The 144,179-nt window shown below is 44.4% G+C and overlaps 2 protein-coding genes across 13 annotated transcripts in view; both read right to left on the reverse strand.

Moving 5' to 3' along the window:
* ST8SIA5 (ST8 alpha-N-acetyl-neuraminide alpha-2,8-sialyltransferase 5) overlaps positions 1–16,067 on the reverse strand; it is a 62,128-nt gene extending 46,061 nt beyond the window's left edge. The window contains exon 1 of one of the 2 annotated variants that reach the window (XM_012932185.2): positions 15,491–16,067. In XM_012932185.2, the coding sequence (XP_012787639.1) occupies positions 15,491–15,621 (131 nt within the window). In that variant the 5' untranslated portion in view covers positions 15,622–16,067. The remainder of the gene's footprint in view (positions 1–15,490) is intronic. The other variant, XM_004606105.2, reaches the window with a different exon arrangement.
* A 24,987-nt stretch (positions 16,068–41,054) lies between these two features.
* On the reverse strand, positions 41,055–113,388 carry PIAS2 (protein inhibitor of activated STAT 2). 11 transcript variants are annotated; one of them, XM_055125953.1, is made up of 16 exons: positions 113,197–113,370; positions 97,743–97,851; positions 91,838–92,312; positions 90,068–90,148; positions 85,420–85,504; positions 77,184–77,234; positions 76,972–77,062; positions 73,278–73,412; positions 72,617–72,722; positions 71,458–71,531; positions 68,248–68,408; positions 65,722–65,855; positions 63,773–63,947; positions 56,267–56,406; positions 50,982–51,019; positions 47,695–48,300 (listed from the first exon to the last, which is right to left on the reverse strand). In XM_055125953.1, exons 3-16 carry the CDS (start codon positions 92,307–92,309, stop codon positions 48,118–48,120), a joined length of 1,926 nt encoding a protein of 641 aa, XP_054981928.1. In that variant the 5' UTR covers positions 92,310–92,312; positions 97,743–97,851; positions 113,197–113,370; the 3' UTR covers positions 47,695–48,117. The 11 variants fall into 11 exon arrangements, with proteins under 11 accessions (XP_054981929.1, XP_054981928.1, XP_054981932.1 ...); XM_055125954.1 differs by lacking the exons at positions 47,695–48,300; positions 97,743–97,851 and adding an exon at positions 41,055–41,207 and having other exon boundaries at positions 113,197–113,388; XM_055125957.1 differs by lacking the exon at positions 97,743–97,851 and having other exon boundaries at positions 47,695–48,271; positions 113,197–113,387.
* Between the last annotated feature and the right edge of the window lie 30,791 nt (positions 113,389–144,179).

The following is a 144,179-nucleotide window of genomic DNA, read 5'->3' on the forward strand; positions in this document are numbered from 1 at the left end:
TAAAAACTCACCCACGAGCTAAGCTTCCCCTTAAAGGAATAAATATTTGGGGCCAGAGAGGGATCCCAGTGAGCAGTTACAGTGAGAAAGACAGTGAGTACTTGTCCTGCATGCACCTGACCTGGCTCCGATTTCCAGCACTCCATAGGTCTTCCCCAAACCCCGCTAGGAGTGATCCTGAGCACAGATCCAGAAATAAGTCCTGAGCATCACTTGGTGTGGTCCAAAAAAAATTTTTTAAAGGAAGAAATAATAGTAAAACCTGTAAGCTTTAAGGCCTTCGGAAGAAAGCCCTATTAACAACGGACCCCAAGACAGCAATGGCTGCTGGAGCCGGGCCCTGCTCTGCCCCGACAGCCAGCAAGGAGCCACAGGCCAGGCTGGGGTAGGGCTCAAAGGGCTGGACAGGCACGGTCCCCTGAGCCCCTCTGGGATCGACCCCCCCCCCCCCGCAATGAGGCAAGACTAGTCCAGATAACCACCCTTCAGCCCCACATGAAGGACAAACAGAAACCCAGAGAAGCTGAGTGACTTCAGCTGAGTGTCAAGGAGAATGGTCAGGGGTGTCTCCAGTGACCTTGACCGGAAGCATCACAGCGCCCCGACCTCTGGGCCCAGCTTCCTTCCCCAGGCCTCAGTCACTCCCCCTAGCTTGGCAGCCCAGTTTCCAGCAAGAGCCCAGGCTCAGGAAACCCCCTGGGGCCGCGCTCACAGGAGGTTACACATAGGGACACCCTCTAAGCTCAGACTCTTTGTCTCTGTGGCAGAGGGACACAGCCTCAAAGGACAGAGTCTGGCATCACAGCAAAATGCCCTTTGAGTCATCTAAGCTTCTGGATATATTTATATTTTCTTTTTGCATAAATAACTTCCTATATTTACCTGTCTATAATATAGCTATCCCATAGATAGGACAAATATCCCATACCTATTTATTCCATATTTATTCAAAATGTTATATATTATAGAATTGGATATATGTTACACAACTGCCCATGTATTAATTTATGATGTATTATATACACTTATAATATCAATAAATTTGTTTTCCTTGGGGCTGAAGAGATAGTGCAGCTGGCAAGGCACTTGCCTTACACACTGCTGAGCCAGGTTCCACCTCGGGCACCACATATGGTCTGTCCAGTACTGTACTGCCAGGAGTGATCCCTGAGCACAAAGCCAGGAGTAAGCCCTAAGCACCACTGGGTGTGGCCTAAAAACAAACAGCAAAACCCATTCTATTGGTTTATCTATATATTGAAAGAGGTTTTGGAGGGGGAAAGAGTTTCCCAAATAGTGCTCAGGAATCCTTGGGACCCCCTCCCAGCGTTTCTTGGTTCAAAGCAGAGGCCTGCAGATGCAGGGCTGCAGTGCTGCGGGTTACCTGGACCATCCGGACGGTGCTCAGGGGCCTTCAGAGCTGCACCCAGCAGTGCTCAGGAGGATGGATCAAACCTGGATCAGTGCACGCACCACAAGGCCTTACCCCTGGATTCTCTCTCCAGCCCCAGAAGGTTTTGTTTGATTTCAGAGCGGTGGGCAAGGTATTTCCTGGGGGAGACTTTGGGTTCGTGTCACCAAAAGAGAAACCCTGATTCACCCCTTACTGTGAACGACCTCGATTCCCGACGTGTCCGCTGCTGTGGAACTGGCTCCCCTGACAGAGGAGCAAGCCTGGGCAGGCCTGCGGACATGCCCGGGGCCACGTGACTAACAAGTGACCCTGCTAAGACCAATTCCCAGTGGGGGCCAGGGAAAGGCTGGCGGGGTGCCTCAGAAGGGCAAGGCCGCCCCATCCGTCCTCCTCCCAGGCCACTGCTGAGGAAGATCACGCTTCCTTGGTCTCTGGTGGAAAGCCTGGAGCCCGGTTCTTTCTGCGTTTTGACCCAAAACACCACTGTCAAGGGTCTTAGCCATGCCTGCGTAAGAACACAGGGACCCAAGCCTTCAGGTCTCCCCCCTCTGCACCTAGACAGGAGGGGTCCCAAAGAGCGGGTGTTAATATAAGGCCCCTGAGGAGGCCGAGGCCGGACCACCTCTTTACACCGAGACCAGTGAGCTGGACTGGCCAGAGATTTCCAGACCTTTCTCCTGCCTCAGTTCTGTCCCCCAGGCCCCTGGGGGGTGGTGAGGAGTGGCTGACCCCGCCTCTCAGCCCCCCTCAGCCATCAGGAGAGCTTAGACCTGTGTAGAAGAGGGGAACACTGGGGGTCCCAGCAGCCACCTAGAAGTTCTTCTAGAACCAAGGTTTGACCCAGACTCTCAGCTCAGGGGGACAATGAGAGAGAGAGAGAGACAGACAGACAGACAGACACAGAGATACAGAGAGAGAGGAGAGAGAGAGAAGAGAGAAAGAGGGAGGGGCTGGAGAGATAGCACAGCGGGTAGGGCGTTTGCCTTGCACACGGCCGACCCGGGTTCAAATCCCAGCATCCCATATGGTCCCCTGAGCACGGCCAGGGGTAATTCCTGAGTGCAGAGCCAGGGGTAACCCCTGTGCATCGCCAGGTGTGACCCAAAAAGCAAAAAAAAAAAAAAAAAGAGAGAGAGAAAGAGGGAGAGGAGATCGAGAAAGAAGAGAGAGAGAGAGAGAGTACTGGGGTGGGGGAACTGGCCCTTCCGACGGCTTGTCCTGGTCACACAAGTACACTCAGATTCTCTGCCATGAATGCCTCAAGTCAGAACGATCCCATAATATCCCCTTCTCTTAGCAAGTCATGGTCCCAGCATTCCTTGGGCCATGCAGCACATGGTCTTAATGCAGCATGGCGGAAAGGTTTGACGACAGGCCAACAGGACAGCAACACTCAGTGATGCCACATAAGCCTCATGTCCACCACAAAGCCCAGTATGGCCTCAGTGGGTACAGAGAGAACTGAGAGACCCGAGGGGGGGTGCCCCCAGCTCCAGCCCCCGGCTGCCATAGGGCCAGGCAGGCCTCATTGTTCCAAGAGACGCTGGACATGCAGGTTTTTGATTTCTCATTTCTATTTTCTAATGGAATGGGTTTGTTCCATTTCGGAAGGCTGTGAGACCAAACATGTCCTATGGCAGGTGATACACTGCAGCCAGGGGTCCCGCTGGAAGCCCTGGTCTGTATCACCTCATTCATCACCTCATTCCACCCCGAGAGCCACCCTAGTAGAGACACATGATGCTCAGCAGCCACCACAGCTGAGGAAACTGAGGCAGTGAGTTAGAAGTCTCCTCTCAGCTAGCTGGAATCCTGGCCCCTTGGCGGGTCTTCCCCTCTTGTGGGCAGGGACCATCACTACCAGCTGTAGTGATGAGGACCAGCTCAGCATCACAAAAGGCCCCAGAGAGAAGCTCTGGCGAATGTCCCTCCCCCACCAAGTCCCTCCCTCTGCACAGGTGGGAAATGGCTATAAAGATGGATTGGCCAGGACTGTCATTACTAGCCCAACCCTGAGTCTTTTGTATGCAAAAATGAATGAAACAAGAGAATCATTCACAAAAATGTTAGCACCTAACTTCAAGTGGGAGGAGAATGACTGAATTATTCATTTGCATTCTTCTTCCCCTTGCCCCAAGGCAGGGCACTGCAGGGGATGTGGGGGAGGGGCTGAGTGCATCAGGGTTTTGAGGGCCAGACTTATGGACCTTCCATCCAGGAACTAAACCAGGACCTCAGTCTGGGAAGCAGGGGTGGAGGGTAGTGGGCTAACGTCGCGCCTCGAGTCAAGGAAGCCCACGGGGACAGCAAGTCAACCCCTGACCCGGGAGATGCCAGCCCCAGCAGGGGAGATGTTCATGAGATACACCGAGGGCAGGAAAGGGGTGTGGAGTTTGGGGTGCAGGCAGGCTGGTCTTTTATGAGAAGGTGATTGAGAGAGACATGAAGTAGGGGATGAAGGAGCAGGAGAGCTGGGGGGAGTGAGGAGGAAGAATGTAGGGCCAGAGCGACAGTACCACCAATAAGGCATTTGCATGGCACATGGCTGACTGGGATTCGATCCCCGGCATTCCATATAGTTCCCGGAGCACTGGGAGTAACTCTTGAGTGCAGAGCCAAGATACACCCCTGAAAATCACCAAGTGTGGCACCCTAAAGCAAAAAAGAAAATAGGGACCAGAGCTATAGTACAGCAGGGAGGGCGTTTGCCTTGCACGTATCAATCCAATTTTGATCCCCAGCATCCCATATGGTCCCTTGATCATTGCCAGGAGTAATTCCTGAGTGCAGAGCCATGATAAACCTCTCATTGTCACCAGGTGTGGAACCCAAAAGCAAAAAATAAGAAAAAGAAAAAGAAAAAAGAAAAGAGGGGGGAAATGAAGAATCAAAACTTCCCAGCCCTGGCAGTGAGTAGCCCTGGAACCTATTCTGGGACTGGCAAAGGGGTCCCTGCAGTGGGGGGGGTCCATGAGCCTGTAAGTAAGTGGGAGAGTGTGGGCTCCACCATCCTGAAGTCTCTTGGGGTCCCCAATAGCTCTTTGGGAGGGAGGAGGCCAGCGTCCTGTTTGGATGCACAGAGAGCTCAGCTGGGCGCACTATAGCCCTCCCCTGACCCTCAGCTCGCCCCATGTCCATGTTAGGTGGGGGTGGTCAGGAAAGGCCCAGTACATGGGGGCTGGGCACCTTCCCCCCAGATCAAAGCGGAAGTGCCTGGCAGCTGGGAGCCTTCCAGTGGGAATAATGGGCCTAATTACCAGGTCCCACATTCTCTCTGTCCTCCTGCTTCTGACTCACAAGTGACTCATATGATTTTTCCATGACACACAGACACCTCAGGGGGAAAAGGAAGTGGTTTCATCCTCCAGGATTTGCCGGCAAAGGGGGGATTTTCGTGTGGGGTGCAGGGTGGGAGAGTAGAGAAGAACCCTCCCCCCACAACCCCTACTCCCTACTCCTCACTCCTCCAGGGGAGGAAAGAAACCAGGTGGGCCAAGGGTCCGGCACTGGAGCCTGCAGGGGATCTGGCCTTCTCCATGCTGCCTCCACACTTTGGGGGCCTGGAGGGACTGAGAGGAGGTGCATCCAGTGCTCCCGGTTCAGTGGGGGGCTCCTGGAGGGGGGCTAGGGAGAGGCAGAGGGGCTCCCAGCACTGACCGTACCAAGTCCTGGCAAAGTGGGGTACACACAGGGGAGGGGGGAGTGTCCCTACCAGAGCTCTGGGATCTGCTCTCAGTCCCCAGTCTCCGCAGCAAACATGAGGTGACCTCTCTGTGACCCCACACCTCCAAATGTCCCTGCTCCCCGCCACTCTGGACTCCACTGATGCTCCATCTTCCCCAGGGAAACCCCAGGCACTGACTGCAGACGCGCAGACGCAGCGGAGGGAGGGGATACCCCCACTCGGACGTCCGTGGAGTTGTACACCCAGAAGGGGTTCCCACACTCACCCAGCATCATCCCCTTCACCCTATCAAGAGCTCCTGCCACTTCTTGGTCTGATTCCATGTCCCTGATGCCGTGTCCACAGATGTGAGCAAGGTGGCACCCCACTGTGAAGTACATCTGGGGACTTCAGCCCAGATGAATTCCATGTCACTTCCTCCACCCCTGCCTGCTCCTGTCAGAGGCTGAACTATGGATTCTGTTGTGCCCACCCCCCTGCCGCCACCATCACTACCACCATCTCACACACACACACACACACACACACACACACACACACACACAACCCCATGCTAACCCCCACGACCTGCAGTGGCTACCTCATTTGGAAAGAGGGTCATTGCTGATGTGAAAACAATGAGAATGCTGAGTGCAATGACTCAGAAGGAAAGGGACAGATACAGAATGACTGCATTCATTTGTGGAATATAAAAAATATATATATTGTGTGAGACTAATATCCAAGGTCAGGAACAACAGGGGCCAGGAGGACTGGTTGAAATGGTTGAAAGCTTGCCACAAGGGTGTCTGAGGGTGTGTGAAGAGCAGTTAGGATAAAGAAGGGACTGGTGTGACAATAACAGATTGAAATGATTTTTTTGAACAGAAACTATGTTGAAAGTAGATAAAGGGATCTACCTGTAATCTTTCAGTATCTGTATTACAAACCATAATGCCTAAAAGGAAAGAGAGAGAGCGGAGAGGAGGAATGAGAGAAGGGAGAGAGGGTGGGGGAAGGAGAGACAGACAGAGACAGAGAGACAGAGAGAGAGAAAGAGAGGAAAAGTGCCTGCCATAGAGGTGGGGAGGGAAGGAAACTGGGGACATTGGTGCTGGGAAATAAGCACCAGTGAAGGGACCAGCGTTGAATCATTGTATGACTGAAACCAGGTCATGAACAACTGTGTAACTGTGCATCTCTCAGTGATTTAATTTAAAAACATAATAAATTTTTAAAAAGGAAAAAGAAAACAATGAGGAGAAACAACTAATCTGCTAAGGAGTCGTTTAACGGATAGGTGCCCCAAAACGAGAGTTGGTGATTAAAGAAGCACCCCAACCGAAACAGGAAACACAGCGCCTCAGCCTCAGGAATCTTAGGGACAAAAGGGGCAGCAAATGTCGACCTTGACCCAGCTTGGCCAGAATTCTAGAATTTCCTTATGTCACAGAGACTTGGTTAGTGGTCACCTCACATCCACTTCGGGGACAGTTTTACTCGTGACTTCTGAGGTGGAAGCAAGGAGCCGGGTCAGGTTAGCGTGCAAAGGAGCCCAAATGAACGTATGCTGTTCAGTCTGCTTGGGGGATTCTCCCAGAAGGCTTCCAGATTTTCATCAGGTCAGACTGGAATAAGGGGGGCTGGTCCCTTGATCCTGGAGGCCTTACGGAAGGGGGTATTTGGAAAGAGACTCGCAGTCTTTTGGGGAGGGCAGAAGAGGGGATGTGAAGGGGAAGCTTGGGAAGCCAGGCCCGCACCCCGCTAGCCTGCAGAAGCCAGGGGATAAGGACAAACCAGACCCCTCCAGCCTCACCCACATCCCAACCACACCTTGATCTTAGCCTCCAGAGCAGAGGAACAATATCCTGTAAGACTGAGCCCCTGCCCGAGGGTCCCTCATTGAGGGATGGGGGGGCGGGGCGGAGAGGGGGGCAGCCGCTCCCCCTGACTCTTTCCAGGAATCTTCCGGTTTCCTCTTGGACCCATCAGCTATTCCATAGTAAGCTGTTTAATTTCCAAGTGTCTAAGTCCCCTCCTCCCCTCTGCTTCTGTTTGTGATTCATTTTCATTTTCAAAGCCACATGATCAGAGAGGATCATTGATCCGATTCTATCTTCTTGATTTTATGGAGATATGACTTGTGACCCAGCAGGTGGTCAACCTCGGGGAATGCCTGCATGCACTGGAGGAGAATGTGTACTCAACGTTTGGGAAGATCAAGGTGCCTCTATATGTCGCTAGGTTCGTCTCTTCCATTTCTTCAAGGCCAGTGTTTCCTTGTTGAGTTTCTGCCTAATTGATGGATCCAGTGGGGCTGGGCGGGTGCTGAAACTTCCAACCACTGTGATGCTGCTGTCAACATCTTCCTTCAGGTCTACTGGCAGTTGTTCTAATGTTCCCATAGTCCACCATTAGGTGCATAGATGCTTAGGAGCAGGATTCAAGACGTACAGATCATTAAGAAATGACCATCCTTGTTCCCTGGAGTCTTTTTCTTTTTTCTTTTGGGGAACTTTGGGGGACCACACCTGGCAGTGCTCAAGGATTACTTCTGGCTCTGGGCTCAGGAATCACTCCTAGTGGATTCAGAGGACCCCATATGAGGTGCTGGAATTGACCCAGGTCAGCTGCATGCAAGGCAAGTGCCCTGCCTGCTGTACTATCACTACACTTGAGTCTTAAAAATTTCAAGTCTATACTGTCTGCCCTAAGTATCAGCTCAGCCTTTTCAAGAGATTTGTTTGCCTGTGAGATGTCTTCCAGCTTTTGACTTTAAGCCTGTGTTTACCCTGACCGTTTTGGTGTATCTCTTGCAGGCAGGAGAATGTGGGTTCAGTTTCAGATCTATCCTGCCACACTGTCTCTTGATGGGTGAGATCTGGCCATGGAATCAAATGACTAAATAAAGGAATTTATTTACCCTTTATAGAAGTTATGAATGTTGGCGAGGTGTGTCTTGAAAATTCCCCTTGGTGCTTTCTGCAAACCTGGTTTCAAGGCTATGAAGTCCTTCCTCTGACTCTCCCCTGAGCCCTGAGCATCACTCAGAGGCCCTACACTTGTGTTTGGGGTCCCTTTGAGTCTCTGCAGAAGCTGAGGGGGAGACAGGTGGGGAAGATGAGGTCTGCAGGACAGGCCTGGGGTTCTCACCCTGTGAAACACATGTCACCTTTCTCTGTTTCAAATCCAGGTTCTTGCACAGCCTGTGGTCATGAAATCCGCCCCCTTGGCTCTGAGTCCTCGGTAGTTTATAAGTATGTCCCACACCCTCAGTCCCTCCCCGGAGCTCAGGAACAGCAGACCAGCTTCATCCATCTCTGAAACCAGTGTCCAGAGCAGTGCCATTCAGTGCCATTCTGCAGAAACGCATCTCCTATGGGACCAAGAACAGTCTGCTAACCAAGCCAAGTGTATGTAATCAAGTGGCATAGAAGTAAAGGCACAGATGAAATTGGCAAAAGGTTGATGAGGTGGATCCAAGCTCCCGGCTGGTATGCCATGCTATACCTTTCCCACTAGAAGGTTACAACCAGAAGGGAGAGCTGAGAGGCAGACAGAGAGCTTCTCTCTACATTATTTCTTACCCCACCTGGGTTCGATTCCTCCGCCCCTCTCGGAGAGCCCGGCAAGCTACCGAGAGTATCTCACCTGCACGGCAGAGCCTGGCAAGCTACCCGTGGCGTATTCAATATGCCAAAAACAGTAACAAGTCTCAAAATGGAGATGTTACTGGTGCCCGCTTGAGCAAATCGATGAGCAACGGGATGACAGTGACAGTGACAGATTATAGTAAATATGTTTTAAACTTAATCCTAAATTTTATTACTTCACATATAAAAAGTTAATGGGATACGTTACATACTTTTTTGGGGGGGGGTAATATTATGTCTTTGACATTTATTTCTTCTTGTTCGCTTCAGGGCCATCCCCAGCTGTGCTCAGGGCTGACTCCTGATTCTGTGCTGAAGGATCACTCCTGGTGGGGCTTGGGAGACCAGAGTTCCAGCATCAAAACCAGTTTGGCTGTGTGCAAGGCAAATGCCCCACTTGCTGTCCTACCTCTCCAGCCTTGTCTTGGAATCTATTATTCATTTAGACCTACAGAATGTTGTGATTTAAACCACACGTGTTTACACTGGGGATGTGGCTTAAACAGCACCCACCCTGCGTGTGTGATGTCCTGGGTTTGATTTCTAGCATTGCCAAGAATAGTAACATTCATATTAATATTATTAATAATAATACATAGCACAGTGAGAAACTACAGAGGTTAGGGAGCCTGCCAGGCCAATCCAGGTTCAATCCTCAGCACTATGTTGTCCCTGAGCATCACTGGGTGCAGCCTCAAGGTCGCCAGCACTCCCAGGGTGACCTGGGGGGCCTTGGCTCTGCAGGAGCTGAGTAGCATCACATCCTCAGCCCTGTACGAGAACACCTGTCTGGATAACAGAATTTCAGTGGGGCCCCACACCTCTTGAGCACTGCCCTGTCCCAAAAATACATATCCAATCTCTCACACACACACACACACACACACACACACACGTTTCTAACACTCCATAGCCATTCTATTAGCCATTCTGTAGCTGGAGGAAGCTATAGGTCATGCTACACCACAGTCAGACCTCAAGAGGACTGTGCTTCAAAAAAAGACAGCCGCCACGTGTGCCCATGTGCTATGAGATCCCATTGATAGGAGGAGTCTAGACTGGGCATGTCTAGAAACATAAAGAGACGAGTGTCTTTGCTCTTCCCTGAAGCCAGGAGCAAGCAGGGAGCTAAGGGTGAGGGCTAAGGAGTGGGGGGGAGGGGGTATCTGTACCTTTTCTTCTTCTTGCTTTTTGGGTCACACCCGGCCATGTTCAGGGGTTTCTCCTGGCTCTGCATTCAGAAATTAATCCTGGAAGTGCTCAAGGGATGGTATGGGATGTTGGGGATCGAACCCAAGTTAGCCACGTGCAAGGCAAACACCCTCCCTGCTGTACTTATTGCTCCGGCCTCTGTACCCTTTCTTCTTTGGCCCTAAAGCCAATTGTGGGGATGGATGTACATTTCATGAATGTACTGAAAGTCACTTCATTGTAAACTTGAAATGAGCAAGTGCATTATATTTCAAGACATATGTTTTTCTTAAGAAAGAAAAGAAAAATGAGGGGCTGGAGCAATAGCACAGCAGGTAGGGCGTTTGCCTTGCACGCGGCCGACCCGGGTTCGATTCCCAGCATCCCGTATGGCCCCCCGAGTACCGCCAGGAGTAATTCCTGAGTGCATGAGCCAGGAGTAACCCCTGTGCATTGCCAGGTGTGACCCAAAAAGCAAAAAAAAAAAAAAAGAAAAGAAAAATGAGGATTAAGGCCATGATATTTACTGTGCCATGATTATTGAATACCATGTTGAAGATCCATGCCAAAGTAATGAGATAAGAAAAATACACAAAGGTATAGAGAATAAGATAAGGAAATAAAAAGTGTCCCTGTAGAACTCCCAGAAGACTTTACAGAATTAGGATCATTTTATGTGTTATCATGATTGTTGAGAGAAGGATCAGAAAAAAAATCAAATTTATGCTACTTACAAACGGTGAGAAGTACAACTTTTTAAAACAGACTTTTTACAATGGCAGTGAAAATATGTAGCTAGATCCATAAAAACAGGTTTGAATTCTTTATGAAGAATGATTAAGTTCTACTGAAAGATAGTCCAAGAGGAACATTCCAAGGGTAGACCTGTCTGGCCTTCCTCTCAGATTCCTTCTAAAAGAGCAGGTCAGGGGGCTGGAGTGATAGCACAGTGGGTAGGGCATTTGCCTTGCACGTGGCCGACCCAGGTTCCATTCACAGCATCCCATATGGTCCCCCGAGCATCACTGTAGCACTGTCGTCCCACTGTTCATCGATTTTCTCAAGCAGGCACCAGTAACATCTCCATTGTGAGACTTGTTACTGTTTTTGATATATCAGATACACCACTGGTAGCTTGCCAGGCTCTGCTGTGCAGGTGGGATACTCTCGGTAGCTTGCAGGGCTCTCCGAGACGGATGGAGGAATCGAACTCAGGTCGGCCGCATGCAAGGCAAACACCCTACCCACTGTGCTATTGCTCTAGGCAGAGTAATTCCTGAGTGCAGAGCCAGGAATAACCCCTATGCATTGCCGGGTGTGACCGAAAAAGCAAATTATAATAATAATAATAATAATAATAGGGGCTGGAGTGATAGCACAGCGGGTAGGGCATTTGCCTTGCACGCGGCCGACCCGGGTTCAAATCCCAGCATCCCATATGGTCCGCAGAGCACCGCCAGGAGTAATTCCTGAGTGCAAAGGCCAGGAGTGACCCCTGTGCATTGCTGGGTGTGACTCAAAAACCAATAATAATAATAATAATAATAAATTAAATAAATAAATAAAAATAAAAGGCAGGTCGATGAAGCTGAAGAATGAGCCACACTCAAATGACTGGTGTATATAGTTCACATGAGGGAGAACCGGGCTGGATCCCCGGCACCACATGGTTCTCCTGAGCACAGCAGGCAGTGACCCACAAGCACCAAGCTAGGAGTATTTCCTGAGCATTTCCAGCTACAGTCCAAAGCCGACCCAACAACCCAAAAGCCCAAAAAGCAAAGGCAGGTTGAGAGGCTAAAGATGCAGGACAAAGGGCAGAGGACATGGCCAGTGTGTGCCAGGCCTTGAATGAGATCCCCTCTCCCAAGCCCTGTACCCCGAGAGGCCTGGAATGAAATAAAAGGAAGGTTGAGACTGGACTATTATAAATGCAGTATTTCCTTTCTGCTTTAAAAATATTGCCCTGGGGGGCTGGAGCAATAGCACAGCGGGTAGGGCATTTGCCTTGCACGCGGCCGACCCAGGTTCGATTCCCAGCATCCCATATGGTCCCCTGAGCACCGCCAGGGGTTAATTCCTGAGTGCAGAGCCAGGAGTAACCCCTGTGCATCGCCGGGTGTGACCCAAAAAGCAATATGTATATATATATATATATTTTGCCCTGGGAGTGGAGACAAGAGTACCCCAAACCCCACCAGGAGTGACACCCGAGTGCAGACAGGAGAAGGCTCTGAGAACCCCCTGGAGTTGCCCCTAAACCATCCATATGCATATACCATATATACATATAGATAGATATGTATGAATATATCCCTGTCTTGGATCCTGGTTAAAATGCAAATTTTTGAAATTCTCAATCCTCCTGGGATATGAGTTATGTGGCCATTTTAGCCCTAGCCGTGGGGATCTGGAGACGTGGAAGGTAGGACAATTCCAATGTTCCTCATTCTACTCCCCTAAGCCCACTTGGCTCAGAAACAAAGGCTAAAACACTGGATGCGTGTGGCCCCTTCCATGGCCCACACCAGACTCCCCCCCAGTCTTTGCCGTCTCCTGGTGTCTCTGCTCACAGTCCCTGGATAACCTTCCTCCCCAGCGAGCTGCATTTATTCCGTCCCGTCACCCGACTCTGCCACAGGTCAAAGGAGCCACGTTCCCAGAGTCCTGGCCACCATTCCAGAGCACTGCACTGAAGCTACTCACCCAACATGACACCCCACCCTTTGCCCCTTCTTCCCTACCTCCCCGCAATGCCAGTGGATCCACTTCTCAATGTCCACACGCACAGACACACACATCAACTGTTTCTGAAATATCTAATCTTTATGTGCCAGGTGCCAAATTTGTGGGGGTTTTTTTAGGGTCTTTTTATTGGGGGGGGAGGTGTTGGAGACACACCCAGTGATGCTCAAGTGCTCAAGGATAGCTCCTGGTTCTGCACTCAGGAATCACCCCTGGTGGGCTCGGGAGAATCATATAGGAATGCCAGGAATTGAAATTGGGTTGGCTGCATACAAGGCAAATGCCTTACTTTGATAATACCTTGCTGTACTCTCTCTCTGGTCCCTTAACTGTTTCTGCTTTATGTGTTAGGCACCTTATTTGAGTTTGTTTATTTATTTATCGATGAACAATGGGATGACACTGCTACAGTGCTTTATTTATTTTGGCTTGGGGGGAGTCATACCTGGTAGTGCTCAGGGCTTAATCATGGCTCTGTGCTCAGGGAGCACTCCTGGTCATTCTCAAGGGACCTTATGGGGTACTAGGGATCAAACCCAGTTAGCTGCATTGGCAAGGAAGGTACCCTACCACTGTACTATCTTTCCAACCCCTGGGTATCATATTTGAAACTTGGGACATGGCGGAGATCCACACAGATGATCCACACAGAGAGAATCAGGCCTAGCTCAGGGCTTCTCAGCATGGACACTCAGGGCTGGATGACACTTAACTGTGGGAGCACAGGCTGTACCGCAGGCTCCTTAGCTGCACCTCTTTCCACAAATGGCCAGTAACACTCTCCTCTCTGCATTGTGACAGCCAAAAATATTAGGGTGCCATGGTGGAACCCAAGTCAAGTGCATTCAAGGCAAAGTGCCTTGACCCCTGTACCAGGAATGGCTCCTGACAGTGCTTGGGGGACCATGTGGTGCTGGAGATTGAACCCAGGCCTCCAGCATGCAAAATGTGTGCTCAGCCAGTTAAGTGATCTCTCTAACATCATCATTTCTTCACGGACATCATGATAACCCCCACCCCCACCCCCAAGATCCAGCGTCAGTCAGTTTGAACAGACCAAGTCTCCGGAGCAAAATCTTTGAGGCACTGTCTGAGATTTAGCGGTGCTTCTGTGCAAGGAACGGTGGGAAGTCACCTGGGGCCCAGGGGCTCATCTGCCCAAATCCCTCCACCCAAAACTACCCCCAGTTTGGAGCTGAGCTAGACTGGGTCATGAGCACACTACTGCCACTGACAGGGGGAAGGGAACGGCAGAGGGTGGGAACCCAAAGATGCCCTGCTGAGGGCAAGTTGCAGCAGACCCTTGGGCACACAGCTGTCCTTGCTGCAGCCCGGAAAGGACGTGAATAAGAAAAGAGGAAGAAGCCAAGCTCCAGCACAGCAGGAGGTGCTCCAACATGGACCAGCCTGGGCAGAGCTCTGTGCTGCCTTCGCCAAGCAGGGCAGAAGCCCCCGGGGGAGGTGGGAGAGTGGCCAGCTCCAATCTCAGCCCAGGGCAGGGGCCATGGAGCAAAAGTGGCCCAGTGGCATGGTTTTCCAGCTATGAAGGCACCCTCCCGCCCCTGTACAGATGACCTGTAGGAACCCCGAGGACAAAAACAACCATACAGCCTTGACCATGGGGAAGTCTCAAGGAGGGGGGGGTCGGGTCCAATAGAGGCTCTGCTCTGGAACGCCCCTCCACCCCTAACCCCAGAACAGTCTCACTAGGAACATATGCTCAGTCAGGGGGACACTCGGAGGTGGGGGGGTGGGACTGGGCTGTGGACCCCTCCCACTGCTCCTTCTCTTGGAGGGGCATTAGGGGGTGAGGGCCATATGGGGGGGCGAACTCCTGCACCTGTGTGCCCCCTTGGGCTAAGGATGGGACTCCCTGAGGTTGGGCGGAATCAGGGGACAGTCACAGATCTGGGTCTGCAAACACTCACCATCTTCTTAGGGGATCCTGCTGAACCAGTCAGCCAGAAGGAGAAGGACATATACAAATGGATGCAGAGGGCTCTCTCACATGCCGGATACAAAGAAACACAGCAGGGGAATAACTAATGGCCAAAGGCAACAGAATGGGACACCTGGTCTAGGAAACTGATGGAGCTTACCAAGACTGGGGAGCCCGGGGTGCTGGAACATTGTATACAGGAAACTCTATGGTGAGCAGTACTGTGAATCACAGTGCCTCAAATTTTTACATTTTTTTAATTAAAAAAATTAATTTGCTATCCTTGACCCATGATCCAGGCCCACTGTGGCCCCTATGAGCCTCCTGCCAATGGGTGGTGTGTGTGTGTGTGTGTGTGTGTGTGTGTGTGTGTGTTTATGCGTATGCATGTGTACGCGTATGTGCTAGGTGTGTGTGCCTGCATGTATGCATGCATGCGCTTCCTACCCCACCCCCAACGGTCCACACAAAGTTCAATTCTGGCGAAGCAATGCTAAGGGGGTTTGGAGCCTCGAACCCCTAAGCCTTTCCTCCAACCAAATTACCCAAAGCACAACAGAACTGGGGGACACCTGCCTGACCCCTTTGGATGCTTGCGACACTCAGAAGGATTTATCGGCAGCCTGAACACTCGGGGCTGCACGTTCCCCGCTCCATCTCTGCGCCCCCCGCTGCCCCACCCACACACCAACACACACACCTTTCCTCAGCAAGAACAAAGTTGCGGGGCCCCTCGACCCGCGCCGGGCACGCGCTCCGGAGCTCTGCGCGCAGCGCACACAGGCCGGCGGCCCCTCGGGCTGGGGACGCGCGGGCGCTGCGGCGGGCCCCGGGGAGGCGGGGGGCCCTCCGCGAGCGCCGCGCCCGTGCCCGCACTTTCTCACCTCCTGATGTAGTTCCTGCCGTACAGGAACTGCTGCAGCAAGGTCACCAGCGCGAAGGCGCAGATGAAGATAAAGAGCAAAGTTCGGCTCCCCAGCAGGTCGCGGTTGGCCGAGGGATCGGCGTAGCGCATCCTGGCGGCCGCCCGCGCGCGCCGAGGCGCAGCGGCCGCCGGGCGCCGTGGGGTCCCCGCAATCCCGCGCGGGGCCGCGCTGCCCACCGGGTGTCTGTTCACGCGCTCAGGCGGGAGCGGGGGCGCTCGGCGGGGCAAAGTTTCCGGGGGGCGCGGCTGGCCCCGGGTTCATCGGAGCGGCGCGGAGGGCAGGGCGGGCGTGCGGGGCGCTCGGGCCGCGGCCCCCCCGGGCCTGGGTTCCGGATGCCTCGACCTCAGCACGCCGGTGCCCGGCCGCCGCGATCTCCCTGCGGAGCAGCTACGCCAGGTGCGGAGAGCCCGGGGCGGCCCCTCCTGCCGCCGCCGCGGCCAATGGGGAGCGGGGGAACCCGAGCGCCGCGCGCCGCCCCCTGCGCCCCGGCTCCAGCTTCGCGGGCGTCCGGCCGGGCCGGCCCCGCGCGACCCCCGCGCCCAGGTGGGTCTGCGCCCCCTGGGTGGCACGTACGGTGCGCCCACCCGACTCCCGGGCAGCCGGGCCGGGCGCGGGCGGGCGGTGGCGCGGGGGAGGGGTGGTGCGCAAAACGCTGGGTTCGCGTCGTGGAATGAAAAAAAAAGGCGGGGGAAGAGGAGGAGGAAGGTTGAGGGGGGCTTTGCAGGGAGGGGCCGCCCCGCCGGGGAGGACTTGGACGGGCGCGGGAGGCTAGTTGACTCGCCCGGTTCGCTACCCCCGGGAAGCCGGAGCAAGGTCAAGCCCGGCGGCCAGTCAAGGACGGCGCTGGCGGTGTCCGCATGCTGATGGCCCGCGGGGTGGCCCGCCCGCGCTCCGGGGGCTCAGCTCAGGCCGGGAGGAAATTCGGGGGGCTTTGCCTGCCTCCCACTCCGAGTCCCAGGCCCCCTTCCCTTTTCCCGCTGCGGCTCCTGGCTGCTCATCAGAGACCAACGTGGTCTCCTTGGAAGACCTCGTGGATTTGAAGCGGGGCAGCTGGCCGCCTTGGGGTCCCACCACCCACCCCCGCCAAAGGGGTCTGGGTTGTGCTTCAGAACATGCATGCCGGCTCCACCAGCACTGACATGGCAACCCAGGCGCTCCCAAGCCAGAAGTGTGAACTCTTACGTGCTCGCCCCCGCACCCTCCCATCCCGACGGCCACCAAAGCCGACCCAGGCTGCATCCCCTGCGAGCCCCCTTCCCAGGGACCATCCCACCACTATAGGACAGGGCTGAGGGTCGCACGGGGAAGAACACGGGAACTTGTCACAAACTCGGAAGGGATAGAACCAGACTCTGACCTTGGTATTCAGCAGTTTTCCTCCTCAGACTGGGAAAACGACCAAAGAACTACCAGGGGAGCTCATCATTGGCTGTGCCTCTCCCTGCCCCCATCACTGGAATTCCTGCCAACAGGCAAGGTGAGAATAGAGGCTAAGGAATTGGTGCATCTAAGGACACCTGTGAGCGGGGCAGGAGAGAGAGGTCAGCGGGTAAAGTACTTACTTTGCACTGGTCAACTCGGGTAAGTATTCTAGGCATCACATGTGGTCCCCTAAGCACTGCCCAAACACACCCCTGACCCAAATAATAAAATCTCTAAGAGCAAAACAAACAGCTGGGTGATGGAGGTGCTTGCCTTGCACGTGGCCCACCATGGGTACCACATATGGTCCCCCATCCCTGCCAGGAGCAATTCCTGTGCACAAAGACAGGAGTAAGCCCTGAGCATCACTGGGTGTGACCCAAACACGCACGCACGCACACATGCACACACAGCTCGAATGTGCTAGAATGTTTAACTAGTTAAAGGAAAAACACACTTAGGTAGCCGGGATTGAAACAGTCCCTAGCTTGGACTGTGCTTGGGCACCAGCAAGCCCTTTGCTGGTGCTGGACTCTGAGTGCATCAGGCTCTCCTGGCCTCTGGCTGGCCCATTCATTTCTCAGTGGGAGTGAAACTCGTGGCCCAGGAACACTCCCAAATCTCCAGATGCCCCGCCCCACACTTGCTGTCTTTCAGTGTTTCATGTTTTTTGAACAAGGACACTTTGCCCATCTCATGGCCCTGGCTCACTGCAATGATGGAGGGCTCAGGCTGGAGTTCATGGATCGGCACTATTTCGTCCGGTTGGTCCTCCGCCACAAAGCTCCTGAGGGCCGTGGCCATGAATCAAGGCTCTTTGGAGCCACATGTGCTTGGAAAATACAAAACTTGGCACTTTTTAAATTTGTCTTTTTCTACCTTTTTTTTTTTTTTGAATGAACGTTTGGCTTGGGTGCGTGGTGGGCACACACAGCCATGTTCAGGCTCACTGGACAAAGACTCCTGACTCTGTTCAGTGATCACTTGTTGTGGGGCCTATGAGGTAGCAGGCATTCAAACCTGCATCAGCTGTGTGCAGAGCAAGCCCCTGCCCACAATTATTTTTCAGATGTGCAGTGTGCTGAGTTTCCATACGTTGAACATACCCATATCACCAGGACACAAAAATATGCTGCAATGTGCAAGGACCTGGAAGGCATCATGTCAGGCGAAATCATTCAGAGGGAGAAGGACTAATAGCAGAGGACTCGCTGTCTGGGGACAGAGACAAAACAAGCGACTCCACAGTATTCAATGATGACAATGACAAAGCTGAGATTACCCAGCAGAGGGGGAACAGGGTGGAGGAAATGAAGAGGCAGAGTAGAGGTGACACTGGGACAGCAGTGGAGAGTCTGGGGCACCTTGGAGTGCAGTAACTATACCTCATGACTACAGCCATTAGGTGCTGGAGCAATAACACAGCAGGTAGAGTTCTTGGCTTTCATTTAGTGGACCCAGGTTTGATTCCCAGCATCCCATATGACCCCCTGAGCACTGCCAGGAGTAAGTCCTGAATGCAGAGCCAGGAGTAAATCCTGAGCATTTAAGCCAGGTGTGACCCCAAAATAAAAAACAAAACAAAAAATATAAATGTTAACACTATTATAAACATGTGAACTTAACTACATCAATACTTTTTTTAAAGAAGTTAAATACATGCCAGTTGTAAGGAATAATGAGATTATACAATTTGCTGCAACACAGATGGAACTAGAAGATACCAAGTTAAATGCAGTCAGAAGAAGGACAAACATAGGGGCCGGAGCGATAGCACAGCGGGTAGGGCGTTTGCCTTGCATGCGGCCGATCCGGGTTTGATCCCCGGCATCCCATATGTTCCCCCAAGCACCGCCAGGAGTAATTCCTGAGTGCAAAGCCAGGAATAACCCCTGAGCATCGCTGGGTGTGACCCAAAAAGCAAAAAAAAAAAAAAAAAAAAGGACAAACATAGGATGCTCTCACTTATATGTGGTACACAGAGTAGCAGGATGAGGAGATGCAATGTTTTAAAGGTAGGATGCCGAGATTACCCTTGGCCCCATAGTATAGGGATGAGGACAGAGATGGGAGAAATGGAGGGGAATGAAGAGCTAGATGGGAAGCAAAGGGGAGTAGGTGTTGTAGGGAGTGGTACAGCTAAATATCCAACCACAGAGTCCTCAGCACTGTAAACAAGAGATCCAACCTTTAAGAATCAAACTTTAAAAAAATGTGCCTGTCAAGTGGCAGGCTGGGGGATATGGGGAGAAGGAACTGGGGACACGGGTGGAGGGAAGATGACACTGGTGGCAGGATCAGTGCTGGAACTTGCTATGTCTAAAACTCAACTAGAAATAACTTTCAAATCATGATTTTTGTTTTTTTGCTTTTTGGGACACACCCAGTGATGCTCAGGGGTTACTCCTGGCTTTGCACTCAGGAATTACTCCTGGCGGTGCTTGGGGGACCATACGGGATGCCGGGGATTGAACCTGGGTCGGTCGTGTGCAAGACAAATGCCCTATCTGCTGTACTATCTCTCTGGCCCAAATCACAATGCTTTAATAACTTCTTTTTTAAAGAATGCATAGACAGGGGCTGGAGCAATAGCACAGTGGGTAGGGCATTTGCATGTGGCCGACCCGGGTTTGATTCCCAGCATCCCATATGGTTCCCTGAGCACTGCCAGGGATAATTCCTGAGTGCAGAACCAGGAGTAACCCCTGTGTGTGACCCGAAAAAGCAAAAAAAAAAAAAAAAAAAAAAAGAATGCATAAACAAAATGTACAGCATGCAAAAGAAATAAACATATTCTTGGCCCCATCCCCAACAGCCCCCTTCCTGCCCTTTCCCAGGCACTACAGACTCAAGAGAGAAAAGCCAATGCTTGCTTTCCATCTCCCAGGATTGCCGCTGTTCTGGCCAGCAGTTTTCTTAGAGAGGCTGGAGGGGAGAGAGGGAGGGTAGCTGGAATGCAGGTGGCCCCTAATCCCCTCTCATCCCATTTTTATATTCGATACAAAATGGTGTGATATGTCTTATACTCTTGGGGTCTGGTTTTTCTTACTTTAGATTTTTGGGTCATATCTGGCGATGCTTAGAGGATGGCTCCTGGCTCTGTGCTCAGATATTATTCCTGGTGGTGCTTGGGGCAGTGGGGGGGGATGTTATGGGGTGGCAGGGATCAGCTTGTGCAAGGCAAGAAGCACCCTACCCTCGGTACTATCTCTCCAGCCCCAAGGGGTCTGACTTCTGATTTCCATGATCACGAGGCTTCCCTGTGCTGCTGGACATGGCAAGCAGACTGCTAAGATGTCAAGCTCTCCTGTGCATGCAGCATCTGCCAGGGATTCCGCGTCATGTCTGTCCTGGGGCTGCAGCAGAGGGAGGTGGCCGGCCGAGTGGAGGTCCAAGGCTGTCAGACAGAGAGCTTGCTTCTCCAGGGGCCTCATCTCCCAAGTCCAGAGAAGAGACTGTGCTCTTCTTGGTGGTCTGGCAGCTGAAGAGTGTCAGGCGGGTGGGCATCCATCTTCACTGGCTTTGAGAACAGAGGGGTCAATGTGGTGATGCTGTGTGTGGCTCCTGGCTGATGGGCAGCAAGGGTGGGAGATGGAGACCTTGGCTCCTCCCTCCCCCACATCACAGAAAGATTCAAATTTTGCCAACAGCCAGTAAGAACTTCAGAAGAAGAGCTAGAATTACGGCAATGCCAGACTCAGCCGGGAGACCCTTTAAGACGCTGAGCTATATATGTGGATGGGTTACAGTGGTCATGGCCATTTGCATCACAGAGAGGGCTGAGTCCCTGCAGCATAGCTCAGACAGGGTATAGCTACAGGGACTGTCACTGTGTGTTCCATCTCATTGCCTAAGCAGCCAGCGTCAGGCTGGAACATGGCTTAGTATCCCTTTTCCCATGGATGCATCCAGACACTGACCACCCCATGCATGGTTTTTGGTGAATAGATGAATGCAGTTACTGGATAACTTTTTTTTTTTTTTGGCTTTGTTGAGATGGGGGTGGGGGGTTCCCAAGCAGTGCTCAGGAGACCCAGGGCCTTTGCTAGCTATTCTCTGTCAATCAGGTCAGTGTGGTTCAACACAAGGGCCTGAGGTTCTGCAGGGGCCCGGTGGTGCCAGGGATGACCTGAGCGCCCCCCCACCTCCCGGCAGAGCTTGGTCCCCTCCAGAGCTGTACCTGGACAGGTTGGGTCAGAGAATACCCCCCCCCCCAAGTTCAGCAATGATGACCCACCAAATGGTTTGAGAGTTATTTGGTCACAGGCATTTTTTTTTCACATGTGCCAGGAAAAGAAGGAGCTGCTATGAACAGGAACTGATGAATCTAACAGCCAGAGGTCCTGAGGCCAAGAACCCTAACACGGGCCAGTCATGGTGCAGGGGGTAGGGCACTTGCCTCGCACGTGGCTGAGCCAGTTTGATCCCTGGCAGCGCATCTGGTCTTCCAAACACCACCAGCTGAGTCCCTGAGTGCAGAGCCAGGACTAAGTTCTGAGCACCACCAGGTGTGACACAATTCCCCCAAAGAACCAAAATAGTCGAGGGAAACGTATACCTGTAAACCCTGGGCACAGGCATTAGGCTGCATGAAGGAGCAGTGAGGAGACGCCCTGATATTGTCATCATGGAACTCAATGGGTTGGTAAGCAGTTATCTAGGGGGTGGGTGTTTTCTCATTTTAAAGTATTTTTTCTCTTTTTATTGAATCACCATTGGATACACAGTTACAAAGTTGTCCATGATTGGGTTTCAGTCATACAATGTTCCAAGACCCATCTCTTCATCAGTGCACATTTCCCACCACTAATGCCCCCAGTTTCCCTCTCACCACCCCACCCCACCCCCAGCCTGCCTCTATGCCAGGCACTTTTTTTCTCTCTGTCTCTCTCCCTCCCTCCATCCCTCCCTCCCTGTCTCCTCCCTTTCTCCTTTTGGGCATTATGGTTTACAATACAGTTATCATGTCTATACCTTTATCTTCCTTCAGTTCTTGTTCAGAGTGACCATTTCTATTATTGTCAGTGTTCCCTTCTCTATACAGGGGAGGGGGGCGGTGATGGTTTAGGGATCTCTCCTTGGCAGTGCTCAGGGGGCTACTCCCAGCAGCGCTCGGGGAGCGTGGAGTGGCAATGATGGGACCCACCCAGCTTTCTTCAAATAAAGCCTGCGCTCAGCATCGATCTGTGTCATCTGGCCCAGGAGTGTCTGATCACTAGAAAGTCTGCAAATGAGCGGACCCGCGGCAGTGCCCCCACCCCCTCCCCACACACCCTCAGCCGACCCAGCGCTTCTAATCCCACCGGGCTCAGGACCTGGGGCGAGGCTTCTTCGGGGCGCGCGCGCCCTTGCTCCTGGACCCACAGCAGAAATGTGGAGAGGAGGCTTCCAGCAGTCCCTGCTGAGGCCACTCACGTTCAGCTGCGGCTTGCTTCTGACTGCGGCGCTGCTGGCAGGCACCGAGGAGGGCCTCACAAACAAAAGGGTAAACACGCGGCTGACTGGCAGACGCACTTGTTCCCCCGTCCCTGCCAGGGATGTAGCCAGCTGCATCTTTGTTGCAGACACGCGCTCACGCGCCACTAAGCCTGAAACGCACGACCATGCGCGCTGGCTGGCTCGGCCTGCTCGGGGACTGATAACCAGGGGCCACCAGCACCGTTTCCAGGATGAAACGCCAAGATATCTTCAAGAAAAAAAAAAGGTGTGTGTGTGTGGGGGGGGGGTTCGGAGGCTTGTAAGCACTTCACAGGGCCCGGGTTCGGATCACACGGCACCCCTGTGACCTGCCAGATTATGTAAGTGACATTCCACCCATGTGCCGAAGGAGTCTGTGGAACTCACGCCACGCCATGCTCTGCCATGCTGTGGATCTATGTGGCTGAGACAGGCTTCGAGAGGCGAAGCCTGATCTGGGGACACAGTGTTAGCGAGGGCGGGGTGGGGGGAGGGGGTGTCTTGCAGCCCCACCAGCAGAGATGTCCCTGGGATCTGGCAGGCCTGTGGTCAACACCCCATCTCCCCACTGCCACTTACCGTAACCCAGCGCCATCCCCTCAGCCGGCAGAAGTTATGTCCTCCAGCTGGAATGTAACATCAGATCATCCTTGGCCTCCCCGTCTGCCAGGAACAGCCTGTCTCAACCTACAGGGAGGGCGCGGGTCAGAGCACTTGTGTTGCCTGCGGCCACTGCTGCTCCAGCACCACAGATGGTCTCCCCACATAGGAGCGAGTCCGGAGCACCATCAGCTGTGAGCTCAAATACAGAGAATAAATCCTCCTGCTCAGCGCCCCTCCCAGGCAGCCTGTCCAGCTTTTACCATTTGTCCAGCTTTTATCAAGAGGTGGAGATATGATTGCTGTTACGGTGCCATGTGATCATTACTGTGTATTACTGCTACGGTGTGGTCTGTTACTCGGTAGTACTGCTGCTAGTGGCCATTTTTGCTGCTTAAGATTCTTGGTTTACACCTAAGTGTAGCCGAGAGTCACTTTCATCACAGGTCTGTCAGACTCCCGGAGAGCCAGCAAGTGACAGTCTTTCTAGCAAGGCCTCTGGGACCACGTGCAGATGACAGTGGTCTAAATGGACCCAGTGTCCTTTGCTCAGCTGAACGGCTGAGTGCTGGAGGCCAAACCCTGGGTGCAAGTTCTCTCCTTGAAGGCAGAGCACTGATGGATTCAGCTGTGAGAATGTTCTCATGTCCAACATGGTCCCTAGGACACGTTTTTGTCACGTGATCTGTATCAGAGCTACTTAACAACGTGCATGTTGATGCTGTGATTTGTGTTAAGCCACACCCAAGTGTGAGCCACCAGTCAACTATCAGGGGCTGGGAAATAGCTCCGAAGGGTAAGGACTGGGCTCGCAAGCACAGGCAGGCCCCGAGTCTAACCCCTCACACCACACGTCTCCACCCGAAGCAGCAGCTCCTGTGTGGGCCTGATGGGCCCCAGGCACTGCCAGGTGTGACCAGTACCCCGGGGCCGAGCATCACGGCATCACCAGGCCAGAGCACCAACCTGGGGGCCTGAGTCTCTGGGAGTGGCCCGAGCACCACGAGGGAAGGGGCCTCTCCCAGCCCCTGAGGTTGAATGCTCCGTGGGTCCCTGAGGAGAGGTGGGATGAGCATTCTGCTCGGGTCACCCACTCCAAAGCACCTGGGACATTCCCAGCCAACCACCAGGCTATGCCAAACATGCATGTCCCACTGTGCCACCGCCCTCGGGCCCTCCTGAAGTCACCACAGGGGCATGAATTGTGTACTCGATCCTGGGCAGTGCAGGGGCTATGAGTGTCACCTGGACTGTGCCCTGTGCGGGCTGACAGTGGGTGAGGAACCGAGACAGACAATACCAGGGACCTAGGCAGGTCTTCACCCCCCACACCCACCCTGCAGGGCAGGGCACACAGGGGGACGACAGAGGGTTCCTAGAGGAGGTCATCTCAGACCTGCACAGGGGAGCCTGGTCAGGCAGGTAAGGGAGAGGGACCTGGAGAGCTGGGCAGAGGGAGTGGCTAGGGCCAGGGGGGCAGCGGGCTGGGTGAGGCTGCAGAGATGAGGCTGGCAGGCAGGAAAGGCCCCCACAGAAGGGGCTGGGATTTGATCCATGGAACCTCAGCAAGATTCTAAGTAGGAGCGCATGCGCGCGCGCACACACACACACACACACACACACACACACCACACCACACCACACCACACCACCACCACCACCACCACCACCCTCTCATTATTGTGTCAGAACTGAATCTTCTGCCTCTGCGGGAGCAGGAAGCTTGTAGGCTTGGGAGCCAGAGCCTCCTGCCAGCTGGTGTTTGAGAGCTTTATCATTCTGGGGTTCAAAGTGCCCAGTCAGGGCTGGCTCCCTGCACACCAAGACTATGCCACAGCTGCTCTCGAAGACTTTTTTTTTTTTTTTTTTGGTGTTTTCTGGGATTTCGCTCTTCCATAGGCTCCTAGTGTAAAAATCCTCTTCTTTGGGACCAGAGACATAACACCAGGGTAAGGCACTCACCTCACATTCAGCCATGCCTGGGTCCACCCCTGGCACTGCAGATGGTCCTGAGCACCACCAGGAATGATCCCTGAGCACAGAGCCAGGAAGAAGCCCGAGTCCAAACCAACAGAAACCCTCCCTCTCCCCCCTCCAGTGCAGACCAAGCCCTGACACTGTTCATCCCCTCGCCCCCACAACACACACACACACACACACACACACACACACACACTGCTGCTGAGGGAAGATGCCTCGCTCGATGCTTCATGTTTTCTGTGAGCAAGAAAAGTCCGTTGAAAAGACCCCTAAAAATGTGAACAGCCCCCACCTCCAAACTACACCCCTCAATGCATTGTGTGGGGCATGGGCTTCATGCAGATAGTCTGATGTGAAAACTCCTGGACACGGCCTTTTTGAAAGACAACTTCTTGGGGCTAGAGGGATTGATTGCACCGTGGGGAGGGCACTTGCCTTGTATGTGGCCGAGCCAAGTTCAATCGCTGGTACCACAGACGGTCGCTTAGAGTCCGAAATCTGAATTAATACGATACCGGCCACAATCTGGGAAGGACGGTTAGGTTAGAGGAGGGGCCACGATGACAGTGTTCAGCGGGGTGGGATCACTCTGACAGAACTGAGTGCAAGGGAGGGAAAGTCATATGCATGAGACACTTCCAGTTACAGTACTGCAAACCACAGTTCCGAAAAGCAAACAAGCCGAGTATCTGCCACAGAGGCAGCTGGGTGGCAGGAGGGAAAATGGGGACACGGGTGGAAGGAAATGGATACTGGTAAAGAGGTGGGCCCTCAAACATTGTTCAACTGAAACTTAATCATAAACAACTTTGTAACTTCGTATCTCATGGTGATTCAGATTTAAAAAAAAAAAACTGGGGAACTCTTAGCTCCATCCATTCAACCACCCATTCATCCCTCCTTCCCTTGCAACTCCAATTCTCAGTCTCCACTGGAACTCCTGGCCCCAGCAGAGGAAATGATCTGAGAGAGAATGTATCTCCCCACACAAAAAAGAGGACACTCAAGTTCTTAAAAACATAAACAAAGGGCCGGAGTGATAGCACAGCGGGGAGGGCGTTTGCCTTGCACGCGGCCGGCCCAGGTTCAGTTCCCAGCATCCCATATGGTCCCCTGAGCACCGCCAGGGGTAATTACTGAGTGCAGAGCCAGGACTGACCCCATGTGCATTGCCAGATGTGACCCAAAAAGCCAAAAAAAAACCCCAAAACAATCAAAAAAAAAAAAAAAAGCACCGACCCTCGCAGCTCTAGCTGCCTGAGAGGAACACTCTGGAAGCAGAGGTCCCTGGGACTGGCTGAGGCTGCCACTGTTCCACCCAAGTCTCCCTGTCCCCACAGGGCCCAGTAGTGTGCGGGACCCTGACCCACCCTGCTGCCTCTGTTCCCCGAAACTGATGAGGGCTTGGACCCGGAAGCTGCTCGTCCGGCAGCTAAGGGGCTCCCACTTGGTGTGAAAAGTCTGCCTTGGAGGTTGCTATAAAAAGGAGCCAAAATAACAGATGTGCCTCTTCATCTGCCTTTATGTCCCTGTTCCACTTCTCTGTCTCTCACACACACATATACACACACACACACACACACACACACACATCTTGTAATAGCTCCTTGTTTTCACATCCTCCTGAGCCACTTCCTCCAGCGGGAGCTACTTAAAATAATCACCGCTACTCTGGGCCGGCCTCCTGGCCCCACAGAGTTGGCAGCTGTGCCCAGTAAGGACAGTGCCCAAAGGCAGCCGCAGGGGATCCCTGCCCTTGGGCCAGTTGGCAATACCATATCCTTTCCTCCTGCTGATAGCTGGAGGACACTGGCCACTGGCCACCTGCCTAAGGATAAAGATGGTCAGGAAATCCAAAAAAGAGAGAGAAGGGGGGGAGGGAGAGAGGGAGAGAGAGAGAGAGAGAGAGAGAGAGAGAGAGAGAGAGAGAGAGAGAGAGAGAGAGAGAGAGAGAGAGAGATTGATTCCAGGCCATTTGGCATGGTAAAAAGGGCAGATCAGGGGAAAGAGACCTGGTTTCTGACCCAATCCGTGTTACCAGCATGCCAAGTGGCCAGGGCCACATGCGTCCCCTCTCTGAACCTCACTCTTCATTCCTGGCTCTGTACTCTGAAGGGCTTGGGGTACCATATGCAATGCCAAGGATCAAATCTTGGCCGTATGCAAGACAAGCACCTCACCTGCTATTCTACATATCTGGTACTTCATTCCTTTTATATTTATTTTGGGGTCTTCCAGGCTACACCTGGAAGTGCTCAGGAGATAATGTGCCAGGAATCAAAATGGAGCTGGCTACATGAAAGCATGCACTCTCACTCCATCTCCCTCTGGCACCTGAATTTTCATCTTGATGACTTTTTATTTTGATGAAGTCAAATCTATTTTTTTTCCCTTTTGAATTTGGAGATGAGTTCTCTCCCACTTTATTTAAACACGGTGGTTTACAAAGTTGTTCATGACGGTTGGTTACAGGCATTCAGCATTCCAACCCCAATCCCACTACTGTCACCTTCCCCTCCACAGTCTAAGTTTTCCCAGCACCCCTCAAGCCTGCCCCTTGTAGCAGGCCCATGATAATTTATTTTGTATTGCTTGTTACCACTAAATGGCTAATGAAATGATCAAAACATACTTCATTGAAAGAAAATTTGTGAAAATTATTGTATCTCATCATGGGGACATTAAGTCCTTTAGATATATTTGTGTTCTAGAATTTCTTTCCCCCCTCTAGGCTGAGAAAGTAGTCTCACCTGCTTTCTTCCATTGGCTTGACAAACTACCTTTTGTGTATAAATTTAAGATCCATCTTAGTCTTCTTGGTTTTGGGGGCTACACCCAGCTCAGGGGTTAATCCTGGTTCTGAGCTCCTGGCAGTGCTTGGGGGGGGGGGGGAACCATAGGGGGTGCAGAGGATCGATCGAACCCAGGTCAGCATGTGCAAGAAAAGCATCCTACCCATTCCAGCCCCTCCATCTTAATCTCTTATATGGGTTGAGGTGGGTGGCAAAGCTTGTTCCTATTCCATAAAGATATCCAGTTGTCCCAAAGCTGCTAACTGAATACTCAGTCCTCCCCGCTGAAATGCACCAGTGTCTTTATTGAAAAATCAAATTACACCAGGTGTACAGGCTTACTTCTGGAGTCGACATTCCATTCCATTTGATAACCCATACTCCAAATGCCTACTGGATTTTTACAGCATGTCTTGGGATCTGCCGTATAAACCCTCTAACTCCAGTCTTTAGGTTCTCTTTCCTGGCCACTCGGCAGTGCTGTGCCGTCAGGCTACCGTGTGGTACAAGGGATCCAACCCCAGGCTCCGGCACATGGGGTCTGCACCCCAGCCCTGTCTGCTGTCCCCCCGGGCCTCACTCCCACCTTCAGGACTGGCGTACCTATGCTAGCTTCTTTAATTCTAGACACATTTTGGAATAGGTCAATGGTGACCACACAAAGGCCGAGGAGACTAACTGGGATGTCACTGTGACCAAATGATCCCTGAAACAAGTTCAATCCTCCGATCTGTGAGCACGGAGTATGCCGTATTCAGCCCTCTCTGGGTCAATACCAGGAACTGTTCTGCAGTTCTCAGTAGAGGTCACATCTTTTGTGAAATTTCTTTCTAAGTGAATTGTTTTAATGTTATCATAAGTGGCATTAAAAAATGTCTATTCTTAAAGACAGTTTTAGATTCAGAGAGGAGCTATATATTAAGAACATTCCTATATGTGCCTCAGTTCTACTGTCAACAACTTAGATGAGCATAGTGCACTGGTTATGGTTAACGAATCAACATTCATTACTTCAGATTTTATCCAGGTATCTTTAAGTTTTATTGGACCCCTTTGCGGTCCAGAAACACGATGCCTGGTTGTAATGCCTTCTCTCTCTCACAGACTTTTCTTGTCTGGGGTGACCTGGTAGTTTTGAGGTGGACAGGCCAGAATTTTGTAGACTGCCCCTCAATTTGGATCGTTATGTTTCTCAGCTGAGACTAGGGTTATGGGGGCTTTGCTATGATGGATAAAATATGCATCTTTTGGTGACCACATTCTCCTCCATAGCAGTATCATATTGCTTTGTGAAAAACCAAGTTCTTCATTCTATTCATCCTTCTTTGGTCATTTGGGCTATTGTGGTCGTAGATATATGTTGTCCAACCTATACCTACAGATAGATGTAATAAATTTCATGACACTGTTAAGACAACTACATTTTATACAAACTTAAAGTGTTCCTATCTATCCACATCCTTACTACTTCCATCACTTTCAATTCGGAAATTCTGTTAGTCTTGAAATATTTGTCTACTAGCCAACAATTGATTTCTTTTGCCTTTTATCTTTGAAGATATTTTAACAGATACAAAGTTCTCTTTGACAATGGCTTTATTTCAGCATTTTAAATGCCATTCCATCACCTTACAAATTCCATTATTTCTAATGAAAAGTCGTCATCTTTCCTACTATTAGTCTTGTACTAAAAATTTACTTTTGCTTGCCCTTAAGATTCTTTCTCTCACTATCTCTCCTTTCCCCACCTCTTTTAAGCAACCTAACTACTATGACAAGTGTACATTTATTCTTGGAAACCTGCTAGCTATGTGGATCAAATCAAATGTTTTTTTGCCTGTCTTTTCTGTTTTCCCTAGACCCAAGTTAGGTGTACGCTGGAATGCTTGATGCTTCATATGGCCTAGCATCCCTCCCTCCCCTGCCCTCTCTTTGCCCCCCGCCACCCCACACAGACACACAAACACAGTCACACTGGTTCATTTATCATTTCAACTGGTCTGTCTCTGACTTTACTTTTTACATCCTCTGTGTCTCGTTTTCTGTTAGGTCAATCAAATGAATTTTTTATTTCAGATATTACACTTTTCAGTTCTAAATTACCCATTTGGCTCCTATTTGGAGTTTTTTTTTTTTTTTTTTTTTGCTGAACTTCTTGATCTCTCCACCCATTTTGCTTTTTCTTGAAACTATTAACGCATGTTTTAAAGTACTTGTCTCACAAATAGGTTTGCCCCACATCTGCTTTTGTTGACTTTTGTTTTCCACTTAAGGGAGATGTTCCCCCCCACACACACACACCTTCCTTCTTCCATTAAACTCTTTATTTTTTATTAATGTCAGACTTTGCATAGGAAGGACCGAGCAGGTCTCAGGTGGATGATTCCCCCTGTGAGAGTTAGTCTGGGTTGCTACTGTAAGTGGTTCCAGGTTGTCTCTGGTTTCAAAGTCTGAAAGAGGTATCCAGCCCACTCTCTTGGGGCTTTGTGATCTGACGACCTTAAGGCTAGAGGATCGCTTTGCTTTGTAGCCTGGTCCCGGCCTCCTGTGCCACTGCCTGCTGAGAAAAGCCCCACTGCGGAAAACTGTTTCTCTACTGGAGACCCACATGGATGCTGACAGTCACACTCTGAACATGTGGCTGTTACTTCAGGCTCTTTCAGTTCTCATCATGATAGCCACTGTCAGCCTTTTCTCCCTGGAAAAAAAATCTTTTCCAGCCTTACTCCATACACCAACAGCTCACCTGTGGGGTTTCTCAGTACCTGCAATTTAAAAACACAGCCAGCACCTTCTCGTGATTATGACAGAGCCAGGGTCTCTAACCTCCTTCTGGATTCTGACCAGAATGAAATGTGCTTTACTCATAGCTTAATGCTGTTATTAGCTTCATATAAACTTATGATGGTTACAGCATCCTCTGTCACAGCTCAAAAGTCCCCTCTGTGTGGTGATTCCAAACACACTTAAGCCGGTGGGCATAATCAGTACTCACCCTTAAATATGGTTTAATGAACACAGATTGCAGCACCAGTTTAGTGTTAAATTCTGTGTTTATTTTACTTTCAATGTTTTACCTGTTCTTATACTTATGGCAATCTTTGTAATATGCAGCTTTTTTTTTCCAGTGTGACTTTGAATTGCTAACACTTTTGAGTTAAAATAGTCTATTAGTTTTTTTATTATTTTTCATTAGTTTCAGTGCTTAACCCTGATACTGACATTAAACTGTGTATCTTCAAATCATTACCATCAATCTCCAATTAGCAATTTTGCTTCCTTTGTACCTGTTAACTTTAGCAGTACTTAAAACCTATTTTCAACAGTTTTCCATTTACCTCTACTTCCCTAATAATTTAAACCTTAAGAAAAATGCCCTTTTGGGGCTGGAGCGATAGCACAGCGGGTAGGGCGTTTGCCTTGCACGCGGCCAACCCGGGTTCGAATCCCAGCATCCCATATGGTCCCCTGAGCACCGCCAGGGGTAATTCCTGAGTGCAGAGCCAGGAGTAACCCCTGTGCATCGCCAGGTGTGACCCAAAAAGCAAAAAAAAAAAAAAAAAAAAATGCCCTTTTAATTTGTATTATTACAATTAGCTTTGGGGGCCACACTTAGTGCTCAGAGCTCACTCCTGGCTCTGTGCTCCAGGATCTTCTAGGTGGTGCTTAGGAGACATATGTGGTGCCATATGAACCCTGGTTGTCTACACGCAAGGTGCCTTCCAGGCCATACTCTCTTTATAGCTACAGAAAATACCGTTTAAAAAAAATCTGTTTTCTCCACAGTACCTTGAATAGACATGCCACAGTAAAATGATGAATACATAGGGCCGTTTATCCATATCCAAAAAACTGAAGATTCCATAATCAGCGCTGAAACGTACCTTTCTGGCCAGGGCTCACATTACCTCACCATCTTTTTTTTTTTTTTTTTTGGTTTTTGGGTCACACCCGGCGATGCACAGGGGTTACTCCTGGCTCTTCACTCAGGAATTACCCCTGGCGGTGCTCAGGGGACCATATGGGATGCTGGGATTAGAACCCGGGTCGGCCGCGTGTAAGGCAAACGCCCTACCCGCTGTGCTATTGCTCCAGCCCCTACCTCACCATCTTCTATACACAGGTAGAGGGTCAGCGAGACGCTCAGAACACAGCGGAATCCCCAGAGTCCTGAGTCTATCTGTCCCCACTTTCCTAGGGCCCTGACCCCCAAGAGCCTCCATGGTCTCATCTTTGAGCTTGGAAACTTATCCAAAGAAAGGACTCATTCCATTTGGAGCAGAGGTCAGTCACACTACTGCCTGCTGCCTTATTATGCCAACTGACTCTTTTTCTCTTCGGAAAGAAATGAGTGACATGAGTAAGTATAGGAAGAAAGTTTTCCGGGGACGGGGATTGCGATCTAAATGACATTATGCCTTACAGGAGTCTGAAGAAAACAGGGAGAAAGACCTGGGGCTGACCTCAGAGAAGAGGAAGGGGAGGGGAGGGAGGGAGGGGAGGGGAGGGGAGAGAGAAGAGAGATGTTTCATGGAGCTGAAACACAGTATTTGCCTGCAGTAGGCCCAGGTTGAATCCCATTCAACCCTTGAAGCGTTGCAAGGTCTCCCTGAGTATAAACAGGAGTCATCTTGCGCCCTAAGCCAAGAAACCCCCCAAAAGAATACTATTAATAACCAACAGATAGGGCTGTTTATAGTATTAAGAGGGAAATATTTTAAGTTTGTCAATAGATTCATAAATCTCAAGGAGATCCATTGGAAAAGTATTAGTAACAAGGCTTTGATGTACTTGACACTTGCTTTCAAAAAATAAAGATTTTTATCTAGAAAAACTACCTGCCACCACAGTAAAACAGAACTCACAGGGCTGGAGACAGTTCAGGGGGCGCAGAACTGCTATGGCTGGCACAAGGCTCCCAGGTGCCTCAAGTAATGCAGCCACAAGTCCTGTTGGCTGAGAACTCTCAAGAGGGACCCCCAGATCTCAGATGCACTGCCTAGGAAGCCTCTCCACCAAATAAACACACCACATGCTTAGGTCAGAGATTTAAAAACCCTTCTTCAAAACCATCAGCACTACAGGCCTACGGGTATAGAATGGGGTATGTTCTAGAAGCAGGCTCCTGGGCCCGTCCCATCACTGGAGGGCGTGCCGTTTCATCAATGATCGGACTTTATTAGAAAGGAAAGGTCCCATAGAAAGGAAGGAAGAACTGAGACCAGAGATACGAGGCAAAAAATCTGCAGAACAGCGACATCAAGACTCAGTTGAGGCTTGAGAAGCTGCAGGGTCTGGATTCGAGAAGTGTCTCCAACTTGGAAAAAGCAGCACCATGAAGAGGAAGACAGCCTGGACAGGTATTACAATACACCATAAAGCTTCAGTAATCACCAAAAATCAAAACACAAAGCCACCCATGGTATTGATACTTGCATGGATAGATTAGTCATCAAACAGTATAGAAGGCCCACAAATCAACCCAAGCACGTATGACCACAGGAAACTAGAAGTTGGCAAGATCCAAAAGAAGCCACTGTGTGAGCCAGGGGCCTACCCTGACAGGGAGACCAATGAAACGCTGCCTGATTCCTGTCTGCAGCAGTGAGGCCCTGCTTGGGGTCTTCGCTTTTCCTGCCCACAGCTGGTGGTTTGTCTGGGAAACAGTGAAACACAGCCCTGTTGTAATTGTATGTTCCTGTCTAAATTCAGATCATTTGGGGGCAGCTGGATAGCAGGCAGAGTTCCTGTTTCATTAGGCCTCTGTTCATAAAACCCCAAGACAACAGTCCACCCCCTCCAAGGCCCCATCTTCCCTCCCCCCAGCCTCCGTTCTGGTCCTCTGGCTGCAGAAGTGGCTGTTCCCAAGCAATGGTGCAGAAATCAGTGAGAGACTGAGTCCATCCCAATCCTTCCCCAGGCCAAGCCCTAAAGAGACATGAAGGCAGGGCATACATGGCTTGGGGTCCTGCTGGGGCACTGATTTCTAAAACTCATGGGTAAATTATGCTTGAGAGCAGCTACTTTAAAGTTACCTTTCCTGGGGCTGGAGTGATAGCACAGCAGGTAGGGCGTTTGCCTTGCACGCAGCCGACCCAGGTTCGAATCCCAGCATCCCATATGGTCCCCTGAGCACCGCTAGGAGTAAATCCTGAGTGCAGAGCCAGGAGTAACCCCTGTGTGTGACCCAAAAAGCAAAAATAAATAAATAAAGTTACCTTTCCTCTCTTTTCTTTTCTTTTTTTTTTTTAGGGGGGTTGTGGAGGTGGGACAAGGGATTTGGGCCACATCAAGCAGTGCTCAGGTATCACTCCTGGCAGCACACAGGGTACCACATGCAGTTCTGGGATGGAACCTGGGTTGGCTGCAAGGTAAGCACCCCAACCCCTGCTCTATCTCTCTAGCCATCTACATTCATTTTTCACTGGTTATTTATACAGCAGGATCTTTAGTTCTGTCAAAATGGCAGCCTTTAGCATCTGTGGCTTGTTCCATTTATCTGTCAAATACTAAGTGTTCAACTATACTGGATGTCTGCTCAAGATTATGTCCTTCTTCCTCATTTGTACAGTTTTATATTGTATTTTCCCACATTTTCCACTTTAAATCTCTCTGCACACTTACAGATTGAATACAGACTTCATTAACCCCTACAAAAATAAAAACCAAAAACAAACAAAAAAAGACCCCAATAAAACATAACAAAAAACCCCCCAAAAACCACATCAAATTTCACCACCACTCTGGGCAGGGCAGTTCCTATGAAAAATTAAACTCAAGGAGGTTTAGAAAGTGAAGCTTAAGTTCCACATTTTCTTCAAAGGCCCTTTGAGGGGCCTACAAATATACTCAATTGGTCAGGTACACTGGAAAAACGCATAGATAACACATCATGGTTTCATGGGAATTGTGAAAGGTATCATTTATTGTGCTGTGTTTCTCACAACTTCTCACAAGCCCAAACCTGCAGTGACATCACTGCACTTAGTGGACAGAGCTGGAGTCACAGGCCAACCACATCCCAACTGGCAGTGGTAAACGGATTCTGAGCATTTTTTCCCCAAGTACTGAATTATCTGGCTGTACTCGCTATGTAAAAATACTAACAGAAGATGAAGGTCTTCAAGTATATGGAATAATACAGGTGCAGTACTATATGGAGGTGGGTTTAAAAGATTAATCAAAATTAATTTTCTAAACTTCTAGTGGTATTAGTCAGCAAAGAGTTAACAGGTTTATATTGCTCAAGCACATTTTAAAAAAAACAAAACCAAAAATCCCACCACCACCTCAACAATAAAGAAACAATCCATGACTGGCCCCTGGGAGAGATCTTCTAAGTCTTTGAAATATCCTGCTAAGCATTTTGCTTTTCTCTTCTGTATCTTATGACCAGGGTGCTGGGCCACGCTGCATCCACATGAACAAGTATTATGCGTGGCTGTGGATGTCTACTTTCATAGGCCTCAGTCCTACTATGTTCTATCAGTTTGACTCTGGAGGTTCAGACACTGGGTCAGCCAGTCGGGAACTGCACTGCCCCTGCCATCACTGTCTCGGTCCCAGTGGAGGTCGGAGCAAGTCGGTCAGGTTGGTGGAACTTCATCTGCAACCACATGCATGGCTGCTGGAGGTGGTGGCTGCCATCTGAGCGATTCCACTGGAGACACCCACGCCAGGTGCCTCCTGGGTGCCTCCTCTGCTATTTACTTGGCTGGTTCCCGACTGAACCTTCCACAGCAGAACCTAACTGAGAGCAGAGACGCTTTCCTCAGTGCCCTACCATGGAGCGGCAGGCTAGTCTGAACAATTCACAATATAGTTCCACCTGAATTTTTTTTTTTTATTCTTAGCAAGTGTTTACTTTTATCCCTAACATCTCACATTCCTGATACTCCCCAAATTCTTTCATTTCCCAGCTTTGCCGGGATCTACTCTTAGCACATATGGCTGAGGCGCACACACCCACGCCCATACCCACCCTCTCGGCCTCTCCCTTGCAAGGAATCTGCAGAACTAGCCACCAGGAGCATGTATGGATGAGGACTCATGTGCGCGCACACACACAAAGCCTTTGGGCTTTGCCCATGGCAATGCCTTCACTTGCAGAGCATGTTTGGATGACACACACACACACACACACACACACACACACACACACACAGAGCCTTTGGGCTTCGCCCATGGCAATAACTTCACCTGCAGAGCATGTTCAGATGAGGACACACACACACACACACACACACACACAGAGCCTTTGGGCTTCGCCCATGGCAATAACTTCACTTGCAGAGCATGTTCAGATGAGGACACACACACACCCCCTCTGGGCCTCACCCATGGCAATGTCTTCACTTGCAGAGCATGTTTGGATGAGGACACACACACCCTCTGGGCCTTGCTCATGCACAAACACACACACAATGCCTTCACTCTCACTCTCTCTCTCACACACACACACACACACACACACACCCTCTGGGCCTTGCCCATGCACAAACACACACACAATGCCTTCACTTGAGAAGTCTCTGCAGAGCCAGCCACCAGGGGGTTTCCTTGCTTTGGTTCTCTGCCAGAGCAGTGGGTGCCCACTCTGAGGGGCAGGTGTGGTGAGCATGACCAACAGCACACAGAACTCTGAGCGCTTCTCACATCCCATTGTAGTAACACCACAGGTCCACCTGGGTCCCCCTTGCTAGACCAATCCAGGCCTCCTTTTGGAAGAGAGAGGAGAATAGAGAATCTTTCTCACTAGCCAGACTGGAGACCCCCGTCTCCTTGCTGGGAGATCCTGAGCAACTGAGATACCTCTCAGGGCTTCCTCAGAGAGAGAAGGGGGGTGTGGCAGGGGGAATACCATTTGCCTTGGCCATTGTTCTGAGGGCAAGGCAAGAGGCTGTAGGCAAAATATCCCGGTCAGGCATTTGGGCAAGAGCGTATCTAGGAATCAGAAAATCAGTCTCCTTTTCCTTACCTGTGACTCTGGCTAGAAAAGCCACCTTACCTCCTGGGCTCCACCCCATTCTACAGTTTCATCCATTTACTCATCGATCTTCCGGAAGTAGGTGACCTTCAGGCAATTTTTCTTGGCATTAGGAAATTAAGTGAGATTGCAGAAAGATCACCTAGAAGTGGAAGGAACAATGTCCAGCACGCACACAGGGCCACAAACAGCACACCTCTCCACTAGGCAGAACATAAAACCTCATCATTCGTGGGGTGTTGAATTTAAGAACCCAAGAAGGTCTTGCCACTGTAGTTGGGAGCAGTTCAACACAGAGACGTTATATTCTGGATGTACCTAAGGAATCATAAAGGCAAGATCTGAAAGATCAAACTGTTTTCTTCCAAGGGCTGGAGAGAGTACAGCGGGTAAGGCACTTGTGCACATCTGACCCAGGTTCGATACCTGGCATCCCATATGGTACTCCTGAGCCCGCCAGGAGTATCCCTGAGTGCAGAGCCAGGAGTAGGCATTGTATACTTCCAGGTATCACTGTACACTGTCATCCCGTTGCTCATCGATTTGCTCGAGCGGGCGCCAGTAACATCTCCATTGTGAGACATGTTGTTAGTGTTTTTGGCACAAAGAATAAGCCACGGGTAGCTTGCCAGGCTCTGCCGTGCGGGTGGGATACTTTCAGTAGCTTGCCACGCTCTCTGAGAGGGACGGAGGAATCAAACCTGGTATGCCCACAAATTCAAAACTAAACAGACTGGGTTCCAATAAAAGAACTGCACCCGAGAAGCAGGTGAGATTATAAAGGGGAGTAAGACACTTGCTTTGCATGGGGCCAACCTGAGTTCAATTCCCAGAACCCCACGTGATTCCTGAGCACACTGGGTATAGCTCCCAAAACAAACAGTAGCAATAAGAACAGAACTGCACCCCAGGATAATGCTCATTTATATTCACAGGAATGCATATATCTTGTCCTGGCAAAGAAAATCTACGTCTGGCACCAAACTAAGATTACCAGGCAGACAACGAGCAGGGAAAATAGAACCTATTAATGAGGACAAAGATTCGTTAGTCAAGCTGAACCAGAATGGACTCAGATGTCATAATTTGCAGGTAAGGGCAGAAACAGCAATTATCATTTTGTCCCATGTGTTCAAAAAGTATCACTGGGCAACCTGAAAGATCCTAAAAGTCGATCCAAAAACGAACTTCTAGAAAAGAAAAAACATTTAACGAAACTGCCAGATGGTGTCATGCTGTTTTTAAATGTTAATGACGCCATATATGCTTTTTAGATATATAAAGACAGATATTGTTTCTTGATACTTTCATAACAGTTCCTAAATTGAAATGCAAAGAAAAATATCTTTAAGAGAACAGACTGTCCAAGAAACGTGTGAATTACAAAAGCATAACACACACATGATCAAAATACCAGAGGGTGAAGAACTGGAGAAAGGGACAAGAAAAATATCTGAGATAATAATTACAAAGGAGTTCCCAAAATTAAGGCAAATAATTAACCACAGGATCAGGGAGCTGAACACTTACATTTAAAAAAATCTAGATACAAATCCTATGTCCATCACAAAAATTAACTCAATATGAGTCATAGACTTATAAAACTTTGATATAAAAGTATGAAATGCTAGAATACCTGAAAAAATATAAATGACACTGGATTAGAAGGTAACTTTTTAGGTGCAAGAGATATGTACAACAGGTAAGATGCTTGCCTAGCATTGCTGACTCAGGTAGGATCCCTGAGTAAGCCCTGAGCATAGCCAAGTATGTGACTTCCTCCAGCCAACCTCTGTCCCAAATAGAAAAGACTTTTTACATACAACAGCAAAAACATGCTTCATGAGAGAAAAAAAAAACAAACCAACTTAAGTCAGATCACCAGGCTTTATTACCTGTTACCATGTGATTAGTAACAACCAGCTTAACTAGCATATTTATAATTCTTAGTAGATACTTGATAAATGTCACTATCACTGTCGTCCCATTGCTCAACAATTTGCTCAAGCAGGCACCAGTAACATCTCCATTGTGAGGGGCCGGAGCAATAGCACAGCGGGTAGGGTGTTTGCCTTGCATGCGGTTGACCCAGGCTCGATTCCCGGCGTCCCATATGGTCCCCTGAGCACCGCCAGGAGTAATTCCTGAATGCAGAGCCAGGAGTAACCCCTGTGCATCACCAGGTATGACCCAAAAGGAAAAAAAAAAAACCCATCTCCATTGTGAGACTTGTTACTGTTTTTGGCATTATCAGATACACCACGGGTAGCTTGCCAGGCTCTGCTGTGCAGGTGGGATACTCTCGGTAGCTTGCCGGGCTTTCAGAGAGGGATGGAGGAATCGAACCTGGGTCGGCCACGTGCAAGGCAAACACCCTACCCGCTGTGCTATCGCTCCAGCCCTTGATAAATGTAGGTCCAACCAAATATGGTTTTGAAGCTTTTTTTTCCTCAAATGGGTAATTTTTAACTCTTCTTGAGAGCCTCTCTAGTACCTCTGCCGACTCCCTCTATCACATCTGCTCCTGCTGCATCTCCCTGCTAAATCCCTTTTCTACTTCTCTCCTCACTTGCCAAGTTACCAATGAACTCTTGGATTTCAAGGGTTCACATGTCACAGGATCAACCTGTGGCTGGTCTAATGGTATGTGGACATGGCTTTGAGATACTGGGGTAACTGCTTATTCTAGTTGCAAAGCACTGAATTCACTGACTTGGAGCAAGTTATCGTGGAGACTGAGAGGCTGAGGGTGAGAATTCAGAATTTTTACACCCACAACTGTTCTGCACCAGATTCAGCATGGTGTTGCTCCTGACCCGGGGAGGTGGTCCTCAGTAAGTGGAGACTACACAGAATTCCACGAGTCTGCAGGGGCTCACTGCAGCCTTCATGTTTGCTCTGCCAATTGCTCACTCTTGGAACTGCCATTCCCATTCCCCATCTGTGACCCTGTAAGATAGTTGGAGTCAAGATGATAGCACTGACTTAGTGCCAACTTCCAGAACCTTTCCCTCTGCCCCCAAACTGCTTCTCATTTTATTTTCTTTTCTTAGTGAATTCCTATTGCTGACATACCCATGTAAGTCAATTATGCAACTTTCATTCATTCACAGACATTTACTGAGCATCCACTAGGCAACACACACAGTCCAGGCTCTGGGATGGAAGTTAAACATCTTCCCCTGCCCTCAATGAGCTTACAGTTTAGTGGGCAAAACAGACAACGCCCAATAAAACAAGTGTGCTGGAGACAGTACGAAGAATGACGTGACATGGATCGTTGAGAAAACCAAGGAAGGCCTCTCTCAGGTGCTCAAAAGCTGGGGTTGAGGCTTGGCTCCCTATGGCCTTAGGAAAGTCACATACCCTCCCAGAATCTGTTCCCACACTTGGAAAATTGATAATCCTACCAAACTCCACTGTCCAGGACCTCAACTTGGTATGGTCCTTCATGATTCTGCACTTTCCTTAGTAAGCCTCACCCACACCCCAGCTACCCTGGATATTTTAGTCCTCTTTCTGCTTGACAAGCTTCTCTTAACAACTCTCATGGTCCTTTCAGTGTTGCTTCCACAGATGTGCTTCTACCGCGCCTGAACTCTGCTTTTCCATTACTGCACCCCAATCTCCTCTCTCTCACTCACACTTTCTACAGGAGAGACTTTGGCGAAAGTCCGTACTTAACTAGTGTTCCGAGTGCCTAGCACAATGCTGGCACATACAAGGGTCTCAAATATTAGAAGACACAGATTGTAAACCCAGAACTGTAGAAGTGAAACATGCAGGTTAGTGTTAAGGAGAAAATCCTGAACCTCATGGGAGGAGTTGACACAAAGGCCCAGGTGGCTGCACTGTGTCCAGGTTAACCCTATTCTCTGAGAGACTGAACAAGGATGACAGATGGGCAGACATGCCATTACCCTGCTACACAGGATTTGGCTTGGGGAGTGGCACTACTATTTGCTGTAACTGGTAAGAATGGGGGAAGGAATACAGAGGAAGGGATCAGAGGCTACATCCCAGGCTGTGATAATAAAGGAGTCTCAGTTAGACACAGGAGGGACCACAGAAGGGGTTGAATAGTGCAAGAAAATGCTGAAGGTGGGGTAACCGACAATCTCGCTGGGTAGATAGATAATCCACAAGAACACTGAAGATATGAAGGAGAAGAGAAGAGGCAAAAGCTATCATGACAAAGAAGTGAGGGAACTAGCAGATCTAAAGGTTGAAAGATGATATAACAGTAGAGGCAGCTGAGAACATCTTGTCTTGGTGGGATATGCAGGGCAATTTTTTATTTTTAAGCTAGAGGCTTTGGGATAATCTTTAAGTTACAATAAAAAAAGGATTGACAGCAACTATCACTTCTTGAGATACACAGAATGTAGGCACCACTCACACAATGCTGCAGGGCAAGGCAGGCCTTCAGGTGACAAATCTGTTAAGGTAAGACAACGGAGAGAAAAGTCAGAAGGCGAAGATGCAGCCCACTATGATTTAGACTTTCCGAAAGGGCAATGGGCAAATGGGATAGGAGTATGTCCCTACGTAAGAGATAAATGAGGAAACAGGCAGTTGGCCTCTCTAAACATAGAGTTTCATAGCTCATCCTTTCTGAAATTTCATGCTTGATTCAGACTCATCAACGCAATCCTTCAGTGGCTAACCTGCACTTTAATGGCCCTGACTGTAAATGGGCACCGTTATCGTGGCTGCATGGCTTGAGAAATGCATTTACCCCAAAATTTCCACTCAGTGACTGTTGATCCTCTGAGATGGCTTCAGGGTCCTACTCATTCCAGAGGCCATTAACTGAAACGAATTTTCATGACTGAGTATCTGAAGTCCCCTACAGCACAGTTCCTGCCACTTCGGATTCATCAGAGGGCTCCAAGTGGGTTTGCTTTAGACTCCTAATTCTAGTGCAAGACTGCTTTCAGAATTTGTCCAAAATGGGGACAACAACAACAAAAGAGGGATGCCATAACATTTTAAGTTCTTAGCAAAATACCCACTAACAAAGCCCTTTGAAGCCATCGCACCAGATTTTTTATATTACTTGATTCAAAAATATTCCAAAAATGTCAAAATCCAAGAATAGATGGATGGACACAGAAACTATGGAACATATAAACAGTGGAATACTAATCACCTCTTAAAAAAAAAAAAAAAAGAAAAGACAAAGGCCCGCAATTTGCTGCTACATGGAGAGATCTGGAGAGTATCATGCTGAGTAAGTGAGTCAGAGTGAGAGGAAACAACATAGAATGATCTCACTCATATGTGAGATCTAAAGAAACATAGTAGGGGATTAACAAATGCCCAAAGCTTGTATAAACAAATAGCATGAGAACTGATATTCAGCAGGAAGACCTCCCACTGTGGGAGGAGGGGTAGGCCAGAGAAGAGACCAGTATGACAATGGCTGAGGTAAGCGGACACTTTAGAGGAGGATGGGAGCTGAAAAGAAGTAAAGGGACATGCATGCTACCCCATCAATAAGAGCACTGTAAATCAAAGTGCCTATAAGGGGGCGAGGGGGGGGGAAATCTGCCATAGAGGCAGGGGAGGTGGAGGGAAACTAGGGGTGCTGGTGGAGGGAAGAGGAAAGGCTTGGGAAGGGATTGGTGTTGGAGCATTATGTACCTTGACCTTAATCACTAATTATTGCGCAACTTTGTAATTCACTGCTATTCAATAAAAAGTAAAATTTAAACTCTTCTTCACTTAAGAATCAAGCCTGGAAAACACAAAATAAATTATCCAGAAATTTTTTTTCAAAAGCAGTTATGGGAAATAATGCAGCATGTCAATCAAGAAAATAACATCTTGAACCTCTAAAGATAGCAATTTTTCCAACACCCGCCCTCAGAACACCAAGATCATATAGAAACACAAGAACGAATGCAACAAGCAAAAGCTAGGCCTGCTTTTGTCATTTTCTAAAGTTTTATCACTTTTCCAATTTGGTTTGGCTTGCCTTTGGCTTGTGAGAGCCTATCTACTCAGAAAGGCGAAAATGGAGGCTAAAATTTTTCCTACAGGAAAGTTGGTGTGTGTGTGTGTGTGTGTGTGTGTGTGTGTGTGTGTGTGTGTGTGTGTGTGTGTGTGTGAGGAGTGGTGGTGACTAAGGGCTGGTCCTAAGCACAAAAAATTAAGTCAAGACTAACTAAAAAGGGCAGATATGGGACCAAAGTGATAGTACAGTGGGTAGGGTGCTTGCCTTGCACGTGGCTGAGGTGGGTTCAATCCCTAGCACCCCATCCTATAACCCCAAGCCCAAAAAGTGATCCCTGAGCACAAAGGCAGGAGTAAATCTTGAGCACTGCTGGATATGACCACCAGCAAAACAAAAACCAACAACCCCTCCAATCACTACCACATACACAAAAGGAAGATATCGGTCATCTATATAATCATCCATGCGCTTCTATGTGAAAAATCATTTGGCTCTCTCCACATACATATTTCTGGAACAGGTAAGGTTTCTGGAAGTAAAGACAGTCCAGGAAAAGCTATGCCAAATACCTCCAAATCAGTGAGCCCAATCCTCCAGAAAAAGGGAGCAGGGTCTTTGTGCTGATGCCCGCTCAGAAACTGCATATCCTGGCACATACACTGAGGTGGTTTACACCAAGTAAGTGGAGACAGATAAGGAAAATCTCTTGGAAAAATGATGAGTCAAAAGTTACAAAAGTGGGGGGCTAGAGCGAAAGCACAGCAGGTAGGGCGTATGCCTTGCACACAGCCAACCTGGGTTTGATTCCCAGCATCCCATATGGGCCCCTGAGCACTGCCAGGGGTAATTCCTGAGTGCGTGTGCCAGGAGTAACCCCTGTGCATTGCCAGCTGTGACCCCCCCCAAAAAAAAAGTTACGAAAGAGGGCCAGAGGGATATACTGTATAGTGGGTAAAGCATGTGACTTGGATGCAACCAACCCAGTTCAATCTTGGGCACCACAAATGGTTCCCAGAGCAATCCAGATATAGCCTAAAAACAAAACAAAAAACTTGAAAAAAATCAATAAAGTTAGCGTTCTCTGGACCTAGAAATTTTACCTCTAGAAATTTATTCTAAGGAAAAAAAATTACACAAAATGAAATTCACAAAACAATGTAAGATGTATCTGAAATGCCCAACGGAAAAAATAATCGTGACAAAAGCATATAATGAAATATTGTTCAACTCATACATATTGAGTTTATAATGACACAATACATAATGAAATGACTAAAGAGTAAAAAAAAAAGATGCAAATCATATTGAGAATGAAGGAGATAGCGTAATTGGAGTAAGGCTCCTAATACCAAAACAAAACAAAACAAACAAAAAAAAAAGAAGTATATAGTCCCAGTCACTTATAGGACAGGCCACTAGACTGTTTAAAAAGCAGTGAAATCCAGGGCTGGAGCAATAGCACAACGGTAGGGCGTTTGCCTTGCACACGGCCAAGCCAGGTTCAATTTCCAGCATCCCATATGGTCCCGAGCACTGCCAGGGGTGATTCCTGAGTACAGAGCCAGGAGTAACCCCTTTGCATTGCCAGGTGTGACCCAAAAAGCCAAAAAAAAAAAAAAAATCAAATCCTAAACAAACAACAAAATACACATAAATTTCCTGTTTGACTACAAGTAGAACTGTAGCAGAAAAGACAGTCAATCAAGCTTAAATCAGACCAAAATGACACTTCCAAGCTCTCACACCTCAGATACAGGGCGACAAAACACAATGTCGGGCCAAGTTTAAGTGGCACATATTTTTCTTTCTTTTTTTTTTTTTTTTTTTTGCTTTTTGGGTCACATCTGGCGATGCACAGGGGTTACTCCTGGCTCTGCACTCAGGAATTACCCCTGGCTGTGCTCAGGGGACCATATGGGACGCTGGGATTTGAACCCAGGTCGGCCGCGTGCAAGGCAAACGCCCTACCCGCTGTGCTATCTCTCCAGCCCCATAAATGGCACATATTTTTCAAAATGATGAAATCTTATAAGAATTTACTTGAAAAAGAAAAGAAAAAGGAAAAAAAAATCCAGCCTTGTATCAATGCTTTTTATCAAATGAGAAACTGACAGTCATACCTGAGAATTAATATTTTGGAAAACATATTGACATCTGGAAAGGCAAAAGTGTACCTAATGTACACTTTATTGGCAGAAGAAAAGCAGACAACTCCAGGACTGGTCTGAAGGTAGGTCTCAGAAGTTCTGCTGGCTTGTCCTTCGCCAAGAAAACCCCAACATGTTACATTTCATGATGCCAGGTATTCATACCTTTGGGACAGGTTAGAGAGTAACTATAAATAGGCCCCAATTAGACATGAAGCTACACTCAGCCCCAATTACATCGTCAGAAGATACACGAATGTAAAGCCAAGCCCGTAACATTTCTATGTGAATGAAGATGAAAATATGGGTTAGCTAAGCAGCTGAGGCAGTCCCTGCAATACCTATGCCATGTAATAATCACCAACATCTATGGCATGGCTCAGATGAGCTCCCCTGAAATAGCATTATGCTTAGTTAAGAAGAAATGAAGGGGTGCTGGGAGACAGTACAGTGGTTAGGCCCCATGTCTAGCATGCACCAAACGTTATACCACCTGGCCACTCAAGCATCCCTGAGTTTGGCTCTGAGAGTTGTCAGGATGTGCTGTTTATCCCATCCTCCATCCCCCCCCACCCCAGTTGCTCCAAGAGCCCTGAAGAGCACCACATCCTTAGGCTGAGCAATTTATGCTAGAATAAAAACAATCTCTAGATTGAGAATGCACAATTTCCAGAAACTTAGGGCAGAGTCAGCGTAGCTCTCCCAGGTCGCAGAGAGCAGCCGAATGCCAGAATTTCCCATTAGCAAAATGTGAGTACCTTAAACTGCTGGCCCCCCACTGAGAAATCTCTTCTTGGGCTGGCCCTTGGGTCCCCTGAGAAGCACCTGAGAATCCCCCTCCCACACCTGTCTCAAAAGAAATGCAAGCTAGCAAAATAGGTTCTTGGTAAAAATATTTAGCAACTATCTTGCTCCCCCCCCCCCCAAGGAGAACCGCCCCACAATAGCTTAAGGATAACAATGCTACCATAAAACCTCAGACAGGAGAAAAAGCACTCAACTTCAAAGGTGATGAGACAATGGAAGCCCCAGTTTTGAGATTACAAAACCTGTATGCTTTAATGGGATAGTGCCTGCATAAGATAAAATTGTGTCACATGTAATTTCTGGTGTGTAGCACTGAAAATAAATGCCAAAACTGTTCACCTAAACGAACGCAAAGGAAATCACTCAGAAAGCCTGTAGCGAGGTCTTGGTGCCAGGAACCAAGCAAATGGACTGTCACCATCACTCTCATTGATCTTATAACCTTGTGGGGTCAAACCAGGAAAGGGGGTGGGTTGGAGACAAACTATGAGAATATGAACAGTAACAAAAGGATAACAAATATACATCATTTGTTTATTAACAAATTATACCGCACAAATCAGGGCTTTTTTTTCTCCCCCTAGCAACCAGAGCGTTAACAGAAATCACACCTGTTCTTACAGCAGCAACATAAAAGTTTTCTCAGGAACAAATTCGGAGCCAGGAGTCTGAACATGGCTTGGACTAGAAACCTAGTGAAATGCCCAACTGAGAGTAAACTACTGCACTGAGAGCGTGCAGGAAAAGCAGCTCTCCAAAGGGGGCCAAGAGAGATGGTCAAAGGACAGGCGGTCGGTCCAGAAAACCGCCAGGTCACATCAGAACAAAGGGGGCACAGAAGCCTTGGAAACTTGAGAAAGGGTAGAAGAAACTCAAGTCAGCTCCCTGGACGTGTCTCAAAGCTGAAGCAGGGAATTAATTCCTGGTCGCACCCCCAATGCTGGCATCCTGCTCAGGGGTTGTCTGCTAGAGAAAGTGATTCATTTGGTAGTTTTAACATGGTTTTTATTTTTAAAAAGAACACATCCACTTTAGGGATAAAGACTCAACAGGAGGCTAGTTCGAGTATCTGGCCAACTTAAAAAGTATTCTGGAAGCCAACTGAGAAAGAAAAAGATAAAACTTGGGTGAAAATGTTTGCTAAAGTCTATGACTCTGTTTCTCAGGGGGGCTGACCAAGTGGGCTTCCATGTCCCACTCCCCCATGCTTCCATATGTAAATTCAAACGGGTCTGTTTTGCCTTTTGGAGGTTTCCAGAAAGGTTCCCTCTATCGACTAAAGAGAAACTTGAAGATAGCCCCTACCTTTGCTGCTATCGCATTTTTCTTTAAGTATGAAAATCGCTGAGATGGAAATTACACTGGTGAGAAATATGAAGAGATTTGTAACACTGTTGGTGCTACAAGAATCTGGAATTTTAACAAATATTTATTATTCTATAAGATACATGAGCAAAAGGCGCCTTTTAGTAAGAAATTGAACTTCAGTATTTCCATCTCTCCTAAATGTACTTGTCCACGGTACCCAAGGTCTCAATATTCCTGGGCAGTGTGGAACAGAATTCTAACTGAATATTCTAGCCACACCATGCCAAATCATTCAGGAAAAGAATTTCTTGAGAAGGCAAGCCCCTAATTCACAGAAATCTCTAGAACGAGAATGTACAATTGCCAGAAACTTAGGGCAGAATCAGCAGAGTTCTTCCAGGTGCCAGAAAGCAGCAAGATCCCAGAACTTCACTTTAGCAAACAATGTCAAGAGTGTAAATGACAACCCCAGGCAGGAACACTTTCCACAAAGACCATTTTTTTCTTTGATGGGAGCAAGGAGGAAAGTGGAACTGCAAGAAGCTAAGTAGGAGCAGAGTTGTGGCCCCTAATCAAGATGACATTATTCCAGTAAGAGAACAAATCTCCAGAGAAAGAACTTGTTTGGAAAATGTAACTTCTTTCCGTGTATTTCTCCGTGTATTTCTTTCCGTGTATTCTCATCAAGTCAAAACAGACGCTGCTGTCATTTTAGAATCATCAATTACATCTTTTAATTAGAAAAAAAAGTCCACTTAAATATTTACATAACTTTATTGCTGCTTATTACAACAAAAACTTTCAAAACTCTTTGTAGAATCCATCCAGTAACGTGAAAATGGAAGAACTCAAGAGATTCTCCCCAAGACGCAGTTTCGAGCTGAATGGATCTGACGCTCACAGTAGGGTGTGAAGGAACATCCCGGTGCATGGCATGATTCCTGCTGTAGTCATCTGGGTGGATTGCTCAGAAAGCAAAGAATCCACTTGACGTTTCAATAAATATCAAAGTAATCGTATCAACAACGATGACGACGACAACAACAACAAAAAATCGCTTCCACTGCTGGACCAGCAATCCAAGAGTGAGCAGCTTGGCTGAACGATTCCGAGACTGGGCACGTCCGTCAGTCCAACGAGATGATGTCAGGAATGTTAGTCCCGCTGCTGGTGATGACCCCCGTCTCACTCCTGCTGCCGGAGGAGCTAACATGAGTACTGCTCTCCTGGGGACTGGTGGTGGTGACGGATGCACTGCTCGCTGTTAAGGGTGAGGTGAGACTATCCAAAAACATAGGAGGACAGTACTGCTTGAAACAAACAATGATTCGGGTGAGGGGAAGGTGACACTGATTTTTTGTTTTTTAAGACAGTGACTAGAACTTGCTAGCTAGACTTAAGCAACAGCCACATGTTTTAATCCCAGTGGGACTTCAAGTTTCTTAAAATGTCACCTCTCCTGGATGGAAGGTGGCACACACTTAGTTATCTTACATTAGTGAGTGCAGCATTTTCTTGCTTCTTCCCAAACTCGTTGGTTTGCTGACACAACAAACCGGTGACAAGGACAAACACATCAACAAAAATAGAAGTTACTCATTGGCAAACAATGGTTTCAGAACTAGAAATTTGCTCCCAACACTCTGTTTGCGCCACGTTTAAATCATACTGTCAAAGTCTGGGCAGAACTTATTTTAATGGTATTAAGCAAAAATATTAACATAAAATTCAGTGATACCTTCTAAGTCTAGGAAGAGAAGACTAGGATTCCCGAGGAGCAACATAACACCAATGAGCTGGATGGTAGCCGTCTTCGGTGCGCAGACACACCAGGATCTGCCCTAACAGAGACTTCAGGAGCTAAACTACCACAGAATATTCAGGACAGGAAACTGGCTCGAATAACTAAGCTTGCTTCAGATGCTTGTTCGTCACACCCCTCTCCAAGTCTGCGTTTTGAGTTCTCTTCCTTCTCATTTTGGTTGCTGACTCCCATATTCAACCTGAATGCTTTTTTCTTATTTTGTTTTGTTTTTTCCTGTGCCAAGACCTGTCATATGAAGCAAGGTGCTTTAGCCTCAGACACCTCCCCTGGCTGTAATCCTTCTACTACCATAAATACTTTATAAGAAATAACTACAATGACTTTTAACAAGTCAGGTCCAATAGAGACATCCTAAATTTGATCTTTAGACTGTGAAGAAGATCCAACTGCATACATAATTCAACCAATCATTTGGAACACTAAATTATATAATAGGAATTTAAAACAGGAATTGTTAAGACCTACATGGTCTTCAAGACCCATTAAATGGGAATAGCCCCAGGTTTAAGCTGTCAGGCAATGGAAGGAAGAGTAAGAACTAAAATCCAGGCTGCCTTTTAAGAAGAGATTTATCCAAAAAAAAAAAAAAAGAAAGAAAGAAAGAAAGAAAGAATCCCGTGTATAGAAATTCAAGAGAGTCTGGCTAAAGGCTGAAAGAAACTAGTAAGCAGGTAATTGTCGGGTACTGAATGTCTCTAAAATCCCATCAATTTCCAACTTTCTAAGAAAACTGGGATAAAGCTCAGATGCATGTATTTTATTTCTGCTTTAGCTTTGTTTTTGATACCTAGTAACAAAAAAAAGATGCTCACTCTTCACTTTTAAGATTAATGCTGGGTCCTGCAGTATGCTACCAGCAGGCTGTGCTTCTGAATCAATCTCCCAATCATCTGAGCCCAAGTTCTGTTCAAATCCTCACAGACAATCCGCACTTTTCTGAACAAGGTGATCAGGGATTAATTAGGAGTGGGGATTGTTCAGAGGGAAAGTTGAACAAATCAAAGGTTCCCAAGTTAAACTGAAGATACAGCATCATCCTTTTACTGGCTTAGCAAAGAAGCTAACCAATTAGCTAAGGGTGCCAATTAGCAATCAGCAACTATGAAATCAAAATTATTTTTGTCCCAAAGTCATCATTTTAAAAGTGATGGCTCTGGGGCCAAGGACATATAGCTCAGGGGTAGAGGGACAGGTCTTTCAGACAAAAGGACTTAAAGTCCAATCCCCTGCACCACATGGCCCAGGTAAATAAACCAAAGCACTGATGGGCCCCATTCGGCCCAGGGAGCTGAGTATCACAGGGAGTACCACTCTAAAATAAGATTAATGACCAAAAAAAATCATCCACATGAAATCACTTAACACTTTGAGCTGAGGAGCCCATTCCCTAGAAAAACATATACTCCTGCTCTAAAATGATGGAACAAAATCAGGGTGAGAAGAAATGCCCCTGGGGCCACATTTTCAGTGCTCTTTGTGCACTCAGACAGGAGTCCTGCAACAGACTGATTCCAAGCATCCCAACCAGCAGCGGTGACAGCGATGCCCACCCTCTACGCTCAATATCCTTGTCTCTAACCCTCTGTATGCTTTTCTCAAGACCTTCCCTCCCCTGCAACTTCTATAAGTCTGTCAGCAGAATCTACCCTCACTGCAAAGTCTTCGAGTCTGAATCCTGGGGTTCAAGGCCTTCCTGCCTCCAACACTGAAAAGAAAAATGATTGGCTTGTAGAACTTCACACTGGTTGGACACTCTCCAATGTCTGACGGGACTCACTTGCCTTTAAAAACAGGAACAAACCAAGCTAATGACTCAAGCTGCTCATTCATCAGCTTCAGTTGTCTTCTATGTAGAGAATAAATGTTTTGTAAATTAGCTCCATAAAGCGTTCGCTTGTCATCTAGCTCTGCTTCTCATTCTAATTATGCAAATGCCAATAAGACATGCCAACTATTAGATGAAGTAGAATAAAAAACCGTTTTAAGGTTAAAATATAATTGAAAAACAGCTAACTTTCCCCCTCCCTACAAAACTGACTGACAATGTATCTCTTTTCCATAAACCGAGAGTGGACTGTCCTGATTTTATGCAACTGGTCATTTTTAGTTTGTATAACATAACCAACAATCAAATACAAATTAGTTGCTTAAATTCAGGATACATACCTGAGGATCAACTGGAATAAGGGAAAGAAAATCCAAACCTAAAACAAAAATGCTTTGTTAATAACTGTCTCATATTTTGGAGACATGAATTATTCCTCACAAATCACTCTATATAAGTCACAAAACATCTGGGTAAGTGCTTACCATTCTGCCATGGGAAAGTTCTAGATCATGAGCCACTGATAACTAATGTGTACGCAAATATAATTCAATAAATATATTCTCAATAAAATTCCCTCAAGTAAATATATTCTCTGACAAGACAAGTGGGAAATCACATCACAGCAACATAAAGGTAGCTGTCCAAATCTTTCAGAAGTACAACTGGTCAAATAAATTTTTTTCCCTTTGTCACAGAATGAGCTTATTATTAATTTATTACTAATTTCTCTGGATTCAGATCGTTTTTTAAAAAGGAAATAAAAAACATGCTTTAGGCTCTTAAGATACTTCACATTTATTATCACTCTTATTTGAAAATACACTACATTGCACATAATCTAAAATATCACTTCTTAAACAGAGGCTGATGGCACTGGGAGCCTGCGGCCCGTTCCCACAGCACCTGGAAGACAGACCAACGAGCTGCCCGGAGCAAGTACCTGATGACGGAGGCTCACTAACAAACTCCAGTGTGCAGATGTTTTCTAAGCCAAAGATTGAGGATACTCTAATATGCTTTAGAAACAGGAAACTGGACAAGGCTGCCTGGTAATACCTTTCTTGAAATAACAAATTTATGATCAGAAATGGTGAGAAATTTCAGGTTTCGAAAGTCAAGCAAGAAACTTCTAAGTCAGTTCCCCGAGACCTCTGACTAAATTTCAAAGCACATTTTAAACATCAGATAATAGGAATAGGTCTTTGAGACAGGCTAATTTTATTTGGGTTCCATTAATATTTATATGCTAGCATTCAATACCACTGTATTTAGTTAACAATCATACTGTAAAAGCCTGAATCTAGACTGTTAATCCAAATAACATTGGTGGGGACATATTAGAAACCATTTCTGACTTTATTTTTGAAAGTGTTGTTTACTTTTCATCCTGTATGCCCTGGTGAAGTAGGTCTGACACAGTGGCCTGAACCAATGGAGTGCCACAGGAAAAACTTTTCCAACAATCCCCCCCAATCAACTGATTATCAGTAGGTGACCTTTAGCAGTGGGACCCACATCCCACCCACCCTGGTGTTTAATGACTTAGTAAATCCTCTCTGCCTCTGCTCCATGGCAATTCAAGTTTTGCTTAGCACTTTGTAATACCTTCTGAAACTTTAATACACCTAGCACTGCTATCAGCAGGTATTCCTTGTTTTTTTCAAAAGTATGCATTATGCCATTTCACTTTTTACAAAAGACCAAAGCCAAAACCTGCTTCTTGTTAAGGGGATTTCAAGTTTTTACAGCAAAAGGCGAAAAGTGAAGAGTGAGTTTTGCAGTGAGTCAAGGCAGACAGCTCACCCCTTGAGTGGTAGAGTCATGCTTCTTCCCAGGAACCCATTCTACATCAGTGCTGTGAATCATTCTCACTTTGACTACACTGGTGTGCTGAGAGACAACCGGTTTACTGGTATGATTTGGTAGGGTATTTAAATGAATGGAAATCTCTCTTCATATTACATCATTTTAGCTTACATCATTTTGACTTAGTAAAGTGTTCACAGAACTCTATTTTGAGATACTGTGGAAATCCTGTACTAACAAAAATAGTATATTAGCATGTCATTTAATTGGCTCACATTTATTAACTGTATTCTGGTCTGCTTCAAGTGGTATATTTAGTCTTTTTAGTAGCTCCTGAGTTTTTAAGTGATTCATTTTATATGATGAGTCACCTAATGGCTTTATGTCAACTTGAGTAAAACTTTGATAAAATAGCTAAGGATAATGTCCTGTTATCTGAAGTGGAACATTGTGTAGGGAAGTCAAATCACTCAGAAGCATTCACTTTCTGGGGCCTCCCAGGAGTGTTGTCTCTACAACTAACATCAGTGACAGCTCATTTTCTTTAGGGGAGTGGGAAGCAAGGATGCTGGTTGCTGGGGGAAGGTGGGGTGGGAAGTTAGCATAGTTTTTTGGTTGTTCTCAAGGCATATACTCTACCACTATGCTACAGCCCGCCCCTGTCCTACTTATTTTCCACATGTTAACATTATTTCCACTTCATAACTTTACAATTAAGTAAGCATATAGGCCTCATATCACTTTCAAATTGCTTTTCTGCAGTCCTAGCAGTAGAGGCTGCCCATTTTCATTATTTCAATTCCCAGATCTTCAGGTGTACTGATTCTTTAATGGGTATTAAACTTCACGTGTGCCAGTAATGTACACAGTTTACAAAATAAAGATTTAAGAGATTTTTGTTTGACTTGTTTCTCTTGACACCTCATCCAATAACAAGTGAATATGGTGATCTATGCAATGCCATAATGAAGCACATAGAAATTTCTCTAAAGTGTGGCTGAACTTCTAGATGTTGACCTAGCATACAGAGATGCTGTCCACACAATATTTTCTCACTGAACCTTCTTTTTCTCAAATATTAACAGTGAAGTCAGAATATTTTAGATATTAGATGTTGTCCCTGACAGAAACATACTTTGATCACTCTTGTTTTTTAAGCTTTAAGCAGAATCTTGAAACTGTTACAAAATGAAGAAGTTTCATGAGCAGTGAGTGATTATGATGCTGCTGCCTCGTATTTAGCAAGATGCTCTTTTCTTACCCATTTGCAACGACATGGTAAGACTACTTCTGTGGCACAAACACATTAATATGCCCTCCAAAGTACTGCATAGCTGCAATGCTCAGCTATTTTAAACTAAAAAGAATACAGTATAAAAATTCCGATGTGTTCTAAAAGTTCTTGTTTTAATTTTATTAACACTGATAAAATTGTACTTTTAAGACTTTAACTATTTATTTATAAAATTAACTCATAAGGCTTTTTCTTATTACTAACATTTTCCTTCTTCAGGCTATGAAGTTAACAAAACATGATTGCTACAGAATTGAGTATATATAAATGTTTAGCACTTTCAAATTTTAATGATACAACTTTGAGCACCATTCACACCTGACAATATGGCACTAGCAATAAGGCAGTCATATTTTTTCTTGAAATAATCAAGCTTCTTTCCATTCCATAAACACAAATTATTTGTTTTATTAATATTCACTGTTGCACAGTATCAGAAGATGCTCCAAGCTGCAGGTCTTTATTAATATTTCTTCTTTGTTCTCCTGCAGATTCAGAAGATTCGTGTTTATGATGTTTAGAAAGGAATGTTAAAGAATGTATTAAAACTCTGGCATTTCTTCATTCATGATGCTCTATTTAATATTTTACTAAGTTATTAAATATTTAAATACCAAAACTGTACAGTAGAGAACTACAAAAAAAGTATGCATAAAAACAATTTAGGTCATTACAAAAAAGCACATTAACAATTTTAAAAAAGTGGAACCTCAACTATTTAGAAGTAGTAATCACTACATAATTCGCAGATGAGGACAAACTGTAATTCTAAAGTACAATAGATTCCGAGCTATTATATTTAGCAACTGGTAAAGCCTCTGGCATATTAGTAATTATGCATACCTACTGGTTTTTGCTCGCTAAAAATAAGCCCAATATATTGTTTTTCATTCCTTAACATCAACCTGAAATCTATTTTACAAAATACAGTCAACATATTTTATTGCATTTTTCTTAAATCTGTCTTTTAGGTAAAAATCTCTTTGTGCTCAAATTCTGAAATAATTCTGAAAAAAATCCTCCCAAACTAAGAACTCATCTAAACTTGCAGCCTGAAATTTTATAGAGCAAGTGGTATATAACTTGGTCCCGTCTGGCACTAAATGGCCAGAGTTATTTTAGTAACTAGAAGTTTCTCAGGAATAATGTTGAATGCAATATTGTCTAGACGCAGATCTTTCCAGAACACCTGCTTATAATAACACGTCCTAAAATGAGACATGTCACATGAAAACTGGTCCAGGCTTAAGAAACAAAGGGCAGTAGCTAGGAATGAAGATTTGAGTTCCCACCCCATTATGGGCCACAGCACACCTGAGCATCATGCCTTGCATACAAACACTCTCTTTATAATTGGGGTGGGTGAAGTTTATAAACCATTTCAAAAATACCAATTTCCAAAGTACACATTTAAGAAGCAAAGGGTAGTTCTCATTTTTTTTATTTTTATTTTTGGAACAGAGACTACTTTTAATCATTTTCTTTAAATTTAATCAAATAATTTGAACAAATTTCAAGTAGCCAGATAACATAACTATTGACTATTTCAACACAGATTTTGCCCAACAGAATACTCTGCTTAAAAATAAAGACCTTACTAAGAAAAATAAATCATAGGCTAGTATTAACTTCATAAACCTGGAAAAGAAAATTAGTAACAGGAAGTAAAAAACTATCCGACTAAAGGGACCCTTCAGAGAGAAGGGAAGTCGTGAACAGAATCAAGATACTGAGAGTTCTACCTCATCTGATACCGTCCCTCCCCTGCCCCCTCAAAAACCATGCAAAAACAGAGGCCATGGAGAGAGCAAAGAGTGGAGGTGGGAGCTGGATTGTACTGATGTGGTCTTGACCGAATACTTTCAGTACCGAGATACTTCAAGATGCACCGACTTTTTTTTTTTTTGGGGGGGGGGGGCCCGGGGGTTAAGGAGTGGGGGTGTGCTCAGGGTTTACTCCTGGTGGTGCTGGGATCCAAACAGCTTGGCATGTGCAAGGCAAGTGCCCTTCCTGCTGTACTAAGGCTCCAGTCCTACATTGACTTTTTAAGGAAGCAATATAAAAGAGCTCCTTAAATATTAAGCAGTACTCTCGGATAGATTCTATTGTCAGACAAGAAGTTCACAGGATAAAGTTGGTAGGCAATATTTACTCCCAAATATCACAATATTTTCTGAAGCTTTGAAGGAATACTGAGTGATGGTCTAATAATAAGAATATGAAAAACACTCTCCCTAATCTGTGAAGCTCCTATGATTAATAAACCAAGAGGAAAATTCCATTTATTTTCTCTACTATCCTACTATATTTCCTATCATTAGAAATCCATACTGGTACACAGTAAAAGTAATAGGAACTGAATACCAAATATTCAACAAATACTTTTTAAATATGAAATGCCTCCAAATTTCCCTAGCATTTCCACTTAAAATCATAAGACTATTTTTGCTTCACAGATCGAGACTAAAAATAAATAACAAAACTTAGTAAAAAAATAAATAAAATAAAAAACTCTTCACATACCTGGCAAATCTGATGACATGCTTGATATTGGCGTGTGGTGGAATGGTACTGAGTAGTCTGTTAATGAAGGCGGGACAGCAGCAGGATCAACCGCGGTCACACTGGGCACCCTTACAGAAGAGGGCTGATACATGAGAACCCTGTTTTAAATAGCATGGGAGATCACAAACAACCTGGCTGTTAGTTCACAGGAGAAAAGGAGTGCACCACCGGCCATTCTTCCTACGTTCACTCCGTATTTCAACTCCAACTCATGGCATCTACTCATCCCACACCACTCTCATCCTTCCTGTCTCCGGGTTACCATGAAGCTAAGCTGGCTCGCCAATAGCAGCCATGACGTAAGAGCAGCTGGTATCAAAGCATAATGCACAGGGCTGAAGTAATATGTTAACACCTCATCCACCACTACAAGCACACTTCACAGACACTTATTACTGCATGTATACCATATGGGCTATTGGGAACTCTGCCTATGAAGAAACTTCAAGCCATAGTAGACCACCCCTAAACTTCCTGTCAGTGTTTTCCAAAATGGGTGATACTCCACACCCCCAGGCACTGGAATGATCTGGGGGGAGTAGTAGTCTCAGGTGCAAATGTGGGTGTGGGGAAGCACTATCTGCTTGCTCATTTAAAGAAGGCATACAGCATCCTAAGGGAGTGAGGAGTAAATTTATTTTTCTTCTGAAAATAATTTTCAGAGGGTGGTAGAATAAATAAATTTGGTAACCTCTGATTTATTTTAAGGTCATGGTACCTTTATGATTCAAGAGTGGAAAAGAGCTTATGATAAAATTAAACAAATTCGTTCACCCTTTTCCGGACATTTGAAACAGTGCAGTTCTGTACAGGGAGACAAGTGGAAGAAGAGGAAACCACCAACAGTGTTTCCAAATCACATAGGATCCAACCTCTGTGATAAGGATATGCAGAAACACCTCTGTGATAAGAAGGGTAAAATGGAGACACTGGTTTTGGCAAGAGATTTAACAGGTGACTAATACTCAGGCTACTTCACAACATTATTTTATTTTGGGGGGCCATACCCATAGTACTCAGGGCTTATAATACCTATTCTCTGATCAGGGATCAAACCCAGTTGACCACATGCAAGGCAAGTGCCTTAAGCCCTGTACTACACCTCTCTGGCCCAATATTAATATTTCAATTTTATTCTAAGAAGAAAGTTTTGAAAAGATGTAGTTTCATATTTTTGAGTATTGGGTTCCCCCCACACCCCGTTTGTTTTTGAGCCACAGCCAGCAGTGTTCAGGGCTGACTCCTGGCTCCCCATTCAGGAATTACTCCTGGTGGTGCTCAGGGGACCCTAGGGATCCTGGGGATAGAATCCAGGTTGGTTGTGTGCAAGGCCAGTGCCTTCCCCACTGTATTATAGCTCAAGCCACAATTTCATGTTTTTTGTTTTTTTTTTTTTGCTTTCTGGGTCATACCCAGTGATGCTCAGGGATTACTCCTGGCGGTGCTCGGGGTACCATATGGGATGCTGGGAATCGAACCCGGGTTGGCTGCGTGCAAGGCAAACACCCTACCCGCTGTGCTATTGTTCCAGCCCCACAATTTCATGTATTTTTAAGTTTCAGATTGAAACAACATTTGTATCACTTTTTCTCTGATAGGGAAAAAAAATGGACAGAAACAATGTCAATCTTAGAGAAAAAGACAACGCTGGCTCTTCCCTCCAGCTCAGTTTCCCCCCCAACAGGTCTCTTTGACAGCTCATGCAGATTTCTGCCTAGAACATGAACGGATCCTTCAACTAGCATAGATTTACAGGAAACAGCTCACTTTTCTCCCTCAGCTCCTTTACTTCTATCTGTAGGAGTCACATGGTAACATTTAATTATCACCGATGCTCCCTTCTAATACGAAACTCCCCAAAGATTCAAGTACTAACTATGGCTGATTTGACTCCAATACAAATCTGGCACACAAAGGCAAATGTCTAAACCAATGACGGTGCAAATCATTAAATTAGCATCTACACCAACTGCAAATATCTGAAAAACTGGGTCTAGTTTAATTTCTATCACTGTAACATTGCAACTTTTTTGTAAATCCAACTATACAGAATGGGTGAAATTAATGGTTTGTTAGAATTATGAAATTACATGTTCACAGAAGGTTTTTATTAGAATATTCTTAAAAACCAAATTCAGGAATTTAAATGATTCAAATGCCTATGCAAAAATAGACTGTTTATAAATATGAAGTAACTAGGGTCATGGGAAATGCAAATAGCTACATCTGATAAAGCCATGATTATAAAAGTAAGTCATAAAGTAAAAATATTTTAGAGTTTTTAACACTTGCTACTTCTCTCAAAGGCTTGACAAACATACACAGACATACGTATGTGTGTGTGTGTACAATACATTATCTTCATGTACATCTGAATTCTTAAGAGCTTAATGACATAAAAATAAATCACTGAAATACTTCTATAAAGCAAACATTAGCATTAGAAACTGTATACTGAAATCACAAGTAACTCATACTCATACTTGGCCCAGAATATAAAAAAAGAGTTACAACACAACAACGTGAATTTTGCTGTTGCTAGAGTTCTTGGTGCTTAGATTCTGGCACCACAGATCAAAACGAAGTTCCCGTATTCAAAGTATGTGCTCTAGTTCTTCGAGCCATTTTCCCTCCCTCAATAACTTGAATTTTTATTCATGAACCTGAAAATTCACTTTATGTACTCACTTTATAACCAGAAAAAGATTTTTTAAAAATTCTACTTCTCTCCCTATTTTAGACATTCGTTTGTGGGGAGGAGTGGTCTATACCCAGCGGTGCTCAGAGCTTACTCCTGGCTCTGTGCTCAGGAGTTACCATATAGGGTGCTGGAACTGAACCTGAATATGCTATATTCAAGGCAAGTGCCAACCCTTACTATCTTTCTGGCCCCCAATTTTAAAGATTCTCAATACAGAGATATATAAATTTAACCTTATCTTTTGTTTCCTCTTAAAAATATACCCGTCTTAATAACAACAATTTTTTCATGTTCTATGGAAACAGGAAGGGATATAAACAATATTTTAAAGTGATCTTTAAAAAAATATTAAGGGCCGGAGCGATAGCACAGCGGGTAGAGCATTTGCCTTGCATGTGGCCGACCCAGGTTCGATCCCTGCACCCCATATGGTCCCTCAGACACCACCAGCAGTAATTCCTGAGTGCAGAGCCAGGAGAAACCCCTGAGCATCACTGGGTGTGACCCAAAAAGCAAAAAAATAATAATAAAAATATTAAAGCTTTCCTACAAGAGTTAGATTAAGACTATCACTGAATACAAGGGGTTTTTTTGAGGGGGAGTAGGGATTTTTCTGGGCCAAACTTAGTGGTGCTAAGGTATTATTCCTGGCTTGATTTTCAGGGATCACTCCTGGAGGGGCACAAGGGAACATACAGGATGCTGGGAATCCAACCTGGGCTGTCCACTTGTGAGGCACATGCATTACTTACTGAACTATCTCTCAGCCCTTAAAAAGAATGCATTAAAGAAAACCTGGATAACTGGTGCTGTGGGCAGGGGGTGACTGGGGCATTCCCAGAGATGCTTGGAAGATCAAGCAAGTCACAGTGGATCCAGTTCCCCACACAGGCTAGACACGTATATACCTCCAGCACCATGTCCCAACTCCAGTGCAATGTCCACCTCCAGTACCAAGTTCCCTGGCCCTAAACAGAGTCCTTTTCCCTTTCTTCATGGCACTCTGTATAACTTTAAGAACAGCTTTTGCTAAAACTTAAGTTCTTACAAATACATTGTCACAGAATTTCTGCACTGCAACAAGGTCTTCCTCACTGACTCACTCTCAAAGACCAATAAGTCCTATGATCTATTTAATAGCCAGAGGCAAGCAAAACAAATCCTAGATGCCAATATGAGGGGACAGGAAAAGAATGACCAAGAACAAGGCTGCAAAGGCAGAATAGCAAGAAGCAGACTGCCTAAGTGATGCAGCAGGAAGACCGGTCCCTCCAGCACTATCTGTGACCTGAGGACAAAACACTCCCTTGGCGTTCAGAAAAAACAAATCCCAGTTTTTCCATGTTCCTTTCCACCACTGATTCTGACAAATGTTTTAAGAATAAGCAAAGTCCTGTTCATTAATGACTCCCACTTATGCATACAAGGTAACTACCACTATTCTCTTCTGGTTAACGGGCTCAGCCCCATGCACCCATCATGCTGGTTTCTTTATATGCCTCCTGGCTCCCTCCTCTGGTTGCACTCATTCCTTCATATCTTACTCGGTGGGGAGAGCCATGCAGACTAAACAGAATTAACTAGCAACAGAATGCATCCAGACACTGCCTTTTCTGTCCGTGCTACCAAATAACAAATCAGCTGAATGTGGTGAATCTTCAGATTACTGGATGAATTTTAATATTTTAAGAGTCTTTTGATGGACTGGAGTGATAACACAGGGGGGTAGGGTGTTTGCCTTGCAAGCAGCTGACCCGGATTCAATTCCTCCACCCCTCTCGGAGAGCCTGGCAAGCTACCGAGAATACCTCGCCCGCACAGCAGAGCCTGGCAAGCTCCCCACGGCTTATTCGATATGCCAAAAACAGTAACAAGTCTCACAATGGAGACGTTACTGGTGCCTGCTTGAGCAAATCGATGAGCAATGGGATGACAGTGCTTAAGAATCTTTTGGGGATGGTTATTAATTTACAGAATTATAGTCATGGAATCAGAGTAGCACTATAGTCCCGTTGTTCATCAATTTGCTCGAGTGGGCACCAGTAATGTCTCCATCGAGAGACTTGTTACTGTTTTTGGCATATCGAATACGCCATGGGAATCAGAGTACATATTAATAAAATGGTTTTACATTTATCTTTATGACAAGATTCATTTTATTGTGCCATAGTTAGTAACATTAAAGCATTGCCAGAAAAAATTAAGGCAATGACGAGCCCTATGTGAGCCGATTTCATAAAGGTATTCAGAATGGCTGTTAACGTGGAAGTCTAGTCTGGATGTTTGTGATACCGACTTACTAAATAGAGTAGCTGCAATTTACACACTTGAAAGCAAAATTTTCAGATCCTTTTTTGGATCACACCCAGCGATGCTCAGGGATATTATTCCTGGCTCTGCTGGCGGTGCTCGGGGGACCATATGGGATGCCGGGGATCGAACCCAGGTCGGCCGCGTGCAAGGCAAACGCCCTCTCCGCTGTGCTATCACTCCAGCCCCACAAAATTTTCAGATCTTACTGATTCAGTCACAGAATTTTACCTCAGCCACAGGATGCTCAGTAGACGTAAAACAAGCGCATCTTCTCAGAAGCTGACCAAAGGTGTGAACAATTCATATTCTCAGCTTACTGAGGACATTTCTGGTGTACATACTATTTGTCTTGCTCTGTGTCCTCAAATATTGGGAAAATGTGCTTGGAAGGAGAGTCAGGGTAGATTACAAGGACACACTGCCACAGACACCATCTGGCATCAATGAACATAAGCCATCTCTATGTACTATCCTTCCTTCAACATATTCGGCATCCATCGACATTAAGGAACCCATGTCAGTTCATTAGGAACTGCCAGAAATGGAGTTCAAAGGCAGAATACCTGCTTGCATGCAGGGAGCCATGAGTTCAGTCCTGGACACTACCTCATACTGCTGATGGACATGAGGTCTGGGCTCTTCCAGTGGGATCTCAGTGCTAACAATCAACAATGAAGGGGAAGATAAAAACAAAAATTTGAGCTGGAGAGGTAGGATAGGACTTAAGGAGTTTTCTCTCTGCATGTGGCTGACCCTGGTTCTGTCCCTGGCACTGCATATGGTCTCCTGAGGAGGGTCAGGAGTGTTCCTGAGCATCAGTGGATGTGATCCAACACCAAAAATAAAATAAATACAGCCTTTGTGTGTAAATCTGGGCATGCCATATCTAAATACTCATTCCCTTGATTCTAAAAAACATTTTTTAATTATATTTTCTTTTTGTCATTTAGAAGTGTTTAATTGTCTGAAAGAAACAAAAAATAATACTAAAGCATCCCTCCAAAATAATACTAAAAAGACTGTTAATTTTCTATTCCACCATAAAAATAAATTTAATACCATGGGTAAGAGAAAACATATACTCTGACAATGGCAATCATGTCTGGAATAGTGAAGTCAGCAGTACAAAACGCTGATTTCTCCTGGTTTCAAAAAGTATATGAAAAAAGAATGCTGCAGGGGCTGGAGCGACAGCACAGAGGGTAGGGCATTTGCCTCGCATGTGGTCGACCCAGGTTTGATTCCCAGCATTCCATATGGTCCCCTGAGCACTGCCAGGAGTAATTACTGAGTGCATGAGCCAGAAGTAACCCCTGTGCATCACCAGGTGTGACCCAAAAAGCAAAAAAAATAAAGAATGCTGCAAAAGCACACGGATAGAATAATTCTATTTAATTTAAACAAAATATCTACAACAAACTTATGGGATGAAAATAACAATGGTTGCCACCATTCTGGGTGTGAAGGGGATTAGACACACGGAAGTTAAAAACATGAATTGAACATCTAAGACAGGTGAATTTTATGGTATGTAAATTATACCTCAATAAAGCTATTATAAAAATAAGTACACAAAAAGCACCGATTAGCACACTCAAGCTTGGGGGAACACCCTAATATCAAGGTTCCCAGATAAGAAGCAACAATTGCTATTTAAATACTCAAATCAGAACCATCATTTAAAACAAGTTAGCGACAACTTCTGCCAATGAATCTGAAGACAGTGCCCAAACTCTGGGAAAGAAAGAAGACAACCAGTGCTCACTGAGATACTGCCAAGTGTCTGACGCTGAAGCTAGTCTTCCATGATCTGAATAAGAACCTTTTGAGGTAAGTATTATTTAAGCCCATTTTACGGAATAAAAAAAGTGGGCCTGAACACATTAAATTAACTTAATCCAAGGGCTGGAGAGACAGTACAGGAGTTAAGGCACCAGCCTTCCATGTGTCTGACCCAAGTTAAATTCCTGGCACTGCAGATAAGCCCCCAATCCCAACCTGAGCACCAAGTCAGAAGCAAGCCCTGAGCACTTCTGCTATGTCCCCAACTTCCTTAAAAAATAAAAAAGGAAAATAAAAAGAAAACCAAGATTAGAGAGTAAGCGGTCAAAATCTGAACCCATACTTATTACATTTCCAGCCCCACACTTGATTTCAGCAGACTTTCTCCTATTGGTCTGTGATGCTTTACAGACAGGGGATTAAAAAAAAAAAAAAGACAAAAAAATCAAATATAAAATAAATACTTGGACACAGGAAGCTCTACGCTCTTCTCAAACATAAAACTATTTTCTTCATTAAATGTGCTCTCCCACAGATACGTTCTCTAGAAACTACTTCCACTGCACAAGGGTCAAATAGCCTTCTACAGTTGTCCAATTCTCAGAGACCATTACAAACCTCTCCCACTCCTAGTGTAATAGACAATAGGGAACTATAAATTAACAAACCCTTTGGTCGGGCTGCTTTGTGTTTCTGACATAAAGATGCATTTCCTTTTGGCAGGAGGCTCTTCCTCTTCATCAGAAGAACTTTCGATTGTTAGATCAATAACATCCACTTTCTTCTTACTTGCCTCACTGGCTACAGTAGTCACAGAACAAGGCTTACTGAGGACACTTGAGCCTGTATTAGAGAACAGAAGACAGGAAAGGTTTAACACAAACTATCACCCTAAGATTCTTAATTATGCAGTATATCAAGGAGAATACACACTCAGGAAAGCCATCAATTCTGTCCTACAGAGACCTGACTCCTGGTGGAACACGTTAAGTGCTGAGCCCTCTTCGGTGTGTTCTGAGGTACCATGATGGAGACATGCAGATCCTACAGTTTCCCCAGACAAGCAATCACTTCCTAGAAAGATCTTGCACCAGGGGGCTGCTCACCAGCCCTGGACAAGAATATACCGGTGTCACTGGTTATGTATCCCCAAGGGCTTGTCATAACCAGATACATACAACCCAGTCAGCTCAAGTCAAGAAAGTTTTAGTCCTTCACTAAACTAAAGGCCGAAATTGGTCCAAATAGGCCCTTCTCACTTAAGCTATCTAGACATTTAAAGTTCTTATCAATCACCTACTAATCACTGGTGACTTTTCTTCTCTCTACAATAGTCTTAAACACCAAATATTAACTAATCATTAACTCTCCTAAGAAAAGTTTATTATGCCTTCTAATCCATTTAGTAGAAAATGAACACTAATTTTATCACAGAAAATTACAACAGCCGCTAATCACTGAATCACAATTTCCTTCAAAGATGAAGAAAACCACCGTAGGTACAGTAACAATCACAGGAGAATATTTAGTATTGATATAAAGTCTTTATTTTTTTTTTTCTTATTCTGGTCTTTTACTATTCATTATATTGTCAGAATGTCAAATGTAATTAACACAAAACTCAAATGCAGTGAGTGGACTTTATCAAGTATTTTTTCAGAACGCAGAGAGGATAAATACCGGAAGTTGAAGGATGAGTAAACATCCTAAATAACCAAGGCAGTGGTCAAATTCCTTCCCACAGAGAAATGGACAGACCATGAACTGAACAGAACCTGAACTGTGATCATCCACCAGCTCCATCCATTAGTTCGTGATGTGGCCTCACTAATCACAATTCTAGTTGGGGTACTCCCAATACACCAACTCTAAAAGCAATTTTGAAGCACTGTCCATAGAAATGTCATTTATAACATTTCATTATACACACAACATATTATTAAAATTACTTAAGGTGACTGCTTTCATTGGCTGGAGCAATAGCACAGTGGATAGGGCATTTGCCTTGCACGCAGCCAACCTGGGTTCAATTCCTCTGCCCCTCTTGGAGGGCCCGGCAAGCTACCGAGAATATCCTTCCCACAAGGCAGAGCCTGACAAGCTACCCGTGGCGTATTTGACATGCCAAAAACAGTAACAACAAGTCTCACAATGGAGATGTTACTGGTGCCCGCTCGAGCAAATCGATGAGCAACAGGATGACAGTGAGTGACTGCTTTCACTATTTCATTAAAAAATATACCAAGAACAGGCTGATTAGAGGTCAGAGAGATATTCCAGCAGGCAGAGAGCTTGCTTTGCGCATGGCTGACTCAGGTTCGATCCCCAGCACCTCACACAGTTCTGAGTACCTCCTGAGTGCAGAGCCAGGAGTTAAGCCCTGAGCAGTCAGATGTGGCCCCAAAACAAAAGACAAAGAAAAGGCCAATTATAAAATGATAAAATTTTTATCACACTTCTTAAAAAAAAAAAACTAAAATCACGAGGGAAATTCTACCCTTAATATAATTATGAAATAAAGTTAGTAAACTGAGGTCTAAAGGGAATTAGTAGTCAAGGTCAGTGACACATTTCACAAGCCTCCCTGTTTTACTCTCTGCCATCATTCTGCACATACTTTCTATTTTTGTACATGGTTGGCTGGGCACTTTCATAGCTTCTTTCTTCGGTCTCATTGGACACCAAGAACCATCTTCTTGGAATTTGATCTCATCCACATCAGAACAGTCACTGAGAATTTCCATAAAAAGCCTGTGAGCCAAGTAAGAAAGTATATGAACATAACCAATGGCACAGTGAAATCAGTACACTTTAAGAAAGAAAAAAAAGCAATACTAATCATGAACAGCTTTGCGATGGTCTATCTCACAGTGATTCAATAATAAAGTTAAAAAAAAAAGCAATGCTTTTTGATTTTGTTTTGGTGTCTAAAATCCTTACATTTTAAAAACAACAAGAAGCCAGAGGGACAATACAGCAGGTAGAATAAGGCACCTGCCTTGCACCCAGCTGACACAGTTGGCCCCCGGTAAGTTTCCCAGAACTACCAGGAGTGATCCTGAACAGAGCCAGGAGTAAACCCTGTGCATGCTGGGGATGACAACCAGACCAAAATGTTCATATAGGTATCTACCAGAGGGCAGCACAAGGGAGCAAATACTGCAGAATGCTCCCAATGGCTGCTCCTGAATCCAGACCTAAGTTGTGCAGGCAATTCTTGGTCTGCTGTTCTGCAACTTCTTGGTTAAATCTGAAATTATTTCCAAAAATAACATTTTTGGTAACAAAAGACTGAAAAAGTAAAGTTTACAGTGAGGAAAGTAGAAGTTTTATTCAGTCTTCATTACCTCACAGCTCTCTACAGGATATACCTTTAAATTTTAAATTAAAAAAAAAAAATTTAAGGGGGCTGGAGCGGTAGCACAGCAGGTAGGGCGTTTGCCTTGCACGCGACTGACCCGGGTTCGATTCCCAGCATCCCACATGGTTCCCCAGCACCACCAGGAGTATTTCCTGAGTGTAGAGCCAGGAGTAAGGCCTGTGCATCGCTGGGTGTGACCCGAAAAGAAAAAAAAAAACTTTACTATGATACTTTTCACTAACTTTTCAATGAGAAGTCAACTACACACAGATCACTGTAAAAGCAGCATTTCTCAAACCAGGATCCATCTGACCCCCTCGAAGGTCCAGGACATCCTAAGGGAACCACAGGGAGAAAATGAAATAAATGGGGAGCCACAGCACAGGATCAGCAGGGGCTAAGAGGGTGCATGGTCAACTAGTGGGGCAGGAAGGCCATATGAAGGAAATAAAGTCTGAAGAGGCCACAGTCAGATGAAGGCTGAGAGAAACTAGTGTCAAATATGAACTCTTATTAAGTAAAAGGCATCATAACGACAGGACAGGATTTTGATGGTTTCAATATGCTCTTTCAGTTAACAGAGTACTTTAGGGGCCACAGGGGGTTAAGGTGCTTGTCTTGTTCTGTTAGGTTAAGGTGCTTGTCTTGTTCTGTTGGGAGACCTAGGCTGGCAGAACACGCAAAGCAGCCGACTCCTGGCATCCCAGGACAGTGGTATTTCCTGCCCATAACTACAGGATAGGAAATACGAAACTGCCAGGAGTGACTCCTGAGCACAGAGCCAGAAGCAAGCCCTGAGGTTGGCTTGTTACTCCACAAGAGGTGGTTCAAGCCCCCATCCCCAAAACAACAGTATTTTTTACTTTTTGGGTCACACTCGGTGATGCACAGGGGTCACTCCTGGCTCTGCACTCAGGAATTACCCCTGGCAGTTCTCAGGGGACCATATGGGATGCTGGGAATCGAACCCAGGTCAGCCACGTGCAAGGCAAACGTGCTACCCGCTGTGCTATCACTCCAGCCCCACAACTGTATTTTTTATAGAGCATTGTGTGCATGGGATAATTTATGGGGTTTTTCAAGAAGTTTTTTTTTTTAAAGATTACTTCACTTATTGATAATTAGCTCCAAACATTTTTTAATTCTGATATACGTGGTATGAGATTTTGACATACATGGAAAAAGTGTGGGCTCCACATAAAAAAAGTAACCCTGAATGTTAATCTCAGTCATGAATTTACCACTGGTGTAATGTGATTCTACCCTACTGCTTGCTCTACAGTTTTGCTTAATCCCTTCATGCTCTTTAAGAAGTTCTAAGTAAGCAATAATGTCATCACTAAGTGGGTGTTTCTTCTAGTGAAAGGAAACCCTCACACCTTTTTGCCCCCAATACAAATCTAATAACGATAAGCCACCAGCCAGATTAAATTTAAGATTTAGGAACCAGGAAGATGATTCACATGGCTGGAGTGTATGTGTTGCATGAAGAAGACCCAGGCTGGACCCGAGCACCTCATGATCCTCTGAGCACCACTGGCAGAAACCCCTGAGGAGTGAACCAGAAGCAGGCCAGAAGCACCACTAGGTGTGGCCCGAAAACCACCACTTGGAGTGGTCCCAAGACCAAATACATAAAAATGTTCAATATAAACATAAGGGTCAGTATAACAAAGCAGAAAGCAGAAAGCAGAAAACACACTAACATCTGGAATCAGTGCTAGAGTTGAGCCAGTACATGAGGCTGGATAGGACGGAGAAACAGCCAACTGCTATACTCACCCATCTAATATTAGACTTTCATAGGCAGCTTTTTTGTCACATACAGGACAAATCCAAGTCGGCTTCTTCTCATTCATTTGTAGATAAAGGGCAGCATCAAAACACTGCAGATGTGTACAAGTCACTGCACGGCATGGGATTGTCAACCTCATTTTTCCTAACTATAGGACAGGAAATACAACAGGGGAAATCATCTCAGATGGAGAACAAAGCTGCAAAGGTTGGCGAGCCAACAAGCAAATTAATTTTAAAATAACCCCACATTCAGTTATGTGACCGCATATCCACAGGTTAAGAAGATAGTCTAATGTATCTCTCCTAACAATCTAATAGTTTTTAAGTTAAAGGCCCAAATCAGTGCTCTCACAGTATCTGTAGCAGCAGATCCTTTATTATCGCCCACCATGTGGGGGCCATACCCAATTCTGTTGGGAGACCAAGGCTGGCAGAACAGGCAAAGCCTGCACTTCCAACACAGGAGCCATTTCCCTGACCCAGTAGGCACACTTGTGAAATACTTACTAGAATCTTGAGCTAAAATAAAAATCGCACTTCCTTTGCTTTCTCCCAATCACCCAGCTCCCTTGCAGGACAGACTGAAAATAACTGTTGTCTAGAAACTCTTATGTAAAATTCAAATATTTAGATCAGAAATATAATAATGCACATTCAGCACAAACCTCTCTTCAAAATTACCATCCTTGATCCCTCAGGGCAGAACCTGGACTGTGCTTACTACTCAACTCAGTTGACTCGAGTCATTTCATAAATGCATCGTAAAATATCATCCATTTTCCTTTACTGTAAACAACCATTTTAATGTTCTTATCTAATAAATTCATGGTGTCCCCTTCACCGTCCAAGTGCACCCCACCTATTTTTACCTGTTACACTTCCTCTCCCTGTGTCAGATGTGTATGTCTACAATCTCCTGGCCACACTCTTTTGTGTTCTCCAAATTATGCTAATATTGTCTTTTCTTCAAAGATTTTCACTATCTAACTTCTGCTACCTGTTAGTTTTGATCAAAACACTTATGATGGGTTTTATGTGTGTATGTATGTATGTATGAATGAATGATACAGTTAGCTTCCCAATTTTATGTTGTATTACCACAGTCTGACAGGTGGCCAGTCTTTAAGAAAATGATCTGAAAAAAATTAGATGGGGAAATAAGGAAGAAAAGCTCAAGAGAATCTCAGAAATCAGACCTGCCATCACTTGCAACCAGAGTAAGAAAACATGTAACCAACTTCAAACATGATCAGAAACTATTTAATTTATTACTTCATATCATCTAATTCAAAAGTTAATTTTCTTAAAATTGACAAATCTATTTATCCTCATTTTTAAAAAGCCAGAATCCTAAGCACTCACACATCATTTCACCAGTTTTCTTCTACTATTTCAGTTATTAGCATGGTCTTTGTGTCTTTGTTTTCAGTTGTATCAAAAGCCAAGCTGTGGGGGAATGTAAATAACTGGTTTCAAGACAATCAGAGGCAGAAAACAGCACCGCAAAACTATAGAACAAACTCCTGAGTTCAGTTTTATAAAAAGGACTTCCCTCCGAATAGAATGATTTGACATAAACTGTCTGGCTAGGATTGCAGGTCAGTGATGGAGCTCATGCTTAGCATATAGGAGCCCACGAATAACACACCAATCCGTTTCTAAAGATTCGTGAACTGAGCACCTTCTGAGTACAAAAGCCCCTGCCCACCCCTCCCCAGGACCTCTCTAGACTATCTCAGGGCATTAACACCCAACTTCATTCACTCTGGGTTTGATACGTTCATTCACTCTGGGTCTGATAACTTCATTCACTCTGGGTTTGATAACTCCGGATTTTAAATTTCTAAGCAATTCCAATTTCATGTTATTCTCTTTCTTCTCAATAAATTAAGTTTGGGGGCTGGAGCGATAGCACAGCGGGTAGGGCGTTTGCCTTGCACGCAGCCGACCCGGGTTCTAATCCCAGCATCCCATATGGTCCCCTGAGCACCGCCAGGGGTAATTCCTGAGTGAAGAGCCAGGAGTAACCCCTGTGCATCACCGGGTGTGACCCAAAAACCAAAAAAAATAAAAATAAAAAAAAAATTAAGTTTATTTAAGTTAATGATATTTTTAAAAGTTATAATTCAAAAATAACTGTAATCACATTCCAGGGAGATAAGAAAATGAACCTATAATCAGGTATGTATATCGTAGCCCAATCTGGAAACATGAAATACTATTAAGAAATTTAGACTGTCAGAAGAAACAAATTCTTATCCTTGTGTTTCTTATATGAATGGTGCTGTAAACTTGCCTTTATTTCAATCTTGGGCCCCTCATCTGAAAAATGGGAATATTCCTCCATACTGAGCTTGCTAAGGTATTTAAATAAGAAACACACAGTAAGAACTCAATAATTTCCTTGGTTTCTCTCTGTCATAAAGCTCCACAGAAAAATCTGGAAATTTCTGACAGTGGTGACTAATGAGCAAATTAGATTCCTCTCCTCTGGAACAGGTGAAACTACTGATATTAAAGAAGCCTCATGCACCATTTCTGGTCTCTCCCAGCTCTCCTTTGGTACTCTGGTAGCAATTATATGTGCTCAGTACAACCTGCTGCTTTTCATGTGAGTTCCTTTTCTCTCTCAAGCTAGACAATTAACTTCCTAACAATCCTTACCAAGTCTTCTGTTCCCCTCCACCCACCCCATAATTAGCTCAATGCCACCTACAGAGAAGCTGAGCTGCTAATTTATTTCCCATGGTCTATATTAAGGAGATACTAAATAAAAAATTACTATGCCAATTTAAAAGCATATTACAACCAGAGTAAGATATCTCAAACATTCTAATTTATTAAACCACGACCATCAATTTCCACTATTAGGTCCTAGTAATTTTATCAACCTTTTTTCAATATTATTTACTATTCTAAAGAATAAAAGGAATATCTTTCAATTGATCATTCTTAGTGGTGAAGTACCTATAGCACAAACTGTGGTAGATAATCCTCAACCTAAAGTTCCCTTTCCTCTGTTCCATTTTAGATTTTACCTTGCTTATATTTATAGTTTTATCAGGATGTTTTCAAATTGAGAACATAGTAACAGTTCGGAATTCTATTTTAATAGATCATTTATTCCACTTTGGCTTTTGGAGGAAAACTAGTAATAAAAAACCACAACACTCCAGAACATTTGGCTTTACTTACAGGGCACATCAGAGACACTCGAAGGCTAGTTGTAGCAATTTCACTATCAGGGTCTGCAGTAAGCTTTTCTTTAACTATAAAAAAATTATAATATTAAAAAATTAATCCTTACATATGAAATTATAAAAACATCACCTTTTAAGGTAAAAATGTTTTCTTCTTCTGACAATTGAAAAACTGCTATGAATATGGTAATGTGCGTAACTTTATTCACACAGATACATTTTCAAGTTCTTGTGTATATATATAAGCTGATTAATGAGAGCAAGAGAGATTCCTTGGCTCTCAGTTCTAAGCAGAAGGTGAGCACTATACCTACTACTTGAAATGAGAAGTGGTATGAACAAAGTATCATTCCAAGAGCCCCACTTGGATCCCCACTTTAACCAACAGCTTACTTATTTCCCTGACAGTCCATTCACTGGTATGGAAGGAAGCCATTTAGGAAAATAAGTCTTGTTCAATAAAACTTCATACTAAGTTGATGTATTTACAATTTGGATTAGATTCTATTATTATACAGTACAAAAGGCAACTATGGAAAAGCCCAAAACATTACAGAAGGTAAATACTAATTGGTATCAGTATTTCTTTTGCAAAAAAGAGCTTCTTCTGCATTAAAAACTACCATCAAACTGTTATTTAGCTAATTAAGTTTTCATGAAAAGTCTAAAGATCATACTAACTGGAATCATAACTGATCCTCTTGGCAGTTGTTTCTAATAGAAGGGTTTCTTAAACTTCAAGGTTCCATTCTTAATAATTTTTTAGGGTCAGATATCTCAATGGACTGGAGCACATGCTTTACATGTAGGAGGCCCAGGTCCAATCCCAGTACTGGTCCCCCAAGCACTGCAAGGAGATGCCTGAGCACTGCCAAATATGGCCCCAAAAGAAAAAGAAAAAAAAAAAGAAATTATTTTTTTATAACTTAGAACAGTTTTTTTTTAACCACGGTGAATTACAGAATTATGAAGTTACTCATTAATAAGTTTCGGGCATACAATATTCCAATATTAAAAGAGTATTTTTTAGCTCTGAACTTATCTGGGGGGTCTCTGTAATAGTCTCCAAATTGCTCCTACACTGATACAATGTATGAGGTTTTTTTAATCCCACTACAATATCCTTTATGTGTCACCTTACAAATATTACTTACTTAGTGCTCTTGAATGATCAGGGTTTCTAATACCCTTCATTTTTAATCTTTGTAGTAACATGGCTGATGTGAGCTGTCGTACAAGATATACAGACATGGAATAGTTCTATAAAGAAAGAAAACCTGTATTAAAGACGTTAACAATCTATATACATAAAATACTTAAAATCTCAATCACATAAAGTCATTTCTCAATCATTTTACTTTTAAAAAACATCCATGTAAAAGATAGCAACTTTACATGTTTTTCAAAATGTTCATTTAATTCAGCAAAACTGGCATCTAAGGGTCTATCATGAAATAAATGGGAGTGTACAATTCTCCAATCCCACATCTAGCCAGAATTGTTCTTTTAGGTAATGAGGTTTTCATAACATTTTCACTAAAAAAATAGGTTCCAGAGCCAGATAGACAGTACAATGGGAAAAGTGCTTGCCTTGCTGCACCGACCCAGCATTCCTGGCACCACATATGGTCCCGAGCATAGGCAGAGACAGGAATAAGCGTTGAGCACCACTGGGTGTGGCCCTCACACAAAAACAAAGTAAAAATAGTTTCTACAGCGCTATTAAGTGCCAGTAATCTTAATATTTCAAAATCTCTTTAATATTTCAAAATCAATATACCAAAGTTCTAATCCCAACGGGATAATAGTCTTTACCTTTCCAATTTCTGATGCCCAAGAAATGGAAATCTGGTTTGGCACAGCTGAAGATAACCTAACTAAAGACGTGATATTCAAAGGGCGTCCAGGGCGCTTCTGTTCAATCCCATTTTTGGGGGGTGGTGCGTAGCCCTATTGATGCAAAGAAAGAAACTTAATTTAAAACTCTGTAGGAAATGTAACATTTCTCCCATTCTACAGAATCTTGCTTAATTTCAATTATATTATTTTCATTTTATACTGGAAATCACAGTCCTCATCCCAAGATCATGAATTCAATGACTTTTAAAAAGCCATTAATATTTTCAGAAAGTAAAAAAAAAAAAAAAATAAACAAAACCCAAGTGTTTCCAGACTGGAATCAAGATACTGAATTAAAGCCCAGAAATGTGACTCAGTGGCAGGGGACAAGCCTCACATGAGACAGGCTTCAATATGATCCCAGGCAGCACCCCACATGGGCAAGTGCACGGTCCTGTGATGGCCAGTGCAAGTATGCAAGCACCACAGTCACGGCCCCAAGGACTGCAGTCTCTGAGCCATCCCCAGACACAGAAGATACAGATTGAAGGAAAACAGAGAAAAGATACAGACAGCTTGCCAGATTGGCTATGAATCCTCTTTCCTTTTTATAAAAATTCTGACTTGACAAATCCTGTGCTCAAGAGCTCCCAAGAGCACATACATCCAACACTGGAGGGGCTGGAGAGATAGCACAGCGGGTAGGGCATTTGTCTTGCACACGGCCGACCCAGGTTCGATTCCCAGCATCCCATATGGTCCCCTGAGCATGACCAGGGGGTAATTCCTGAATACAGAGCCAGGTGTGACCCAAAAGGCAAAAAAAAAAAAAAAAAAAAAAAAAAAAAACATCCAACACTGGAGGTGGGAGTAAGGAAAAACAAACTTGAGGGGGGTTTCAGAGGAATTCCTAACATTCTGTGAGTGAACAAAATGCTCTCCACTACCTTTACTTTGTAGAACAAGCAAGTCTTTAATACCAGATCAAATAATCAGGTAAGAATAATCAGTATTTGGGGCCAGGGATGTGTCTCAAGTGGTAAACTACATGCCTTGCATGTGTGATGTACAAGTCCTAGGTTGAATTTCTGGTCCCTTGACCAAATATAAAGAAATATCAATGGGGCCAGAGCGGGTAGGGCACATAAGGTCTCCAAAGCTGACCAGAAATGATCCCTGAGCCAGGAGTAAACACTGAAACCAACAACAACAACAACAACAAAAACACACACCAACCATCAAAGATGATTCAGTTGTTTGTTTTTTCTTTTTTCTGATCAGACAGTACAGGGGTCAAAGTGCTTGTCTTGCATACAGCAATTCTGGTCCAAAACCTAGCATCAATGGCCCCTGAAAACCACCCAGAGAACCTCGGTGTCAGGAATAGCTTCCAAGCACTGCCACAGGGTGTAGCCCAAACTCTCCCCTCATTCCCCCCAGTCTCATTTTCTTTTTTGGGCCACAGTCAACAGAGCCTAGGGACTAACACAGGCTTGGTCCTTAGGGGTTAGGCCTGCTGGTGTTTTGGGATGAAACCCAGGCCTCCTGTGTGTGCTGGACCCATTGAGTTTCCTCTCTCCAGTCCCCAGAATATTTCAACTGACATTAAATTAGCTTGATAACAGTGATAATACTACTTATGTTTTTTTCTTTGTTCTAAAGTAATCAAATGTGCTTTAAATAGCAAATGTACACATTTCTGATTCATAGTTAACCAATCAAGTACCCCAGAAAGTTCAGTTTATGTATTTTATAACTAAAATATTTAAAACATACTTTTGAAAAAGTAAATTTTCCTAGCTGTTCAAACAACATACCACATTCCACTAAACATAAGATGTCAATGATACACTTTAATTAAACACTACTAAGAATAAATAAATACTGGGGGTGAAGTGACAGCACAGCAGGTAGGGCGTTTGCCTTGCATGCGGCTGACCTGGGTTCAATTCCCAGCATCCCCATATGGTCCCCTGAGCACCGCCAGGAGTAATTCCTGGGTGCAGAGCCAGGAGTAACACCTGTGCATTGCTGGGGTGACCCCCCCCCAAAAAATAAGAAATAAATATTAATGATACTACATATTACATCACTATATGTATAAAGCAACATAAATAAATCAATTAATAGATTCCTCCTGGATATACAGTTTTCCAAATAACTTCTCTACCATAAAATGTATGTTTTCTACATATTCTTTATATACCACCAAGAATGCTGGAAAGTGTTTCTTAAATTCTGTTCTACTCCATTAACAGCCCAAATTTCCCTGCAAGTCAATGATACCCTTAACCACATGTGCTAACACCAACACAGTGACACATTCTGGATCTTTGGAGATTCTAACCATAGATTCTCAGACGATCTGTTGACTGAAAGCCTGAGGAGTACAGCTGACCAGCTACTCTGTGGGACTAAAATCAAGGCCACTGTACAAGGACAAGTAATGGCCTGACACACAACTGTCTCAGAATCAGCACAATACCACACTGACATATTGCACATATTGTGACGTATTGCACAACAAGCAGATGTCCTGCACTGTCCAAGTGGCAGGACAGCTTTGATTCAGTGCAAATTCACAGACAGGTTACAACTATCCACTTGCAACAAATTTTTAAACATCAGTAGGACCAGTTCCAGAGAGGAAAGAGCTATTTTCTAAAAACCTTCACGGGAAGATTGGGACTGGAGAGAGAACAGAGGCTCACTCAACATCTGAAATCTCTCCTTTCATGCCCAGGTGGATGACAATGTAGGAACCCAGTCCACAAAGAGTCAGAGAGTGGTGGGGTGGTGCCACAAACCAGGCTCTGCTCAGGTAGGTCTCCTGGTCTATCAGTTGTGCCTGAGCCCAATGTGGCTCTTAACCAGAAAGTCACATCTCTGAGCAAACGGTTGGCCATGTATCCAAGTGCATGCCAAGTATCTTCTCCATCTGTGCCTCAAACATCACCTTGGTGCCAGCTCTGCTGTAATGGCAGTCTGACATACTAGCGGGCTTGCTCTCCTCACAGCCCTCAGTTAAATCAGCCTCCACCCGGGAGTGGAAGGGACAAGAGGCCACGCTCCACTATTTTCTGAGGATGGCTCTGCTGGCCTGGTCACCGCTGCACTATTTAAGTAGCTCACTCCAAACCTCAACGAAGAAACAAACACAGTCTGATTCAACAGCTGCTATTTTAAGATAAAATTTACAGATGGCAAGAGCCCAGAGCTACCAGGCCAGGGATGGTAGCCACTGTTTACATCCCAGATGCTGAAACTATGAACTGCTCCACTGTCTGAAGCCCAACACCAGAACATCCACCCCTGGGGAACCCCCAAGGCCCATGCTTAGAATCCTTGATCTCCATTCACAGATGTTCTAATCAGTTTCTACCTTCCTCAATCTCATCCATGGCTGTGGCCCAGTTAATCCAGACAACTTCAGTGTGCTGCCCTGCTCTTGGTACTGGATGCCTGACACAGTCCTGAGTGGCAAAGTTTTCCTGATTCCTGACACAGGCATTTCTGGCTCATGTCTGCCAGCTCCCCCAGATCTGGAATCATGAATCCTTCCAGTCCAAAATAGTACCTAATCTCGAGTGAGTCTAATCATTGTTTCTAGGTCTTGCTGGTTATTTATACTAAATTTACATGCAACCCTGGTGAGTAAAAAGCAACTTACGGGCAAAGGAAACAGCTTCCCATTAACTTTTATACACAGACTATTAGGATAATTATCCTCCTGTGGGCAACTTGTTTCTGCCAGGCAAAGTCTGCATTAAAGAAAAAAAGGGGATTATTCTAGTGGACCCAAACATCCTTATGTATTATCATATTTAAGAGTATTAACACATAGTTTGAAAGTATTAAAATAATAGAAAAATTTTCGCTCACCTCAGCTGAACTTGTACTGTATAGTCTCTCCTACCACCTGGCAAAAAATCCCTGTTGGAAAGAAAAATAAATCAGGTTAATAAAGCAAAATAAAAATTCAGATATATTATCACCAGGGAAAACGTTCATATTTTTATTTGTATTCCTTAAAACATGAACATTATCAATAGCACAAGCCTTATTCCAAACACTGTTGGGATAATGAGCTCTATGCATATGATGTATAATCATACATTTATGGCAATTTTTAGGTACTTTTAAGTCACAAAAATTTCCATGAAGCGAAGTTTCTATTTTAATGGGCAAAAGTTCTGGTTAATCTGGAGCACCCTAAATGCTAAGATTTTAATTTACTATAGGTTCTTAACATAGGCTGAGCATATAAAGACCAGATATTCCATTTATTTATTTACTTATTTACTTATTGAATCACTGTGAGATTCATTTAGTACTAACTGTTCATGATTGGATTTCAGTAATACAATGTTCTGACACCCATCCCTCCACCAGTGTAATTTCCACTGACCAGATATTCTTACTGGTCCGAAGTGTAGGCTAATTAAAGTAGTTCTTACAGCTATAAAAGCTACAAAACTAATGAAGCCAAACATCCTTATGTAAAGAGCTGATATCTAGAGTCTTCGTATCTCTATACTACAGAAAGTGCAATCACTAATCCAATTAAGAACACAAATATGAAAACCTACTGGAGTCCTATATAAAATAGTATTCACACTAAACTTTCCAAACAAAGTGAGTCCACCTGCAGCAACACAGCTATGGCTAGAAAATGTATTAGAAATGCAAACACTCAGGTTTCAACCTGGACCTACAGAATTAGGAACTGCCTTTTAACAAGTGACATGCATGCCTGTAAGTTTAGTTAGTACTGTCACTAGTTATTATCATCCATCTCACTCGTCCTCAGAGCATAGTAGATGATGGCACTTTCTTGCTTTGCCCTCATCTGCTCAACCAGGTGGTCTTTTCACTGTTTCCAATTCTTTAGTATCACTGAAAAGCAGTAAAACAAAGTCATAACCAACTTGAGCACAGAAGTCACAGGTGGGTGACTCCAGGCAAATTAACCTTTTTGGGCCTCCGTTTCTCCATCAAGTAAAGAGAAATAATGACTGCAATCCTGGGGTTCTGTAACCACTGAACATGCTAGCAGCGACACAGGTGCCAGAATGTAAACAATGCTCAACATCCATAGGCAGATGGCTGCCACTACTGTCAGTGCAGCTCGATTGCCCTTGCTGGCAGGAGCGCCACCACCTTCAGTCTCCATACAAAATGCTCTAAGAGCTACCAACATTCATTTCTTTTATGCAATGAAGTAAAGAAACATTTTACACAGTATTTGCTTTCAAGATAAAAGAGACAAGACAGGCTGGGGCAACAGTACAATGGGTACGGCATTTGACTTGCACGAGGCAGGCCTGGGTTAATTCCTCAGCATCCTATGCCAGGAGTAACCCTTGAGCATTGCTGGGTGTCACCCAAAGGGCCAAAAAAAAAAAAAAAAAAAGACCCAATAAAACCCAAACCCCAACATATGTAGATAGGTACAATTACAAAATGCAGCATTATTAAAACTGAAGGCTACAAAGAAAGGAAATTTAATTGTCCTTAAAGTTCACAGCCATGACCACCCTCTGTCCAATCAAGTGAGCAAACAGGGCTCGTGCAGTGAGTTGTCCATTTCCACTAAGAGATCCGCAGTTTCCAGAGGAACAGGGGCTATGCTAGCGCAGCAAATCTCAACTCAACAACAGGGTCACTAGCACGCCAAGACACAGAGTAGAGTCCTGGGAAGTTGAAGAAAAAGAGAAATGGCAAAAGGAGGAACCAAGAAAGACAAATAGGCACATATTACAAAGAGTTTCAAACACCTAAGGGTTTATACAACATTCTGGGGAGTGGGAGGATTCATATAACCTGAGAAATAAATAGTGTAATAAATATCCCAGTACTATCACATTTTTCTGCCACAGATATTAAATTGTATATTATTTAAGAATTCATTTTTAATAAACTGAAAAATAAAAAAAGTGCTAGTTTAAAAGACCAAGACAAACACAATTTTGAGATTTTGCCAAACTTAATTTTTTAGCTTTTTAACTTACGGTACTGGGTCGATGTCAGGAAACTCAGGGCTAAGCATTCATTTATTAATAAGTAAATATGGATGTTCGTGTATAATTTAAAAGTGGACTAGAGAGCAATAGCGTAGCGGGTAGGACGTTTGCCTTGTACACAGCCGACCCGGGTTCGATTCCTCCGTCCCTCTCGGGGAGCCTGGCAAGCTACCGAGCATAGCCCATCAGCACGGCAGAGCCTGGAAAGCTACCCGTGGCGTATTTGATATGCCAAAAACAGTAACAAGTCTCACAATGGAGACGTTACTGGTCTTGCTTGAGCAAATTGATGAGCAACGGGATGACAGTGATACAGTGATAGTGAACTTAAAAGTACAATATACACGATAATTCAGTGAGAATGAAAATAAGAAATATCAAACACCATATTAAATTTCTTCCAAAATATTTAAGTGAAAAATTTCTATAAGCTTAAATATTGTCAAAAGTGTCTGAGATTCATGGTAACAAATGTATTAAAGCAGTGCATTTGGTTCATAATAAATTTTAGTTGAACCAATTTTCTTAAAATTTATTTTAATGTAGTCAAAAGCCATAATTGTCGATTCAGTTCTAGAGTTGAAATTGGTTAGAAAACAAAGTTTCAATGTTAAAATCAATAAGTTTAAAAAATGAATTAAAAAAAAGAAATAAAAAGTGTAAGAGTTGCACAAATATTATGAAAAACAACTAAGCATCAGCTGACACTCATTTCAACCTGTCACAGTTCTAAGAACTTTATTACATGCCCATCTCACTCATCCATCAAGTTATAGCAGAGGCACTGACCATAGGCCAGGCCTTGAGAACATAAAAATGAGTGAGAGAGTTGCTTTCATCAGCAAACTCACAGGTCCAAGCAGTGAGAGAAATATAACTTTGACAAACCAAAGGAAATGGGAAAAAGTACCTGGGAAGAGGTTAGGATGCGGATGGGCCCTTAGACTAGGATGCAGAGCAAGGAGGGAAAGGGCAAACAGCGCAGTACACACCTACTTGGGAACTGAGGCCAGCAGTGCAGAGTGAGAGAAGATGCAGTGATTTTTTTCTAAATGAGTAAAGCAAGCTGTTTACCAGAATTTCCTAGGGACTAGAAGATGGACTTCAAGAGAAAGATGTTGCTAAAGTGCTCTAAGAACCAGAAAAACCCTGAATAGATTTTAGAATACAGCAGTCAGCAGAGTTAGAATGAGAAAATTATTACCAAGGTACAGATGGAAAGATGAGGTTTGAAAGAGGCGAGAGTCCAGGTTTCAGAAAGTGTAACCACACAGATGGGGCCGCCACTGGCCAGAAGAGAGAGCAAGTTGTAGCATTCAAACCTCTTCCCACAACCAAAGCGAGGTAGGGATTATTGTTCACCCTTTCATGCCTGGACAAATAGGATTTAATAGGCTTTAGTAGCTTACCCAGGGGCAGGCAGACCTATGCAGTTCAGCCCAGAATTCACATTCCAGTTGGTATTACACTAAAGACCGTACTGGCTCCCTCAAAGACAGAGCTGCTTCAGGTTTTAAATCTTGAAAGAGCCATAAAAGAAGAATCAATGGAGTGTAGTAATTTGACAGGATGTGGTAAATGAAGTGTGGGAAAAAACAAAGAGGCCTCTGTCCAGGCAGGCAGAGCCGTGCCACTAACAACACAAGCAAGAGAAGGAAGCACGCTAGCCACAATCTCATTGCAACCACCATATTTCTCAACTTTGCCTGACACTGCCTGCACCACAGATACTAGTAAATAAATCTATGCCGAATAAATGAAAGCAAAAGACGATTACTGGGAGGTCCAGTACTGGATATACTGTGTTCAATGTGACTGTGGATGATCAAAGTGGCAGTGCTGGCCATGCGAAGAGGAAATGACAGGCAATTCTACAACTACTAGTATAAAACTACCAAGGCAAATTCATAGAATCACATAGTAAGAAGAGAATCAGACTGATTCTTGACAAGGCAGGACCGCCAGTGAAAGGGTACTGAGACCAACAGGGTGGAACCCAAGTACCCATCTACATAAGGTAAAAATAAAGGGAACAAAGTCAGCTGGACTGAAAGTACTCAAACCTCTCATTTAGCACTTACTACCATGAAGGCCAAAGGAAAGAGCAGTCACAAACAGTGGTTCTAAATTTGGTGCACAAAGAAATTAAAACTGTTGTTTGGCACAGGAGCAACAGTACACCAGGCAGGCACAGAGTCTTACCAGGTTTGATTCCCATCACCTTTCCTCCAGCCCCACTAAGAGTGATCCAGACTGTCGAGGCAGGAGTGAGCCCTGAATGCTGCTGGGTGTGGCCAAAAAGACGTAAGCAGAGCACTTGTTCAACTCCAGTATCATATATGATCCCTGGAGGCCAACCAAGAGCAATTCCTGAGCACAGAGCAAGGAGTAAGTACCTAGGAACCACCAGGTGTTCAAAACCAAAGTAAACCGAAACAAAATAAAAACTACAATTTGGGTCACGTCCTCAGAGATTCTACCTAAACTGGCATGAAAAAACACTGGATATTTAGATACTTAGACTAAGCTCTCTGATTTTCTTATGCAGCAGAGTTTGAATAGCATGAACAGTTATTAAACTGTACAAGAAGTGCAGGTATCAGAAATTAGAACAGATAATAATTGAAATCTAACGATGACAAAACATGAAATAATGCTAACTGACCAACATTCTAAAAAATACCTGACCAGCACTCTTCCCAAAAAATGTGTCAGTATGAAAGACCAGAAAAAAAATAGGAAACTTGTCCATCTAAAAGCCTAAATGTAATAACTGTGATTGAAGATAGCTACTGTTAAATTTCTTGGTTTTGGATTATTGAGCTATATTTTACCAGATGTGAATGAAAGGATACAGCTACTATTTTTTTTTTTTAATGAATAACTGAGATAGTTACAGACTTACAAACCTTCGTGTGTTTCAGTTCACACCCACGGCTACTATTTTACAACTTTTCTATTAAAAACTTTTCCAGAAATTGCTGTTTTGGGTGTTTTCTTGTGGGGGTGGGTGGGGCAGCTGTATTTGTTTGGTTTAGTTTTGGGGTCATACTAGGTAGTGCTCAGAGTTTACTCCTGGCTCTGTGCTCAAGAATCATTCCTGGCAAGGATAAGGGGGCAAGCCATATGTGGTGGCAAGACAGCCGCATGCAAGGCCAAGTGAATTCTCTTCCAGATCCCGCTGTAATTAAAATGTTTAATTGAAAACAATCACTCCTCCCAGGTAATGTGGAACTTTGTGACCTTGGACTCTGGGCTCAATGGGACCAGGATCCTCTGCCTGCTTTCCCCAGTCTCCTATGACCCAGGGGTCACGCTCTTAAGCCACCTCCTGCTGACACCAGATAACCTCATCACTGACTACTGTCCAGATCACAGGGCTGCTTCTCCTGAAAGGGAGCATAACACGAGGCCCCCATAACCATGCCACAGGACCCCATGCCAGGCTGTTTCACACAGGGCTCCCCAGAGGGGTGGGGGCAGGTGAGAGTCCTCCCCGCCCCAGAGCCAAAAACCTCCAAAACCCAACCACTGCCACTCTCAAGGCCACTCCCTACATGCAGGGCCGAGCCTCATATATGAGTAAACATATTCATGGACCACATCATAAAATACTCCCTACCCATTCTCCATAATTACCACACCACATTTGATGGGGTTCAGATAGTAGGTAACAAATCATAGAGGGAAATACATATATGCATATATACATATTTTCAGATATATATGCCAAAGCTCACATCGCCCAAACTTTAACAACATGTTAGTGATATCCTATAAAATGTCTTAATAACTCCTACCAAAATAGAAAAATCTTCACACTGTTTCCTATATGAACACTTTTTTGTATGCATGTTCAGCAGTTCTTCATAACAGAAATACGAAATATATTGTTTCAGTTGTGTTTTGGGGTTTGGGATGGAAACATCCCAAATTTGGTGGTGGAAAAGTGTAATGGTGGTGGGATTGGTGTTTGGATATTGAATATAATCAAACATTGTGAACTAATAAAATTAAAAAAAAAAAAAAGTAATGTGGAGTTCATGCCCAAATCAATTAGCTTAATCAATGGCTATGCTCCTACAAGAAAGAAAGAAAGAAAGAAAGGAAGAAAGAAAGAAAGAAAGGAAGAAAGAAAGAAAGAAAGAAAGAAAGAAAGAAAGAAAGAAAGAAAGAAAGAAAGAAAGAAAGAAAGAAAGAAAGAAAGAAAGAAAGAAAGAAAGGAAGGAAAAGAAAAGAAAAGAAAACAATCATTCCTGGGGCTGGGGAGATAGCATGGGCATTTGGGCACATGGCCTATATTTTCCTCATTCCAGTTCAATCCCCAGCATCATTCACATCCCCAAACATTACTGGGCAGAGGCCCAGAGGCCCTCAGTACCACCACAGTAGACCTGGGTTGTTCCCCACAATACAGGGTGAAAGCAGCATCACGTCCTCTCGGTCCCAAACACTCACTCAACTGCTATACATCACTGGGAGTGACTCTAGGCTCTCTGAGTACTTGAGAGGCACACCAAAAATCAAAAGTGATTTGGTCCAATACGAAGTTCCTCCCTGTCTAAGTTTCTTCTACTTTTCAATAGAACTTTCTATTTCTAAAAATAATAAATAATAATCAAAACTAATATTCAACTTACTAGTAACTTGGATTCTGACTAATTCATTTATGGCTCAAACTTCAAAGCTGTTACCAAAAAATGAATATTTCTCCCAACTCCAACCCCAGCTCCCAAATTCCCCTCCCCAAAGGCAATTAGCCAAATTTTTCAAAAAATTTTTAACCTCTAACACACATTTATAAGGGAACACATTATTTAGAACTCCAAGCTTTGCCTGTTCACTCAATGTGTACCAAGGGCAGGAGAGATTACAGCAGGTAGGCTACTTGTCTTACACATGGCCAACTGGGGTTCAATCCCAGGCACTAAATATGGTCCCCCAATCCCCACCAGGAATGATTCCTGGGCACAGGAACAGAAGTAAGTCCTGAGCACTGCCAGGTATGGCTCAAGAAATACACGCGCAAACACATACACAACACAATGTACTTGAGGACCAGAAAACATGAGCACGTAAGCAGGTACACAGACAGACACATGCACGCACATGTGATGTATCTTGAAGGCCAGAGAAAGTTTCATGGGCAGAGCATGTGTCTTGCATGTGGGAGGTATGGGTTTATTAATCCCTGATACATGGTCCCCCAGTACCACTAGAAGCAGACCCTGAGAACCGCCTGTGTAGACCAAAAACAAAAAAACACAAGTATCTGTTTTTTGAGGGCCAGGGATGTGCTTTTAAGTGGTAAAACAGGCCTTACATGTGTAAAACCCTTCCTTACATGTGTAAGCACCACATGCCCAAACACCCATGAATGTGGACCTCACAACAATAATTTTAAAAAAACAAGCAATCTGAAATCTCTGTATCAATCTACTAAAAATAATCTTTCCTCCAGGACACCAACCTGGAGAGCCTTTACCAAACTTTCAGACTAACAGTAATCTACAAATCAGTCCTAGTTGTTATTAAGAATTGGTCCCTCCTGTGGCATCACACAAGGGCAATGATCATTTAATGTATGTGAGCTGGCTCCCTGGGGCCCAAGCACTGCCTGGGAGGCTGGGGGGGAGGGAGAATGTTATTTCCAACTGAGTTTAAGAAGATACTGTTTATTACAAAGCTAAATGCTGTTTTCAAATTCAAAATATACCATGCTTACTCAAAGAGAATTAGTCTAAGAGTTATAAATAGACATGTTCAGGTTCTAATGCCCTGTATGACTGTATGTGGACATAGGGACTTTGGGAAGTGATAAGGCTAAATGCAGTCTTAAAAGGGAGACTCTAATCTCATATCAACAGCGTCCTTACAAGGGACACATGCGAGAGGAAAGATGTGAGTCTAGCACAAAGGAAGTGCCTACAGATGGAGAGAAACCAGTATGTCACCACCTCATACTTCAAGCCCCCTCATGTGAGGAAACACAGCTCAGCTGATTAAGTCTTAAATCTGCGACACTTTGTTAAGACAGTTCTAGAAGACTGATACACCAGTATTCATGGCGGAGAGAGTCCAAACATTCCTCTTACCTGGATATGCATATCTCTCTAACTTGCTGAGGTGTCAGAGCGAAAATAAAAAATTTCTCTTGAAATCGCTGAATACTGCTTTGAACTAAGGAGGAAAAAAAGAGAACAATAATATTCCAATAACAAATCTAAGGCTGTAAAAGCACATGTAGTAACCAGACACTTCTGAGAGTTCATCAAATCTGAAATTTTTATGGTTAAAATGCTCCAAAAGAGTCAATTATAAGGCTGGAGAGATAGTACAGGGGTTAGTTAAGGCACTTGTCTTGCACACAGCCAACTCTGATTAAATCTCCAGCACTTCATAGAGTCCCATGAGCACTGCCAGGCATGATCCCAGAGCACATAACCTGGACTAGCCCTGAACACTGCTGGTCATGGCCCAAAAACAAAACAAAACAAAAGAGGGAAGTGGAAGAAAGCTTTCACCTTAGAATCTGAATGTCAAATCACTCTAAAGCAGGTTCTTTGTTAAGCATTTGTAATTCTTTAATGTGTTCCTTATAATACACCCAAAATACTGCACAACCCTTGAGAATTACATTTTCATCCTGAACTATACTATAGGTAATGAAAAAGAAAGAAAGAAGGAAAGAAGGAAAGGAAGGAAGAAAGGAAGAAAGGAAGGAAGAAAGAAAGAAAGAAAGAAAGAAAGAAAGAAAGAAAGAAAGAAAGAAAGAAAGAAAGAAAGAAAGAAAGAAAGAAAGAAAGAAAGAAAGAAAGAAAGAGAGAGAAAGAGAGAAAGAAAGGGGGGGGAAGAGAGAGGCAGGCTGGAGCTATAGCACAGTGGCTAAGGAGTTTGCCTTGCATGCAGCCAACCCAGGTTCGAATCCCAGCATCCCATGTGGTCCCCTGAGCACCACCAGGAGTAATTCCTGAATGCAGAGCCAGAAGTAACCCCTGTGCATCTCAGGGTGTGACCCAAAAATCGAGAGATCGAGAGAGGAGAGAGAGAGAGAGAGAGAGAGAGAGAGAGAAAGAAGAGCGTGCCCAGAACTTGCACCAAGAATCAGGTTTCTTGACTTTTTACTTTAAGCTTCTTAGTCCTGTTTGTCTTCAATATTTTTCATATTTAATTACACACAGAACCCACATTTAAAAAAAGTTTAAAACATTTGAGTTAAATGATTATCCAACTAAAAATGACTAACAAGCAAGCAGGACCAATCCCACTTGAACCCAATTCAACTCCTCAGCAGTTCACCAAGAAAATTAAATTAGCTAATGAAGCAATCCTATTCAACATTAAAAAGTCATAGGGTCAAGTATGTGGCTCAGTGACAGAGAGCCTGCTCACATGTATAAGGCCACGAGTCTGATACCAAGCATCAAACCCAGTGAGAAAATATAACCCTGGCCACTGCCAGAGTGTGCTCCCCCCAACCCCTGAGCATCATCACCAAAACAACAAAGAGAAAGGAAAGGAGAGAATGAAACAGAAATGCACTGACTTCACAAAGACCTCCAGAGAATGTTTCTAACGGTGTTTCAGTGCTCATTAAAAAACCAAAACAAGGGGCCGGAGCGATAGCACAGCAGGTAGGGCATTTGCCTTGCACGCAGCCGACCCGGGTTTGATCCCCAGCATCCCATATGGTCCCCCAAGCACTGCCAGGAGTAATTCCTGAGTGCAAAAGCCAGGAGTAACCCCTGAGCATCGCTGGGTGTGACCCAAAAAGCAAAACAAAACAAAACAGGAAAGTTAACAGAGAGGCCCAAAGCATTGTGCTTCCCAGAAAATACTAAAACTACATTTAGGAGAGGCTAGGCCTAGGAAATGCTCAAAGGGGTGTAGTGCGGGCTTCGCATTCCGGAGTCCCCCAGGACCAGACTGGGATAAGCACCAGGCACTGCCAGGTGCACCTCCCCTTTGGGGGTAAGGTAGACATAAACACAGCTGTGTGGTAGCACCTATGGCTCTCCTGGTTCTAAGATAAACAAGACCTAATGTCAGAGGCACTCCATCCAAAAGATGGATGCTACCGAATCAGGAAAAATGGTAACTTCTTGGGGGAAAAAATTAAGTCTTTAAGCAAGTACACTCCTCCAAGTCTTACCACAGAACAGCTCCTATTTTCACAGAACATTTTCAAAAAGATGGGGTACAGGGGCTGGAGCGATAGCGCAGCAGGTAGGGTGTTTGCCTTGCACGTGGCCAACCTGGGTTTGATTCCCAGCATCCCATATGGTCCCCTGAGCACCGACAGGGGTGATTCCTGAGTGCAGAGCCAGGAGTAACCCCTGTGCATTGCCAGGTGTGACCCAAAAAGCAAAAAAAAAAAAAAAAGGAAGGGTTACAAACACCACCTAGGGCAGCCCTGCAGCCCTGCTAACTGGCCCCAGAAGCTCTTCATCCTGAGGCCATGGCTCGAACCACCCAGCATGGTTAGCCAAGTGTCACTGGGAGTGGCTCCTGGATCCCCTAATCACTGTCTGGAAGGGCCTGAGAAAAGAAATAAATAAAAATGAGGAGGGAAAGAATGGGTTTCAATTAGGATGGAAGCCTGAAAACGGGTAAGTCGTACCCGTAACTATGGAGCAAAGAACACAAAAGGCCAACTAGTGAATCTCCACTTCACTTCCGATGTACTCAAGCTGCCTGCTGGGGCACATTTCACACCACCAGCAAGACTTGGCTACAGTCCAGTCATGGAGAGCGAGTCTGTGTGTGTGTTTATTCTGAACAATGCAGCATGGGGACCTAGGCCAGGCTTCCTGCACACCAATCATCAACTCAGCCCCTGAGCTGATTCCCTGATGACCAGAGGTCTCACACACACCAGGCAACAGTGCTCCCTGGGTGGTTGGCAGGGGTAGGGTTCACACACATCAGGTCGTGATGCTCACACATGCCTCCAGTTGCTTGTTTTTCAGTGGCAGGAATCAAACCCGTGTCCCCATATATACAAGCCTATGCTCCAGCACCAAGATCGAAGTCCCACACACTTTTGAACTGAGGGGCTTTGCTGCAGGGTCACTTTCCAACACACCGCTATGGTCGTGGCACTCACCAGGGGCTCCTGAGATGCTCACACATACCTGGCTGTGGTACCTAGGATCTATCAGAGCAGAGTTATCAGGACAGCTTGAAAAGCAAGTGTTCTTCCAATCACAACCCCTGCTCATGTGAGGAATTCTGGTGCAAACCAAGTATTAAGGTACATAAAGTAAGTATATACACCAAGTGCCAACTGGCAATAAGTAATAAAGAAATCGATTTTAAAACATTTTTAAGATTTTGCCATATTCTTAAATGACGAATGACTTTTCATTCTTGGTTAATAGTCTGAACATCTGGTCTCTCCAGCCAGAAATCTCAGTCTGCAACCCCCGAGAAAACAAGGCATGAAAAAAAAAATTTTTTTAAACCTGCGAAAATATGTAAAGACTAGTTTCTAATCTGATGGAGGAAGAAAGCCATTACAGATCAAACTTCAAGCAATAAACATGAATAAATAATACAAAGAAAGCTAGTCCTATCTGAATGAAACTACTGGAAGTCAATGGTGACTATAAAGCCTTGCAAGCCTTCTGATAGAAAAAGACAGGACCTATAAGGGAACAGCGATGCAAACAAAGGCTGACTGACAGTAATGAAGGCTAGAGCGGTGCTTGGGGGATCAAGGCACACTCCTAGTGAACGCCAGGCAGTGGTGGGGCTTCCAGGGCCACACTCTACAGTGCTCCTGGGACTCTGAGGTGCCTAGGATGGAACACGGTGGGGTACACACCCCTGTGCAATCTCTCCAGCCCCCACGAGGTGACTCTATAAAGAAGGAAGGAGGGGGCAGCAGGTACCCAGGGAGAGTTCAGCGGCTAAGTACTGAAAGAGTGTACTTGCACCAGCCGTACCCTCTTAAGGCTTAGGGTCATATTAGGACGCTGGCATTTGTGATCCCTGGTGCCACAAAGAAAAGGATCACTGTGCGCTACATCTAAGTTTGAGTGGAGACCATCATGAGCCATGTGTGACCCCACTTACCACTGTGACCAGAGCATCAGCCAGAACCACAAGCAAGAGTGCAACCCGCAACCACTGCAACATCAACAGCAAGGGGAAGGGAAAGGGGCAAACTGAAAGCATTCTGAATTAAAACTGAGTGGGAGAGGAATAAAACTGTTAAATGAAAATGGAATTCCTTTCAAAACATGGTCAAATAATGATAAAGCAAGAATTTTTTTAAAGCAGACATGCACTGCAAGAAAGGAAAAAAATTAATTATCAGACTTTACCACCAACAACAAAAGAGGCCAACTTCAAAATGAACTACAAAACCACTACAAACAGCAGGACAGTAAGCATGAAATAATAAGTTGGGTTTTTCCTTTTTGTGATTTCCTTATAAACAGGAACTGTTGAAAGCAGGAGTAACGCCAGGGACAGAGCTCGAAGCGCTAGAGCACATGCTTTTGCACAAAGGAGGCCCAGCACTGATGGGTGTGGCTCCAAAACACAAAAACAAGCAAAATTATTGGTCAGGTTTAGAACTTAGGAAAAGATAAAACAACAGCAGGAAACATGACAAGCTCAAGTGATCTGCCCAACGACTGCCAGCCTTGCTGCATTCTGGTAACACTTGAACATAAATCTGCCCAGAGACATGTCCACCGTCAGTGCACCAAAATCAAAATCGTCAGGCAATCATACCTGCAACGCTGGGCACAACCTTCAGTGGATTCATCAGGGTACATGCCAGAACTTGAGGCCCTGTCTGGATCATGTGGTCACCTACCCAGAGAAGTACCCACAAACCATGAACTTTCCACTGGAACTGAGAACGTTTCCATAGTTGGCATATGTACACATTTATCAACAACTTACAGAACTTACAACTTTAATGTTCTAAGTATATTAAGTACATGTGTACACACACACACACACACACACACACACACACGCACGCACGCACACACTATTTAGTAAATTCACGTAAGATCTCCACATTGTTCTTTACTTCTCAATCAAAATGAGAATAACAGGTCTAAGGAGATGGCTCCAAGGGCTGGGGTGCATGCTTTGCTGTGTGACCTCCAGCAACTAACGGTCCTTCGAGCACTGGTGTAACCCCAGTGTCCCCTAAAATTAACAGTATCACCATCACTAAAGAATACTCTTGCTTCATTGCTTCTGTCATTGTATCTGCATCAAAAATAGCAAGAGTGACAAAGACCCAAACTTTTTAAAACACACCAAAAATTAAAATATTCTCTTAGTTACGTTAGAAATACAGACTTCCTCCATTAGCAATGTAGCTTTAAAAAAAAAAAATTTTTTTCCCGAGGGACCACACCCAGTATTCCTGGCTCTGCATTCAGGAATCACTCCTGGCTGTGCTCAGGGAACCATATGGGATGCCAACGATAGAACCCAAGTAGACTCTGTACAAGGCCAAGTACCCTACCTCCTTTACTATCTCTCTGGCCCCACAAACTAGCTCCTTTTTCTTTAGTTTTTGGGTCAAACCTGGCAGTGCTCGTGGGATCATGCAGTACTGGGATTGAACCCGAGGCTCCATTTGCGTTCCAGTCCATTAAGTCATCTCTCTGGCCCACAAGCTCATTTTTATAGCTTGTTTCTTAATATACAGAAAGGAAAGGCAAACAGAATACTATCAATAAACATCTGACTGAATTTGTATCTGTCTCCCAATATTCAACTGTTCACAAATAGTTATAACACTGCTTTAATAAAATGGTTTTTATTCCATGGATTTTTTTTTTTGTTGGGGAGGGGCCAGGGGAAATTTGGGGCTACACTCAGTTGTTCTCAGAGCTTATTCTGGGCTCTGTAATATTCAACCATTACCCTTGGTAGTACTTGGGGAACCATATGCAGGGTTGGAGATCAAACAGGAGTGAGCCACATGTAAGGCAAGTTCTTTACTCCTGTATTCTCTCTCTAGCCCAACTGGACGTTTTTTCAATAATTTTATATCCACAGCAAAGTTTTCCTAATTTAGTGAAGTAATAAACCTAAGTAATGTGAAAGAATTTTATCTATATGCATAGTAACACTATACTAATAATTATTCAGCTTTTAAAATAAAGATGAAAGCGAAAGCATAAAAGAAAGTCAATAAGGTAATGAACTATCCGTTCCTGATACAAATTGCAAAGATTATCTTTAGTAACACCTAATAAAGAAAGGAAATAAAGTACACAGGAAGACACCGATAACAGAAATACATTCTCTTACTGAAGAATTGAACCTGGCAGTTTTTCTGTAAATTGGAATGGGATGGGAGGCACTCAAACAATAAATTCAGTTATATATAAATCTTACTCATGGAGGTCATTAATTTATCTGCACATTTAAGCCACTGATGCCTGGTTTTGTTACAGTCACAGCAAATCATCACTAACTGAAGGCCTCTTGCTTTACTCTTCTGCCAGGAAGACAGTGATTTCTGACACTTACCTAAACTTGTAGGCTTGATGAGAACATCAAGGACGTCATAAAAGGGTAAGTTTTTTAACTGCACATCAGGGTGGACAGGAGGAATTGGGGGGGAAGGCTGCTGCATCTCAAAAGTGGGCTTGGTATCCTGAAGCAGCAGAGAACCGACAGGAGAGGATGGGGAGTGAGGTGCAACAGATGTGGAAGGCAACGGGTGGATTCCAGCCACGGCCACGTCAGGCTCCACAGGTGAGGAGCCACCATCCAAACTGAACACTGACGATTTGATTGTGGACAAGTCAGAGAGTCCTTCGAGGGTCCTTGGGTAGCGGCGTCTGTATAATTCCCGGATCTTAATCTGAACCGCAGGGCTGCAGCCACTCTTCAGTAAATGCAACGCCCTCATCAGGAGGTCATGCTTGCGTCCACTTTTATTCCGTCCAGCAAAGCCTAGTAACACTTGTAGTTCAGAAACTCTAAAACTAGAAACCATATTCTAAAAGGAAGGAGAAGAAGAAGAACAGAAGTCAACAATCACCCTCAGGCATATAAAAACAGTACCTTAATACTTTGTGTGCAATCTGGTTCAAGTGATGTCTGTGTGCTAATTATCAGCCTTCACACATTCCTCTTAGAATCATTCACGTTTTATAGCCACCTCCTAGCCAAATTATTTGCCGGTCAGGGGTTAATTATATTGAAACATCAAATTTATATTAACTACATTGTACTGAACTTCTAATTTTGTGAATCTGTGGCCTAGTGGCTTGGAAAAAGCACCAGAAATGGATTATGCTCACATATAAAGCTTTACTTGCTTCATGACTATGAAATCTATAACCTATGAAAGCGTTCCCTTTTCATAGGTTATAGATTTCATATTAATTAAGTCCTACTCATACACAAAGTGAGAGTGATCAATTAACCAAAATAATCTTTCGTAGCACTGTAATTTCTGATGATGAATGGCAAATAAATCTACAAGATCAAGACAGAATAGCGAGTGATCTCCTGTAAGAGTGAAATGCAAGCAAAAAAAAAAGTTCGTAAGTTTGTAACTGTACATCACAGTGATTCTCTAGTAAAATATTAAAAAAAAAAAAAGAATAGTGAGTGATTCTCAAAGTCCGAACACCAACAAAAATATTAACAGACAACATAAGAAAATAAGGACATTTTTAAAGTATTAACGCTAAAAACCAAATTCATGTACAGTCAAATTTCTAAAAGGAATAAAACTACCTCTGGAGAACAAGGAAATAAGAGATCACAAATCTCAAGTGGCAAGACTCCCTCCACATCACTCTACCTACTTAGTATGCTTGGGAGTAATACAAAGATTAGATGCAGTTCCTACTAAACATCTTACTGTTTTATTCAACAGTCTAGTAAATACTCTTCACTAGCTGCTGGCTTACAAATCTACCCGATCCGTGAATTCCAGTCGATACTGAATGCAGAAGAAACCACACTTGGGTCAGCGTCCCCTGAACCACACAGGCCATTGAACCAAAGCAGGTGTGAGACTAGAGGCTGACAGAAAGTCCCCAAGAACACAGTGCTCCCAGGCCCTGCTCCACACCGTGGAGGACACTTGCCTTGCACATGGGCCAACCCAGGTTCAATGCCCACCATGAAGGATTCCTGACACAGAGTCAAGAATGATCCCTTAGTGCAGATTCAGGAGAAGGCCTGGGTATGGTGACCCCCAAGGCCCATAAAAGGCTTTCACCTTATAATCGCTGAGAAACTTACAAATAATTTTCTGAAAATGCAAACAAATTTAAATAAAGCAAGATAATCTGCAAGTACATGCTATAATCATAAGTCTAACTCATATACCATATACCTATTTTATATTGTACAAATCAGAAAATATTAAGTTGTCATCAATGATATACTGAGCACTTATAAAAACAGGAATTAGATATGTAATTCTAAGCTTTCTATTAGGCACATCAAAATAAAACCAGCAAGTCAAAAATAATTATCAATATAAAAACCAATATGCCAACTATTTCAATATGCACGCCATCAATTTTTGTAATCTAAAAACAAAATTTTTGGTATCAGTGAGATTTTCTGAAACCAAATCTTTAATATCAGTCTAACTTTACACAGCACATTTCAATCCAACCATCCACATGTCAAAGTGCTTAAAAGTCGTATGTGGCTCTAAGCAAGCACACTGTGAACACAGTTCTAAAGCACATTCAAACCCCAGTGTTTATCAATGTGCTTCAGCTACTTTCGTTTTCTCCATAGGGAAAATACTTACGCTTGCCTTACTCGTATGCTGTGGAAACAAGAATACTTGTGCAATATCTTACAAAGTATGGACTAGAGGTTACGGAAGCATTTCTTTTCTTTGTGCTTTTGGAGTCACACCTGGCAATGCACAGGGGTTACTCCTGACAGTGCTCAGGGGACCATATGGGATGCTGGGAATCAAACCCAGGTCAGCCACATGCAAGGCAAATGCCCTACCCGTTGTGCTGTACTATCACTCCAGCCCCATGGAAGCATTTCTGCATGAAGACCACAACAGCTTTTCAGGAAGAATCTTCCCAAACAATACACCATTCCCACAGTCCCCAATTCCAATGCCTTGCCTGACATTGCATTATACACAATAGAACAAGTAACTTTAAGTCATGCACTCCAGTCCTTTTAGCTATCTCTCCAGTCACTTTTTTTTTAAACTACAACTACATTTTTTTTTAAATGAATTTTATGGCTGGAGAGATCATACAGTGGGTAAGGCTCTTTCCTTGCAGGTAGCCAACCCAGATTTGACCCCTGGCACCATATAGGGTCTCCAGAGGCCTACCATGAATAGTGAACGCTGAGGGCACAGCCAGGAGTAAATCCTAAGCTATGCCAAGTCTAGTCAAAAACAAAAAAAAAATGATGTTAGCATGACTGGCTTACAGAAAGATACACAAACAATCCAGACTTCCAAAGGGAAGCTAGTATAAATTTAGACTAGGACCCACACAGATCTTAGAGCTGAGACATCATATAACTGACGTACCCAAGAAAAGTGATGAAAGTCGACAGTGCAAGATACTTTAGAAAACACCCCATCAAACAAGTAAATATGACAGTTATATAGAAAACCAGCTAGCATGCGTGGGTGAGGTACAGCTGTGGGTTCACCCCTCCTGAGCAATGCTGGGTTCAGCCAAAGAAGTGCTCGCTGGCTTGAGCCAAGCACCAAGCCACTGGGCTAGGAGTTCAGCATTTACATTGCCAGCAGTGGCCCCAGATCTCCTGAGCACCACTGGAGAGGCTCCCCTCCATACCCCCACCAAAAACTTTCCCTGTGGGCAACTCAGCAACCATGAACTGAAAACTCCTGCCAGAAAGTCTCAAAATTGGAACAGTACTAAGAGGTTGGAGTTCAGGCTAAAGATCACAACCATGTGGATCTCCATCTGCCATCTTCATCTGCCATAAGAGGTAGAGCTGCTGACCACTGAAATTGGCAAACCACATCTTAATACTGCTGTCTCTAACTACAGAGTAAAAATATACATTATCAGTAAGTTTGTTTTTGTTTGGGGGCCACACCTGGCTGTGCCCAGGGATTACTCCTGGTTCTGTGCTCAGGGATCACTCCTGGAGAGATTCCAGGGACCAAATGGGATGCTGGTGATCAACATGCAAGGCAAGTGCCCTACCAGCCCCCTGAATCTGCCATTTATATATGTGTATATAAATATATGTGCAATCAATTCAAAGCAGTGACTACACAGATGCCTTAAGAAAAACTATGTCACAAATGAGAAAGATACTTTAATTGCTATATTCAAGTATTACTAGACCCACCATCAGGATAAGAGTGATTGCTGAGCAGAAAGGCAGGAGTAAGCCCGAAAAATAATCTAAACACTAAAATAGTTTATACAATATTAGCTAACATGTAAAGAATTACATACTACAGATTTTATTCCAGGCATCTGAGGTTAATTTATTTGAAATCAAAAGAAAACTGCATACCATACTAATAAATGTAAAAATAGCTAACAAACTGGTACATATTTAGGATTAAAATCCTCTGAAAATTTGGAGCCAGAGTGATAGTACAGAGGGTAGGGCGTTTGCCTTGCACACAGCTGATCCAGATTTGATCCCTGGCACCCCATATGGGCATGGCATAATATGGTCCCCCCATGCCCAAAAGGAGTTAATTACTGAGTGTAGAACCAGGCGTAAGCCCTGAGCGCTGCTGGGTGTGCCCCCCCACCCCCAACCAAAACAAAAAATTCTCTGAAAATTACTGTCACTGTCATCCCGTTGCTCATCAATTTGTTCAAGCGGGCACCAGTGACTTCTCTCATTGAGACTTATTGTTACTGTTTTTGGCATATCCAATATGCCACGGGTAGCTTGCCAGGCTCTGCCGTGCAGGCTCGATACTCTCGGTAGCTTGCCGGGCTCTCCAAGAGGGGCAGAGGAATTGAACGTGGGTCGGCTGCGTGAAAGGCGAATGCCCTACCATTGTGCTATCACTCCAGCCCCTGAAAATTACAACAGAAGAAAACTTCCTCAATTGCACAGAATCATTTATGGAGGGAAAAAAAGAAAGAAAGGAGAGTTCAAAGGATCAGCACACATTCCTGGCCCTGGACAAGGTGCGGGATCGCCTGACACTGCATGGTCTCCCTCACTATCATGGGAGAGGACTCCCCGCCCCCAAGAACAGAGTTAACATAATCTTTGATGATAAAAACTAGGTATTTTTCCCTAAGGTTGAGAATGAGGCAATGTCTACTCTTACCACTCACCATCATATGCTGTTAAGTTTTAGCAAGTAAACTATAAAAAGAACAGGAAATTAAAAAAAGGTGAAAAAGAAATCAAAACAACCCATATCTGCACATCTCAAGGAATCTACAAAACTCCTAGAACTAATAACTGAATAAACCAAAGTCTCAGAACACAAGATAGAAATATCTCACATAAACAATTAGACATCTCCACACACTAACAAGGAACATGTAGGAACAAATTAACAACACTTACTTAAATCACTCCAAAGAAAATGAAAATCACATAAAACATGTACACTTGCACACAGAAACAAACATAAAACATGCAGGACTCTGAGATCTAAATAAATACATTTTTTTATACATTGGAAAACTCAGCAAAGCAACATCAATTTTTCTTTAAACTGACACACAGATTAGTAATTCCCTTCCATGATTGTTTTAAAGATACAAGAATAAACTAACATGAGTCAAAAGAGCTAAAGCAAATGCTTAAGAAGAATAAAGAAAAATCAACGACCCCATTTCACAACTAAGAAGCAAGACTTGGTGACTTAACAGAGATCAACATATAGAGGATAAAGGAGCAAACAGGAAATCCATAAACATTCACACAAATATGCCCAGAGGTTTATTTTTTTTGCAAAGTGCAAAAAAGCAACTGAATGGAGAAGAATCTCCTTTCAACAAATGGTGCTGGAGCATTGGCAAAAAAGAAATAAACTCCCACCCAAGTCTCACCCTTATCGTATAAAATCATCTCCAGACAGGTAAATAACAAAGTCATAAAACCTTTGGAACACAGAAGATCTTCAGGTTCTATAGGCAGGCAAAAAACTCTCAGACTCAATGCTCAAAGTTAGATTCTTAAAAAGAAAAATGATAGGACTTACAAAAATTTGTGCTCTACAAGTACTGTTAAAAATACAAAGGCAATCAACAATAGGCTAAAGAAATATTTATAAACCACATTACACAAAGAATATCTAGGATATATCTAGAGCTCTGACCCTGAGGGAAAAAAGAAAGCAATTAAAGACCAAAAGATGTAAAGATGCACAGACAGCAGATAAGCACATGAAAATATGGCCGCACCACTGGCCACTGGAGGAATGCAAATAAAACCTCACTACGAATCACTAGATACATACCAGAATGACTAAAATGAAAAACAGTGATAACACCCAATGCTGGCGAGGATGCAGAGAAACTGGGTCACTCCATACATTGTTGGTAGGGATGTAAAATGGCACAGCCACTCTGGAAAACAGTTTGGCAAGTTCTTTAAAAACCACAGACTTAAATAACCATGCAACCCAGTAGTCATCATCCTGAACATTTATCATATAATAATGAAGATTATGTTAAAAAAAAAAACCTCTATGCACAAATCTTTGTAGTGCTTTTATTCATAGCAGGAAACAAAGGATGAATAAGTCAGATGTCTTTCAACAGCTGAAAGGCTAAAGAAATCCATACCACTGAATACCACACAACAATAAAAAGGGATGAACTATTGATGTTTATAGTAACGAGGACAGTATCTCAGTCAATTTGCTAGGTTAAAAAAGAAAAGACCATAGAAATGATGAAGAGGTAACTGGGCAGATTAAGGGGACTGGCCAGGGCAGAATAGAAAGGAAGTAGATAGGTGGCCTTAAAAATGATCGACCTAGGTGATCCTGTAGTGATACAAACTGTACTTCACTGTGGCAGTATCAATACCCTGTCTGTGGTATGAAGCGATCATTCTGCAACATGTTACGACCTAAAAAACAAAAGGTAGCATGCAGGTACATCCTTTCTTTTTTGTCTTTCACAGTGCTGAGTATGGAGCCCAGAGTTGCACACAGAGGAGCCACGTGCTCCATTGGTAAGCCACATCTGTGACCCTGTACTATTTCTTACAACTGTAAGTGAATCAATTACAGCTGAGATTATCTTAAGGGAAGGCGAATCTAAGTTACAAAGACCAAGATAACCAATCTGATGTTCCTTAAATCAGTAACATAATATTCCCAAGAGTGAAAACTAAAAAAGAAGCAAAAGTATAGGAAGAACTTTAAAAGAAGGCACAATTATGGGTCCGGAACAATAGTGCAGCAGGTAGGGCATTTGCCTTGTAAGCAGCCAATCTGAGTTCAATCCCAGGCACTACATATGGTCCCCTGAGTTCTGCCAGGAATGATCCCTTAGCAGAACTAGGAGTAAGCCCCGAGCCAAATGTTGCCCAAAAGGGGAGGGGGAAAAGGGGCAAAATTAATGAACAAAAGAAAAATAGGGTCAGTAACTAATAAAAATATTAATGTTTCAGTCTGGACAAATATCTCAAATGTGGGAGTCCCAGGTTTGATCCCCAGACCAAACGGTCCTCAAAGCACTGCAGGGGAGAACTCTGAGCACAGAGCTAGTCAGAAGCAGCCCCCAAGCACTGACAAGCAGGCCCCCAAACAAAGGAAACATTACTTGAACACAGAAAAAGCAGATCTGCAAAACTATTAGAATAAGTTTCAGTTTAACAGGAAAATATATCTTAAATCTCACGCATTATAAGCAATGAAAAATATACTTATAAATCTTATAGGACAAGAAAAAACTACAGTAACATCACTCTGGTTAAAGATTAACATTTTTCTGCTCTCTAACACTAAAGATATAAGATTTGAACACAATAATCAACATATATAAAACTTCAACAATTAGAAAACACATACTTTCTTCAAATGCAAACAAAAATTGTAAGAACTAATTAGAGTCCAAAGATTTTTAAGATGCTGGTATCACCATATATATCATGCTACCTAAATACAATGCAATCACAAATCAATAATCAAATTATCATAAAGGAATTCCATGTGTTTGGAAATAAAGTAATTCATAAATTAAAGATCATAAGGGGAAAATATTCACAAGTGAAAAATACTACTACATGAGAACTTGTAATTCTGGGAAAACAAAATACAGAATTTTACAATCCTAAATGTTTCTGGAGCGATAGCACAGCGGGTAGGGCTTTTGCCTCACATGCGGCCAACCCAGGTTCCATTCCTCAGTCCCTCTTGGAGAGCCCAGCAAGCTACCAAGAGTATCCACCTGCATAGCGGACTCTGGCAAGCTACCCGTGGCATAATCGATATGCCAGAAACAGTAACAAGTCTCACAATGGAGACATTAACTGATGCCCACTCAAGCAAATCGATGAACAATGGGATGATGCTGTTTCTGATAAAATGCTAAAATTACTAAGATTGGTGTCTAATTTTAACCAGAAAAAAGACGCCCAAAGAAAGTACAAGAGTGAAACAAACAAACAAAAAAAAACAAATTAATGAATGGGATGAAAGAGACATTAAGGATCATAAAAAAAAAAAGACATTTAATTCTTTGCAAAGTCCTTATAAACCAGTAAGTTTTCTGTTTTTTAAGTGGCCATATATGGGCTGGAAAGACAGTACAGGGGCTACCGTGCTTGTCTTCATGCAGTCCATCCCAGCCTAATACTAGTATGCAAGTCCCCCAGAGCAGAGCATAACTGGGAAAAAATCCCCAGCACAGAACAGGGAATAGATACACTGTCAGATGTAGCCTACTATGCTCAATCCCATTCAACACATATAAACTGTAAAAAAAGCAAGTATGGCCCAATGTCTGCTCAAAGGTCTGCCCAAAGAGTAGCTGAAAAAGTAACGAAAACCGGGCTGTAAAAGAAATTAACTGCACATATAACAACGTAATTAACTGCATATACAACAACTTAATGCCATAGGATTGAAGTATGTGGGTGAAAGGGGCAATGTTCTACCAAAATATCATCTAGCAAAACTTGTGAAAATGGAAAATATGAACAATCCTGTAACCAAGGCAAATGAATCAGGAATAAAGAAATATCCCAAAAAGAAAAGTGACAATTTTACAAGTAAGTTTTGCCAAACACACGAAAGACCATTTCATTTTTTAAGTCAACTCTTTCAGAAAAGGAAAACTATTGTTTTAATTATAGGTTCATGGCACAAATTATTAGAACAAAAATACTAAATTAGCTATCTTTAAAATTAGCTGAATAATGGAAAGAGAGACAGATGAAAGTTGACTTTATATTTAGCACAGAAAAAAAGACTGGTCTAAATATTAGAAAAATTAGTGTGGTACATCAGGTTCACAGATTAAGCAAACCATGATCCTCTCAAAAGATGCCAAAAAATGCTGACAAACAACATCAGGAATGGGGAGAGAGCATGGAAGAATAGAGCACATTCTTTGCATACCACTGTCCCCCAATTCAATTCCTGGCATTATAGTGTCCCCCAGCCAGGAACAGTCCCAAAACAAATCTAAATAAACAAAATTCAATCCACGATTTTTTTGGGGGGTGCGGGGCGGAATAACAAACTAGTAATAGTGAGGAATATCCTTAACTTGAAAAGATTATCTATAAAAAATGACCTACAGCAAGCATCACTTAACTGTAGAACTTTGGGGGCCAGAGCTATAGTACAGCGGGTAAGGTGCTTGCCTTGCACTCGGCCAACCAGGGTTCAATTCCTGGCATCCCATATGGTCCCCCACACACAGCCAGGAGTAATTCCTGAGTGCAGAGCCAGGAGTAACTCCTGAGCACTGCCAGGTGTGGACCCTCCCCCCCCCCCAAAAAAAGAACTTTAAAAGCATTCCCTTTACAATCAGGAACAAAATCAGGATGCTCCATCACGGCTTCTGTTCAAAACTGTACAGGAGATCCTAGCCAAGGAGGAAGGGAGGAGGGAAAACAAAGAGCTGTCATTCATAGAGATTTGTCGAATAGAAAAATCGCAGAGAATTCTACTCATCACCATTAGGAAGTAGCAGCCAAGGAGGAAGGGAGGAGGGAAAACAAAGAGCTGTCATTCATAGAGATTTGTCAAATAGAAAAATCGCAGAGAATTCTACTCATCACCATTAGGAAGTAGCAGGGCAGAAGTGGTTACACAAAATCAGCTACTTCTATAGACCACCAAGATAAAATCTTTATTTTTTGAAATAATGCTTTTGGTTTGATACAGAAGACGCATACTACTAAATCTCACAAGTTGCTTGCAATTATATTACTGACAAAAACTATGAAACTGTACCAAATGAAACTGTATAAAACCTAAATATAAGCAGACTACTATGGAGATTACTAGGTCTACAGTTAAGAAAGCCTAGTAAGAGGTAAGTTCTCTCAGATGATTCAGATTCAACACATTTCTCATCAAAAAAATCCCAAAGAGATAGGGTGTGTGTTTAAGTTTAACATAACTTAAAAAGTATGACACAGCCAACAGTCAGGAAGTCCCCTAAAGAACAAGGCAGGAGGACCTGACCTACTTCTGTATCCCCTATGGAGACTAAACTGTTTGAGAACCATCCCAATAAAGACTGGAACATGTGTTTGAAGGCATGAAACACTCCACTGGCAGTGAGGATCTAAGGGTCTGAGTGCTGAGACAGCAGGAAGGAAAAGAAAGGGGAAAAAAGCCTCTTCTCCCTGAAGATACTTGCCAACAGCAAAAGAGCAAATACACAGGTTGAGAAATCAAGCAGAACTCTGAACAGATCTAAGACTAGGGAAAAGAGAAGATATTTGCTAAACAAGCTGTAAGAGCAATATATACACAACATGTATCTGGTATAGACAACTGAACCCCTATAAATTAGTGTGAGAAAGATGGGCCACCCAATATAAAAACAAGCAGAAAGTTCACAAGTCAGTTCACAAAGGACATCACAAATCATGAATAAGTATACCAAAAGGGATTTAATATCATTACTCACTGGGAACATGAACATACAAATTATTATTGCTAGGCATACACTGAAATGTCCAAAAGAGGCCATACAGAAAATGGAATCCTAATGTATTGTTAGTGGAAGGGAAAGACAAACCATAACTACAAAATAACCAGGGATGGTTCTCACAAAGCAAACTCAAGGGAGAAAAACCATACACACTTACATATATTACAGTTTCAAATACAGAAGGTTCAAAAATGAACCAAACAAATGTAAGATGGTAAATTCGGGCTCATAGGTATCTTTGTGGACCTTAGTAGCGGGGAGGGGAAGAAGTCAAAGGGAGTCCACTGAACTGCTCATAGTCTCTTTCTTGACCTGAGTCAAACAAAGAAAACAAAAACATACGCCAGACAGAGAGTGCAACAGGATTAAGTACATGCTTTGCATGCAAAGGTCTGGATTCAATGTCCAGCACCATACTGCCCCCTGAGCACCAGAAGCACCCCATCCAGACCCCCTTCCCAAAGCACAAAATAGTTCCTAGACACTGGTGTGGTCCAAACACAAAACCAAAAAAGAATGCAGAGAGGTATATATACCATTACTGTGTAATGTATGCATGCTCTATTATCCAGAAGTTTATTTTTATGAAAGTGGTTCAAATCACAACAGTACGTGAAACAGGAGAACAATGCTCCTACCAACAACAGACAGGGATCAGAAAGTATACCGAAAGATACACTGCTGGGCTGGGGAGAAGTACAACAGACAGGGTTCTTGCCTTGTATGCAGCCGTCCCAACACCAACCTATGGTATGGTCCCCCAGACCCGCCAGGGGCAAGTCCTGAGCACAGTGGAGTGTGGTCTTGCATGCAGCCAGCCCCTGTTCACTCCCTGGCACCACATATGGTCCCTGAGCACAGAGCCAAGAATTAAGTCCTGAGTAACTACTGGCTATGGGAGGGTGAAAGGGAGATCTGAAGAGTCTTATAAATTCTTCAGTGCCTACCAGAAGGACAACTGGGTACATTCCTACAACACCAAAGGTGACTCACACTGGGGCCCAAGACGAAGGGGCTCAAGGGGCAAGAGCACATGTTTCATATGTTTCGCAGAAAGCACAGTTCAATCCCTGGTGGCAGGATCAAGCAAACTTCATGGGGAGTGACCCCACCAACAAGCAGGAAGAAGGACAGGTGCCAAAACAAAAAAAAAACAAACTTATTTTTTTTAAAAAGTCATCATATAAGGGAGCAAGAAATGTGAAGTGGAGCAAAGAAAGCCTCTTTAACAAATGGTGCTGGCATAACTGGACAACCACATGCAAAAAAATGGATTTAGACCTAGACCTAACATCATACACAAAAACCAGATCAAAATGGATCAAAGACCTCAACATCAGACCAGAATCCATAAGGTACATTGAAGACAAGGTTGGCAAAACCCTCCATGACACTGAAGCTAACAGTATCTTCAAAGATGACATGCACTGACTAACCAAGTGGAAACAGATAAACAAATGGGACTATATTCAACTAAGAGGCTCTGCACCTCGAAAGATACAGTGATCAAAATACAAAGACAATTTATGGAATGGGAAAGAATATTCACCCAATACCCATCAGGTAAGGAGTTGATATCAAGGATATACAAGGCACTGGTTGGAATCTGCAAGAAGAAAACAACCAACCCCATTAAAAAAATGGGCAATGAAATGAACAGAAACTTTCTCAAGGAAGAAATACGAATGGCAAAAAGGCACATGAAAAAAAATGCTCTTCATCACTAATCATCAAAGAGATGCAGATCAAAACAACTATGAGATACCACCTCACACCACAGAGACTGGTACACATCCAAAAGAACAAAAGCAATCACTGTTGGCGTGGATGTGGGGAGAAAGGGACCCTCCCACAATGGTGGTGGGAATGCCAACTGGTTCAGCCCTTTTGGAAAACAGTATGGACGCTTCTCAAAAAATTAGAAATTGAGCTCCCATTTGACCCAGCAATACCACTCCTGGGAATATATCCCGGAGAGGCAAAATAGTACAGTTGAAATGACATCTGCACTCCAATGTTCATTGCAGCACTGTTTACAATAGCCAGAATCTGGAAAAAAAACGAGTGCCTGAGAACAGATGACTGGCTAAAGAAACTTTGGTACATCTACACAATGGAATACTATGCTGTTGTTAGAAAAGATGAAGCGATGACCTTTGCATATAAGTGGATCAACATGGAAAATCATGCTAAGTGAAATGAGTCAAAAAGAGACAGACACAGAAAGACTGCACTCATCTGCGGAATATAAAGTAACAGGATGGGAGACTAGCACCCAAGAATAGTAGAGATAAGTACCAGAAGGTTGGCTCCATGGCTTGGAAGCTGGCCTCACACGCTGGAGGAAAAGGCAGCTCAGATAGAGAATACCAGGTAAAGTGTGGTTTGAGGACCAGCTGAGGATGGGAGATGGAGCTGAAAGTAGATTATAGACCAAAGAGATGGCCACTCAATACCTCTATTGCAAACCACAATACCCAAAAGGAGAGAGAACAAAAGGGAATGCTCAGCCAGAGGAGGGGTGGGGTGGGGGGATGGGATAGGGGAGTGACAGGATACTGGGATCATTGGTGGTGGAGAATGGGCACCGGTGGAGGAATGGGTACTCAGAGTATTGTATGACTGAAACACAAGCATGAAAAGTTATGTCTGTAAATAAATAAATAATTTTTTTAAAAAGTCATTATAAAGGGGCTGGATCAACAGCACAGCCAGTAGGGTGTTTGCCTTGCATGCGGCCAACCCGGGTTCAATTCCCAGCATCCCATACGGTTCCCTGAGTACCGCCAGGTGTGACCCAAAAAGCAAAAAAAAAGTCATCATAAAGACGGTGAACAAGGTATCAACAAGAGGCCAACCATCAGACCAAGATTAGCAATAGGTTTCTCATTACACTGGGTGTGTTTAAGTCCTGAAAATGAACTTTCAACCAGGAAAGAAGCAAGCCATGCTCAAATATTCAGTAACTCAGAAAATTCATCACCAGCACGCTCATCTAAAACTACGTAAGACTGAGTCCCAGCACTCCGGGATCCAAACCACAGACCTAACTCAGGAGTGCAAAAGAAAATAACCTCAAAATGCCACTGTACATCAGCCCAAGAAAACAAGCTGTTCTGATTAGTCAAGAAAGGTCAATAAAGGGGCCAATATAAAGGTCAATATAAGAGACAGCACAGCAGGTAGGATTTGCCCTGCATGCAGCAGGCCAGGGTTCTATTCCCAGTATCCCAGATGGTACCCCAAGCCTGCTCAGGAACCCTGTCTGTGATCCCTGAGCACAGTGTGGTGTGGCACCAAAACAAAACAAGATCAAGATGTAACAGAAAAGCTGACTGGTTAATAAGATGAAAACTCATTGTGATACTATTTTAAAATTCAGTTCCCTGGGCTCTCCTCACTCAAGCAGGCCTTATTTCTCCTTTAGGGAATACACGTTTAATAATATTAAAGGGTCTCCTACAGCTCCATCAGGAGTGATCTCTGAGTGCACAGCCAGGAGCAACCCTTGAGCACCACAGGGTGTGGACTAAAAAGACCAATAAATAAATAAAGTCAATGGGGGGAGAGGGGAGAAGGGAACAGAAGAGTTTGAACTATAAAATGAAGCCACACAACACCATCATTTCAACTCAACTATTTCAACAGTGACCTTAAGCTCAGGCACCTAAATTAAAAGAGACTAGCTGGCAAGACAAGAGTCTGTTGAAGACTCAATTGTCTTTTCATGAGTGCTGAGAAAATTGGCTAACAACCTATAAAAGAAATCAAATTCTTACCTTATACCAAGTACAAATGAAAACCAACTCAAAATGTGCCCAAACCCCATATATATCAATGTTCTTCTACCTGTGAACTGAAGAAAATAGAAGAAACATTTCCTGGGCCAGATGAAAGCTAAGACAGAAACAATATATGGATATAGTTTATTAACTCCAACGTTATAAAATTACTTGTGTGTTTTTTTTTTTGGTGGGGGGGCACACCCAGAAATGTTCAGGGGTCACTCTCCTGATTTCTGTACTCAGCAAACTACTCCTGGTGGCACTCAGGGAACCATGTGGGATGCCGAGATCAAATTCCCGCCAAATGCATACAAGGCAAATGCCCTACTTGCTCTATCATTCAGGCCCCATAAAATTACAATTCATAAGTGCAGTATCTGTTGTTGCTTAGCAATGACATGATGGGGGGAAATTTTAGGCAGACTGGCAGGAAACTTCTGTGGACTGGTAACTGTGGTTGAAAACAGGAATATATATAAAAGCTAGAACTCACATGCTCTGCCAGCAGGAGCCCTTGGGTCCAATTCTCAGCACCACCAGAATGAGTCCCAAGTATGGGCCAGGAGTAGCCCCTGTTATACAGTACATGCCCTGCACATGTGAAGACTTGGTTCAATCTCCAACACTACATATCCCTTCCTGCAGGACTGCCAGCTGTGGCCTGCAGAGTTCAGTTGAGCAAATGCATTTTGTGCAGGAGGCCAGGGTTCTATCCTTAGAACCACAGGTGTCCTCCCAACATGGCTAGAACAACTCCCAAGCACAGTGCCAGGAGTACCCCCAAAAGGACGGCTTGGAAGTCCCCTCCCCACCAAAAAACATGTCCACACAAAACTTAAAACAGGTATATTATTGATAAAAACTCACACTAAGCAAAAGTGTAAAGAACTCCAAATGTCCAAAATCTCAGAAGTGAATACACAAACTATGACATATTCATATTCTGGAAAAGAAAAGACTATTTTGCTATGAAGCGCTGATGCAGGCTCCAATGGGGATGGATCCTGAAAAGGGGATGCTGAGTGAGAAAAGCCTGACACCACCACAGCTGTGATTCTACTCAATTTCTATGAAACATCCAGAAAAGGTAAACCAGAAAGAAAAAATTAGTGAAAGCTGAGGTGTGAGGAAAAAGAAGAATAAAGACTAACTGCTATTGGACAAGGGGCTTCTTTGGGGTAACAGAAATGTTCTGGAATTTTGAACAGTTAATCAGTAATGATGGTTACACAACTTAGTGAACAAAGTGAAAAACACTGAACACTTTAAAATTCTGTACTTGATTGCATGCAGATTAATATCTCAATGAAAAAATTTAAAAAGACAAGCACAGACCCAGAAGTAAGCTCTGAGCACCCCCAGATGTTCAAGGACCCGTCCCCAATAAAAAGGTTATGGGAGACAACTCTAAAAACTGGAGCAGCTGCTTTCCATGCAGAAACCCCTGACTAGATCCCCAGTACCACCTGGTCCCCCAAGCAATGCTGGCAGTGATCCTTAATCAACAGCCCCTGAGCAGCAGAGGTAGATAGGTCCTGAGCACTACTGAATGTGGTGCGAGAACCAAAAATAAAGGCTGTTATTACAATGCACTCCTCCCTCCCACCCCCAGTTCCAAAGATAAGGGAGAGAAGACTAGCTGCAGCCTTTTTACCCAGCTGTGTTCCGGAATCACCCTTCAGACCAGATACAGTGCTAAGATCTGACCTGAGTCTGTGTGTCTTCCCATGGTCCAGTCTCTAGGCAGAATAGCAGGAATCCTGCCTTGAATAGCCTTAGCATGGGAAGTGCCACAGCTGGAGAAGAGTCACAGAGATGGGAGAGCCCTGCACACTGGCTGTTCAGCTGCCCTTCACTTCTATATTTACTTAGCTCTGCTAAACACTTTCTGGGAAGGAGGTGAGGGGAAGCAGGGCAGAGACACAGATCCAGGCCATCAGATCTTAGTATGAACTTGTGCCAGATTAATTCATTATTTAACTCAAAGACCAGGAAGATGACTTAAAGGTTGGAGCATATGAGTGAAACATATGTGAACATGACTGAACCCCAGGTTCAATCCCCAACATACGCTCCCCTTAGCACAAGGCCTCCCTCAACAGTCTCCCGCCAAAAGACTAGTTAATTCATAAACTATCTTACTGGCAGGGTATTATACATAAACAAGCAATTGATGAGTTAAGTCCATTTCTTCCCTAACACACTGAAAGCTTTTAACAGATAAGACATTATAAGAACACACTTGACTATACAGGATCTTTCTTTGAAACGTCCTCATTTCGAAGATCTAGAGATAAAATGTGATACTAACCCATCACAACAGAAGGAGACCCTCCCCTAAGCTCAGTCAAGCAAATGCTTCAGAACTGGAAGAGAAGCAAGGCTGGACTCTATGGGTCACTAAAGTGAAGTGGTAAGTACATGGATGCCATGCTGTACAGGGAAGATTTCTGGGAACAGCTTAAGAACTGCTATTGTCAGGGGTCAGGGACCTAGCTAAGGTATTAGGGGTGCATGCCTTGTATCTCCAAGGACCCAAGTTCGATTCCCAGCATGGCAGCCATACCCCATTCAGACAGCACCCCAAGAACCATCAGCAGTAGTCCACGGGGACCCCCACCCCCAAACAGATCTGGGACCAAGTAGTGCCACATCCTGGGCCTATTTCATTGAGCCCAAGCACTGAGGCATCCAGACTAGTTAGCGGAGTGTTGTAGACAGAGGCTGCTTGATCCCTTGAGTACTGCTTAGGATGTCCCGCCCCCCCAAAAACCTGAAATTATCCATTGGTGCCTTAAAATTCTCTCAGTTGCTTCATCAAAAAACCATCACCATCAACCACACTATCTTCCAGATAAAAAATACCAAAGGAGGGGGCTGGAGAGATAGCACAGCGGGTAGGGCGTTTGCCTTGCACGCGGCCCACCTGGGTTTGATTCCCAGAATCCCATACACCGCCAGGAGTAATTCCTGAGTGCATGAGCCAGGAGTAACCCCTGTGCATTGCTGGGTGTGACCCAAAAAGCAAAAAAAAAGAAGAGGAGGGGCTGGAGCTATAGCATAGTGGGTAGGGCATAGTGGTGGGTAGGGTGTTTGCCTTGCACACAGCCAACTCAGATTCCCAGCATCTCATATGGTCCCCTGAGCACCGCCAGGAGTAATTCTTAGTGCAGAGCCCTATTCTAATTCTAGTGGAGTAACCCCTGTGCAGCAACAGGTGTGACCCAAAACTTAAAAATAAATAAATAAAAATACCAAAGGAGTTAACTACAGTGCCCTGACAATTGATTACCTCTCCTCAAACTGACCTCCAACACAGGAAATGGCAGCATCAACTGGAACTGACCCTCTCTGCTTAGTCAGGCTTCCCACCAGCAGTGAGGGCTCTGAATGACAATGGGCAAGATAGTAAGAATCCTCTCTGCACAATCACCAGCCAGATATGTAGTATCCAGATTCACTAGCCATCAAGCTATGCAAACAAGTTAGCCAACAAAGAAATAAAAGCCAGGGGGCTGGACCGCTTCTCTTGGCTCAAAAACAAAAGTGAAGACATAAAAGTCAGCCAACAAAGTTCATGACATTTCCTAATGCTTTCATTGACATGACTTGCAGACATGCAGAGCACACCAGAAGCAGAGACCATTCAGAAAGCCCTGCTGTATTCCCCTTCCTTCCTCCCTAACCAATCGTCTTGTTATCCCTCCAGCAGCACACACCACACAAAAGGGTGCTGATTTTTTTAACAGATTTGTTCACATTATTACAGGACGATGGCAAGGAGTGCCACTGGACCCAAGGAAAACAGCCACACAACTCAGACTGTGAAGAGCTCTAAAGCTCAAAATCTTAAAATTCCTATCCTTTTCATATCACAAGCCAGAACAGACTAATCTCTCTTTGTGCCTTAATTTCTTCACAAAGCTGTGCGAACTAGAGTTGAGGATGTGACCCAACTCTAGGCACAATGAAAGCCTCAAATGCCCACAGTCCTGTATTCAATCTCCACAGGCCAGACCCAAGACAAAACAGATTTAAGTCCTATGTAAGGGCAGGGGAAGGCTCAGAGGACTGAAGCACTTGCATGATGAATGTTGGTCCCATGATATCATTGATAAGACCTAAAAAATTAAAAATTAAAAAAAGGAAAACAAGAAAAGAAGATTTTTTAAGTATGTATGTAAAAAACTCATAGAATCAGGCATGCAAGGAGCACATTTAATGTGTGTATGTCATTACCATTGGCACCATCAAGGGGGCTGGAGGGAAGTAAGAGTCACCTTTAAAGGGTGGGGTGCTGCCAGCAGGTCAACCTGTACCTGCAGGGCGAGTGCATCAGCAGCCTGATGGTGCCTTCAGATTTCCTGATTCTGCTATGCCTCTGGCCAGACCCCAACAACTCCTGAGAAATTAAATGGCCAAAACAAGTGCAGTATGTGGAAGCCACACCCACAAACTACCTCAGGCTCAGCTAAACAAGCTCATTTATCAATCTTCCTTCAGAGACTCATAAATAAATCTGGAAAGAGACCAAAAGCGCAGTTAATCTCGGACCCTCACAGAGTAAACAGGAAATCGGAGGGTGGGCGGGTTAGTCTGATCCCTCTCAAAGTAGAACCTCCATTAGCCACTTGCTTCCACAATCCAAAATCACTGCCACGCCCATGGCCGGAATTCATCATCTCCACACAAACCTCACCGAGATATTCTCAACTGAAAATTTGGGTATGCATATTTTGTGACTGAAATCTCCAGGCTTTCTCAGGGTCTTTACCCACTTCCCTATATTTCTGGAAGCTCCAGCCGTCACATCCATAACCCAAAGCTGCCACCCAGTTTAAAAAGCTACTCCAGCTTTACCTTCCTGATAAAAATACTGAATGCTCTAACACAATGAACTAACACAAGGCCTCTTAGTGCCAGTACTGCAAACCATGATGCACAAAAGGAGGGGGGGAAATCAGGAAAAACCATAGAGGCAGGCTGGGGGGTGCGCTAGGAGATGGTAAGAGGAAACTGGGGACGTTGGTGATGGAAAATGTACACTGGTGGGAGGGATGAATGTTGGATCACTACATGACTGAAAACCAATAACGAACAGCTTTGTAATGGCCTATCACAAATATTCAATAAAAAAAATTAAATAAAAATAAAATAAATTTAAAAGTCAGGAAAAAAAGTGTTCACCTTTAAATGCAAAAGCAGCCAAGGCCAATCCTGAGATGAGCAACACTCTTCACATCCACATTACACACACCCTTCCCACCTGAGCCCTATCCTGTTAGTCTCTGTGGGTCTAATATAAGTGAGGGGGCAGCAGGATCACCTCCTATCAAATTAGGGAGCAAAGAACTGATTTACAAAAGGTAAACACATGGCAGAGAAAAGTGTCTTTGGTTTCCACCCATGGTTCCTCCTCTCTGACCTCAGCTCTGATCACCTTTCAGTCCTACACAAACACGTAAATTTGTTTTTTTTGAAACGAATTTCATAAAAATTTGATTTTTATGAAAATCTGCCCAGCTCCGTGAGAGTCAGTCAGACACAAGCCTGGGACAAGTTTTCACAAACAGAGTAACTCGGAAGAGAAACCCCGGCATATACACATGGGTTACTCCCCCCCACCAAAATAAATAAATAAATAAATAAATAGACGGCGGGGGTGAAAATAGGTTTCCCTTCCAACCTGCTTCCTTCACCCACGGATGGGCTGGATAAGGCACAGTCTGGCTCACAGGCTCCACAGGTGTTCTGAACTCACAGCTGGGGCTCTGGAGTTTCTAGTTTCCCACCCCCCGAACATTCCTGGCCCACGATCACGGCCCCCAAAGAACCAGGAGGAGTGCAAAGCAAAGGCTTTTTCCCTCTGGACTGGAAGCAAACCCGGCCCTTTGGAAAGGGAAGCGGAAGGCGAAGGTGGTGGTGCGGGGGTAGGGCAGTACTCGACACACCAGAACCAGCCCCTGTGGATTAGCACGGCAAGGGGGGGCTTCTGCCCACGTCCAACCCATCTCCTCACCCCAGACCCCATCTCCTCACCCCAGAGCCCACCCCTCACCCCAGGCCCCATCTCCTCACCCCTGAGCCCACCCCTCACCCCAAGCCCCATCTCCTTACCCTAGAGCCCACCCCTCATTCTAGATCCCATCTCCTCACCCCAAAGGCCACCCCTCATCCAGCCCCCATCTCCTCACCCCGACCCATCTCCTCACCCCAGCCCCCATTACCCGACCCCAAACGCCATTTCGTCACTCCAGAGCCCACCCCACACCCCAGAGCCCACCCCTCACCCCGGGCCCCATCTCCTCACCCACACTCTATCCCCTCGCCCCAGAGCCCACCTCCTCACCCCGACCCCATCTCTTCGCCCCAGCGCCCACCCCTCACCGACCCCCGCCGGCCAACAATAAACATACCAAAAGGCTCCTTTCACCCAACTCCTTTCTTATTCCGAACGGGCAACCCGATCACACGGCTGAGGTGCAGCGAATAACTTCATTCAAGTCCTTCTCCCCCAGCGCCGATGCTCCACTCTCCACACACGCGCGCGAGCGCGCGCGCGCACACACACCCCCGGCGGCGCCCCGCAAACTCGGGAGAACCCGGCCCTTCAAGGACCCATTTCTGCCGCCAGGGACCGAGCGACGCAGGAGACGATCGGCGGGGGCTGCCTGGGCCGGCGGCTCCGTTCCAGCGGCGGACCCCTGCAGGCAGACTGGCCGGCCTGGGGGCGCGAACGCCCGCACCCCGCCCCCCCACCCCCGAGCGACGAAGCGCGTGTGGACCAGCGGGGTCGCCATGAACACGTCCACCTGGGGCGCCCCGTCACGGCGTCTTGGCCCCTCCCTGAGGGGGGGTTCCGGGGGTCCCCCGCGCCCGCCGCGCGGCGGCCCGGCCGAGCGGTCCCCGCTGAGCCGGGCGGCGACGGCGACCGCCGCGGCTTCCCCGCCTTCCGCGCTCCCCTCCCCCGCGGCGGCCTCCGCTTCCCGCGCCCCCCGCTTACCCTCAACTCCTCGAAATCCGCCATTTTCTACCACCCACGGGCGCCGCCGCCGCTGCCGCCGCCACAGCACCCCCGCCCGCTGCCGCCCACGACGCCGCCGCCACCACGGCCGCCGCCGCCGGCGCCTCCAACACCATCCTGCACTGGGCGCCGCCGAAGACGCCGCGGCCGCCGCCGCCGCCGCCGCCGCCGTCGCCGCCGCGCCGCGCCGCGCCGCGCCGCGCCGCCGCCGGGGCCGTCACGTGAGCGGCGCCGGCCCCGCCCCCTGCGTGTGCGGCCCCGCCCCTCGCGGCGCCCCCAGCCCACCCGGCCCGCCGCCGCCTTCCGCCCGCGCCTTCCGCCTGCCAGGCCGGGAGCGCGCGCGCCTCCTCGCCAACCCGCGCGCACACTTAGACACACACACACACACACACACACACACACACACACACGCACACGCACACGCACACGCACACGCACGGGTGCGCGCGCCCGCGACCCCCAGCGCCCCCACGGCGCCCGCGGGGCTTCGGGTTTTACCCGCGGGTCTGCGCCGGGGGCCGTCACAGGAGCGTGGCAGGGAAATTCTTAGGGTCCCCTCCCACGCCGTGGCGGTGGCCGCGGGTCAGGCAGCCCCCGACCCCCACCCAGAGTAGGTGGGGGGCGGCGCTGGCAGGACCGCGGTGCCCTCCGGACCTTGCGGGCTGGCTGAGACGGACCGCTTTGAATTGCTAATGTCCTCGACTACTCGGAAGGGCGACTGAATGTCAGGGACTGCGGAGTTGCAATGGGACTTGGGGGAGAGAGCTGAGCCCGCGCGGAACGGCCCTGATCCCCACCTCCCCCCACCCTCCGAAGGGCCCAAACTCGGGGGCTCTGCAAAGGGAGTTCAGCCCAAGGTGCGCCGGCCGTGCACTTGGCGTTGCACGTGGCCGACCCCAATTCGGTCCTCGGCACCGCAGATAGTCTCCTGAGTGTTGCTGGGTGTGATGCCCAAAACAAAAAGGGGAAGAGGCAAAAAATAAATAAATAAAACATGATCCGTGATCTGAAAAATCGGTTGACGAGGCAAGAATGAAATGCCAAGGGCAGCGAAGATGGAAGGACGCTGTGACCTGCTGAGTCAGTGTGGCCTCCCCCAGAACGCGCTGGACCAACTCCAAGGTGGTGTGTTGTGTTTTAAGAACTAGTACAATGTACAGAAGGTGCCCCCTGAGCCTGGTATCTACCAAATCCCCTTTCCCCCTACTTTCCTCTTCCAATAAGCACTTGTTAAAGATGCTCAAGGCCAGGAATAATTTCCCACTCTAACACCTGTTCATCCACAATAGTTGAAGACAAAAGTATCACTTCTTGAGAAAAGTGTCCCCAAAGTGCCCGAGTGATAGTACAGTGGGTAGGGTGTTTACCTTGCACTTGACCAGCATGGGCTGGATCCCTGGCACCCTCTAAAGTCCCCAGAGCTCACCAGGAGTGATCCCTAAGCCCAGAGCTATAAGCCCTCAGCACCTCCTACTGTGGCCCAAAAAACAAAAACAGAAAGGTTTCTGAAATTTGTGGATTACATTATAAGTCTTTAACAGCCCTGATTTCTTCCTATTTCCCATGCCAGTTTATGCAAGTACTTGTTTATTGAGCAAGTAATTATTGTTTAAAGTTGGGAGAGGAGGAGCTGGAGTAGGGTGTTTGCCTTGCCCGAGGCTGACCCAGGTTCAATTCCCAGCATCCCATGTGGTTCTCTGAGCACCGCCAGGGGTAATTCCTGAGTGCAGAGCCAGGAGTAACCCCTGAGCATTGCCAGTGTGACCCAAAAACAAAAAAAAAAAAAAGAAAAAAGAAAAAAATTGGGAGAGGAGTTGGAGAGATAGTACAGCAGATAAGAGACTTGCTTTGCACAGTGCCAACCCAGCCTCCATCCCCTGGCACTGCAGAGGATCACCCAAGGCCTGAAAATAGTGACCCTTGAGCACTGCCAGGTGCGGTCCCCAAATCAAAAAATTAATTTTTTTGGTTTTGTTTTGGGGCCACACCCAGCAATGTTCATTACTTACTCCTAGCTCTGAGCTAGGGATCACTCCTGGAAGGATTGAGATGATTATATACAGTATGGGTGGATTAAACCCAGTCCCTCTTGCTCCTTACCCACTGTACTAATCTCTCTGTCCCCATAAAATTTGTTTTTAACTGACTAGACTATAATGAGCAACAAATAGTTGGCCTCCCATTTGATGAATGAAAGAGTGAACAGTATCTAGAGAAGATTCTAATTCTGGCCCTCTCCCATTAACTTGATGGTCTTGGCTTGCTTTTCATCTTACCTTCTTCTCCTTACACCTACCTTTACTGCTTGGCATTGTTGAATATTGTTCAACAGGCATTCTGTGTGAGCTAGGAGCTCCCAGCAAATTGAAAGGTGAATGTAACACAATCCATTCCTTACACGTGTTGTGCCTGAGTATGCCTGAACTCAACGAGAGTTACCAAGAGCACATAGAGATGGACAAAAAGCTTCATTTCTCCATCCATTCACTGCACAGTAGGTTGGGGCCTTGAACCTTCAACAAATGACTCAATATGATCACATTTATACTCTAAAGCTACATTCTAGTGTGTCAAAAGCATATGAGATTAACTGCAATCTGTAGTAAAACAATTCATTGCCCCATTTCCTGGCAAGATGCAAGGGGGACAAGATATGGTTTCAGTCATCTGATTGAAAGGGAGAAAATGATTTCTTTTACACTACTCAGGGTCAAGGCACATTTTGCCATAACTTATCAGAGAGTCAGTCCAGATGGTCTTGGCAAGGTCCAGGGGCTCGAAAGGAGATACAGAGTCAGCACAGAGTTACAAAGTTAGCACAGATGGGTGCCCATAAAGCTCAGGGACAAACTTTTAAACCTTGGCTTGGCCCAACAGCATGAGGATGAAGTTGTCTTCACTAATTCAATATGATAGCAGTCTTGAGGTTGGTTTATAACACACGGAGCTTCCAACTTGTGAGTAGGAGCTACATGAAGACAAAAGCAGCGAGGCTACACTGAGACTTGTTGGCAGTGTTCATTTTAGAATTGGATAAATATGACTGCAAAGACTTCCTGCTACTTACCAGCTCTGCCTGGTGACTACATCAGGGTCATATCTGTCATTCCAACCACTACAGAATATTTCTAGGCTCAAAGATGTCTGAGATGGGCCCAGAGAGATGGATTGAAGGGTTGCTGTGCATCCAGGGACCCTGGCAATGTCAGACACCAAATGATCCCTAAGCACCAAACTGGGAGTAGTTAGTACACACCCTAAGGGTGTATATACCACCACCATCTCCAGCACTGGAGGGTGTAACCCAAAACATCCCCTCCCTGCCAAAAGGAATATCTTGAAGGAAAGCCTGGGTGGTAGAGAGCAAAAGGTGCCTTTCATTTCCTTGACGTGAACAATTATGCTCTGACGCAACTTGGTCTGTCCAACTCATCAGAAAAAGGAATCTCTGGGGTCGGAGATAGTATAGCGAGTAGAGCATTTGCCTTGCATGTAGCTGACCAAGGTTCAATCCCCAAGGCATCCCATATGGTCCCCTGAATACCACCAGGACTGATTCCTGAGTGGAGAGCCAAGAGTAACTTCTATAAAGTGTGACCCAAAACACACACACACAAAAAAAAAAAAAAAAAAAAAAGAAAAAGAAAACAGAAACCTCTGCACTTACTCAGATCTAACACCCTTTAGATGCATCATGTCTGAAGGGGAGTGAAGGAGGAGAGAGGCATAGTGGTGGTTATTTCTGTTGGAGACCACATATCAAAGTGACATTTCCAACCTCACAGAACTGTGCCCCCAAAAGAATGTCACTAGATGCAATTTTCTCCTCATCAAAGTTTCAATGATAAAGACTCTAAACATGACTGGAGAGATAGTACAGGGATAAGGCCTTGCACACCTTACACTCCTTGCATACCACTGACTCCACATATGGTCTTCCAACACTGGCAGAAGTGATCCCAGATCACAGGGCAATAAACAGCCCCTGAGCAACATGAGATGTGCCACCCCCACATATATGTAAATATTCTCTATGAATCGTCCCCCAAAACATATATTGTTATGAAATACTCAAAATTTTATATCATCTGGAGCAAAAATATCGAGTGACCTTTCTAGTAAGCTATGTAACTTGAACAAAAATGTTGGACTAATTTTTCTAATCTATGATGCAAGAATGATTGCATCTGGCCTCAAGATATTGGCAGATTAAATGAGATGAGATATATGAGCATGTTTTATAAATGTATAAAGTGATAGATAAACATCTTATATCTAAAGAGCTGATAAATACCTCAAAATTACTTTTAAAAAGTATTAGGAAGCACTTATAGACTGTGTGACATATCCTAGTATCTTTCAAAAAAAACATGCATGGAATATGAATTTGGTCCCAAGTGTCTATCTTGTGAATTTTTTCCTTTCCCTCCTTTCGCTCATCAATCCTCTCAGATTTTGACATGCCATTTCTTTTCCACAGATTTTTTTTCTTTCTCCAACGCTTAAGCCTCCTAATAATTTCAAATGAGCTTTCTTTTGCCAAACATCCATCTGTTTTAACCACATTTCTTCATTCCCTACGCTTTGCAGATAGTACTGGATCTTTACTGAAACTAGTAAAAGAAAACAGAAGTGTCGGGACTAGAGGGATTGTATAGGAGAAAAGAAGCTTGCTTACCTGAAACAGACCTTGGTTTGAATCCCTAACACTATGTATGTTCCTAAGCACCACTAGAATTGATACTCAAACTCAGAACAAGGAGTAAGCCCTGAGAAAAGCCATATGTGGCCCAAAGATCAAAATATATTTTTTTAATCTTGGAGATAGTACAGAGGTCAGGCATTTGTTTTACATACAGCTGATCCAGTCTCATCACCACCAACCCTTATGGTTTCCCAAACCCTGTCAAGAGTGATCCCTGAGTGCAGAACCTTGAGTGAAGAAATCCTTGAGTGCCACTGGGTGGAACCCAAAAACAAAAAAATAAAATTAAAAATAAATAAATACAAAGGCTGGAGTGATAATAGAGCAGGTTGATAATACAGCACCTTGAATACGGCTGACCTGTGTTCAATCCCTGGCATCACATATGGTCCTCTGAACCTTACCAAGAGCAGGAGTAAGCCTCGAGCACTGTCAGGTGTAACAAAAAAATTAAATAAACATAGACACCTTTAATTTTAAAAAGACTGAACTAGAAATTAATCTTTTAATTATATATCGACAACTTTTACTCTGAAACACAAAGAAAAGTTTGTGTTTCTCTATAAACTACTACAATGAAAACTGCATACATTCTAACTAGATTCAACAATTGTTTATGCTTTAGCAACAATTTTTACTAAGGTAAAATTTATAGATTGAGGGGCTAAAGAGATAGTACAGCAGGCATGGCACTTTCCTTGCATGTGGCAAATTTGAATTCAATCCCTGGCACCCCAAAAGTCCCCTGAGCCCTGCCAAGAGTTTCTGCGCACAGAGCCAGGAGTAAGCTCTGAGCACCTTTGGCTGTGGCCCAAAACCCAAAAATAAAAATAAAATAAATAATAAATAATTTACACATAAAGGCTTCCTGATACCCCAAAATTGCTGCTGTGCCTCTGGCCAGACCCCAACAACTTGGGACCAAATTTCCCAAGAAATTTAATGGCCAAAAGTTAGGTATGTGAGAGTCACGCGCACAAACCACCTCCAGTTCAGCTATACAAGTTCATTTATCAGCCTTGCTTCCGTGTCCCATATGCCAAAACGAGTAACAACAAGTCTCACAATGGAGATGCTACTGGTGTCCGCTTGAGCAAATCCATGAGCAACAGGATAACAGTGATACAGTGATACACATGAAGAAGTCCTTCATATAGTGAAACTCTAACGTAAACTCTTCAGTTCATTCTGGAAGATACAAAAAATACAAAATTTTAGTGACTGTAAAGCTAGTACAGCGGGTAAGGCACTTGCCTTGCATGCAATTAGATCCCTGGCACTGCATATGGCCCCTCGAGCACTGCTAGGTGTGATCCCTGAACACAGAGCCAAGAATAAACCCTGAGCACAGCCAGGTGTGGCCCAACCTCCACCCCCTCCCCATACAGAATTTTAACGCCAAGCTTAATGTAGTATATATAGTCATTAATGTGTAACTATACACACTTGACACTTCTGGGGTATACCTCTGAGTATTGCTGGATGTAGCCCAAAACCGACCAAACCAAACCAAAACCAAAATAAAAAATGGAGTCTTTTGATTGGTTACTTCACTGTAAAACACTGAGGTACACTGAGGCAGGAGGCGCACAGCCTGGGAGTTAGAAGGTTGCTATTTACATTTATAAATATAGAAGTATATTAAATATAATTTAATATATTGTATAACATATTATTTCCATGTTGCTGGAAGTCCTTGTGGTGGATACATTCTGTTTTATTTCCCATATAGACATTTATTAATTTACTAATTGTTTTGGTGGCCTCACTCCCCTCCCTGACAAGGTAACAGTTGGGTTTGGTTCCTTCTGTACTGTTCTGCATCATAACTTATGATTTATGACCCATTCATCTGTTCAGTTCCCAGAATGGGCCATCCTGAGCTCCCACCTCTGGCTGCTTCCCAGGATACCTGTGCTTGTTCCCTGCTTATGTTTCTAACTTTCCCACCACTGTAACAATACATTAAGATAAGGCATTTCTAAATTCAAAGAGAACAAGAAAAGCAGAGCAAAAACTACAAGCTTATAGATCATAAAACAACCAATAATCCTAATACTATAGAAGAGTTTTGGTTTTGTTTCTGGCTGTGCTCAGGGATAATTCTTGGCGACGCTGGGGAACCCACTTGGTGCTAGATATTGGTAATCATCTTCCCCAAAGTCCAGTGTCTCTGACCCTGTAGAGAGAATATTTAAGTAAAGAAACACTTTCTACTTATCTTAAATGCTATATGATATTGATGTCAAAACCCAACAAACATCTCCTATCCAACCTATAAATAACTTTTACCCCTCTAATGCAAGAATAGTTTCACACTGGCATATATGTGAAACAACTTGATAATTCTATTCAGTTCACCAGCTGAGTCCACTCCCCCAAAAAAATATGGATTTAGAAAATAGAACAAATACCTAATAGGAGAGATTATATATTAATCTAAGATTATATCTTAGAAAGCAGCATTCTAGGCTGTGAGATCAAACATTTGTTCTGTTAGGCATTTGACAGTCTAAAAGCAAAACTGAGTTGTAGAGTGTTGCAAAATTGCTAAGCAAGAGAGAAGAAATCTGGTGCCACAGAAGATGGAAAGTCTTTTAGACCCCCATATTTAAAACAAAGGACAAAGATAAACCAGAAATCGACACTTCCACAAATTGTAATCAGGTTTCACAGTAATCAGGAAATCTCAAGTCTTGAATATTGAATGAGAAGATCATAGAGTGGCATTTCACATACACTGGGCAGAAACAAAAATCTCCAAAGGAAGATATCTCCACAAACTTCAAATTACCCTCCAGATAATTTTCCAAAGAAGAAAACCCAGTACATACAAATTCAGAAAGGGATAACTAACCTGCAATTAAATCATTTTCATACTTAAAGATAAATCAAAGTTAAGGTAAAACTTTTTTTAGGTTTGAGAGGCTTACTTACTCAATAACTTGGTTTTATGATAGATGGCACATCGTTTAAAAGACACATAAAAACCAGCACATGTTTTAGAAGATTATTTTGAATGAAACAAGGAAAAATAAAAGCATGGCAATTTCATTAAAAATATTAGGAATGGGGCTGGAGAGGTAGCATAGTGGGTATGGCGTTTGCCTTGCACGCGGCCAACCCCGGTTCGATTCCCAGCATCCCATATGGTCCCCTGAGCACCACCAGGAGTAATTCCTGAGTGCAAAGCCAGGAGTAACCCCTGAGCTTTGCCGGGTGTGACCCCCCCCAAAAATATTAGGAACATTTCACATATAGAAGATACCTTATAAAAGGTGTGACAGGAGGCCAGGACACAACTCAAAGGACTGGAGAACATGCCTTGCGTGTGTGAGACCTGGATTCAGTCCCCTGAGGGTTACTGTCCCTAGAGCATATCCAGAAGTGACCCCAAGCACCACACACAAGCCTCCAACATCACCAGTGTGGCCCCAAACCAAAAACAAATTCTAACATGTGTTTAATTGAATTCCTCTAAGTGGAGGGGAACCCCCATAGTGCAGCAGAGATGAATATATGCTATAAAATGAAATATTACATATCGTATAAAATGTACAAAGATAAAGCTTGTGAACCACCTGACTGATGAAAAACACAATAAGTAAAGGATTATCAATGTTATTTCCCATTGTATGTGAGAACTTGCCCTTTAGTGAATTTTCTACCTTTGTTCACCAGGGAACATGATAAAACTTTATTAAAAAATTGACGTAAATGAGCCGAGAGATAGCACAAGAGTTTCAGCATTTGCCGTGCACATAGCCTACTGGAGTTCGAGCCCAAGCACTGCATTTGGTCCCCCATTATACAGAAATGTGACCAACAAGGAGGACCTGAGAGGTATGAAAGAGAAAACCAAGTGTTTTGTTTGTTTGTGTTTTTTTTTTGTTTCTGGTTTTTTGTTTGTTTTTTTTTTGGTTTTTTGTTTATTTATTTTTTTATTTTGCTTTTTGGTTTTTGGGTCATACCCGGTGATCCCCAGGAGTTACTTCTGGCTCTATACTTGGGAATTACTCCAGGCAATGCTTAGAGAACCATCTGGGATGCCAGGGATCAAACCTGAGCCAGCCACATGCAAAGCAAACACCCACCTACTGTCCTGTTGCTCTGGCCCAAGAACACCCAGTTGTATTACGCATGCAGATCCAATCTGGCTATCACTACAAATGGCTCAAGCCACAAATGCAGTAAATAAAGAGTTTATATAGGTTAGATATAGGAGACCTTGATTCTATGGAAACATTTTTCATTTAACATACATAATGGTTGCTAACATGTAATGACTGGTAAATCAGTGAGGGATGCATTCTGTTTTATGTTCCATATAGACATTTACTGATTGATTCTGTGACCCTGTTCCATTCCTGCTCAAGCAACCCAATCAGATTTGTTCTCTTGCTCTGCTCTTGTATTTTTGTGATTTACAGTCTATTCATCTTTGCCCAGCTCCTAGAACTGGTAACTCAGAGATCCTGCCTATAGTTTCCTGTTTCTGTCACTAATTTTCGCTCTTCATCCCAAGCATAACCAGGAGTGAGCACAGAGGCAGGAATAATCCCTAAACATATCTGGGTTGGCACCACAAAAACAGCAACAAAAAATACTTAAATAGGAATTAGCCTCTGGGCCAAGAGAGGTCAGGGCAAAGAAACTATAAATAGTTGATGCAAATGCCATACCTGGGACTTACTTGAGTGAATTCAGTTCTCTAGTAAGGTACAGCAATTTTAAACTTGTGAACATCTAAAGTCATTTCCTCAATGTATCATATTGAACAACAGTGATAAACAGGGGAAATCCACAAACATAGGGACCTGCAAGATGGCTAAGATGCTTCCTTCAAGTGAAAGATAATGCGTTCAAAGCCTGGGACACTGCAGGCTGAAACTGTCTTGACACCTGTGCTGTCGGGGTCCCCCAAACAGTAACAACCACTCTCACAATGAGACGTTACTGGTGCCTGCTCGAGCAAATCTATTACCAATGGGATGACAGTGACAGTGGCGGTACTAATCTCACAGTTGAGTTACTAATCTCACCTCAGTCATGTCAGAAATGGACTTGGAACATATGGTAATCCTACTTTCAAGAAAATGCCATAATGTTCTCCAAAATGGCTGGGCAATTTTACATTATCACCAAGAGTGCTTAAGGATTTCAGTTTCTTCTCATTCTCCTCAACATCTTTTTTTTGTTGTTTTTTTGGGGGGTGATTTTTTTGGGTTGTTGTTATTTTTCTTTTTGTTGTTTGGCCACACCTGGCTGTGCTCAGGGCTTATTTCTGGCTCAGCACTCAGGGATCACTTTTGGCAGATTTGGGGAACCATATGGGGCACTGGGGATTGAACCTGGATTGGCCACATGCAAAACAAGCTCCTTGTCACCTGTATTATCTCTCTGACCCCATATTTCCCGATGTTTTTTTTTTATACTGTTAATCCTGATAGATATGAAAGGGTTTCTCATTGATTTTGATTTATAGTCCCTTAAGGATCAAGATGTTGAGTGTTTTATGTATACTTATTGGCCATTTGTATATATATTTAAAAGATAAATATCTATTCAGGTTGTGATATTGTAATTTATGATAATATATTCATGTGTATATATGTGCATATATACCTACATTTATGGGCCTCTGGCTCCTGGCACAGAAGTCAGTCCCAAAATCCTTATAAAATTCTAAGTTATGACCATGTTAAGAGCATTATGTCTGTGTATGCGCAATTGTGTGCCAGGGTTAGAAGCCGGAGTCTCAGGCCCAAGTGATAGTAAGTACAGCAGGTAGGGTGCCTGCCCTGCATGCAATCGACCCAGATTCAATCTCCAGTACCACATATGATTCCCCGGGCCCAGGCAGGAGTGATCCTGGAGTACAGAGCCAGGAATAAGCCCAGAGTACGACTGGGTATTAAAAAAAAAAAAAAAAAAAAAAAAGGCCCCAGAGTTTCCCAGATATCAGGTATGTGCTCTGCCCCTGAACTATATCCCCAGCCCTGCAACATCTTCTCTTCTAATACTTTAAACCCAGTTCTTATATATGATTGGTTACTTTTACTTATTTTCAATAAGAACATTTTTGTTGTTGGTTTGAGTCACATATAGTGGTGCTCAAGGTTTACTCCTGGCTCTGTGCTCAGGGATCATTTCAGGCAGTGCCCTGGGGACCACATGCCAGAGGTCAAACCAGGACTGGCTGCATACAAAGCAGAGACTTGCTCACTGTACTATCTCTCACTTATGACTTAATTTACTTTTTAAACACTTCCAACTTCTGTCCTTCCTCTCACCCTCTTCCCCTCAGGTGACCTTAATTCTGTTTTCAATGTCCACTGCTTTTAGGTTTACACCTCATATTGTACAAGTGGGTGAAATTATTCAATGCTTATCATTTTCCTATTCATTGTTTTATTTCACCAATTCCCTGTTCAACTTTCCTGTTGTTTCAAATGGTATTTTATCTTTTTAAAATAACTGAATAGTATTCTATTGTATAAATGTATTACAACTCTTTTGTTATGTCATATGTTAACAGGAATCACTCCTGGAAGTACTCAGGAGATCACGTGCATGCCAGAGATTGAACTCAGCTACATTCAAGGCCTTATCCACTGTTTTATCTCTCCGGCCACTATACTTTTAGTTTTTAGAATTTTGTTTGTTTGTTTTTTGGGCCACACCTGACTTACTCTTGGCTCTGTGCTCAGGAATCACTTCGAGGTGGTACTCAGGGGTACTGTGCATCTATGGGGTATTGTGTACCAAACCTGGCAATTTGAAAAACAAGCGCCCTACCCGCTTTACTGTCTCTCCAGCCCCTCATTGTGGTCTTGAGTTGCATTGCCCTGTTGATCAGTGGTGATGAAGATTTTTGTAATACCCCTGTCAGTCACCTGTATATTCTCTTTGAAGGAGTATAGCTTCTGTTCAAATTATCTATTTGGGCTTTTTGGTGTTAAGTTTTATGAGTTTTTCATATCCCTCAGAAAACACCTCCTTATCTGATCTTATCTGATGTATGTTATGTAAATGTCTGATGTATGTTATGTAAATATCTCCTCTCATTTTGTAAGCTGTCCATTATATCACCTGCTTATATTTCCTTTTCTTGTTTGAAATGTTTTCAGGTTGGTGTTATTCCAGTTTGTCTCATTTCTCTTGTTTTAGGGGTCAGATCTCCAGTAGCATCTCTCACACTCATGCCAAGAAACATTTCATCTTTTTCATTTCTATGAATCTTATGGTTTTATGGACTCCAGTTTTACACCTAATTTAATATCTTTTATGTTTTTAAGTTTTGGTTTTTGAGCCACCCCGTAGATGCTCAGGGATTATTTCTGGCTCTGCACTGAGGAATTACTCCTGGCTCAGGGGACCATGAGATGCAGGGATTGAACCCAGGTTGGCCACGTGCAGGACAAGTGCCTTCCCATTGTATTATATCTCCAGCCCCTGATCTAATATCTTGACCCCCAGTTCTTGATACAGGATCCCGAAAACCTTATCATTTCCTGGGTTCCAGGACCATTTTTTTGTTTGTTAGTTTGTTTCAATGAGTCAACTCTAGAGAGACTCTTGGATGCTTTCTGCATTGGGGCTGGTCACTGAAATGACCAAGTCATGATTAGAAGCCTGGAATTTTTAGTCCCATTTAGCCCTTGCTTGTCCTTCACCATCATTATTCATCCCTTCAAGCTATTCTTTTTTCTTATTACTCACATGTTACAACTCATGCATTATAGGTACAGTTATTCCCAAGGTCCCAGCCTCCACTAGAATATTCCATGAAGACAGTGACTTCACTCTCCGCTATCACTAAATCTCCCCACTGCTGAGAACTGTTTGACTCAATAGATAGGAAATAAATATTTTTCTTGAAGAATGATTTTGATTTCAAAATGGGAAGGAGTGGGGTCAGAGACATAGAACAGAGTGGGCACTTGCCTGGCACAGAGCTGACTAGAGTTTGATCCCTGGCACTACACATGGTCCCCTGTGCACCACAAGAAGTGACTCCTGAGAGCAAAGAGAGAAGTATGCCCTGAGAACCACCAGGTGTGGTCCAATAGTTAAACAAACAAAGATGGGAAGAAGTTATATTTAAGTGGCAAAGGAAGAAAATGGTATTGTTAAGTGTATGGAGTCTGAACATTACAGAATATTCTATCAACAAAAGTAGCTAAGCTAAATAACCCAAGACTTGTTAAGTGTTCATTACATGCTGGGCTTTTCCAAGCACTGAAACTGTATAGTTTTTGGGTGCACATCAGCTTCTCTCTCCTTGAGATCCTGCAAACCGATTTGTGTCCTTGGGAGCGTCCTCTAGTGCAGCTGGTTGACTTGAGGTGAAGGCTGGGGGAGAAAAACCCATGTGTTTCCCGGGGGAAGCAATCAGAGTCTTTTCCTTGAAAATTTGTGCTGAGTGACATGCAGGCTAAAGAAGCTTGCAGCTGAATCATGCTAATGAGAGGACTGTTCTAAGGGAAGCCAACAGCTGCCCAGGTCCCTGAAACGGCAATACCCTTTTCTGAAACTTTAGTATTCAACACTTATTTCCTTGGCTAACATGGACCTGGCTATCCATCCGCTTGCTTCAATTCAGAGGATGAACGTGAGGCGTGGTGTGTGTGTGTGTGTGTGTGTATGTGTGTGTGTGTGTGTGTGTGTGTGTGTGTCTTTGTTCTGTTCATTGTTGATGCTCCTAAAAACAGAAATCTCTCTTAGGCAAGGAAACTTGATGAAGGCTGGTCTTTTCCACTGCGTTGTCTCATTTAATTCCTGCAACACTCTGCCAGGGGATTACTGTTCCTGCTTGTTTGTATAAACTAAGGCTTGAACAGATGCAGTACTCTTTGTAAACACAGTGCAGTCAAGAGTCCACCCCTGCCTGGGCCACGTGGCTGCAGAAAGGGTTGCAGGAGGAGGCCAGGAGGTGAAGTTAGGAAGCTGGGAGAAAGCCTTCAATAAGATATCAGTAACGGTGACAGGTAAAGTCCAAATTTCATTATGGTGTTGGATAAGATCCTGTATAGTTCTCTTTTGTAGATTTCATTTTGTTTTTGCCATGCCCATCTGTGCTGTGCTCAGGGCTTATTCCTGGCTTTGCTCTCAGGAATCACTCTTGGTGGTGCCCAGGGGACCAGATGTGGTGCAAGGGATCTAGCCAGGGTTGGCACATGCATAGCAAGGGCCTTATCCACTGTAACACTGTCGTCCTGCTGTTCATCGATTTGCCTTGCAAGTGGCTGACCCAGGTTCGATTCCTCCGCCCCTCTCAGAGAGCCTGGCAAGCTACTGAGAGTATCCCACCCACATGGCAGAACCTGGCAAGCTACCTGTGGCGTATTCGATATGCCAAAAACAGTAACAACTAGTCTCACAATGGAGATGTTACTGGTGCCCGCTCGAGCAAAAAAAAAATATCTACTGTATTTTCTTTTGTTCATTTATTTATTTATTTATTTTTGGGGCTTTATTTATTTATCTATTTATTTATTTATTTATTTATTTATTTGCTTTTTGGGTCACACCCAGCAATGTACAGGGGTTACTCCTGGCTCTGCACTCAGGAATCAACCCTGGCAGTGCTCAGAGGACCATATGGGATGCTGGGAATCCAACCCGGGTCGGCCACATGCAAGGCAAACACCCTACCCACAGTACTATCGCTCCAGCCCCTTAATTTTTATTTTATTGAATCACTGTGAAAAAAGTTACAAAGCTTTCAGGTTGAAGTCTCAGTCATATAATGATCAAACCCCTATCCCTTCACCAGTGCACATGTTCCACCACCAAGAACCCTGATATACTCCCCTCCCACTCCACCCCCCACCTGAGTGGCTAATGATCTTCACTTTACTCTCTATACTTTGAATACATTCAATATTTCAACAGAGAACTCACTATTATTATTTAGAATTTCCTCCCAATAATCAAACCTGCTGAAAAGGCATCATTTGATAATTTGTTTTCCATTGCTGAGAGTGAAGAATATATGGTTTTGGATTTCTGATGTTTTAGTAATTAAGTCCAGAGAGATTTCTGCCAGAAGTCACCAAAAGACAAGGCCAAGAGAGAAAAACCTATCCCCTCTCCGTGTGGCCTGGGGTTGTAGCTCAGTTCACAGTCTAGATGCATTTCTGTAAGAAGCCTCTGGGTGCCAAAAGTGATTAGTAGACCTCCAGGATCATAGTCTTTAAGGAGCAGAGGAGCCTTTTTTGTGTTGTGGCTGCTCCGGTTCTCATCTGGGTGGGGAACACGCCGGTAACACCCTGTATTTTCTTTTAACCCCAAGTCAAACCGATAAATCTCTTTATCCTTACATTTCAACAACAGATATTTATACCACCACAGAACATTTGTATAATTAAAATCTTCCCATGAACAGAGCTCCCAGTGTTTTTGGTTTTGTTTTGCTTTGCTTTTTTGCCGGGGGGGGGGGTGTTGGGGGGAGGAGAGCACACCCAATGGTGCTCAGAGTGATCCCTGGCTCTCTGCTTAGGAGTGAACCCTGGCAGTGCTCAGGAGACCAGATGTGGTGCCAGAGGTCAGTTATAGGTCAGTTGCATGCAAGGCAGAAGGACATTGCCTTCTGAACTAGCTCTCTGGCCAATTTAAAAAGAAGGGGAGAATACACTGTTTTGAGCAATATAAAAATGGAATTTACCCATCAAATGTCAGACAGAGATGACTTTGACCATCACAGGGTTTGCAGTCGGCAGGTATATTTCCTAGTATTCTGGCCTCCTGCATACTTGCAGAAATTGTGCTGAAGAGAGACTGACTGACCTATGCTTTAGCTGTGCATACAGAATTCACAGGTCTAGTGGAGGGTCTTGGGGAGGGTCTAGTGGAGAAAAGGAACTAGAGCTGGGTGGCTTAAAGCATACATTTGTGGGATTGTGTTTGCATGTCTCTGTTGTGTGCATGATGCACACACACATATGTGTAGTGTTGGGAACCCAGTACTGCATACATGTAAGACACGCCCTCTACCCTCTCACCCATCTCCCTGATTTCCTAATGTGCAATTTTTTAAAAAGTAATCCAGAAAACAAAATATTTGTGATTAAAAAAAAAATCTAGGCTGGAGAGGTAGTACAGTGGGTATGGTGGTTGCGTTGCATGAGGCTGACAGAGATTCCATCCCTAATGAGGAAAAGAGAGCCTTGTCCATATTTCTTTTGTTAAAAAATTTTATTTTATTTTTATAAAGTGGTTCACAGTAATTTATTGCATTCAATATTCTAACACCAATCCCACCACCATTACACCTTCCCACCACCATTATTTCAAATTTTCCCAACCACTACCCAAATTGGCCCCAACAGTCGGCCCTAAATAACTTATTCCTGCCCATCTTTCAAACAGGCTCACTTCAAGCCCACTGATTCCAGAGATCAGGACCTGTCCAGGGGCAGCTGAATCTGGGAAATACAGCATAACCAAGCATTCAAGATGTCCTTGAGATGGTCAGTCTCATTTTGTAACCTTGGTAACCAGGGAATGTGTCCAAAATGTACTCATAAGAAGGTCCTAACTCTACTTTGCAAAATAATATGCTTTGGAATTTCTGTTTCTGTACTCTCCTGTCAGCTGCCTGCAAATGCCCCAATCCTGTAAAAAACTAAGGCTCGCCGAGGGGCGAGTGTACTCTCGGGCTCTCCGGGCGGCTCTGTCTCACCGCCCGAGTTCGGTGCTCTGGAACCGCGGTGTGTGCTGTTGGTCAAGGGCAGGCGGCGGAAGGGAGAAGGCCAAACTGGTTGCTCGATCAGTTTATTTCGTTCTCTCTCTCCTTCTTCTGAGTCTGGCCCCTTCTGGATCTTCTTCTCTCTCCCCTGTCTTCTTCTGTCTCTCCCTCTGTGCCCCAGTCTTAGTTTATATAGCAAATTACATAGGGCAGTAGCACAAAGGTGGGTTTAACATCAACAAATCAACAAAGAAGGGTAAGACCATTTCTTGAGGAGATTAACAAAGTCTCATCTAAGGAAATCTCATCTAAGGAGATCCTCTCAAGGGAGTGATTCCAAACAAGGGTGTGTCAGGGTGTGAGCTAGTAATCTGCTTAAATAGTTATAGTAAATCTACTTCTAATATTTCTAGCAATGTCATTCTGTATGAGTGTAAAAAACTAAGGAACGCCGAGGGCGAGTGCACTCGCAGGCTCTCCGGGTGGCTCTGTCTCACCGCCCGCGTTTGGTGCTCTGGAACCGCTGTGTATGGACTGGATCAGGACGGCCGTTGGCCAAGGACCGGCGAGGGAAGAACGAGGACCAAGCTGGTTGCTGATTAGTTACCGTTTATTCAATCTTCCATCTTTCTCATCTCCCGCACTCCCAGCTCCCTCCTCTCTCTGGATCAACTGCAGCCTCTTCCTCTAGTCTCTCCTCCTCCTTGTCTCTCCCACCTTGCCCTCTAGGCTACACCCAGCCAGGTAGCAAAATCGACATAAGAAAGCCCTTTCTGAGGGCAGGGCATTCCAAAGCCCTTCCTGACTCTTAATGTTTTTTCCTTTCCTTAGTCCAAACACTTATTAACATCTTAATACTAGTTATTTTTGTATGGACATAGCAAGAGATACATTGAGGCTTGCAAGGCAGCTCTCCTGGCTACATCTTGCCACAGACTCAGACCACAGCACTCAGGCCAGATTAATCATTCCTCACCCTAGCAGGGTCCAAATCTAGTCATCACTGTTTGGATCATGACAACATTTGTCCATGATCAAGCTCTTAACTTATAGTTAAGCATTAGGCACTTTGGCCAGGCCCATCTCGATGCCAGGGTAGCACACAAATCACCGCTTGGCCTGGGTCCATCTCGTCCCTCGTGGGGACCCTGCTTTTGGGGATGCTAGCAAGTAAGGGCAGCTGAGGCTTAGGTCAAGAGAACAGATGCCCTGGAGGAAAATATCATGTAGAGTCAAATGACTCCCAGGTTACAAAAGCATAACATTTGTTAAGTCTTCCTGTGTCCATACAAAAAGGACTTGCTCTGAATAAACTATGCAAAGGACTCAAGGAGAAGAGAAAAACATTATTTACAAGTCAACAGAACACTAAGAAAGAAGCTACAAATAAACAAAGAGGAATAGGAGCACTGTAATGGGAGTAACCCAATAAACCTAAACTACCTGAGGCTATGTTATCCTACATATGAGCACAGTAAGAGATATAAAATTTGGTTCTTCCTGAAGACATCTCACTATACAGTCCTCAGGCCAGGTTAATCTTCCTAACCCCAGCAGAGTCCTAGTCTCATCATTACCTTTGGATCATGACAGCTTTGTCCATGATCATGCCCTCAACTTATAGTTGAGTATTATGGCACTTTGGCCTGGCCTATCTTGATGCCAGGGTAGCACATAACTCACCGCTTGCCCTGGATCCGTCCTGTCCCTCGTCGGGAACCTGCTTTTGAGGTGCTAGGAACTGAGGGCAACTGAGTTAAGAAAGCAGATGCCCAGGAGTAAACATTATTGGAGTCAATCAACTCCCAGGTTACAAGCACAATATTGTCTTCCTGTGTCCATACAGAAAGGACATTGCTTTAAGGTAAACTATGTTCCTGAAGGCAAGGCTAAAAGGACAAACCCCATGTTATCCTACACAACCCCATCAGATATTCCACAAAAGTGAAGCTCTCATCTTTGTTCGGAACCCAGTTCTTTGGGAGCATGACTTCTGCTGGGTACATTAGCATAACAAACAAGTGTTTTTCCTACTTTTCAAGGCATGCTGCTTGGTTTTTCACTGGCTTTTGGTGGGGATGTATGCAACTCCGCTAGCACCGCATACGGTCCTTTAAGCACTGCCAGGAATGAGGAGTAAGCCCTGAGTACTGCCCGGTATAACCCCCAAATCAAAAAATACAAAATGTAAAACAGGGTTTTCAAGGGTAAAAAAATTATGGAGAAGGAAAGAAGGATAGGATTGCAAAAACAAAAACAAAAAAAACAGAATCTATAACTACATTTCTTACAATGTACTGTCTTTTAGTCAAAATGGCCTTGGTTACTATGGAGAGAGAAAAAGGAGAAGAAAATCTTTGCCCTGTTCTCGGTGAAGGCCATATCTAGTTGAAGCTGCAGTAATTTTTTTTCTTTTTTTTTTATAAGTTATAATCCTAGTAAAATAGCATTATAGGCACAAGATGAAGTTAGTCACTCTGAACATCCTTTTTCACAGTAGGGATTCATAGTTTAGAAAGTCACAAACCGATTCAACAAAATAATTTTCTTTTTTGAGCTGGAGAGACAGTACAGGTGTTAAGGCACTTACCTTGCATGTGACCAGCCACAGTTTGATCCCTGGGTCTGCATATGGTCCCCTGTGCATAGCAAGAGGTCACACTCGTGAGCACAGAACCCAGAACAGCCCATTAGCAATGCTGGATGTGGCCCAAACCCACACACCCTCTCTCTCCTAAAATATAAACATTGAAATAAAATCGGTCCTTTGCAGACTTTATATTTATCACAAACCTAACAGGCTCTGGAAGAACGGCCCCCTTCTATCCCTCTTGGCCATCTCCACGCCCAAAATTAAACTTCCTGGAAAGGACGGGGAAGCTAGAGCAGAACCCTCTTCCCACTCAGATGTTTGCTAACAAGCAAGAAAAGCCACCCATGATAATGAGGGCAACAAGTGACATGTGACAAATACAGGCAAGGTGTATTTGGGGATTTCTACCCAGGAGTAGAGGATGGCAGAAATTAGTATCATAATCTCAGCCCCAGCTGGTGCAGGTGCCCTTGGGACCTCTGGCAGCAGGAAACTCTCCACCCCCACCAGACACACTGAAATGTGAACCTTTGCACATGAGCCAGAGGCCCCAAGGGAAGGAGGATGTGGAATGGGGCATGGAAACATCTTCCAAATGATAAAGATTCTCCCTCTCTCTTTCTCTCTTTCTCTCTCTCTCTCCTCCTTTCTCTGTTTTGAAGCCACACTCAGTGTCACTCCTGATAGTGCTCAGAAGACCATATGTGGTGCTGAGGATTTAACTCAGTTTGACAGGGTACAAGGCGTGCACCCTACCATCTCTCTAGGACCAAAAAATGTTTAAAACAATTGAGTTTAAAATTTTAAAAAATAAATTTTGAGGGCCCGAGAGATAGGACAGCAGGGAGAGTGTTTGCCTTGCATGCAGCCGACCCAGGTTCAATCCTCGGCATCCCATGTAGTCCTTCGATCACTTCTAGGAGTAATTCCTGAGTGCAGAGCCAGGAGTAACCCCTGAGCATCACTAGACATGACCCAAAAAGCAAAAAAAAAAAAAATTGAATGTAAGTCTTATTAGAGAGATGGGTTAGCAATTAATTTTATTCCATTCTGTTATTGTCTTTTTGTTCGTTGATTTTTTTGTTGTTGTCAGAAGTTTTTCAGTTTCTCATAGTTTTACTTATTGATTTTTTTCTTTTGTTTCCTGTGTTTTTGGAGAAGAGAAAGCTTAATGATTAGTTTTCATGCCATGAAATCTCTAACAGTTTAAGTCCACCAGTAGATTCTTCCAGTCTAAATGGGTCATGTGTAGAGTTTCAGGGTAAAGCAGGGATTTCCAAACCTTTTACCTTAATGGGAGATAGGGGATAGAGGTGGAAAAGAAGGCATATCAGAGCACTGTCTTGGGGAAGTAAGGTTTGGATCACAAAGACTTGGACAGCTGCCAACATCAACTACAACTACAACGGGATTCAAGCTTCCGTTAACCTGTATTTTAAAGACAGACTTAAGCAGGCCTTAGCAATCACAAACACCGCCCCCTCCTCAGTCATGCCAAGCATCCTTAAATTTCCTTATTGGCCAATACCCAAAGGATGCTAAATATTAATTTTAACTTTGATTGGCTTGATAAAGAATCCATGGGAGGTCAGGGATTGGCTACCTCGTCCGGTCTCTGACCAATCACAAGTGGGCGGGCTGGTCAAGCGTCACGTTTCCTTCTAGCCGCGTTAGGGTCGGCCTACTGACTCCTTTTGCCCCTTTCTCTCCGACCCTAACCCAGTGTACGATGGAACTTTCATACCAGACCCTCAAAATCACGCATAAGGCGCGAGAAGCGGTAAGGAAAACAATATACAAAAGGAAAACGGGGGTGGGGGTGGGGGGGAAGGGCGAGAACTGTACTAGGAACTTCTCTCCCTTACTGGCCTGCTCGCGCGTCTCCCGTTGCTATGGCGACACAATCCGCGCAAGCGCAGTGCGCGTCCTTAACCCACGGCTCATTGCCTGGGGTTGTTCGGTCCTGAGAGCTCCGTTGGGGGAGAAGGGCGGTTTTGGGGGTGCCGGTTTGTGACTGAGGATCTGGGCGGTTGAGAGGGAGGTACTGACCGTTTTTGTCCTGATGGAGAGTGGATTTGAGGAGCGGGCAAACGGGATGGTTGAAAGGTTGAAATTCAGGCGGCGAACCTCCAAGTCGGGATCCGAGTGCTGGTTCCTGGTCGATGTGTTGCGCGAACCGCGTTGCGCACTCACCTTCCCTTGTGTAAGAGAAAGGCGATTGAACTATAATCCCTTGCACACGAAGTGACACTCACTTTTACATAGAGCGGGTTTTGTTTTGGGGGTCGCACCTGACCGTGCTCGGGGCTTAGACCTGGCTCTGCACTCAGGGATCACTCCTGGTGGAGATCAGGGGGCCATATGGGATGTCGGCAAGCGCCTTACCCACTGTACTATTGCCCTGGCCCTACATGCAACGTTTCCCTCATTTTTTTCTCCCGCTAATTGCTTGGTAGTATCATCCACCCAGCGAACTTGCGTTCAGCACATATGGCCTGCACTGGGGAAGTAAAGGAAATGTTGGGTAGGGTTGGATGGAGAGGAAGGAAAAGGATATTAAAGTTAAAAAAATACGGATAATCCATTTTCATTTATTTATTGCTTTTTGGGTCACACCTGGCGGTGCACAGGGGTTGCTCCTGGCTCTGCACTCAGGAATTACCCCTGGCGGTGCTCAGGGGACCATATGGGATGCTGGGAATTGAACCCGGGTCGGCTGCGTGCATGGCAAACGCCCTACCTGCTGTGATATTGCTCTAGTCCCCAAATACTGATCATCTAGATCCCATTTCTAGAAAGTCTGGTTTACTGATTTGAGATGGATCCTATATTTTTTTAAACCTTAACAATTACAGTGTGTAGCCAAGGTTATGAAATAGGATTATATTTATCTTATACCTTAAAATAATAAGCACTGTAGCACTGTAGCACTGTCATCCCATTGTTCATCGATTTGCTTGAGCAGGCATCAGTAACGTCTCCATTGTGAGACTTGTTACTGCTTTTGGCATATGGAATACGACACGGGGAGCTTGCCAGGCTCTGCTGTGCCAGTGAGATACTCTTGGTAGCTTGCCGAGCTCTCAGAGAGGGACGGACCTACAAGGCAAACACCCTATCCGCTGTGCTATAGCTCCAGTCCCTAAAATAATAAACTTTTAAAAAAAGAAGTACCTCTCTGTTTGCCCTCACATTTCTCTCTACCTATGACCTCTATTTTCTGGGAAAGTTAGCTCATTTCCTGCCATGTCTTTCTTACTTCTGGGCTATGCTTAGAGTTCATTCTGATCTCAGCTAAAACTCTTGCACCTGAACCTTTTAGGTTAATTTTTCCTAAAGCAGATTACTAGACCTTACCAAAATGTACTGAATCAAAAGCTGTCTGGAATTGTCACAGAAATCTGATCTAGATACCGGTGGCACCTGAGAAATTTGAGGGAGAAAACCCAGTTTTATTACCCATGTGAACTTATCCTGACTATGGCACAAATGGTCAAGGGACAAATGCAATTCACAAGGAGTTTTTTATAGACTTGACACATGCTACACCATTTCTAGAGAAATATATATATATTTAAATTCTAACATACACAATGTTTGTTGACATGGTTGCTAATGTATGCACAATTGGTGCAACCAGTGCTTAATATCATTAGTCTCAAGTTTATACAGACATTTACTAATTGTTTCTCTTACCCTGTTCTATTTCTGCTCAAGCAATCTTATGGGGTCTGTTGTCTTGTTCACTTCCTGCCTTACCTTTGTGATTTACATTCTGTTCATCTTTGCCCAGTTCCTAGAATGGGTCACTCAGGAAATCCTGCCTCTGATTTACCTGCTTCAGAATGGGGGGGCGGGGGAAGGGAGTCTTGAAGCTTTGTTGTAGAAACACAGTTCAGGTCTGAAACCCATAGCTGTTAATGATCTCAGGTTTTCATGATTTCCAATGCCATATATATATACCAGCAATTCCTCCAGTCTGACTCTAGGCTGGACTTTGCTGGGCACCAGGTATTTTGCAATACGGAATATGGAGAAAACAAACAATTTATCACTTAACAAATCCAGTATCTGTATGTGTTCAACACCTCCTTTAGAGAGGTTGATCAGGAGGTGAGGGGATTGGACTACGCCCAGCGGGCTGCAGGTGTTCCTGAATCTGCTCAGGAGTGCCCTCTGGTGGTACTTTAGGGACCATATGTGGTATAACTGGCAAAAACTGTAAGGCAAGCAGGCAAGCACTTTTTCTCCTGTACTTTTGCAGTATCTAACTGTTGTTAGTCTCTCTTAAACCTAAACCTTTCCCAGCTTTCCTCCATCTGGAATGTGAAACTGACAATCACTCAAATCAGAATTCTAAGTCATCTTTAACAGCTTCTTCCTCCTAGTCCCTCTGCCTGTTCTTCATATAAGGAAGCATCAGCAAATCTAACTGAACTTGGATAATGGGTCTTTAATCAAAATCCACAGCCTCCATCCTGACCCAAGCAGCCATAATACTCTCTTAATTCATAGCCTCTTAATTGTTTTGGGTTTTGCCTTCTATCCAGCTTACTGAGCCTTCCATTATGACCAGAGGGATCTTAAAATTGTGTCATGCTCTGGACTGGATCCTATTGATGGCTTTCCATTACTCATGGGATAAAATCCCTGACCGTGACCTGACCCCAGAGCAGTGCAATGATGTGACGCTTTTCAGAGCTGGTCCTTCAGGAGGACCAGGAGCTTCCTTCTTGGCACAGTCTTTATGAAAAGAGTTTTTCATTTCTATAAAACTTAAGAAAAAAGTCTCTTTCTTCTCAACTACTCAAGTAAAAGTACCTTATCTCCAGAGTGGCCACTTTCTCCTGTTTTAGCAGTTTCTTCAAATGCCAGTCTATGTCACAGACATAGACTGGCATTATTTTTTTTTTGAGGTCACGATAATTTTCAGAACTGTAGTTTCCCAGTGCAGATTCACGACACTGTCCCTGTATGCTACTAGACACAGTGGCCACCAAGGAACCCTCAACCCTGCTCCACAGCTCTTTTGAGTTTTATTTATTTTTATTTTTTATTTTTTAAAATTTTATTGAATCACCATGTGGAGGGTTACATAGTTCTCAGGATTATGTCAGTTATACAATACTCAGACACCCTTCCCTTCACCAGTGCCCATCTTCCATCACCAACCCCCCCAGTATACTTCCCGACCCCTCCCGACCCCCCAGTCCCCGCCCTTGTAAGTGATAAGTTTCACTTCGTTTACGCTTTATCTCGATTACATTCCATGTTTCAACACATAACTCACTACCGTTGCTGGGATTTCCCCCCAAAAAGAAAAAGACAGTCCTATTGCCAAGGAAGCATTTGATAGTTCTCCATTGCTAAGAATATAGAGATATTAAGTCCCGCTGTTTGTTACATAACTTTTCTTTTTCCCCCTTGCCCCGCGCCACTGAGTTCACACCTGTTTAGTAATCGCCACGCTGTCTGACAAAGGGAAAAAAACCGAAAAGGATGGTTATTTCCCGTCATCAGCCGGCGTGGGGCTCTGGCTAAGTTGATAGTCTAGTAGAGTGTCTGCAAGCAGTTTCTGGAACCAAAGGTATTGCGCTGGTATCGGCTCCGGCTCGAGATTCCACCAGCGTCCCGCTGTTCCATGTACATAATTTTTCCCCTTATATCCCATTCCCACACCACCAGGTCTGTTTGCTTAATGGACATCACACTATGTTTGACACCACGCCGCGTTTCTTCCCGAGAAAGAAGGATATTTCTTCTCAGTCGGCGTGGCGTGGGGATATAGCTTAGTTCAGTCTAGAGAGATGGCTACCACTTTGATTGCCTTCAATATTTCAGCAAAAGACTTACTATTCTTGTTAGGATCTCCCACAAAAGTCCGACCCATTAAAAAGGAACCATTACATATTGCTGATGCTAAGATGACATTAGGTTTTGGGTTTCTGTATAAAGTCCAGGGAAAGTACAACCAGAAATAACATCACTACAAACTTTTACCCTTTTATGGTGCTCATAAGATGGAGAAACCTAGAGAGAGGCTCGACGTCTCCATTTTGCGCTCAGAAAGCCGTGGACCCTGCGCTGTGCTCGGGAGGAAGGGGTTGAGAGAGAGAGAGGTTAAAAGAATTGGGGAATTCCCGGTTTCCACTGTCGCAGCCCGCCGTGGGGTCTCCAATCCTGTGCCGGAATTAGTTCAGTGGGCTGCTTGGAGTCCAAGGGTGCTCTTTTGGGCTCTTTCTTTTGAGTTTTAGATGGAATCGACTCATTTTATTTTCAACTAAATTTTTTTTTTAAATATTGAATCAGTGAGATACACAGTTCCAAAGTTGTTCATAACTGGGTTTTAGTTATATAATGTTTCAAAACCTGTCCCTCTACCAGTGTACATTTCCCAGCACAAATGTCCCCAGTTTCCTTCCTCGATTCTCCTCACTCTTTCCCCTTCCCCTACTATCAGCCCACACACCTCCCCCATTATCTCAAGCTTGTTCTGCCACAATTTTTGCTTAAATAAATATCTAGTATTTATATTAATCTGACTTTGTAAAGTTTCACTGCAGCTAGAACATATTATGATGGTTTTCTTTTATGTATGTGCTATTTTATTTATATTGTTTTATTTTATTTATATTATGATTACATTTAATTTTTATTTAACTTATGGGAGAGGACTCATATTGTTAACTAACTTGAGCCTTCTTTAAGTTAATTTTTTTACATATTTGATGCCACTTCCTAAGTTCTCTGACAGAACTATTCTGATATTATCTTCTCCTTATAACAAATTCGCCAAGTAATTTCTCAGTCCTCTTTTCTTTCTTATTCCCTCCCTCCTTCATCCCTCCCTCCAAAACAAAAATGATGACATCACCACAGCAAGAAACTACAATTGAATTTTTCTTTGTTGTTCCTTCTCCCAACACCAGTTGACTATGAACTTCTTGAAGGATAGTTATGTCCATATTTATTATTATTATTTTATTTTGGGGCCACACCAAATTGTGCTCAGGGATCACTCCTGGCAGGGCATGGAGAACCTTATGTGGTGCCAAGCATGGAATTGGGGTCAGCTGCTTGCAAAGCAAGTGCCTTTCTGCTGTACTATCTCTGTGGCCTTTATTTTCCCTCCCTGTCTCCTTCCCCCCCTCTCCCTCCCTTCCTCCCTCCCTCCCTCCCTCCCTCCCTCCATCCCTCCCTCCCTCCCTTCCTCCCTCCCTTCCTCCCTCCCTCCCTCCCTCCCTCCCTCCCTCCCTCCCTCCCTCCCTCCCTCCCTTCCTTCCTTCCTTCCTCCCTTCCTTCCTTCCTTCCTCCCTCCCTTCCTTCCTTCCTCCCTCCCTCCCTCCCTCCCTCCCTCCCTCCCTCCCTCCCTCCCTTCCTTCCTTCCTTCCTTCCTTCCTTCCTTCCTTCCTTCCTTCCTTCCTTCCTTCCTTCCTTCCTTCCTTTTCTTGTGCCAGTGGAACCCACATCCCTCCCCCATTTAGTGCTCTACCTCTGAACCACATTTCTGAACTTAGCTTCATCTTTACTCTGTAATCTTTAATGTGCACACTTGAGATGTTTGAAAGTTTTCTTTCTGGTTCAGTCGTTTTGGGGTGGAGAGTGAATGATTGCTCCTATATAACACAGGCATTAGTGATCTTGGGTAGGGAAGATCTGAGAGAGGAGCCTTTTCTTATACTCCAGTTTAAATTTAGTGTTAAAATAAGATGTTATCTTCTCTGTCAATCTCTACCAACCCCCACCCCATACCCCTAACTTGAATATAAGATCCTTTGAAATGTGCTAAGGGTAAGGCGGCTCTAAGGAGCAACTGCTTCAGCGTTTTTCATTTGACCGCACACTTAAAAACCAACAGTAATTAGAATAACTGCACAAAATGGTTCTTTTTTTGAAACTGGCCAACACACTCATGTGTACACAAAAAGTGACCCTGAAACCATTACTTTCAGATAGTTGTTCTCATGAGTCACTACATGTACTTTTCAAAAGTTGTGACTTTGCTTACATGTGACTTTTATATTAATAGATATCTACTATGTGTTAGATAATTAATGCGTGAGCGGGTTTTTCAATGTGTGTTGCTAAATGCCTTAGTTTTTATTAATTGCATGTACCCCAGAAAAAAAGCTCAGAGTAATTGAAAGTTTAATTATAGCAATGTTTTTCTTCAAAGAACTCAAGCTTATTAAACTTTAAATGTTCAAACATTTAAGCATCTATTGAAATACCAGTAGCTATAAACAATGTGAAGTTCTAAATACTAATTAAACAAACTAAATCACCATAATGCTAAGCTGAATTTTAATTAACTCATGTTTTAAGTGCTCTGCACTTCTCATATGCAAGGAAGATTAACCACTTCACTACTGACCACTCTTTTTTTTTTTTTTGCTTTTTGGGTCACACCCAGCGATGCGGTGCTTGGGGGACCATATGGGATGCCAGGGATCGAACCCGGGTCGGCCGAGTGCAAGGCAAACGCCCTACCCGCTGTGCTATCGCTCCGGTCCCTACTGACCACTCTTATAGTCTTGTGGGAATATCATGTGTGGGGATTGGGGGTGAGGGTTAGGACACACATGGCATTGCTCAGGGTTTACTCCTGGCTCTGTGCTCAGGGTTCACTCCTAGTGATTCTCGAGGGACAATATGTGATACTAAGGATCCCTCCAAGCATCTCTGAGTGTAGCCCCCAAGTCCCCCCAAAGAAAACTGACCTAAGTATGTGTCACCAGACATTGGACAGTGTGGTGAGAGCCTTCTAGAAGCAGTAACTGGACTCTGGCTCAGGATCGGGGTGCTAAGTAGGAAGCAGCAGCATGGCCAAGATGGAGAGACAAAAGTGAACTTTGGGAAGACTGAGGTGGTTAAAATGAAGGGGAAAGACAACCAGGGAGGAGACGGCTATGGCCAAAAAATTTCTCTATAATTGAGTTTTGGACACTCCTAAGGTGTACCAGTGAAATTGTATGAGGTTTGGTAAATGCTGATTACCAGAGAACCATAAACTCAACAACTGCTAAGTATACACATAACACAGGGGCACATTATATTTTAGGGAGCTTTTTGATACTTATTTTATTGACATGGGGCCACACTTACTGGTGCTCAAGGACTCCTTCTGGCTCATTGCTCAGCATTAGGGGGTGCTAGGGGACCATGAAGTGCTGGAGGTCAAACCCAGGATCCTGCATGCAAAGCATTGCTCTAGCTTTTACTGCAGCCCATGGAAGATATTTTATTCTAACCAAGCTGAATGGAAAAATCTGTGGGATAGTAGTGCTTTTAGGAGAGATTCCCAGAAGACTGTGCTTAAAGAATAAGCTAAACTTGAACTAAATAAAGTTACTTTAGCTACTTCTTTTACAAAAAAACTTGAAAGCAAAATTTTAAAGGATGGGATTGATCTGTAACCAAGTAAAATGCAACACCCTTAAAAGAAAACAGCAGAATCCACACATTTGCAATATCTGGTGTTCAATGAAAAAATTACTAGCGGAGAGGTGGGGGATGCAGCTCAGTAATACAGCACATGTGTGAGGTTCTGTCTTCAACCCTAGCACTTAAAAATATTTACTAGAGTCACAACACTCAAGGAAATGTGAAAAAAATTGGAACAAAAATTGGCCAATTGAAGTATATCCAAAAATTAAAGAAAAGACAGAATTAATAGACGAGGACTTTGGAAATGGTTGTTATGGAAAAAAAATCAAAATAAAACATGGGTATGTGTGTGGGAGGGGGGGCTAAGTTGAAGAAGGGTATGAATACACCAGGTCTAGGGTGCAACAGAGCATAAATGCCATCAGCAGATAGCATGGCCAGGACCAGAATATAAGTCTGGGAGAATTTTTTTCCAGGTACTTCAAAACAGAAAGCAGATCCTAGTAATCAGACCACAGGGTTAGGGAAAGACAGAGGATCCCAGGGTTAGGAGGAAGCCAGAAGACCTCAGGGTTGAGGAGGAAGCAGTGGTGAGGAGGTAGGAATGAAATACAGCAAGTGATTGAAATGGTGGGCTGTAAATCTACCCACACCCAGATGTATTTCTCCCTGTTCAAGGTCTGACAGACAGGCTTCTCCGGGGTTGACCAGATCCCAGTCCATCAATAACAGTGGGGTGTCCAGCTGCTGTGGCACCTGGCAGGGAAGTAGCCTGCCGGCTTTGTAGGCTGAAATGCTGGGTGAAAATTAGGGTTGAAGAGATAGTACAGGGATAAGACGCTTGCCTTACTTGTGGTGGACCTGCTGGATTCTGGTACCATACATGGTCCTCCAAGAATTGCCAGGAGTGATCCGTGAACACAGAGTCAAGAGTAAGCCCCAAAGCACAACTGAGTGTGGCCCAAGCCCCTAACACCCTCCAAAAAGAAAAAAGCTACAGGGTCCACTAAGACCAAGCTCTTATCCTCCCCTGAAGCACAGCCTGGCACAGGCATTGACCTTTTCTCAGAAGGAGCCATTGCAAAAATAAGGAAGGCTGGTTCTGTTGTGCGGGATGCCCAAACCCCAGGCCTGGGGCAGCTGGGCTAGGTGAAGACCGGAGTTGTGAGAGCAGGGATGTAGCCCTGATTTGGGCTGCAAATTCTCAGCAGCAGTTGGTCAGATGCAATATCACAGACTCTGGGTGGAAAGGATGAGTGTGGTGAACCTTAGATGCCTACCCAGAACTGCACGAAACCGGACCCACCTCTAGCCCTCACTGCACCAGGAACCCCATGTAGAAGAAGCAGCAAAGTAGCCCATACAAGTTAATAGGGGGATCTGGAAGGGGCCCACATCATGATATTCTCTCAGATAATTACTTCAAGGTGGCGGTGGTGAGGCTGTTTAATGAACAAAGAACAAAATACCAGACCCCTGAACAAAGAAAGGGCTACCATGAGAAAAATTGAGATCACTGAAGTGGAAAGCATGTAGGTGAACTGAAAAATCCATTGGAAGGTCTTAGCAGTGGAGAGATAGAAGTCAAGGAACGGATCAGTGTGCTGGAAGATAAGATGCAGGAAATGACAAATAACAGAAGAATAAAAAAAAAAGAGCAAAAGGAAATTGAAGTCAGAATTATGGGCTAAGTTTTAGCTCAACAATATCTGAATTTGGGGCCGGAGCGATAGCACAGCGGGTAGGGCGTTTGCCTTGCACGCGGCCGACCCGGGTTCGATCCCCGGCATCCCATATGGTCCCCCAAGCACCGCCAGGAGTAATTCCTGAGTGCAAAGCCAGGAGTAACCCCTGAGCATCGCTGTGTATGTCCCAAAAAGCAAAAAAACAAAACAAAACAAAACAATATCTGAATTACAGAAGAGGAGACAATGGAGAAGATTGTTTGGTCGAAGAACTTGTCCAATCTGAGGGTTGAGTCATGCTCCAACATTCAAAAATCTCATAGTTGCAAACAAAATAAAGCCAAATAGAAGAACTCCAAGAAACACTGTAATTAAAATGACAAAACCCAAAGATAAAGTCCCAAGGGTAGTAAGATCAAAGAAGAAAGTTCCATATAAAGAATCCCCATAGGTTTCACAGCAGATCTGTCATATGAAATTCATAGGCCAGAAGAGAAGGCATGGGCAAGGCACACAGGCTAGATGGAGCCAACAGCCCAATGAGAATAATCTACTCAGTGGGCTTGTCATTTAGATTTGAAGGAGTGACACAAAGTTTGTGGGTAAGCAACAGTGAGAGAAGAGAAGTTCATGACTAATAAACCAGCTTTGCAAGAAGCACTAAATGGTTTCCTTTAAAAGACAGAAACACTTCCCAAACACCCATAGTTCCCACAATATGATGGCAATAAATTCCTCTATCTCAGTAATATATCTTAACGTTAGTGGCTGAACTTGTGTACCTTAAAAGCACAGGGTGGCTGAATTGATCAGAAGACAGTCCAATTTTTATGACACAAGAACACACATGAACAGTGATGAAAAGGAAATTCAAACAGAACAGCTGCAAACAAACTTGTT

The sequence above is a fragment of the Sorex araneus genome, chromosome 2, assembly GCF_027595985.1.
Source record: "Sorex araneus isolate mSorAra2 chromosome 2, mSorAra2.pri, whole genome shotgun sequence".
NCBI classification, from domain to species: Eukaryota; Metazoa; Chordata; class Mammalia; order Eulipotyphla; family Soricidae; genus Sorex; species Sorex araneus.

Excerpts from the sequence above, each read along its gene's own strand:
- PIAS2 (XM_055125951.1), bottom strand. The coding sequence starts at position 113,220 with ATGGCGGATTTCGAGGAGTTGAGG. Across the intron at positions 92,313-113,196 it reads CGGATTTCGAGGAGTTGAGG|AATATGGTTTCTAGTTTTAG; the intron begins GTAAGCGGGGGG and ends CCTTCCTTTTAG. Across the intron at positions 48,301-50,981 it reads TTATTCCAGTTGATCCTCAG|CAGTACTGTCCTCCTATGTT; the intron begins GTATGTATCCTG and ends GTTTGTTTCAAG.